The following is a 107921-nucleotide window of genomic DNA, read 5'->3' on the forward strand; positions in this document are numbered from 1 at the left end:
TATTTTAATTACGAAGCTTCTCTGTTTGTCGGGGGGGGGGGGGGGGGGGGGGGGGGCTAAGTGTCTGTGTCAGTTTTAATTTTGTTACATTGAAAATCTTGGCACGTCCTCAGCTCCCAATGCGCGTGCGCATTGCAAACCAGCAAGCGCTGTCCAAGTGCTGAATTTAATCAGCAGAGCTGAGAGACCACGTCCCTCATTCCAACAGTAGCTGTTCGTCTTTCGAAACAAATATTCTATTGCTTTACACAACGCATATGTAAAGGACCTAACAATTAAAAATGTCACTTAAGTGGAAGAAAGCCGATGGCTAATCACTTATAATAATAATAATAATAATAATAATAATAATAATAATAATAATATAATAATAATAATAATAATAATAAATGTGTAGAAACGTTAGATACACCTTGTTATAGGTGTTGCTTTTTGCGCAAAACCAAGCTATTTTGAAAATATATAAATAAATATGTACGTTAAACTATAACGTGGGTATCAGTCTTCCACTAAACTATGATCCTGAGGAATGGCATTCTTTTCTGCTCCTTCTCCACTTCTCAGAAAAAACATCCTACAGTTTCTTGGTTGCAAGGAAAGCAATGTTGACTCGTGGATCTAACGATTGACCAACATTCTCACATGGAATAATTCAAAGAAGTGAGTTGATAACCACCGAAATCAAGAGGAATGCATCCACCGCTTGTTCAAATCCTGACAACCTTGTTTGCATGCTTCTTAGAGTCAAACAACTTCAGGTATGTTGATTTTAAACGGTTCTGTTATAAAGTGATTTGTTGTGTTTTGTCATATGAATAGACTAATGCTAAGTGATGAAGCCTCCCCTCCATTTGTTTGTTATGTATTGCTTCATGATATTGGCTTTGCACACCTGTGGAGTTTGCTTCAAATCGCAGAACCTGGTACTCACCCCCTACGCTATTACATTTATTTTCTATTTTCATTGAGTTATGGGTTTGGAGAAACTTATAATATCACAATAAACTAGGTACCGGGTATATGTGATTTAAATACCAAGGTAAGTAAGGAGGTAGGAGATAACATTTCTAAACAGGTAACACGTTTTATTTAAACCAGCTTTTTTGCAAGAAGAAGAAGAAAAAAAAAAAAGCTTCTGTTTAATACCATGATTTTTTGAAATGTATTTATTTTTAATAAAAGGTAAACGCGAAAGAACAAAACATTATGTGAGCATTAGTGAGCTGTAAACCTTTTTTGCTGCTGGCACAATGGTTTTCCTTTTGTGCGATGCTTCAGAAATGGTTTATTTAGGGTTGTCCAGCTTAAAATCCCTTCAACTACATGATATGGTGTTTATAGAAATGCAGGATTCGGATTAATGCTGTCTGTGAGTGATGTATGCTTATTGATCTAAAAAGAATCCCCCCTAACACTAGTCTAGACATCCCCTGAAAACCTGGGGCAGCTAGTAGGCTACGACTCTACACTGTATTGAACCTTATTGCAATTCCAAGGGAGTTGATAGATGTGATTATAAAACAAAAAATAGACATTGGCAGGTGGAAATGGTAAAAAGGCTTTTAGAAACAAAGACAGTGTATGTTTCCCCTTTTTAATACAGAAGATATTACGTTGAAATTGTTGAAATCTAATATGCTGCACATTGAGGTTCAATGATGATTTAATTGTTTTGGTCAATCTACATAATTTTGGCATTATGCCACACAGTATCTTATTGTTGCTGTCACGTGTGTACTTAATGTTTTAGTAGAATTTAATTGTAAACATGATATCCTTCTCAGTAATATTATTTTTTATATTATATTTATTTGGCACACATGGGCTATATCAACTTGCATTGGTATGTGATTGAGTATGCATGCAATGAAAGCAGTTGTACATGTACTCACATGAATACAGGTGGTGTTTATTAAATGCTATAGGTATCTAGGTATAACATAATATATGTTATTAGTTAACTGTGTTAATATAACAATACACCTGTAGTTGCTGTAATAATAATAACACTATACTGCTACTACCACCACCACTACGACTAGTACAAATAATAATAATAATAATAATAATAATAAATAATAATAATAATAATAATAATAATAATAATAATAATAATAATAATATATTTACATATACTGACATTTTAAAATTGAAGTGACCTTTAAATAGTTAAAATGTTTGGGTCTGTTTTCATAAGTATCTAGAAAAAAAAGTTCCCATACGAGTGCTAGTGCTTTTTAACAAATCGCTCCTCTCACTTATTCTTAGTAACAGCATAGAATAATTCTTTGAAATAGCAGGTCAAAGAAATAAATATAAGTTAGCTGACTTGTCATGCAATTACGTCCTGAAAACTCTTGCAAACTCTCCTTTCCACTTGAGAGAGTGAGAGACAAAGGTAGTACATTTAAACACCTTTGCACACAACAGGAATCACTTGTGCTCTTTGGTAGGGTTAATTGGTAATATGTTAATTGGAAACATATTTTATGGCATTCACAGATTTATTTAAAAAAAGAACCACAGCTTGAATATTGATGTTAATAGCATGGTTAATGCTGACTTTTATTTATTTCTTTTTTCAGGATGGCAGTTGCTAAGGAGCATGATTCGAGATCGTCAGCCAAAAGCTTCTCATTGACTATGTCTCCTTCAGATTTTCTGGACAAATTAATGGGCAGAACATCTGGGTATGATGCAAGAATACGTCCTAATTTTAAAGGTATACACAATATGTTTCTTTATTTGTTATGTACTTGTCAGAACAAGACAGCATGTGGTTTACTGTGAATACTTATCATACTAAAGAAGCTTCCCAGGAGTTTTATATATAGCAGGACCATGTGTGTATGTTAGGGTTTCCTCTGACGTTTTATATTTAAATAGTTTTTACATATCTAAGAAGATAAAAAAAAAGATTGTTACATGATAAATAAATGTTGAAAATACAGCATGTATTCTTCAGATGATCCACAGTGTACAATGGTACACTGAAAAGAAAAGCAGAATGTGCATTAGAAATGTTTAGAAAAGTCTAGATTTTGGGAAGCTCTGTTTAGTTCAACAGTTTTCCATCTTTATGGCTCAGCTGTCTGTTTCACTCTTGCCCTCTCCTCCTGTGTATGTTGTTTAGAGTGGGACATAGGGCACCTGTAGCAAGCAAGGTGGCATTGAATACAAAGCAGATAACCATTCAGAAACAGCTAATGCAATTAGACAGCAGGCCTGATGAGTTAAAGGACTAGTGAGGGTTGTGTTCCACCTTGATGATCTTTGTGACGATAACAAAGCCAGGAGCCTGTCTGTAAGACAGCCTGATCAACACAGCTCACTAGCCTTCAGGAAACAATCATTTGAACATGGAGAACAAACAATACTAAAATGGGGGTGGGTGGCTACTTGGGTGTAATATTTTTTTTGTTGGGCGCTTTAAAAACAGAAGCTGCGCAAGTATACGAGAGCCGTAGTTGTATGTATGGTACAGCTGGACAGTATTTCGTTTGACTATATTTGTAAATGAGTTTAGAATTGTTTTATTTTTGCATTTTCTTTCCTTTATATTAATATATTAAAGGTCAAGGTTGAGAAATTTGGTAGAATTGTGTGTTTTTGAGTGTGTTGTTAAGTGTACCGTAACCGCGGTTTATGTCCATTTGCTTAAATCGTCAGAAATTCTGGCATAAACTGTCTCATTTCTAACACACGACTCCAGATCTTCCTGAACACTTCTATCTGCCCACAGAGAAACTAGAGCCTGCACTTTCTCATCACACTCACTGCCTGCCATGTTTGTTGTTTTCTTTCTGGAGTGCACTGACTGATGCAACATAATGACAAAAATCCTTAAACCCGCCCCTGACTTGACCTGTATTCAGATGTCTTTAGGCTGGAATTTCACAGTTTAGTTCTCGCTTGGCTCAACAAATAGCCAGTGGAGAACCATCCATACCCGTACCATACCCTCACGGGTCGGATTTTAATGCATATTATAAGTGATGCCCCCATTGGATCCTATCAGTAGCAACTAAACTGATAAATCTCTTAAGACTGTTGTCTCAAACACAAAGAACTTCTTAAAATTTGCCAATGGCAAAATGTAAACAGGTAACCTTGAGTTGGTTTACCTTGATTCTTTGTCTAGCCACTTCAATCAAGAACAGCGACAGTACCTATATTGCATTATTTAACCACTTTATATCACTTTGAAAAGTCTGTGTTACATGCTTATTTTTGCATCAAAAAACACAGGAAATGTATATAACAATAGTCACCCATGCAGAAAATATATTTAGTAACAGCTCACTTAAGCTCTCAGCATGACTGAAAATGTCATAAAAATGTAATACAGCTAACCAAAAATCCCTTTAAGAGTTTGAGTCATGTCCTTGTTATAATGTAAACCACATTCATCAGATGTTAATTTCCTTGTGCTCATTATAGCTATTATTTTCCACCTCATGCCTCCCACTACCTATGCTTCACCTCACACCACCTCACAACTCCACAGAAACACCTGGGTATGTGTGCAATCATGGAAAATCAGCATAGTGCTTCAGGCTAGGTTATGTTCAAGAGTTACAGCACCATTTATGTAAACAGTAATGGAAAGGCATAATGTTTACAGTTAAGCAATGTATGGGATATTGTAAAGAAGACTACAAAGGTACAATAACACGGATTACTGTGGTTTAACTGGCTTTTTAGATAAACAAACATTGATAGTTCCAGGGCTTTATAGAGAAATAACTATAGATGAGATTTATTTGGATGCTGGCTATTTTTTTTTATGTAGGTTTTGACATTTTGAACTGGCACTGTATTTTACAGCTGCTTATTTAAAAATAGAACAAGCAACTTTTATAACAAATTCATTTGCTGTCACTAAAATACTTTAGATGATTAAAAAAAAAAATGCCATTTAGATATTATAAAAATAAAACATAACGTTGAAATAAATAGCATAAATAGTATATAACACTGATTTAATTGAAAATACTCTGTATGAATTCAAAGCTTAGGCTAGTAGTATAACTTTAGAATGAAAAGGTGGAAACATGAAGGCATACTATCCACTACTGTATGTCTGTATTATTATTATCAATGTGTGTTATGTATATATATATATATATATATATATATATATATATATATATATATATATATATATATATATATATATATAAATTAATCACACCTGTTGGCTTTGATCAATTTAATATAAAAAAAAGCAATCTTGAAAAATGACAGAGGGTAATTCTAAAGAACTTGACAAAAGGGCAACTGGATGGTATACCCAATATTTCACAATATCTCAAGAATGAAGAGAAAAAGACTGCCACTTACAACATTTGCTCATCGGTGCTTTTCTTCCATGACAGTACTACAAGTTTATTGTATTATCTCAGTCACAAGTAAGTTTCTTTCAAACAGCATCAGACAATTAACAGCTAATTGTACCTTTTCTTCAGCCATAATAAACTATCACTAAATAAATTACATTTCTCTTCAGTTAACCTAAATACAATTGCACTCAGCAAGTTACTTTTGTTAGTCTGAAACTTGAAAGCCTCCAGTATAACAAAAACGGATCTGTAAAATACAATATTCTAGGTTGTGGTGCAGCTGGTAATTTACAGTAATATATTATCTGTTGATGTATGTTTAGTATGTTAACATGGCATTTGGCTGAAGGAAGCACAAATGGGCAGTACAGTTCAAAATAAAATGTCAGATTACGTCACTAAAAGTGATTACTTGTAAATGTCTTTCAATACAGTTTCATATCACTAGGAAACAGGTGTGATTAATCGATTACTTGATTAAGATTGGATGATTAATTAATCGATAGAATATATTTGTGCACTCCAATGCTTAATCTAGGTGAGTGGCTGGCCAATATAAGGCAACTGAATATTGATTTATGAACACTTCTGAATCAGGCAAACTAACTTTGTAGATTACCAGTCGAAGTCCATAGAGACACACTTGGCTGCACTCGCAACACATCATTTTAACCTAAAACATGACCACTGCTATTTTGTATATATCTAATGATGCACAAAAGAAATGCAACAGTCAGGTCTAATGAATTTAATCAAATATTTTAAACATAAATATCAAACAAAATCACAGAAAATGTGAACAAAAATACAGATCAAAGAATCACAATAAGTTTTCAGTATGAAAACATTACAAACTTAATATCAAGTATGACCTCCCTGAGCATTAACACAATCCTGGCAGCGTTGACACATAGACCTGATCAGCCTCTGGATAGACTGCTGTGGGATGTTCCGCCACTCTTCCGGGGCAGCTCCAGCCAGCGTGCAAAGGTTGGCTGGTTGCGGTTGTCTCCTGTGGATGACACTGGCAATTTGGTCCCACAGATGTTCTATTGGACTCTGGCCATGGCAAGACCTTGATATTGTTTTCTTGATGCTGTGCAATTGTAATCCCAGCACTGTGTGGTCTTGCATTGTCTTGATGGAATATTGACACTTCCGAATTGGCTTGCAGGAACAGAAAAACTGTTACCTCAAGGACTTCGGCAATGTATCGCTGAGCAGTAAGGTTGCCCTCAATCTGCCCCAGAGGTGTTCTTGTGTTTAAAGGAGATTCCTCCCCACATCATCACACTTCCTCCGCCCCACTGGTTTGCTTGAACAACACCATAGTTAGCATAATGCTCACCACAACACTTCTTCCATCAGGTCTATCAAGTGTAAAATGTCATTCATCAGTGAATAAAACACTCCACCACTCTCTTTGCTGCCACCTCCAGTGTTCTAAGGCCCACAGAAGATGGCAATTTCCTCTCTCAGCTGTCAACATGTTACCCCTGAACGGCCTCCGAGCATGCAAATCATTTTCATGCAGATGGCGAGCTACAGTCATTGTGCTGATGCGCGGGTTATTTCTTTCTGGAATTTCTGTTGTTGTAGTCACTGCAGTCTGTAAACGATTACGCAGCTGGATCAGTCGGATGTGATGGTCCTGGGCCGGTGTGGTGACCCTCCGCCTTTTTAACTCAACTCAAATACCAAACACTGAGCACTGGCTGTTTTTAAGAAATCACATGACTTGAGTTCAGTATTTTGTTATCCCAAGGAAAAATACTACTCAAACAATCAACAAACTGCTCACTGCTCACTATTTAAAATGATGTAAAACTTTCAGCGTTTTCATTGTGCATCAGTATATTCATAAGATGTCAATTGAATTAATTAATTATATCGTTTCTAATGTTATTAATTCCCATTCTTGGGGATATGTAATACATTGGGAATATTTCTTTAATTTTAATTGAATTAATAATCTCTTTTGGATATGTATAAATTGTTAATATATTGTGTGTTTCATCATGAAATGTCTAGTAACATATATGAAAGATCTTTGTTCCATTCTAAAGGTGGAAATTGATTAGACCTTGATTTTAGGCAATAAGATAATGAGTTTCATTGATAATGAATATCAGCTGCATTTAACAGATTCTCTGAACTCCATTTTTTAACATGCTCTGATGAAGACAACATTTGGAAACAGATAAGCTTTATTTATTTTTAACTTGTTATTAAATAAAATATGAATAATTGAGAGACACTTTGTGATTTAAGTTTTTCATTAAGTGAGAGTTGCCATCTTCATTCTTCAGTGGTGGGAACATCATACAAAGTATGTTTTTTTCCAATTGTTTGTTCCTGAGATGAAGTACCTTGTGTGTGTTGGAATTGATAGAGGCATCTTTATAGCACCTGTTATAAAAACAAACAAACAACACGTTTCGACAGTACCATGTCTTCGTCAGGTTCACCTTGGCAATATCAAGCATTATATGTAATGTAATGCAATGCATCTTGACATCCCCATATTTTGGATGAGAAATAAACCAGACTTGTTTAGCTATTGCTTAGGACCTTTTGTCACCTCCTTTCAGTGGATAATGGGTCCACTATAATGAATATGGAGAAAAATGACCTTCTTTGGCAGAATTTAGGCAATCTGTGCTGCTGATAAGAATGAAATTAAAGCAGCAGAACCAAATGATTCAATTGTTTTTTGTCCCTTCTTTCACTGACATTCAAATCACAGTGATTAACCAAATGAGAAGTTTACAGACTGATATTATGATTGTATATATGTGTTCAAATATTTATACTTTAATAATAGGTAGGAACACCAATCTCCTGGTGCATTGTTCAAATGAAAACAAGTCTCTTGTGCAGTATTGAAGCTGTAGCTCAAGTCGAAACATCAATGAATAAAGAAAAAAGAGAAACACATTTTGCCGTCATCTCTGCGTTTTTGATTATGAGTGCAGACATCTGAAACAATATTGTTCATGGATTACTGTGAGGTCCACGCCCCTGTTTTGTAGTACTTGCGATGAGGTTGAAATTAAGCACAAGGTTATATATGGAAATAGTGATACTACGCATTTATAATGCATTACCCTCTTTTGTTGTGTTTATTAATATACTTTGCTATACCTTGCAATTGTTTACAATGCTTACATATGCACACTTTGCTGTGCTTCTGGTATGCTGCACTTTTATAAGTGTCTGGCTATGCAGCTGTGCCATACCATAGCTATTACACTATCCCAGTGCCAGAGGTGTGAGACTAGGCCAAAACTTGCATTCATGGGTCTCTTGTAAACTTGTTGCATTACTGTTATAACTTTAAGGCTGGTTGTGCAACCTGGTAAATATCCTTATCTTCTAATTGTGTTGTTGACTATGAAATTACTACCTTTGATTCTCGAGATGAAACATGTTCACTTTAGCGGTTTGAAGTGATTGAACATAAGTAGATGGATGTTTGCCTGAAAGCCAAACACAGCTATCCATTCCGAAGGATGTTATGAGAAAATAGATTGGTTTGACCAGACACAGTATTTTGAAATAAAACTTGTCATGAAACACATTTCATACTTGTCAGTGTGAAATAAGGCTGATACAAGAAATCAGGCCATATCCATACAGTATAATATTAATATTGTTTTATTCTTTTAAATCAAAGAGAACTAAGAACTATTATAGAGTACTCATGGATTGACTTTAAAGAATGACAAGGCTAATACTACATGCAATCAAATCTATTGATTGTAGTTTTTTTTTTTCTGGAGCTAATGTGATATTTAACTGATAATGCAACCCAGGGCACTACTGAAGTTAATAAAGAGCTAGTTTAGCATAAACCCTTAGAAATACACAAGTATACATGTGCACTATAGAGATGTGGAGTGGTAGTGCTGATCATACACTGAAAATATTGGTCAAAATGTCTCGGTGACCTTCGTTGCATATTTCTTTTTATACACATAGCATATTTAAACCCAGTTGCCATACAAATGTGTTGCGTTGGCTGTAATAACATTAACACCCCATGTATAACTTATTGGTTGAACTCATAATGAATGTTGTTTTTTTCTGCTATTTCATCCAATGAGTTAAATTGCATTTTCTCTCTCCCTTAAACATCACTTTTATACAAGTATAATACACAGTGGGGTCTCCTTATATGATCCAAGCAATTGTGCATATCAATAGGTTCCGAAGAATTTCCTGAAGAGACCTTTGCTAGCAGAAACAGTTTTATGTCATGTCATTCTCAATTTTTTTTTTTAACCTACATAAACTTTCTAATATTTTAAAAATGTTCACCCCTATTTGTTCAATCAGTTGCATTCTATTTTCATTGTTTCAATGTCTAGCTTATTGGATGTTTTTTTTCTGGCTCTTGTAGTTCTGTTGCAAATCTCCTTTGAAGTAACATACTTCTATGATTTTTAATTACATTTTGAAAACATTTCAAAAAAACACCCTGCTCTATCCAGGCAAGCTAGGAGTTTTTAGGTCTTTAAAATAGACCCCAGTGCTGTATGTCAGACAATAAAGTAAAATAATTTGAACATATTTCGGCTGTTGAAAATAACCAGTGTACATATGAATACAACTGTCATAATTACAAACAATAAACCACCCATAATAAGAATGATACGTTTGAACTAAACACCATTCTGAGACATCTCTGACATTACATAAGCATTATTTTAAAACCGCCTCAATACATATTGTACAGACGTGATGCAAACCTCCTCTTTGCTTCCATACGTATTGCAACATTTTCATTGCATTTCACAGGTCCTCCAGTAAAAGTTACGTGCAATGTTTTTATCAACAGTTTTGGATCTGTCACAGAGACCACAATGGTAAGTGTTAGAATGCTGCTGGCAAAGTTTTTTTTTATGCTTTTTCAAAAAAAAATGTCAATGTGTTATTTATTGTTCAACTTGCAGGTCCACCTGTAAATGTTACCTGCAACATATTTATCAACAGCTTTGGTTCAATAGCAGAGACTACAATGGTGAGTTGGACTTATCATTGAGGTCATCATGTACGGCACTGTGCTGTTTGTCAGCTTACCAGATTCCATCTTTTATGTATGCATAAAACCAAGCCAAATTCAACATTGCCTCTGTTCCCTCCACCTTGACTACCTAATGGTACCTTAGGTAAGGTAATAAGATAAGTGCTAACTGGGGTCTGTGAAACCAGATCTAAGTATCTCTAAGTACATTGGAATTGCACTTGAATTGCACATGTGGTTACAATGTAATAATAAAATACACAAGCAACTGCAAACATTTCTCATACCATGCTTAAGCATGCTGTTGCATTGTACTGTAACTACACTATCAGGTGTGTAGTTACAGTGTTATTACAGTGTAATATACCAAGACAATGAATGTAAAGTCTGGCTTTATTATTAGGTTGGGTACAGTACTGTCAGAACTGAAAAAAGACCCTTTTTTTAGATACTGTTACTGTTCCTTACTTCAGGTCTGTACTCCCTTATTGCTGTTCAAATGATCAAAAATGCATGTTGCATGGCACTATAAAAAAAATAAAAAAAACATACTGCAATACCTAATTATACTATGTCAAATATAACACGTTGGAGCCAGCAACAAGTTATTCTTTCTGTTGACATTGTGCTGTGTACATTCGATTTGAAAGTAGATTATGCTGGTATCTGGGAAACAGACTTTACATGATGGCAATCAATGACAATCTCTGCACGGATCTTCTAATTACATTTCAGAATGACATTACTCATAACTGCATACCAACACCTTACAAATCTAATGGGAATATTTATCCCATACAACCAGCCTTTAAAAAAACAGGTAATAAGGATTTTTAGTTTGGATTCCCTTTAGTGGGGCAAATTCCATAGAATAATTGCGTATATTACATTTCTGTTGCAGAGCTTAATGGATAGTTGGGTTTATTGTGTCTAATTTTCCAAAGAGTAAAACCAAGTGAAATAAGTGCAAGAGCTAGTTTTGTCTTTACAACAGGGTATTCTTCAGTGATTTGTGGTTTGAATAGTGGTTTTTACACGTAAGATAAGGTAGGTTATAACAAGGGCTTCTGTTTTTCTGTTTTTATTCATTTCATTTTTCTGTGCTTATTTTTATCAATTAAAACTGAAAATCAGAAGCTCTAATTGTAATCCAGACCAATCAGGAAACAACATAAGAGAAACCTGTGTATATATCAAAGAGCAAGCATCTCTGATGTTAGTGAATGCAGTTGAATTGTTAAGATATAGCAATCCTAGGTTTTAAAACTCATTTTACAAAAATCCTTTATTGGTTATGAATTAAAAAGTGCCCCCTCACGCCATAACCAGATTAATGTGCTGTACATTATTCCTCGCACACAACTTAAATGCACTGTAACCCATTGTAAAGTAAGCTAACTAAATACCTTGACTGTTTACTACATTCAATTGTAATAACATTACCATTCTGATCGTGATTGTAATATTACACAGAAAATTGGTTTAATGATGGCATGCATTTTACACAATAACAGAAAATGTCCTTTCCCTGGGAAATTGCATTAAGTCGGATTCCCTCTTAGAAATAATTCATAGCAACAATTTTGTTTTTAAGACAGTTACTTTGTCTTCTCACAGTAAGTAGATTTAGTTTTATATTAGAAAAAAGTACAAATCTGTCTCAAGATTACAGTTTATAATGTGACATTTAGGCTACATGACATTTAGGCTCGACTGACAGCGTCCTGATTAGTAAATTTATATTTGCTAATGTTAAATCAAATTTAAATATGGAAATCATTGACTGTCACATTTGAAGCATCAGTAACTTCTTCAGTAACACGTGATATTTTTGTAGGACTACCGACTGAATATATTCTTGAGACAGCAATGGAATGACCCTCGACTGGCCTACAGTGAATACCCGGACGATTCCTTGGATTTGGATCCCTCTATGCTGGATTCTATTTGGAAGCCTGACTTGTTCTTTGCCAATGAGAAAGGGGCAAACTTTCATGACGTGACAACAGACAACAAGCTACTGAGGATTTTTAAAGATGGAAATGTTTTGTACAGCATAAGGTAAGTAATATGGTTATTGGTAAACAAACAGTTTCGAGTTGTGTCTGAAAATGTCAAGGTAAAAATTATTTTGCGATGACAATAAAAGAAAAATACATATAAAAGCGAGTGGATTGGACGCATACCGGCGACCATACCACAAGAGAGCTGTGAGAGCTAACATCATCTCAACTCACCCACGGGGCACACAATCCCTAACGGCAGTGCATTGCACAACACTGTCCCTAACACATACACAATATACATTTGTTCATCACAACAAAACAGTATCTTTAATTCAAATGCAAGCTATTTACAGTCATTGTAAGCTCACATTGTAAAAACATCGATTGGATATTCAAATTGATATACTTCCTCAAGCCAAACTGTCAATTCTGTTTATGACCGCCATTCATTAGTAACCTGACATAAGGTTTGTGTCCACTTGGTCAAATGAGGGAGAAGCCCTATTTGAAACTGCAAGATTAGAAAATAACCACAGCTAATACTCACATACTAATTGGTTTAATTAGCAATGTGCACTTTAACACCAGTTTAGGTGTGCCGTGTGCCATCTAAACTGTCAATCATTTTTAGTAATCATTATCATGTCTAGTGATGTCTAGTTTCTAAAAGCCATGTGAACATTGTATTTTATTATTGTCTGTATTTATCTTCCTCAATATTGGTCAATTGTTTAGGGATAAAAGGTGCTTAGATGATACTGTCACTCAATAATACATTTAAGATAATCAGACAAACAAATGTCTTCGTCATTGTGATTTACATTAAACCTGCATCTCTAGTTTGAAGGTCAGTTTCATTCTCAATGGGCACAACTATTGTAATTAGAGGTCGGCACCGGTATCCACCGTGAAAAATACTCGGATACTCTGGTCTTTTTCAGGTAATGATTACAAAAGAAAAAAGAAACAGCATATATTTTGAGTGCATGATACATATTTAAATATTATATAGTACACATACATTTAGTCCCTTCAGATCTGTAGACTTGTGTAACCTTTTACAGAACTGGAAACATCTAATAATAATAATAATAATAATAATAATAATAATAATAATAATAATAATAATAATAATAATAATAATAATAATAAACATCTCGGTTTCAATGCAGTTATGTTAAATGTGATTCATGCTGTGGGATTCTTTGCAACATCTATTGACCATAGTCTGTTGATCTTGTTGGTGTTAAATAATGGAGGTTTTATTTATTTTCTCAATCAGAACACAACGTAGTTTACACAAAACAAAAGTATAGACAAGGAGTTTTCTTTCATTAACATGACATTCAAGCAAAGCGTTTTTAACCCAAAACAAAAGAGGCCCACGTTTCATAAATGTGTGTGAATGATGTTTCTCTCATGTGGATTTCATTGTGTACTTCATACTACGCATTGTGGAGTGCGTATGCTTTCTCAGGAAATCTACTTCGTTAAAATAAAAACAAGGTTTACGGATTTCAGTCTCTTTTCTGTGGTACACCGCACACCATACTTTATTTGTTTATTTATTTTTAAATAAAGGCTACTTATTTGATCTTTTTGGTAAGAAACTATATCTGTGCAATAACTGTAGATAAAGCATTCCATATTTGAAGCCACACAGTTATTATTATTAATGGATAATTAAGAGTCATCACTGGCATAAACCCAACAGGATGTTGTTATGTTGTTTTCTTTCCGATTTAGTTCCTGAGAAGAATAGTCTCCGCAGTTATTATTATTGCGGTGTACTTGCCGCTATTGCAAAGCTTGTTTTAACATTGTCTTTATTACGCCAGCCAGAGACCTGCCCTTACAACTGCAGTGTCATATTTTCTACATTTGCTTTAAATTCTCAAATTAATAATCAATACCCTGGTAGTTAAAAGAGACCCGGGTCCGGCTTGGTAATTTAAAACCCGATAGATACCTGGGTTTTCGGGTACCCGTGCCGACCTCTAATTGTAATGCACTTTATCCATGGTCACAATGCTCAGTAGACATTGCATTCTTTATAATTACTATTACTGTATACATTGGTACAAGTTCTTCTGGCAACAAATTTTTATCAGCTAACAGACTTTTTCTGGTAAGAAAGAAAGGATATCCGACTGGCTGATAGCACCTGTAATTTGCATTAACTTGTTTCTTAACATAATATCTGATGAACATAAAAACTGACAAGCACTTTTTATAATAATGTTTGTTAACTGGCTATTTATGGAGATGTACAGTGATTGGACTCAGACCAAGCTACATATCTGTTTATATGGGTTTGTTCATCAGCCATTGGATTGCTAGCTATTGATTGCTTAATTCCCTGTTAGTCATGTAGCCTCTTTATAGTACTTATAAAACCATCAATTTAGCTGCCATGCTTTACATATTTTAAGTGGAAGCTGTAGTGTAGTAATGCTTATAGATTATCCAATACAGAGTTTATCATAAAGCTTTCTCATACTCCTTCTCGAGCTATTGATGACTTGTGAAGGAGAAATAGAACAAGGATTTTTATTATATTCAGTATGTTTAGGAAATGCAGTGCAATTGCAGATTTTTTTTCTTTTTTTTAATGGAATTTTTAAATAAATTATTAAAAGCATAAATTGGAAGGTTGGGATGTCATCCTAAAAATATCGCTACGAAAAATTGGTAGGGTGATATGTCTACAATAGTCCCTAATTTTCCATGTGACTGGTGAGCTTGGTAAGCTATATTACTACTAGGTGATAGACATACCCTATGCAACCTTTGAGATGTTAAACAATAGTGTACTGACAAATGCATAGACATTAATTAGTTTAGGGATCCATTATAAGTGGTTATAAACAATAGCACAAACAAAACAATGGCAAAAGTGTATACTAACTGTGTTGCAAAAACAAAGCAATCCCATACAGTTGATGAGACAAGCATATAAAAACAGACAGACACACAGGTATAGAAAGACAAACAGCCCTGAAAAGACAGACAGACTATCCGTTATAAGCGATTAGAAACAATAGTGTAAAAAACAATGACAAACTTGTGTAATAATATTCGTATTATTTCTATGTGTGTTCTATAATTGTTAATAGCATCGTTAATAACATTTTTATAAACTGTTTATAATCACTTATATCAGATCCCTAAACTAAAGTGTTACCGAAAATAAAGCTATTTAGAATGCCATAATCCACCTTTTATTTTTTTGATAGCTAAATATCTAGTTTTAATTAAATTGGTTTTCTCTGAGTAATATGAATGATAATTGTTTTCTTCTGACGGTTTCTTCCGATCCTTCGGTACTGGTATCTCCTTGTATTCCAAGCAAATAACATTTCTGTAAGATATATTATTGTCTCTGTAATAATAATAAAACAAGATTTATTAAATCTCAGAGGAAGACGGGAAAATCATAAAGTCATGGAATTCCATTCCTAACAGTGCTCCAATTCATCTTTAATTGTGTAGCTTCCAAGCAATTGAAAAGTCATGGCATATGCAATCATGTTACATAAATGTAATGTAAAGAAATATAAATATCCCCTATATTGTGCTGATTATTACTGTTCCTCAATTCCTAGTTAATTTGTTATAATGTGGGTTGTCAGATTAATATGTAAAACAACAATAACATACACCCTACTTTTATAAAGATGAGCGTATACTCATTGTAGGAACAAAAACAGGAACCTCCCCTCACACACATTATCGCTCTGAGTTTTATGAAAGTTGCAACATCAGTGGAAATCAATAAATGGCTTAAATGGTAAATCCATATGCACTGAGCCTTGCCATTTAGCACATTTTCATTTCAGGAACGAAGCAGACCTGGAAAGCTCCCCAAATATTCTTCAATCATTGTGTGAGCAGACCACAGAAAATGATTGACAACGTTCTGCTTAAGGTCCTAAGTGACTCAAATTGTATGGGTGTTCATTGTCCTGTTGAATTGTAAGGTCTGGATTTTAGGTTGAGCAATTGGAGATTTGTGCGTTTCAGAATATCTATCACTGTGCTTCTGGCAAATAGGATTCCTTTGAGAACATGTAACATGTAACTGAATATACCCCTGGAGTTAACAGAGATCAAAATGTTGTGTTATGCTTTGTACATCACTGTGGGCTTTTGAAAGATCTAAAAGCAAAATGCATTTTAGTCTTTTTTTTTTTTTTTTTTTTTTTTTTTGTGGCACACCTGGGGAATTACCTAAATGTCTTACAAACTTAAACACTCAAATTACCACATAATATCTCCACATAGTAGTCCTTAAAGTACAGTACCTCCACAAGGCAAACACCAGAAGTGACCAGCTCTGGTATATGCTGGTCAGAGTTGGTTGTTTTCTGGTTTTAAGCTTATTGTGCTTGTCCAGGAGACTTGGTGCTGGTTGAGGAGATAGTTAAGATGGTCAGATAAAAAACAGGTCCATTAAATCTATCCTATACTGTGCATTTCTAAAGTCAATGGTTTGTTGTCTGTACTCCTAAATTAATCTACTGTATTTACAGTCAACCTTGTCTGAGATTTTATATACCTGCTGGGTTCGTGTCACAAAGACGGCTGGAGTGGGTGGCGTCAGACCAGAGCTAGGAAATAAGCAACAGAGAGGTGGAGTTTGGTGGAGCTGAGTGAATGGTCTCGCTCAGCATTTAATAAGTGAACAGTCAGGAAATAAAAAGGTTGCAACACACAAAAACACAGGACACGGCACTTTCGCCAAAATAAATACGGACTACACAGACAAACACGGTGAGCTTCTATTTTTCTTACAATTACCTTCGTCTCCAATCCCGTTCTCCACTCACCGAACACACAACCCTGAGTATGTGAAAACATGCTGCTTTTATGCAGCTGTACCGAGACTCGACTGCTAATCATTCATTCAATTGAAGTCATGGTACTACTGCACGTGAATTAATAAAGTGCAATTCCCCGTGCTCACATATTATTACTTTTTACTTGCACGTGAAGTGCTGTGCAATCCTCGTGCCTAAATACAAATATAGATTTTAAACACTTGTGTTACACAGACCCGTTTATATTCCGTGTACCAATGACTATACGCCAACATTAACACACAATATATAATACACACAGGGGCGGGCACTTTGTCACAGTTACCAATACATATTTGTGCCAATTCCAGATTCTTAGTTGGTCATCAGCTCCCCAGCACCTTCTTGCATATTCCCTTATAAAAGTTTCCCATAGTAAAAGCATAGCAAAGTGCAACAAAGCACAGTGAAAGCATGTCAAAGCAAGGGTAAGCATTGTAAAGCCCAGAGAGGTATGAGACCAGAGAGGTATGAGACAGCATATTAAATAATAAAAAACTGCAAAATGACCACGCAAAAATATCGTGGTAAACATTTATAAGGGTTCTCTCTCTTTATAAGTGTCTGACTTTGAACAATTCAGTAACTGTATGGTTACGTGTAACTGTTTGCTTTTCACTTAGAGATAGCCACCTGTATGAGTAAAATGATGGTAAATAAATAGAAATTGAAAATGATTCAGTGGAAGAACTGGTCACCAGAGTTGTGAAATGAACTCCATGCAAGCTTATAATTGCAATGAAAACAATATTTCGTGCTACTGTGATTTATATTCTGCATGAACCCTATGTTGCTATAAATAAATGATATCTTTTACTATCATTGTGAATTCTGATTAAAAAAAAGTGTACGTGTTTGTTTAGATTATTTGGACTAGGATTGTTGTGACTGTGAACACACACTGTATTTAAATAGAATCTAAGCTTTGACCTTTGTGTTTCAGACTGACTCTCATCTTGTCCTGTCCAATGGACTTGAAAAACTTCCCAATGGATGTTCAGACCTGTGCAATGCAATTGGAGAGCTGTAAGTTATTACACATTAGTATAACTTTAAAATACATTTCAAGGATGTACTAAAAATAGAAAACACCAGTGAAAGACAAAGATATAAGTGACATCAGGGTCATTTTCTTAATGAGTTAATACTGCTGCAATATGTTACCGTATAACAATGAATGATTTGCATACCCAAATAGAGGGAGTGTCTACAAATCATCCCATTTGTTAGTGTCTATGTGTTTGTTCATTTTCATAGCTGGACATTAGCAGTGCTTGTTATTACAGGTATGTTATGATAATCATGTTCATGAGCTTAATAAGATGCATTTGGTCTATTCATTAAATAGTTCAAATACCAAATACCCACATTTCATTAGTGATAGATTTTTTTTTTTACCTTATGTATATAATTTGTCTTAACACCATTTTGCCAATACCTCTGTTCACTTGCTGCTTGCTGCTTTCTTGTTACAATTAGAGCACATTGTTGTATTCAGTGCCAGCAGGCTGTGCCAAGAATAAAATGTATCAAAGGCCTCTTAGGCTTCTAATAGGTATGTGCAGCAGCAGGTGCACTTCTCTTGTTTCCACATTTTTTTTTTATGTTGTTATTTATTTGGCTTCAAGTCTTCTAAGGATTTGTCTTGCTTGTCTTTCACTGAAGGTACCATAGTGGTAAAGCCAGCATGTATATTATAGTAAATGGCGATTGAATAACCTTCATCTATATTCTAAAAGGTTCTACATGTGATCATCAGAAAGGCTTAGCTTTGTGAGATGCTTTTTGAATACCAGCTTCATCAATCACTCTCCAGCCCACAAATACAGATAACACAGGCTACTGACTCATGTGTCAGGGATGCTGCAGACTCCTGCACTGAGTAATCCCAGGTTTCGTGTTCATGTGCACCGGGGAGATTATGCAGGCAGCTTTGGAAAAACTGTTACTTAACATTACTTAATATGCTCAAGTAAAGGTTTCTGTAAAACATTTCTTTAGACTCGGCTCATTGATGTTAAATTGATGTTATGTAAAACACTGTATTTCTTTGTTTTAAATGCAGAATTTATTTCACTGGAGCTTGCGATACTTCCTGAGAGACACTTAAAAATCAAACTTCTTGCCATCCTCAGATATTCAAAATGACTGATTTAGAAAAGAAAATAGCCAAAAGTACATTCATAAGCAGTCATGGTTAATCAGTTACAAGCAGCTGCATTACAACTGATAAGACCTGGTTACATGGCTGTTAATAAGTATTCTACTACAAGTGCATTTTGTGAAGAAGTCATGCCACTCCATAATACCTTTTGTTTATCTGTTCATATTATGCAAATTCACTGGATTAGCAGACCAGCAACAGTGCTTCAGTGTCACTGGTGGTCACTGGCAATACAGGCACAGGCACTGGCGTGCAGCACACTTCATATAAGCGCAGACTTCCTGAAGATTGTCTGTAAAACCATTTACTATAGGCAACTCCAGATCGATTGAAAAAATCGATTGATCAGTACTGCGGAGAATGAGTAATCATCTTTAATTTAAAAAAAAAAAGCAAGTGCTTTTAACTTCTGGAAGCAAATTGTATTAAGGTATAAGCCCAAGTAGTCTGTACAAGCGGACAAATTTAGCATGCAAAGGACGTTGACACAATATTTTATTAGGAACAACCTGATCATGTTTGGCCTTGTTACGTACAATTTCGCTGAATGTCAACAAAGCAAGACAATATCTTGAGAAAGTTCACTGCATTTAAAAACATATTGTAGGTCTAAAAACCCATGCATTGAGGTACAGCAAACCAGTGCATCCTATATTGAACAATGAAAAACAAAACCAATGTAAAACACAAACACAAAACTATACAACAGCTTTTATGACTAAAACTCTACCCTGTGTTAAACTAGGGTTCTTTTGTTTTGTGAAAAGGGATATAAAAACTGCATTTCAATTATAAATTATCTGATTCTTCACTCATTACAGAAAACAATGTTAGATTAAAAACCATATTTCTGCTGATACTGTAGTCAATAGTAAAGAACTTTGTGCAGGATCGTACTAAACTGTCAAAGTGTGTTCTTCAAACAAAACAAATGATGTAATCAGAATTATTAAGATGCCAAACTGCAGAATCACATCACACAATTTCCGAATGTAGGTTGCAAAGCTTCGGCAGGTATTTGCAGTGATGTGCAAAGATGCTTGAATGTGATAGTGTTTAAATAGACAATAGATCAGACATAGTAATTAGAGCTTGCTGTGTGCCTTTTCTCAGTGAATCTTATGAGGAAAGATGCATTTGAATGGATAAGGGTAAATTCATCAAATATGAAACAGGCTTTGTTAACTGTTATTTCTCTAAATGCACAACATTAAAACTGCCAATGGTTTACTTTAGAGAATTGCCCTTTGCCCGACTCCAGGTCTATTTAAGACCCTTATAAATATTTATCACATTATTTTTTTGAGGTATTTTTGCAATTTTACCATACTTTTTCCGTTGTTATACTGTGCTTTTAACATAGTTTACCCTGGTATCCCATACTTTTTACCTATGCTTTACCATGCTCCCACTATCCTTTATTGTACTTGGCTATGCCTTTACTGTGTTAAACATATATATATATATATATATATATATATATATATATATATATATATATATATATATATATATATATATATTTTCTGTCAATATTCTGTATTTCCAAAGATTCTGTTTAAAAACTGACTTAGATGATGATGATGTATATCCACTGTGGAAAAGCTGAGCCGATCAGTCCATTTCATTTTGTGACTAGCACGGTCCCAGTTTCCCACATCTAGCCACTTTCTCGCATGGTCAGAAAGGAGAGAAACAATATAGTATTGGGAATATAGTATTTATAATTGTACAGGGGACTTATCACTGTGACATAATGCAACATAATACCAAAAAAATGCTTTGTTTTCTTTAGTTGGTTATACAATGAATGATTTGATCTTTGAATGGCTGGATGAAAGTCCTGTGCAAGTAGCTGATGGTTTAACCCTGCCACAGTTTATCCTGAAAGATGAGAAGGAGCTTGGTTACTGCACAAAGCATTATAACACAGGTATGTTCTTAAGTTCTTCATAACTTTCGTCTCTTCCAACTAAAGCCTCTTGTGTAAAACAACCTTGTATTCATGTAAATGACTGTAATATAAATGTTAAACAGCCAGTGTGGTACATAGGTTAATATGATGTCAAGGGTTTTAAGAGTTTCAAATGTGTTCTTCTGTTATCCCTCTAAATTTGAGACATACATACCAAATGGCAGAATCCTCCAGGAACGGTTCTTGGAAATATTGTCTTTGTTCGAATGGAAGACTCTTTAACATTGTGAAAACATAAACAGCCCCCTCCCCACCCAACTCAAACAGACATGAAAATTTCAGGAGAAAATGGTGAATGATTGTTTTTCTTTCTTTTTGTTAGGAAAGTTCACTTGCATTGAAGTTAAGTTTCACCTTGAGCGGCAGATGGGATATTATTTAATCCAGATGTACATTCCAAGCTTGCTGATTGTCATTTTGTCTTGGGTATCCTTTTGGATTAACATGGATGCTGCCCCCGCTAGAGTTGCCCTGGGCATCACAACAGTGCTAACCATGACTACTCAAAGTTCAGGCTCCAGAGCTTCTCTTCCAAAGGTCAGTCAACTGTTGCAAATTGCACTATTTTCCTAGTTTTGTGATTTACCTGGGAATTACTTGCAGTGATGTATGCATAGTCCATAAGTTTGCACCAATCAGTGACCATGTTTTCAAATGGCTGTGTAGCAGGGAGAGATCTGTGCTGACTCTGCTGGCGTGTTCACGGGCTGTAGGAAGAGGGCGGCAGTCACCCAACAACCGCCTGTGAGTCATGGCAGTGACACGGGGAGGTGGGAAAGTGGGTGTGTGGACTTTTCCCCTCTCTGAATGGCTGAGAGGCGAGTCTTGGGAGATTGTTGGTCCTATAAAATAACACTCTGCTGTTTCCTCAGGTCTGCCCTTATAGACGCGCTGAGAGTGCGGAAACGCTGGTTGCGGACCGAGAACCAGCCGGGAGAGAAAAAGACACGAAAGTGTCACAGTGAGACAGTGAGAGCGGGGAACCCTTGAGCAGACCCCTTAAAAATATAACAGAGCAGGCTAGGTAGCCGGCAGAGTAGGACGGAGATCCAGGTCGCACAGGCAGCGGCGACCGGGATATTGCTGCAGAGTGCAGCACCTTTTATTTGTAGTTTTGTTATTGTGTTATTTTTTCCCTTGTTATTTTTGCCTTCTGTTTTCATTATTATTTCTTTGAGCACCTGCAAGGCGCCAGTATTGTGTACCATCGCTTGGTATGCCAGTGGTTCTGTTTACCATCGTCGGTAAATCAGACCACGGACCCACAGCGCCATCTGCGGGATAAACTGAAAAACAGCACCCCGAAAATAAAACTGGGCACCTGTGCGGTGTTGCCAAATCCACCTGTCTGTCTCCTGTGTCAGTGAATTACCCACCACCCTTCCACAGGCTGTTAGGACAGATATTCTATTTTGGACTTTAATGGCTCTTGTGAAATACAGAGTGTGGCTGGATGAATTCTGGGGTTGCCATGGCAAAAGGCTCCTTATAATGTGATGTCTCTGCACAGAGTTTTCATTAGAGTGGCTTCAGTATCAAACAGCATTGGCAGCAACATCCTTAGAGACCATGAATTTGACAGCCTGGGTCCACAGCCTTTTGTTCTCCTCTGCTTATTATATGTGATACACAGATGATATTATCTAGTGAGACTAGCTATCGATTAATTTAGAGTAAAATCATGATACATTTTTTATGCTATCAAAACCATGTTTAATGCTGCTTTAAAGGTTGTTTCAAAGTGTAAAGTTTGTTTTCAACTTAAAAGAAAAAAACAAACAAAAAAAACCCCATCATGATTACAGGTAAAATTTAGAAAGCTTGAAAAATCCAATTAACAAAACACATATGATTTGTTTGATTTAGCAACTGATCAGATTGACATTTTTACCAGAATTTGATGACATAATACACTCATTTTTTCTGTTATAATATTACTGATAAATACATAAATAAAGGTCCTATGAGTAGTTATTCTAACGTCAACTGTATCTGAAGATTGAAACTATACAAAGGCTGTGCTTTATGCTGGCATCTTATTTCTTTACTACAAATCGAAGTACCTTCAAGGGCTTCTCTCTTCAGAAGTATTGTATTATTTTACAGGTCTATGATTTTTTTCTGTTGTGCAGACAAATACTTTTCAATGCATTTCATCTTTGAAACCCTAGAGTACATTTTGTCTCTCAGAAGTGGTTTACCTTCCTTTGTTGGTACAATGTGATCTGTCTAAAGGGTGTGAACTCCGCAAAGTGGTTTCTAAAAGAACCTGTTTTCTAGCCAAGTCACATAAGCTTTTACTGTATATGAATGGCAGCACAGCACAAGCGAAGATAAAAAGCTGCTTGTGTTTTGATTTTACAACTCTCATGTCACGGCAAGTACATTAAAAGTTTTAAAACAAATTCAGGAAATTACCATAATTTAATCTTTTTTTTTTTTTTTCATTTGTATTTGAGTAACTGAATGCTAACCCCTATTAAAATTACAAATGTTGTATTCGTACTGGTAAGTGACATTCAAGTATTGCATCATATATATATACATACAATGTGCAGCAGCACCACAGAGTAGATGGAAGAAATAAAATGGTATTTTTCCGTTCTGGGAATAAAGTAGAGATTTGGACATTTAACAGCTGAGTTTTCTGCTTTTGTAACATGCATGACTGCTCATGAAGGTCAGAATGAGTTTCTCAGCTGTACTTTGATTCGAGTACTGGGTCAAGACCAATTGTTTTTCCATAGTGTAAGCAAAAGTTGACAAACACTGAATGAAAAAATATGATCTGTCATTACTGATAATGATCTAAAATTCATATTTGTATCAGTATCGCTGCAGTCCAAATATTAAAAAAAAAAAAAAAAATTCAAGGTTAATCTTGGGTCCTGTCACAAAGACGGCTGTAGTGGGTGACATCAGATCAGAAATGAATACACAGCACTGCGAGTAAAATAATGAATGAATGAGCTGCTGCCAAAATAAATAGACAAACAAAACCACAGAACAGTAAACAAACAGACAAACAAGTGGACGAACACTAAACAAGTACCATGCTGGCACTTCCAGCACGCTGTAGCAATTGTTATTTTAAATTAACTCTCCACTCTCCTCTCTCTCTCTCTCTCTCTCTCTCTCACCCATTCTCCACTTCCCGAACACACAACCCTCGAGTGAGTGAAAACATGCTGCTTTATGCAGCTGTACCGAGACTCGATTGCTAATCAATCATTCAATTGGAGTCTCGGTACAACTGCACGTGAATCAATCTAGTGAATTTCCCGTGCTCACATAGTCACCACATTCGTAAAGAAATAATTTAGAATACAACCGTAAAATGTGTTATTTTTAACTGGTGGTTGTAAAGATGGGCAGGCAGGCTGATGCAGACATGGATTGCAGGTACAAGCCAGTCAACATGTATTTTAGTAGTCAAATGCTTCAGGTTATACATCCAAGTTCTCAATTAACAACAATGCAATGTCTGCTATTTTAAACACAATTTTAAGATAGGTGTTGTAACCTGCTTTTCAAGCAATCCATTTTGTAAAGTGTTTTGCTATTTAGGATCATGTCACATAAAAAAAAAAAAAAAAAAAAAAAAAAACTATATAAAAACAGCTTACTCCAAATGGCTAACTGACAGGCAAAGATAGTACAATTTTGTAAAACATTCCAGAGGCAGCAATGGGTAAATTGGGTACATATTTTACATTCATACCACTCTCATGGTTAAGCCGAGATATATAATCAGCATTTATGATTCAACTGAGAAAGTTGTTTAGATGCTCTTTATCGAGCATGTATACTTATATACAAAACAAAACAAAAAAAAAAAAAAACATTATTGAGATGAAACTTAATACAATATAATAGTCAGTATTTGGCCATACACTATGGTGAGGGAGACCTGTTATGGCAAGCCAAATTATCATTTAGAGATATCTCAAAATGCATTTCAAGATATCTTAAATTGAATTTGAGATATCTCATTTAAAGCTCCATTTCGAGATCTCTATAATTGGAGCTTTAAATGAGATATTTCAGATGCATTTCAAAATATCTTAAATTCAATTCAAGATATCTTAAATTAACCCTGATTTCAAGATATCTCAAATTCAAAAGAACAGGAAGTCAATCTGAGATCCAGAATGTAATGAGATATCTCAAATTGAAGTTGAGATGTCTTGAAATCGAGTTAGTTTGAGATATCTGCAATTCAATTTGAGGTATCTTGAAATGCATTTCGAGATATCTCTAAATGATAATTTAGCTTGCCTTAGACCTGCTTCTTTTCATAGCTATACTAAGAACAGCAGAAGGGTAACTTTATTGGATCTTGGAGGAGTTTTTACAGAACTCACAAAATATATAATGTGTTATAACTGATATAATATTAAAGGTTCCTCCACTAATTAACAGCTGAGTAATGTTTTTGTATAGTACATTACAGAGTTTTCAATGATTGTACCAAATGTGTACATCTGCTATCTACAGCCTTAATCTGGCAAATACAACACAGTAGTACAATAATATTGTTATGGTTCTTAGTCTTTAAAATGGTACTATTAATGGAAATTCTACTTGTTTCTTTTGTTATCACTTCATGTATGTATTCTAATGAATAACCTTCAAATGATGCTAATCATAGCAATGTAAAATAGCAATACAGCATAACAGCATATTACATAGTGTGCCAATAGAGCAGAAATGCATTTATTTGTTTATTTTTCATCACAAACCCAGTGTACGGTATGGTCTAAATAATATAGAAAAATGCATCTTTGGCAAAGACCTTCTGCTGTTAACTTTCCTCTAGTTTTCTGTGACCCCTATTGTGTTGGCAGTGTTATATAAAAGTACATTATGTGCCTGTGGGGGAAAGGTTCCCACAGAACTGTGCTAGTTTAACAAATCTGTATTGTATCATGGTTACCGATGAGGAAACACTTGGGTGATAGCCATCACCAACACACAGAAATCTATTGAGTGAAATGCAAATTAAGCAGATACAAACAAACAAGTGAAGGTTACAGCAATAGTTGAGCAGATTCAGATGTTTATTTTTTTCTAAACTAAACAAATAGCTCTTTCTGAAGGATGCTGGCTGATACATACTGTGCTGTGTTTACTAATGTCAAGTTTTTTTTTTGTTTTTTTTTTGGTATTAGGGGCCCTGTTTTTTGTAGCAAGAGCAAAATCAATATTTCAAAAAGGAATAACTTTTTTTTTTTTTTACAAAGCAAAAATCCTACATATACAATTGTTTTATTCTTTAAAGATTATATGTTTTTGCCTTTGCTTTTTCACTTGCATCAAAATGCTGCCCTACATATTTAATGCCTCAGCCTTTCGTTTTGTTGTTTCATTCTCTGCCAATTCTTTTTTTTACAGACATCTATATATTATGTAAAAAAGATTGTGGGACAGGAGAAATCCTTTAATAGCACTGTGACAGGGTAGCATCACAGCCCAGGCTGGCTCCCGGCAGGAATTAGACCCACACGAATGCGCATGTTTATATAACAAAATAACACAAACCACAGGAACAAAATAAACACGGCACGAGGGCCAAAATAAAAGGTGTAAACAAAATAACTATTTGTAGGCTGGGCCTTAGCCTTCACTACCACATTGCTAAACAATACAAAAATCACAGCACAAACTACTCCAACAAACAAAGGATTTTGCTTCATTTTTATACACGTGGCCAGCTACCCAGTTAGCACTCAATTACCTAATTGGAGAATGGCCACACATGTGATTGCTGGCAGGAACAGATTTAACCCCACCCCTGCCAACCTTACATTCTCCCACACACCATTTACACTAGCAGGACCTCTGCCCTGCCACACACATTTTTGATTTGGTAAACAGGCGTAGCTGGTTAACACAGGTAGATCCACTGGTTGAGCAAACATTCACTCAAGCCTGACAGAGTAAGATGTGATCTGATGTGGGTTCTGCAACACCAGATGCCTTTTTGGCAGGAACCCACATCCTATATACAGTAAATTTCTTAATAGCTAAAAATAGCTAGAAAAGTTTATTACAGTGGATTTCCAATCAATTAATGTCTGCTTACTCACAAGTCAATGACTGCTGTATGAGACCTTTGCTCTCGTCCCACAATCCACCAGCCTCAATTCACAGGCACACGTACAGTCCATCTACACACACACAAGGTTACTTAATTGGCATATATCATTTCCCTACATGCATCATATGCATGTGACCATTACATATTGAAAAAATGTACATTGAGGTATACCCCTGTGTATTGAGTGAGCTTTTTTTAAAATGCAAAATGATCCCTAGAAAATGAAATGTGAACAGCAGACATGCAAAATAGAAGATTCTAAAAGATTCTATACTCATCTCACATGCCCCAGTGTTATTTATTCAAAAACAAATACAGTGAAATTTAAACTGTATACGTTTTATTAGAAACTTTTAGAAACATATGCTGTGCTGAATTTAATTGTTAAAATGTTTAGTGTTCATCTACAACAATAAAACAGTCAATAAAAGTATATGTAATATGGTAATATAGTATGGATCTGCATTCAATTTGCTGTGCACGTGCAGTTTCTATGAGCTCTCTTATTTCATTATCTCAGATACTAGGATCAGGTTTAGTAATTTCTTCATGAAAACACACATCATAGTAAATTACCAGAGTGCATTACAGTTTCACACTGTATATCTTACGCAATGTCAAGACCCTATATCTTCTACTTGACTGTTGGAGTAAAAAGCTGACTAAACCCACCTTTTTTATACCCTCACTATCACTGAAGAATGTTTATAAAGCAATGCTTTAATGGTTTACACTGCTGACTTATTTTTCAAAGTAGCAGAAGTTCCTTTTATCTTACTGAAAGGCTGCCATGACAACCTAGGAATGGGAATAACACAACTGTGCAAGTGTGTGATGTGTTTGCGTTAAGAGATACAGGCAGCAGATTTCAATAGGATGCATTGTTCTCCTTCTCGCTTGCTGCTTTTGCTTAGTTGCACTTCTTTTTTTATGATGCAGATCTCCATCAATTTAATCTTTGTGTTCAGAAAGAAGGCTCCTCATTGTGTTAAATTATGTGGATCCACATCCTCTGACGCACCAGAATGGTCTCTTTATAACTTTCTTCAACTGGACATTGCTTCCACCGCATACCATCATTAATCTGTTCTTACAGAACTAAAAACCCTCATGACAGGTGCAGAGTGCCATGAATCTTGAACTACCTTATAGAACGTAAGGTAGTCTAAGAGTAGTGCAAATCGTGGTCTGTAAAACAAGGTTTCAATCATAAATTGACAGGTAGACAATGAACATGATGAAGTGCTTCTGTGCATAACAGAGGTTTCAGATGCTCTTGACATCTTACTCAGTGGAAAACAAAGTCACCTAGCTCAGTGAAGAATTTGGCAGTGTTATAGCTTTTTGACATCCAAACGTTTGACCTCATTAACATGTAGAAACCACAACACAATATCTTTTAGTGTTTGCTTCTTAAGATAACAAAGCATTACAGTACAGAGAGTGGCTTAAATTAAGTATCAAGGAACCAGGTACCTAGTCAGGGTACCCACCATAAACTTCAATCACATGTTTCTTGTATTTAAGTGTGCTTATGTCTTTATTCTATTATTGCTAATTAGTTCTCAATAGGTACACAGGTTAAACTGGTTGCTGGTGAAGGAGTTAATCCAGCAGTGAGATAACAGTCACAGATGCCACTGCAGACACAAACACACTGTCAAAACATCAATATGAAATTTCTTGCCTCTTATGTTCCTGGCCCACTGGCCATACTTTGCATTTACATTGACTGATGCTGGTCTGTTAGCAGTTCCAGCATTTGGGCAACAGTCTTGCCAGTGCCAGTGCCTTTTATCGTTATAACATCATGACTCCAATGCTGATATACCCAGTATTATACGAAGTACAGAGATAGTTACAATTTTAATACAAACTGAAAACAAATGTGCTCTGCGTTATTTGATAATAAAAGACCTAGCAAGAGGTAATAAAAGGAATTAAAAAAAAAAAAAGAAAAACTTTTGTTGGCACTCCTGTAAGTAAATAAAAAGGTAAATATGTTTGTGGCTTTATTTTTTAACAAACAGGTTTGTGTAAAACTGTAAATGGAAAGATTTAGCATCTTTATATGATAATAGCACATCATCAGCCCCTGGAGGTTCAATTTGCATCATTAAACTAACACTTGATGAAATGCGCAAAGTGTTATAACAGTTCGTACTTCTAATAGTGCAAAGTGTATTTCCACATATTTCCAGTTAATAAAACAAAGCCATGCTTAAGAACAAGCAGCTCTCTCATCTCAGAAGTATAGTTCTGCCCAGCTGTTGTTGCTCATAATGTATACCAATGCTCTATAATTATGTGAAACAATTCACTTCTTCAAAGGTTCAGTAAACCTTTTGCAGAAGACCCAGACACAAGATTGAAGTGTTTCAAGAGCTTTTATGCAATTTTATTGTTACAGAAAGAAGACAAAACAAAACAAACTACAGCTAACTCCCATCTGCAGTGCTAACTAAACTTTTTAAAGAGACAACCGTAAACTATAAAACTGAATGGACAAGCCATTTACTTGTTGCAAAACGCACAGTTTTTACAAACACAAACACAGACACAGACACACTATCTCGCTGAATGTACTTGGTACCTGGCCAGCAAGGTTGGCTGTTGCGCAATGAGGAGACCCTGTCGGTTTCCCACCCACCACCTGTCTGGGGGGGGGGGGAGGTGGGGAGCAACTCGTTGAGTAAACAACTGAAGAATGTCTAAGTGTTCAATTAAATACCTAGATTGTTTAATACAAGTTTTGTAACTTCAAATAGTGATAATGACACTTTGGAGTAAATGGCTTTGTGAATGTCTCCCTGTCTATTTGAAAAGTCAAACTCCAGGCGGAGACCCCATGATGAATCAGTACCTAACAGATCTGTGTTTATTTTCCAGGTTTCCTATGTGAAGGCAATTGATATTTGGATGGCAGTGTGTCTTCTGTTTGTTTTTGCTGCATTGCTGGAATATGCAGGGGTTAACTTTGTCTCTAGGCAGCACAAAGAGTTTCTCCGTCTAAGAAAAAGGCAGAGAAGACAGAACAAGGTAAGCATATTGGCTTTTACTGTTTGAACTACATCAGGGGATTGTTTAGTGTATTTCCACAACATAGATATATTGGTAATGCTTTATATTGCGTGGCATAAATTAATATTAAATAGATATGCAATTGCATATTAAATTAATGTTAAATTAATATTTAATAGCTATCAATAGCTGGTTTCTTGCTAAATGTTGATTGAAAATGTAATTGCATATCATGTCCATTTATATTACGTTTTGTTACCCTTGAAAATATGTAATAATTTACCATTGTTTACATGTTTTATTGAAAATACACTTAATCTGACTTAAATGTCAATGGAAAGTAACAAGGAATAATTAAACGTAAATGTAATATCAATTGCATATTTATTAAATATTAATTTAACATTAATTTAACATGCAATTGCATATCTATTTAATATTAATTTGCCAAGCAATATAAAGAGTTACCATTATTTCCATTATGAGGTTGTTTTTTACAAACACGTAAAACATACTATATCAAAATGTAGCGAAATTAAATTGGCAGTTATTAGTAATGTACTACAAGTATTAGGGGTTCTGAACAAGAGTCACTGTCTGAACAATCACGTTTTTAATAAGTCTTAATAATGCAATAAAAAAGATTTAAACACATTAAAACTATTTAATCATAAATATTTCAGCTCTGGACAAGTAACTGTTGTCACGGCCAGTAGACAAGGTGCTTTTTTTAAATGCTGCTAGACTAATATCCTGTTGCAGGTCAATTTCTTCATTATTTTTGTTTTATCTTATTATTAAGAGCTGGAATACAAAAGCTGTTTTTTCCATCTTCGCTCCCAAAATAAGATTATCAAAATGAAAACCATCATTTGGGCCCACACATTTAAATTAGATTGCCCAGGTGGGGCAGAATATAAATGTTTGATTAAAAGAAACATGACTACTAAAACATGAAATCTCAGACAAAATCCACATAGCAAATAAGCTCGGACCTAATCTGTTTTATTGAGTATATATATATATATATAATTGGAGATGAAGTATCTGTGGCTTATTGAGATGGCAAGATGTACTCCGTGTGAAAGCTTCTGGGAGAAAACAAAACAAAAAAAACATATACGCATGTTGTTGTGGCTCAAGCTACTACAGCTCAGACTTTTGTACTTTATCCACATTAGTAAATAATACAGTAAGTACTGTATATGATAGTGTAGCGAGCTCGGTTCCTGTAGTCAGGCGCCTCACACAAGGCGAGGCAATCCACACACAGGGGGAGGGCGGGCACGAACCCAGGCCCTCTCGCACTGAAGCATAGCGCCAATACCGCTGTACAAGGAGCGTATATCAGGCTTATGTCTTTGTATGTGATTGCAAGGAGCGTATATCAGGCTTATGTCTTTGTATGTGATTACGTCACCTACCAGCCCTGCTGCACCACGAAAGCAAATACACAGTGCTAGAATAGGAAAATGGCACGTGATGGAATGGCTTTCAGGTTTTAATGTGAGGAGTGTATCTCTACAGAAAAATAACACTAACTTTCCTGATGGAAACTTTTGGAAGGACGCCGTGAATTTTTTATTTTTTTGTTGTTGTTGTTGTTGTTGTTTTTTTGGAGTAAAACTGAACATGATTTAAGGAAACTGCAGCTTTAAAATGCATTTTCTATTTGGTAACATTTGTAATTACACCGTGATGACACCGTTAGTGCATATGTGGTTACAAACTAATTACACTGTAAACACACAACTACGTGTGTAAAAACAGTGCAACTACACAAGATGTTAAGTCCCTAAAATGTTAATTTTGCAATTAAACAGGGGGTTGTACTGAGTCATTACAATGTTATTATATGAAATAAGACACACACAAAGTAATTTACTCCAAAAGAGTCAATAGCACCACTTGGTATTAAAGGAGATTGTGTATGTATTTGTATTAAAGAAGGAGGTTACAAAACCTGAAATAGACCATTCAACACAAATAATGCTTGTGTATTGTTAAGTTTGTCACATTAACAGGCATATTTATCCTTATAGAAACTAAGAGGTTTTGGGAGTAAAATGCTTCATGCATGTTAACTGTAATGCATAACTTTTACTGAGCTTTAAAAAGGCTCAGGTTTGTTTTTTGCTCATCCTTTTCCCTTGTTTCTAGGATGAAGATGCCATCCGGGAGAGCCGTTTTAACTTCAGTGGCTATGGAATGGGCCACTGCCTGCAAGTCAAGGATGGCACTGCAGTGAAAGCAGCACCTCCCAACCCCAAACCCCCACCCCCTAATGACTCGGATACAATTAAAAGGAAATTTGTCGACAGAGCTAAGAGGATCGACACAGTATCCAGGGCTGCCTTTCCCCTAGCCTTCTTAATTTTTAACATCTTTTACTGGATTACCTACAAAATAATCCGGAAGGAGGATATCCACAGGGAGTAGGCTGGCCTGCCAGCCTCCCTGGACTTGCTGATGCCTTGTATCTTGTATTAAAAAAAAGTTTCATATGACTAACTGATATCTGTTATGTCTTACTGCTGCTTGAGTGACATCGCCTTCAGTAAAACAGATTCCGCCTGGATTGGAAGTAAGAATAAAACATAAATTGGGAGAGTTCAATAACCCCCACCTGTTATTTTCCAGTGGGTTTGTAGAAATAATAATAAGAAAAAAAGACATTTCTTACAAACTACTAACATTTACTCCTACAAAGGTTCAATCCATTTTTTTAGAATAAAAGTAAACAAAAAAAGTAAAAGTAAAAATAAAAAAAAAATAATAAAAAATTATATTTTTGTTGTTTTGAATGCTGCAGAACAGTTGTGGTGACACAACAAAGTAAACCGTTTCTAGTGATTACAGTACAGTATAGTACAGTTGAGAATGGACCAAATTTTACAAGTTAATACAGCCTTTGCTAAATTTGTATGCCAAATCCACTGAGCTACATTCCATTTCCAGAAGTAGTTATATGGGATGGGGGAGGGCATCTTTTTCTGTGCAGAAAATCTTTCTTATGGTAACAAAAAATAAATGTATACTATTTTGGTGTTTTTTTTTTTTAATTTTATTTGGTGGAATTGTGAGGGAGGTTATATTGACAAATCTAAAACACCATATGCCAGATTGGTTTGTTATCAACCAGTGCACTTGCTTGTTATAATTTATTTTGCTTTGTTTTAACAGTACTTGTATATGTACCTCCAGGTGCCAAAAAGTACATTACCTGTTGTGCTTTCCTGCACCATAGTATTTACTAAAAAAAAATATATATATTGTTTTTTTTTTTTATGGTGTAGTTTAAAACGAACATTTAACACAAAACATTAATGGTGTATATCTTTTTTTTTTTATTGGTGTAGTTGCAGTTGGTAGGTTTTGTAGGTAGGTCTGGTGTCCAAAATGTTTACAAACCAATGGTTTTATATCTTCTTCAGTGGATATCATTTTAAAGAGCTCCTCTATCAATCTGAGATGTGAAAACTGTTTTGTGATTGCATATCTCATTATCCCCATTCAGTGCCAGCAATATGTGTTTAGAATGGTTGTATTGCATACAGTATTTTTATGGAGGATGTTCTTTACACAGTATTAAAAGACATATATGAGTTTGTCCACTGAAGGAACTAACAGTGTTATAATAATTATACTGCAAGTAATTATTTTGAACAATTCATCTTTGTTATAGTTCAATAAAGCTATGTGCGCTACCCAGTAATTTCATGTTTCAGTTTTCTTTTTCATTTACTGGAAGAAGGACATATTTACTAAGCAATGACTGACTTAATTCTAATAAACATAAATCTTTTAGAAACTAAATGTGGTACTGCACATCAATGTCAATATTATTTCTGAGGTTTACAAAACCATTAAATTGTTCCTTTTCTTTTAAAGACATGATAATCAGAGTTTTATTAGCTGTATCAATATTGCTACTGGTATGGTAAAAATAACAAAGAATAATGTCATTACAGGTAAAATAGAAATTTATTTTAAAGCATTAGTTAACAATCCATTGGGCGAAACCGGGATGATTTTTTGGAGCATTTGAAAAAAAGTACAAAATACTATAATAATCAACTTTAGAAGTTTTTTTTAAACCCTTACCAGTTCTACAGTAGATTGACAAAATCAAGAAGTCTCCTAATTATACTGATCAATAGCCTTACATTGTAGTATTTAAAATGTTACGTGGCAGTGGCTCCTACAGTCTTGGTTTCAATGAACATTTTATCCAATCCAACTCACCTTCCAATTAAGTTTTGCAGACTGTATACAGGTAGCTCCATGCAGCAAGTCTTTTTTGCAGGGAGGAAAGCTGAACCAGTTCAACTACTTCTGTGATCCTGTCAGACACAAACCTGAGAGCATGTTGGAGGGAAAGTTGTTGTTTGGCTGCTGCAGGCTGGGGACGACAAGATGTGAATCAGCCACACAAGCAGAAAAGCCAAAATAAATAGCTGTCATGATTAAGATGACAGAATTTGCTTCCTTCCATGTGTGATCATGGTGTGTTGTTGACTTTTTGGAGTGACCCTTTAACACTCTGTGTAAGTAGTTTCTGTCTCCCCGGGAAAAAAAAAAAATTGAGAATGTGAACTTGTGTTGCTCCCTTATGGTTAAGATTCCTTTCTGAAGTTTATGATTTGTATGTATTAAGTTGAAAAACTCTATGTGAAATATTTAGTTACTGTAGCACAACCAACTTGATGCCCATTTTATAGTTTAGCATTTTTACTAAAAAATAAGTTAAAATATACTGAAGTATAAAGTACAAGCAAAGAATCAAAGATCGTCAACAGAACAGAAGGGGTACCTATTGCTTGAGCTAATTATTAAAAACCTTGGTTAGCACTCTATTTTCATTGTAAATGTGGCCAATCATAGCAAACAGAATAAAATACAAATGGAAATGCATGATATTTGAAGATACTTTATTTAATAAGGTAATCCTAATGTGAGGTAAAGACTTAAATAAAGCTAATTGGGAAAACCAATATTGCTCACAATTTGAAGGAACAATTTTATTATAACATACCCCTAAAAATAATTGAAAAGAAACCTCTGAAGCAGTAAAAAAAAAAAAAAAAAAAAAAAAAAGTATTTGTACATTGTTCTTCAAAACAGAAACTACTGCCAAACAGGATTTCTATTTTCTGTTCATGTAGCAGAAGTTGTTCCTATGCTTTCTCTGTGCTGACTGGCAATGACACCAGAAGCTTTGCAGTCTAACTTCTCCTGACAGCTGGAGTAAGCTTGGGGATGCTAATGTAAGCGCAGAGGGATCTGTTCAAAATCAGCTCTATCTTTTCCAAAAATACATGAAGAATAAGAGATGAGTCATAACCCACACAAGATATCCCATGTTTTTTCTTCCCCCTAGGTAATGCTATCAAAAGAATTTTGGACTTGTCTGACAAACTATACTCAAAAAAGTTATTCAGGTCATTTAATTATTTACCTCCTGGATAAGTGTTGCTGCTGATGTAAAGCACTATTATATGCAACTAGAGAAAAATAAATATAACAGAATATTTAGAGGTATTGTACCTTTTCCTTTGTTAGAATAGGAGAAGGCTCTGAAGCATGACAACCAGTCCAGCCCAAAACACCTCACCCTTAGCACTTTTATTACTAGTAAACTGAGACAGCACCTAGTTCCCTGCACTTCTCATCGGCTGCATGGTGTGGGATCCAGACTAGAGCCAATAGTCTGTCCCACACAGGTTATTGTTTTGTCCACTCATAAAGGCTGTGGGACCCCTCGGAATGATTGCAAACATCATACAAAGGTAAAGACACAATAAAATGACTTACTCTTTAAGCTTTTGTATAGCTCAGGATGGAAAACAGATACTAAAAAACTGTCATTTTTCTAAATGGTATTTTTTGTTAAACTAAGATAATTTGAAGCTACTTACTCTTTAAAAGTTTCAGTTATGTCCTCCTTCTACAGGTATACTAGCATGTTTATTGATATTGTGGTATACTAAATACATTGTTATCATCAAGTGTTTCAGTTCTACTGTATACTGTACCACAGTAATAAATATTTGTGGTGCTATCAAATAATTGTTCAGTGAACGTAATGTTTTTTTAACTTATTAATGCATTTTTCACATATTATTTCTTATTGTGAATGGGAAAACGTGTATAAGTGGAGGCAGCTTCAGCCGTGAAAGGTTTTACCCAGAGTAAAAATAGATCTCACAAAAAAGGACTAGCTTCACAATCTATATTGTCAAGATACATAATTTAAAATAGAAGTGTTGTGAGTGTGATTGTCCTGGGAAATAATCAGCGATATGATATACATGGCCTGGGACTCAGGTACTCTTACAAAGTAATATAAGTTCTGATCTTGGACTCTTGGGGCCAAGTGCAGCTTGGATCTTAATCTCCATTTCAGAGTGTTTGCTCACTGTATTGCCAAGAGAACTCCCATAATTAACATAGATATTACAAGTTGTGATTTTATATAATGCAGTTGCATCTTGAAACTCTTTTACTAAGACATGAAGATAACTTGTTACTTAAAGTGGATTGGATCAATTGATATTAACAAGTGGGTTAGTCTCCGACATGGTTGCAAAACAGACAGCACAAATGAGGAAAATAAGATTTGCAACTTGTATTGAATTTTCTTTGCCTGCATCCCAAATGCATAAAGGCAGTGATTTATTTATTTATTTATTTATTTATTTATTTACCAGTAAAGGCTCCTACTCTGCAAAATCAGGACCAAAGCAATCATTAAAAGTAATCATTAAAAAAAATTTAGGTTCATGAATAACTTGTGAGGGTGGGACTGTTAATTAAAATGAAAGTGATGAAAGAACACTTGTTTGCCTGGATGTTTATAGCAAGACCATAGTTAAATTAAGCAAACTACATTCAAAGGGATCCCTGTAGTCTCCTGGGTATCTAATTAAAGTCGTCATACTCTGTGTGAGAGCGTGCTTGTGGCACGTAGTTAATGAAATATCTGAAACAGAAGAGCAATGAGTACAGTGCTCTGAGGAATACCAACTGTAATTACTATATTGCATTAGTTATTGCTATAGATTTCAGCATGACAAATCCAATCAGAAGATAACATTGAAACAATGTGAAGAACATAAACAAATTAGTTTGAATAACTTGCAAAACCCAAAACTGAACAGAAGCTGTTACTCATCTTCTTAACTACCTGAATTTCTGAAGGGACCATCCATGAATACATCTTTTAACAGAAGCCCATCTGTGCTAAAGTGAAAGTACCTTCAAACATCATCTATATATATATATATATATATATATATATATATATATATAGAGATAGAGAGAGAGAGAGAGAGAGAGAGAGAGAGAGAGAGAGAGAGAGAGAGAGAGAGAGAGAGAGAGAGAACCAGTCAAAAGTTTGAGTATATATATATATATATATATATATATATATATATATATATATATATATATATATATACTATAAAAACACCAAACAAAAATAAAAACCCAATGTGATTAAATTAGGGTATACATGTAGACTTAAATTGCAAATAACATAGTACTTTATTCACATATTATTATATAAAGGATCATATCTACAAAGAGTTTACTCCAGTGTTTAATGCAACTAATAAGATCTATTAGAGTGTAAATGCTCTGAAAAACATCACAGGATATCTGGACAAAACCAACACCTGACTTGACCGAACGACATGTGCTACAGGAGGAAATTGTTAATGTGTCTGGTTAGGACAAAATTTGCAGTAAATGTCTGTAACTGTACAGAAAACTGGCAACTGGCTTCATACAACTGTTTAAAATGTCATTGACATTCCAACCCATCTTAAACAAACAACCTTAGACCTCGAGGACTCCAATTTTATTTTTAAAAAATAGAGTGAGCGGCATTCATTTCCAATGCGTGATCTTTCCAAGATTACCTCTATTTTCATTTAAGTGGCTACTTAAGTATCAAGTTTAGCAAGGACATATGTCTTAAAATCCTGCACAATTACATTAGCTCCTTGACAATATTTTAGCCAGTACAGATATGAAGTACATTATTATTATGCAATGCTAAAAGATTTGCTAATATTACTACATGTAATGGGTCCCCATACATTATCAAATGTACCTGTACCCCAAATAATTCCAGTAAATATTATATATTGCCATACTTTGTGGGTAATAGATTTTCCGACATGAAAATTCATTATGGTAAAGGTGAATTAGATTTTTGTATGTTTTTTTGTTTGTTTGTTTGTTTGCGTACATAAATACTAAAATGAAAATGAAAGCTAGAGACACTGGCACAAAATATGTAGAAACTTTACATATTAAACTACACTACACAACTACACCAGATCTCCCAGTGAAAGCACTGTAATAATGCTCCGCTGCCAGACTTAAGGAATATGCAACAGTAAAGAAAAACTGAGTAAACATTAATTTTTTTTTTTTGTAAGAATTTCCTTTGGCAGCCATATCCTGTTAATTACAAGTTTACTCTCTCTGAGCAGACTTCTCTCTCGTTTCAAATTCAATCTGGAATACAGAGCAAACAGCTGCTTCTGTCTAGAATGCAGCAGCAGCACATGCTTAAGGCAGTCACAAATGCAAATAATACAAAATATGCCCCTAAACCCTGGTAGCAAGCAAAGTAAAAACTTAACTTGTTGCACTACATTTTGTTATATGGCGGTCTTCACTATATTTCTGCCTTTAAGTTCAGGGAATCACAATGATCCACTTATGATGTCAAATGCTCAAATCATACAACCAGAGTTAAAAGTCAAATTGACAAACATTTTACCTAATGTTCTACATCACCGTTCAGACACGCAGAAAACCTTTAATTCTGAAAGGATGACATCCACTTAGTAGTAGAAAATAAGAATTTATTGGTTGTGAAGAAATCCCTGATGGCACATGAACAATTGTCAAACAGTTATGCCTGACATGAACATGATAACCGACAGATATATAATACATTCATATTACAATTTTGCCCATGGCCTTATCCACTGGAGCTAGATAGCCGCCCCTATGCTGGCCAAGTTAAGATGAATGCCATACAGAGATTAAGAATGACTCGGCCAGCGGGTAAGAAAAGTGGAACTTGGGGCCACCGTCCCCTTAGACAAGGCTCGCTGATGGGTGGAGGCAGGGAGGAGGAGGACCAAACAAAGAAACGACAGGGGAAAAAGAGACCTATTTAACTAGTCGAACTGGTGACATATGAGATTGATGGGTGGAGTTTCCTTTCGGAAAGACAAAAAGTTTGGTGCTTCCTCTCAAGGCAGGGGTCCAACTGCACTTTGAGCAAAAGTTTGTTTACAATAATGGGCAGAACAAAACCAAACTAAGCTAAGATACAGAGCTATGAAAGACCATCATTAAATGTTAATTAGCTAATTTAGGATTAGTTCCAGCTTTGTATTTACTATTAATGTGTTGCTTTCATTAGTAATACAAGTGCAGCAGATATTTCATTTTCTGCAAAACAACATCACATTAGAAACCCTTCACATTACATTTTAACATGCTTCTGTCATCGTTTAAACTCCATTCTTACAGATTCATATTACATTCACTAATAATTATTCAAGGTCAATGCAGTTTTAAATTTACTGCTATTTCATACAGAAATCTTTTTATTTAATGGACTTATTTTTATGAAAGCAATAAAATACCCTTCTTTGTGAGAACATTTCCAAACAATCATTTTGCAGCATTTACAGTAAGTGATTCACCAGAGCATTACAGTACCAAAACCATACTGTTAATGGTGTTATTATTGGACAACATCAGTTAGAATCATTTAATTTTAGTTCAGTTAATTTTGGTAAAGGTACAGTGATTCTGATTTAGGATCCTTTAAAGATAAGAACACTGACACTTGCTATACTGACTTTAGAAAATGAGTGTCAATAAGGCCTGGCTTGAAAAATCTTATTTCAAAATTGAATGTCACACACACACACTGTTGCACATAAAAAATGCAAAACTCAGGTCTAATGGATTCAATCAAATATTTTAAACATAGATATCAAACAAAATCACAGAAAATGTGAACTAAAATGCAGATCAAAGAATCATAATACGTTTTCAGTATTTTTTTCAGTCAAAATTTAAACATTATAAAGTTAGTATCGGGTATGACCTCCCTGAGCATTAACACAATACTGGCAGTGTTGACCCATAGACCTGATTAGCCTCTGGATAGACTGCTGTGGGATGTTCCGCCACTCTTCGGGGCAGCTCCAGATAGCTGACGAAGGTTGGCTGGTCGCAGTTGTCTCCTGTGGATGGCACTGGCAATTTGGTCCCACAGATGTTCTATTGGACTCTGGCCACGGCAAGACCTCAACATTGTTTTCCTGAAGTTGTGCAATTGTAATCCTAGCACTGTGTGGTCTTGCACTGTCCTGCTGCAAAATCGACATTTCCGGATTGGCTTGCAAGAACAAAAAAACTGTTACCTCAAGGACTTCTGCAATGTATCGCTGAGCAGTAAGGTTGCCCTCAATCTGCACCAAAGGTGTTCTTGTATTAAGATTCCTCCCCACATCATCACACTTCCAACCACAATGACTCCCGTCAGGTCGGTCAAGGGCAAAACGGCATTCACCTGTCAATAAAACACTCCTCCACTCTCTCTGCCGCCACTTCAGTTTTTCTCAGGCCCACAGAAGACCGGCGATTTCGTCTCTCAGTTGTCAACATGTTACCCCTGATCTGCCTCCGAGCATACACATTATTTTCATGCAAACCGTGAAACACAGTTGTTCTGTTGATGCGCAGGTTATTTCTTCCTAGAATGTCTTGTGCTGTAGCCACTACAATCTGAAAATGATTACGCAGCTGGATCAGTCGGATGTGACGGTCCTGGGCCGGTGTGGTGACCCTCCGCCTTCCAACATGTGGCCTGTCCCTCACAGAGCCGGTTTCCTGGTTTCTCTGGACTAGTCTGCTGATTGTTGAAGCAGAAGTTTAGCATTAAACAAAATACTTCTGCAGAGCAGTTAATTTAATTGCTTCATAACATACTGCTTTATTGTAGACTCAAAGAATAAATAATGGATCATTTAATTAAACTGAAATCAAAATCCTCATGCCTTTAAGCAAGGACCCTTTGGCCTCCTCAAAAGCAAAGGGAAGTTCCTAAAACTTAAATCAGATGAGAAAGGAGTACAAGTAGCAGATGGAAGACACATAGTGGCTGGCAAGGTGTCACTTTCACAGCAGATACTGACAGAAAGGAAAAAGGAAAAAGCAATGTTCTTTCTCAACAAAATGCATTTTTTAGTGCACGCCTGCAATCTGCTAGGACAAAGCCTTTTAACAACCAATACAGTGGGTACCCAGTACAAGAGCTTCCGAACACACTGTGAGGGCTCCCACAGGGTCACACATTGCACAACCACAACAAGGCCATTCTAAGGACTACATTTCGGAGGACACAGCAGGCTTCATAAATGATTCAGAAGATAGATCAAAAGACAACTTTGTATTAGGCAGCTCTGCAAGTGTAAAGCATGAAGTGCCCCAATGTGTTGAAATACAATTTACAGTGCATACTGTGATTGTCTGTCAAGAGTTCAAGATGTATTATTGGCCAGTGCTACAGTACTGAACTCAAAAAGACATTAAGAAACAAAGAGTTAGGAAGATCGATAAAATATATTCTTAACTACTTATTAAGTAGTTTAGAACGTATGTTAGTACTGTTTATTCTCTCCTCTGGCACTTTCTGCAAGTGTTGAAGAAGCTGGATTTCCAGTTACCTCTGAGCTAAGCCCAGCTTCCACAGTTCCTGCAGATGTAGGCCGCACTGTTGGGTGCTTTGTGTTGAGTTGACGGTGTAGGTTTGTAGCTGACCCACCTCTGTATGATAGCTCATGACAACATATATCACATTTAGCTTTGCTGGATGGGACTGGAGTGAAATGACACCAAATTGAACTTTGTTTGAGGCTTGAAATGGTCTCACTCATTTTTGTTACAGGCTTTAGTAAGCCACATAAACTATCTCGTAAACATACAATTAACCAAATCTAATAGTTACCAACTCTCAGCACACACAACTTTCCAAACCAATAAAATCTTTGGAACTAGTCATGTGATAATCCTCACCTATTGAAACACAGGGATAAAAGCAGCATAAACTGTATATAAAGTTTAAAATAATATATGTAATGTTGTCACACAGTATAATTATTTCCAGAGATAATTTGATGAAAATTAATATTTAACACCTGAAGCTGCATTAATACAATTTTTTTAGGAACAACTATGCAATCACCTGTTGTATCGTTCCTAGCCACAGCTATGGCAGTAAATTGCCGTCAAATTATTAATCGTAGTTACAAACTGCCATTGGTAATAATAATAATAATAATAATAATAATAATAATACACCCACCACTTGTTATATCGCCTCTCGCTATACTGCGATTCGGATACATCGCGGTCCTCAGTTGGCTACCATTTTTACTGTCTAATATACATAGCCACTTAGAATTACTGTTTGTTTTATTTCGTACTGCCCATCACAAACAAAAATATAGAAAATAATCAAAAACAAAGCAGTTAACTTCCGCTGTACGAATTAAAACGGTGTGCTGCTTTTTATACGGAAATTTAGAAGAAGCAGGTTGCGTAGAGAATTTATGCTGGACCCTGACGCACCCGATAAAATGAGGGAGCGGTTGTACAGTATTTGTTAGCCTATTTATTTTTCTGTCAGTCTCTCACGATATCGCGGCTCTCGATATATACCGGATTTATTTTGGACCCCAACACCCGCGATATCAAGTGGGTGGTGTATAGCCCTCAAATGTGAAATATGTAATCGGACTGCATATTGTAATGTATACAAAACATACATCACTCAAAAAAGGTGAAATATGTGTACGTCACATTTTTTAAAAATTATTATTTAGTTATTGAACCCTTTATTAAAAGCGATATACAATCAATTTATGCAAGAGAGTCAACGGTTACAAATATGAATGTTTTTTGTGTTCAATACTATAGGGTATGCAATGTATAGAATGTAAATTTAAGTAGCGATTTATTTCATTGTCAGACTAGATTACAATAAACAAACAAAAAAACAAAAACAAAAACAACAAAAAAAATAAAACTGTAGTTATGGTACACAAGCAGTAAGCAATAAAACTGGACTAAAGAAAACTAAATTAGATCCAGGTTCTTAGGATTTAATGGACAGCGTAAAAGCCCCACTCTGCCAGTGATAGGCTCGCTACGGTTTGTAGTATGTATCTGACGCCATTTTGGCTCACAGTGTCTGCATAATGCTCTAAATTAGAGAGAACGTAGATTCATCATGACAGTTAAGATAGCCTAGTTTCCTCCTTACAGCGAATCGGAAGGACTGAATCATTTCATGTGTTTGATAGGCAATTTGTTCATTGGGTGAATCAAAAGAACCGGTTTCTCACTATTCACCGTAATGATTCTGTCAAAAAGCAGGAATCGTTCATGAACTGCACATCGTTACTGACCGGGTCGCTAGAATATATTGAACTTCCATCATGAAGATATATTATTTAAACGTTTTCAAGTAGTCGAGTAATAAATTAGTGCTTGAGTAATTATAATTATTTTGAGTGCTCGAGTACTCTAACCTACCCCTAATTTAACGACCATTTACACAGTTAATATACTGCAGAAGATGCATTAAGCACACCATCTTTTAATTAATCAGTAATTGACTAGGCATTAACAAGGAACTAGTGATTAATGTAATTAAGCTACAAATCCATGGGGTGAGTGAAATTCATTGTTGTGCAACACTAATGTATCAAACCAGCTCAAAGCCTTTTAACCAATAATAGTTAACCCTCACATGAGGAAACCCAGAAAACCAGAGAAGATACATGAAGGAATTAATGACCCATAAAGCTCCAGTGAATCTAAAAGCATAAATAGAACCAACAACATTGAAACCTCCAGGGTTATAAGATTTTTAATGTGTACACTTTCTATTTATGGTGTAGGTTTCATGGAGTTTAGTCTCCTTATGTACCAATTATAAAAATGTTATGGGGGCTAGACAAACTGTTGTTTGTATGTTGTTTCTTAATACATACAGCTGCACTGTACTTGAGGCAATCATCATTACTACATGTTTAAAAGACTGGAAATGCCCTAAATGGTAATGCGATTAACTAATGATTGAAATGTTAGCCAATTTCGACTGTTTCACTATAAGGAGTAGGACACATGTTAAGTGCTGTACTTTATTTTTAATTCTGCATTTTTCAAAAAACCATCAGATAAGCAAAACTGCCAATTTTTTTAATCTGATGTACAACAAGTCTACTGTATATGACTACTGCAGTGGAAAAATGTCCAGTGGATACTTTTCTTTAGAATGCACAATTCTGCCAGGGACTTGAAAGAGCATGCATGTATGTATGTATGTATAATTTTTCTCTTTTCTTTAAAGTATTTCCTATTTTCTTGGAGTCAAACATATTTAGACTTTTCTGTAAATAAATATCTTGGTCTGATTTTGATAGCAGGTCTATCTATCACTATCATTTTCACGGAGCCGGGACACTGTGCAGTGTGCCTTTGCGACATACATTTATTTGATAGAAACTCTTGTTAAATCGCAGGAGAACAGGATTTGGAATCCCAATGCAATACAATGCAGCAGTGGGTTAAACAATAAGTAGTCTAGGTTCACGCCAACCCTTTGACACTGCATCTGCCCCAACAGCTATTCATTAAGATCCCCCAGTGTATGGTTGTGAGAGTGTATCTGGAATGACCACTTTCTTGACACTGCTGTCAGGGCAAATACATCTTCAGAAGAGTCTTCTATTTAAAAGTAAATAAATAAATTAATGAATCATAAAACAAAATAGTCTGGAGCTCAAAATATACAAATGTAGGGTTTTATGTCAACTTTGGCCCAAAGCCTTCGGCATCTAATGTGGCTGAAAATGAGACTTCAAATTAGTTCTGTAATAGCCAAATGTTATTGACATACTATAGTAAATGCTTCATCATCAAAACAGTTCCAAGAAAAACAGCCGTTTTCAATTGCATTACAATGTTCCTAACATAATCTGAATTTGAAAGCGTTCAAAAATTGTGTTGATCTTTTTTTTTTTGGATTAAATTAAATGCACCGAGTTGTGCCATGTAAATGTTAACGTTACCTGTAGCAAGTTTGCTGTTGCTGAAGAGTTTGGGGTAGTACTTCAAGAGAAAAGAAACTACTGCACTGGAAAACTACTGGCGCGCCTGTTCTCGGGCTGTCTTTGTGAATTGTGTTTATTGTGGCATGCAGCATCACAGAACAATTAAGGTTACTGAAAGCTAGCAGCGGTGACAGGTCTGTCACAGTGGTAACAGTTTGTGTCTGACTCCTGTGAAATTCTGAACATGACTTTTCAATATAGCGGTGCCTGAATCTCCCCCACTTCTCTGATGCCAGTCTCATCTTTTTAGCTAGCGGTTCTGTCTGACACTGGGGAAATGAGCCGGAGAAAGGGGACTTGCTGAATTGGAGCACATTACTCTGTGACTGAATGACTGCAGGGGCTGTGTAGATGTCTTGATCCATCAATAACGACAAACTCACATCATCCAGTGATCTGTAAAACAAAAAATTGCTTTATGTACAGGCCATTTGTAAGCAAAACATTTACTTTAGATTGATGATATAAATGTCCTTATTAATGTTGCAACAGCCAAGAGACACAGTAGTTATGTTTTTGTTTCCAATTTATTCAGCATAAATCTGCCATTCTGTCTATTTTTCAATTCCTTTGTTATAATCAGGAACTCTACAACAATAACTTCTTGGCTTCCTCAGCCAACGTCTGCCAAGCCAATGAGTTACCAGTGCCCTTAATGGATCCCAAAGGTCTATGACAATGTCTGTTACTATAGGAACCAGGGAGACATTTTGGAGGAGTTATTGTGGCTTATAGTTGAATTGCTATTGTGGAATCTCTTTCAATGTTTCCATAATTGTAATGCCAAGATGTTGCACTGTGTAAATCTAGTGCCGAGGCACAGGCTTTATTGAATTTAGATAACATAGCTGTGCAAACTTTGCACTGGAGTAAAAACTTACTAAACCTGGCCCGATATTCTTCTTTGTTTTTAATTTTTTACAACTGGGAATTAATTACAGAGCTTCTATTAAGAACAGGCTAGAAATGTTCTGTCGCTAGAGAATTTAGATGCATCCACCTCTGCAAAAAGTAAAACTAATTCCAAATGAGTTTCTGATTATCTTAACAGTTTCAGAGTGTAGAGTATGCTTAGTTTTATTTAACCATGGTTGTTTAGGGCCAAAATACATATCTGGATTATTTTTGGTATTATGCACTACAAAAACAGTTGCCGCTGTGATGCTATGCCACAGCCTAGCTCTGTAATCACATAAGATGCCATGGAAGAGGATTCTGTGTCTAGTATGCTGCAGTTGCTTGTTTTTATTGGCATGATTGAGTCCAGATGCAGAGCATTGGTCCTCCGCATAGAAAGCCTGAACAAATCAATAGTGCACGGTTCTGTGCACCTGTGGTTTTCTGATTCCCTGTGTAAGCCTGATAAAAAGATTGCCTTGATACAGCACCTCAAACAATCCAAAATAAACTGGCAGCTTACAAAATTGATTTTCAGCAGGGGCTTAGTGATAGAATTTTGTATTAAAAAAAAAAAAAAAAAAAAAAAAAAAAAAAACACACACACACACACAAATACAAAAGTTGGTCTTCTTTTACTTAACATTAACATTATCCAATTCTCAATACTATTCTCAAACTGAGTACTTTACAAGCAAGCAGATTCTGTCAGCTTAACTCCTACAACCCAGCTGTCATCCACCACTTGCTGCCAGACCTTGTCCATGAACTATGGGAGATCTTTGGACACAGAAAGAACCTCACCATTGGAGATATCAGTGCAGGTCTCCTCTTCCCACAGAGAGACCAAACCTTCCTGAAACAGAGATTCAGTTAATGAGCCACTTCCTCCCAGGATAAAATTTCCAATTAAAATAGTGTAAATAAACCCACTTAAAGTAATGGTAGCTACCAAAACACCATGAATATCACCAGTCTCACTACCATTAGCAATAAATGTCTGGAATCTGTAGTTTAGATAGAAACACATTATAACAAACATGTATGTTAATTTAAAAATATGATACCAGTACTGACTCTGTTCCATGCCTTTCTCCAGGAAATGTTACAGGTATACTTCCTTGGTCATTTCACTTCAGTGTCTTGTAAAGCATGTCAGTAAATGGGGGATAACTGTTTAGTTAATGACAGGAAATAAGCTGTTATAGAGGTGGGGCATTGACCAAGCAAGAGTAATACTAACTGATTTTTGTTAGCTACAACAACTTTAAACAGTGATACTCAGTCTGTAACTGCTTTGCCTGAATGTATTTCCAGGGGTTGGATAAACACAAAGAAAAACACCTGCCATCTGTTACACAGACTTTTGTATAAAATATTAAATGCTAATCTAATGACTGATACATTTGTTATCCTGACATGTATTCTGGTATATTTAAAACTTGCACCGGTCTATTACAAAAGTCATTTTCAAAATAAAAATCCCAGTTCAAGCCAAAAGCCCTGGTATTTAATTATGCCTGGATGCAAACAATGTCCAGCAGAGCTGGAAAGGCATAACGGGTACCAGTTGTTTCTTTTGCCCCATGCAAATGAAATAATTCTCATCCATCTTGGAGGAAAACGATGATGGCAGTATAAAAACAAAGGGATTAATTTTTAATTTTTTTTGCGGTGAGCTTAATCAAAATTGATACTGCTGATGCCATGCATGAATGAGCTAAGTAGTTATTTATTTATTTATAATCTACCAATAGTTAAACGATGAAGAAAATGTGCTACACTAAAGAGAGAAGCTGCTGTGTGAATGTGCTGCTGTGAGCGTGCAAGACTGATTGCTGTTTTTGGTGTGGCCCAGGCTAACGGTCCGGGAATAATCGTCCCAATAAACCATGGATTCGAGTACTGGCAAATTGTGTGGGTCTCCTTCCTTCATTTCCCACCGTATGCTACAATATTAGTTTGGCTGTGGGCATTGTATATCATTTTGGGAACAGTAATATTCTTTATAAGGGAAACACAAATAATACCGTCTCCTAATTATGGACCCAGACAACCGCTTTATAACGGGTAGCACTGTGATGGGCTGCCGAATTAAGACCCCTAATTTGTACGTTTTTTCCCCCTTCTTGTTTTTATTGAAACTGACTACATTCACATTTAAAATTAATAATTGCCACTTGCCACAAGGGGGCAGTGTGTTTCTTATTGGGGCACCATTGAAGTTAACAAACCATCAGTATTTAATGTACATGAATTAAGAACACTTGGATGAGACTATACAGAAGTCGAGCTTAATCAATCAGAGTACCAGTACACCCTTTTTATGAATTATTTTTGTGAACCATTCAAGAATACCAATAACCATTTTACCAATGAAACAAAAGACCATACAAGTAGCACCTACACAAATGTATCGCTGCTCGACTCAGTCACCACATGCAGCCTCACTGTTCTTTCAGGTCTGCCTACTCTCTTCTCTTATTGGTGTTTCTAGTGCTGGAGTTGGTTTCACCATGAATAGGGTTTCACTTGTTGTAATGACTTGCTCTGAATACCACTTTGGCTCTTTTGCACTAAATGGTTGGCGACCCCCGGTCTATGGGATCTCAAAGCAGCATATAAATTGTATATTAAATCACGTTAAAAGGAACAGCACGACCATCATTCTGGTGTCTACACTTCTCTGTTAGCATTTACTATGACTCGATAACCAGCATCTTAACTAGCAAGCTGTGAAGTACTCACTGTTTCAGGAAACATTTGTAGCTAATGAAATTCACATTAGCTTTCCAAGCCGAGTTAATTGAATCTGGTTAGGAGTGTACACTGTTGCATATCAAATAGGGAGTGAATGTAGCAGCTCCAAAATACACTGAGCTCAACTAGGTGTCCAGAATCCAACTTGGCATGACGTCAAAGATGAAGGGAGCACATTGACTCAACACCATACATACACTGATTGGCCAAAAACATATGCATATACCCGATTTGACTCAGCAGACACTAGGCTGGTTGAGATTGCTGTCGCGTAGTAAAGAGATTACAACACTATGTGAACTTTACCAGGTAAGCCACTTGAGGACCCCCAGCTCAGATACTTTTATACAGTATGTAAAACGTAAATTAAAAATACCAATTAAATAAATAAATGAATAAATAAACAAACAAACAAATACAAAGTACTTAACGATCCCTGCGAGTACCACATTCTGAAACACTGCCTATAACAGGTACAATTTGCTGTTAAACGAAACCAAGTCAATATATATATATAGATATATATATATATATATATATATATATATATATAGTATATATATATATATACACATATGTTATTCGGCAGTTTTTTTTGGCTAAAACAAAAAAAAAAAAAACACACGTTTCCACTAACATTCCATCTAAAGCCAACTACTGCAATGACTTGCTAAGCCATATCAGCAACAATCTTTTATGTAGCAGGGTTAAATGGTTGGATTAGGAATATTTAATAAAAATGAAGTTTAAAAGCTGATTTTTCTACAACAGGGTTTGCAGAAAAGAAAATGTGCATACTGTATTACTAGGAATGGCTGTCTGATACAACTGCTCTGTATTAAAATGTACCACCACTGAACCAGTCTTAAAAAACAACTAATTTGTAATTTCACTTCCTGTTATAAAGGCATGACACTAATCATCCTCTTTCCTGACCTCAAAAACACAACCGTCAGTCCCATTTTAGTTAGTGGACCTCCCTCAACAAGGACAAGTTTGATATATTAAGGACAATTAATAAATGGATCAACAGGGTTATGTTGCCACCCTGAACCGAAGAGACAGATCACTTGGATGGAAGCAAAAAATATCTATCTTTCCATTACACTAAGCGTTGTTGGAAGTACTGCATTTGGTTTCGAATCCCCAGTTCCTTCTTATAATGTATTACTCACCCAACAACGATTTCACAGTGCAGCATCTAAACTTTTGTGTTGCAGCAAGTTCACATAAAGCCTCATCCAAGTCAAAGTAAATAAGGTCTGGATAACCTCAAATTCAACAACTATATACTGTCAGGAGGTATGAGAATGTTTCTTAGGTTGTCACCCCCTTACCCTCTGCTCTTATTAGTTCTATGTGGACCTCATTAAAATTAAAGGTTTTTGCCATGTAGATTGATAGAACAGTGCTCTCATAGTTCAACTGTAAAGCTACACTGGAGTATATTTTAATAAAACCACATCTAATGCCTGGACAGTAAGGAGATGGTTGTCTTGTACAGCGCTATCATCATTCACATCTTCACACTTTCACATTACTCTAATGAGAAATTAATGCATGTTTATTGAATGTCCCCCACAAGTTTCAATAAAAAAAAATATATATATATATATATATATGCATGTACAATATGTATACTGTACTGCTTTTCTGAATATTCTTCATACAACTATTACGAGACGCTGTTTATTGGAAAAGTGAAAAAGTTGGACATAACATGAGAATTACATGCGATATACACTTCACGCTTCTGTGTTTCTCTTGTGTATTTTGATATACAAATGGCATCCAGACATGTACTCAAGAGAATTAAGCTAGATCTCCCTCTTGTAACATTCTGTCAAAATCTGGGTAAGACATCTGATCTAGGGCAGACAGTACTGTAGTCACCATATTTAAGTTTTATCATTTTTAATGTCCAACCCCTCAATTTCACCGTTTTTGCTCAACTATTAAACCTTCTAGTGTGAAACTAGTAAACTGAGGTCGCATAAGTAAGGACTTTCAGAGTAAGTAATTTCAAGAAGATCTGTCACTGTATAGTTCTCAAAAATATCCTCTGTATTAGAAGTCTCAAAGAGTAATAAAATCTGATCTTTTCCACAATGAACAAAGTCGTCAATGTGCAAAGACTGGATACCTTGCCAACTGGAAGCCACATAAAAAAAATTGAAAAAAATGTCCCCAATACAACTTATTAGGAAATATTACATCTGTCTTAACCAACAGTCCTATATTCTTCTTGTTTTCTGTTTCAGTCATTACATTGTTTTTTCTTTCTTTTTATAAATCAGGAAGCATGTAGGAAAAGCACGTCATAGCCTAGAAGGAATCAAGTAGGCTATTTGTTGAATCTGGTAATTTTTTTAGTATACTTTTCTTAATGTTATTGGCTGTGTTTTGAACAATATGCTTTGGGAGTGTGTTATATTTCGTGTAGGCCAAACCTCTCTTCAAAAAACTGATCCACAATACAGTAGAGTCATATTTTACTGTAAAACTCTGCAAAAAATTATTGTTTTAATATAAAATATACGTATGACCATTATGCTGCATCATTGCACTTTGCACCACAGGGATCTGTATTTTTGGTATTTTTGAAGAAAAAGAAGAAATTAATTGGGATACAGAATCTCTTTTGCATTATGTAACTCTCAAGGTTCATGGTGTGTCTGAAGTTATACCATGGGATTATCACACTGGTACAGCCATCTAAACAAAATGATTCTGTCTCTCCAGAGAGTAAGACAAAGAATGCATTTACACCCTTCTCCCTTAAGCTTTGGAGATCATAAAAGCAAAGAGGCTCAGACAGTTGTAACAGTCACATCCATTTCCCTACACAGTGTTGTTAGGGTTCATTTAATTCTTGCACACAAGGAGAATACAATGTCAATCAGTATAGAAATATTGCTTCTTGGTGCATTGTTTTTCAATTTACGTTGATATAATTCTGCATCTAATTGGCATCAAGTTAAACATTGACATTATTGGTCTCAAAAAGACAGATCCCTAGCTTGTGCAACTTTGATTATGAAACATTGGAACTTATAAATTAGTAACTAGAACTAAGAATTTACCAATTGATTACTGCACATTAAGTAGTTACCTGCCAACCTTCTTTCCAAACTGAACAGACATATCCACAGTTGAAAGTAACAACAAACAGGCTATCTTCCCTGCCTGTTGCAGCCTTTTCTATTTTTGGGGTCCCTCAAAGGGAAGCTGGCAGATGTCTTTTGGGATTCCACCTACAAACCAAATCAACTGATTATTTGTGGTTGCTTCGACCACCGTTGATTTCAATTGGTTGCCTAATTCTTCTGTTTTGTTGACAAACATACAAGTTACCATACAACTGTATGCATGAGGTACAAACTGTGCTGCATTAAATATGTTTTCAGTTTCCAAGAAATACCCCAAAAATGAATTGCCCCGACTACTTGGTCTGACTGAGCATCACCATGGTCTTCTGCCACGCAATTTCTAGATCCCAGTATCACGATGACTTTTCCTTGCAGCTCCCCAATCAATTGCACACATGGAAGTTGAATGGGAACACTCAATACTTTGCCAGTCTTTAGAGATGTGAAGTAAACAGTCTCTTTATTACCTCACAGAACTGTTGGGCCCTTCAGCAATGTTACATTATCCTCCAATTCACACTGCAATTTAAACTCCATATGGGACTCCAGATTATTTGAGCTGAGTACTATTAGCAGGGCGTATCTGAAACTTGCTCTTTGTCTTATACTGCTTGAGCAAAATGCATGGCACCCAGTTCTTGAGTTTGTGGCACAGCTACAGCACACGATTTCCAAGTTGGAAGTTCCCAGGCTAATAGAGGCCTGTCCTTCAGATTATTATTTTTTTTTGCTTTCTTTGAAAGCCATCCTTTTGAACAGCAGTTCTGATGTCTGTATGTTTCTGCATCAGTAAGTCTGACTTTAGTCAGTCTAAAATAAAGTAGCTCTCCATTGAAGGCAATGATTTTTTTGCCTGATATGAATCGCTGCTCATGTTGACTGTTAATTTGCTCCAAATTAATGGTCAGTTACCCTCATTTTCCACTAAGAATATATATCCTAGGCAGTTGGAGGGATAAATACAAACACGATTTAACACAGTACTACTCGACATTGAAGTCTTTTTTTTTTTTTTTTTTTTATTCACCTCCTGATTTGAATTCAAAAACAATTTTGTAAACAGTTTAATTATTTACTAATACATTAACAGAAACAAAATACTACTACGACTACTACTACTACTCCCGAGTCGCCCCCTGCCAGGGCGGCTCGGGCGACCGTCCATACGGCCGGCCGAGTGATCCAGGAGTGTAAAGCAGCGTTGCACCCAGACTCTGTCAGGTATCTCGAGGGAGTTCTCAGGACCGGCGAGCCATCTACCCCCACCCCCCCTACCCCCGGCTCTCCGGTCCTGCTGATCGAACCCAAGGCCCGAGCCCCCCCTCGGCCTCCCCTCGAGAACAACCTGAGCAGGATCTCGCAGTTCTCCTCGACCCCCTTGCCATCGGCGTCGAGGAGGACCCTGTACGCGATGACGCTCCACACCCTCCACTTCCCTGCCCTCGTCTCCCGCCGAGACACCGCTTGGCGGGAGACCCTCCGACCGCCGGAGGGCGTCGGTTCCCAGTGGGAGGCCCTGTACTCCCCGCTGGTCTCCAGGGGAGCTGGGGACCTGGGCTGGAGGGTCCTGCACGGAGCGCTCGCGTCAGGAGAGATCCTGCGTCACTTTACCGACTCGGACACCGCATGCCCTTTCTGCGGTCAGTCCGAGTCGGTGGCTCATATTTATTTTTTTTGCGCCAGGCTGCAGCCGTTCTTCCTGCTGCTGAAGAACCTCCTGCTGCAGTTCTGGCTGCACTTTTCACCCACCCTCCTCATTTTCGGGCACCCTGTTCGTGGCTCCAGCAAAAAGAGAGACCTCCTCGTCAATCTGCTCCTGGCTCTTGCTAAACTGGCCATTTGCAAGACCAGGAAGCAGAAGATGAGCGGGGAAGGTCTCTTTGACTTCGGGGCCATGTTCAGGGCCCTCCTCCGGTCTAGGGTTAATTTAGAGCACGCCCACGCGGAGTCTGCTGGCGACATGGCATCGTTTGTCGACCAGTGGACTCTAGGGGGCGTGCTCTGTACCACCTCCCCTATTGTTCTAAATATTTAATTTACAGTTCTTTTTTACACCGGTTTTCGTTAAATTAGTTATAGCCCATTCCTTTTAGCATCCTCAAATTGAGGATGTTAATGTGAATCTTTTTCTCCAGCCGTCATTTGACGGCTGAAGATGTCCTCTACATTGGACTGTCCCATTTAATGGGTTATAAATAGGACTACTCCCGAGTCGCCCCCTGCCAGGGCGGCTCGGGCGACCGTCCGTCCGTACGGCCGGCCGAGTGATCCAGGAGTGCAAAGCAGCGTTGCACCCAGACTCTGTCAGGTATCTCGAGGGAGTTCTCAGGACCGGCGAGCCATCTACCCCCACCCCCCCTACCCCCGGCTCTCCGGTCCTGCTGATCGAACCCAAGGCCCGAGCCCCCCCTCGGCCTCCCCTCGAGAACAACCTGAGCAGGATCTCGCAGTTCTCCTCGACCCCCTTGCCATCGGCGTCAAGGATGACCCTGTACGCGATGACGCTCCACACCCTCCACTTCCCCGCCCTCGTCTCCCGCCGAGACACCGCTTGGCGGGAGACCCTCTGACTGCCGGAGGGCGTCGGTCCCCAGTGGGAGGCCCTGTACTCCCCGCTGGTCTCCGGGGGAGCTGGGGACCTGGGCTGGAGGGTCCTGCACGGAGCGCTCGCGTCAGGAGAGATCCTGCGTCACTTTACGGACTCGGACACCGCATGCCCTTTCTGCGGTCAGTCCGAGTCAGTGGCTCACATTTATTTTCTTTGCGCCAGGCTGCAGCCGTTCTTCCTGCTTTTGAATAACCTTCTGCTGCAGTTCTGGCTGCATTTCTCCCCCACCCTCCTCATTTTCGGGCGCCCTGTTCGTGGCTCCAGCAAAAAGAGAGACCTCCTCGTCAATCTGCTCCTGGCCCTTGCTAAACTGGCCATTTATAAGACCAGGAAGCGTAAGATGAGCGGGGAAGGTCTCTTTGACTGCGGGGCCATGTTCAAGGCCATCGTTCGTTCGCGGGTTAATTTAGAGCACGCCCACGCGGAGTCTGCTGGCGACATGGCATCGTTTGTCGACCAGTGGACTCTAGGGGGCGTGCTCTGTACCACCTCCCCATTTTCTTTGAACATTTAATTTGCAGTCCTTTTACCGTTTTTTTCGTTAAAATTAGTTAAATGCCTATCTATTTAGCATCCTCTATTAGGAGGATGCTAATTTGAATTTTTTTTTATTAGGCATTTAAATAGGACTAATAATAATAATAATAATAATAATAATAATAATAATAATAAAATAATAATAATAATAATAAATAAATAAATAAATAAATAAAAAACGCCTTTAGTTGTCACATGAACTTGTAAACAGCGATATCATTATTATCTTTCTAAAAGTAAGCTTTTATAAAACTCACCGTACCTCTAAAGAACCACTTGTTCATTGAATCATTGCATACCGATCGCCGCTGTTCAGCTGTCACTTCACTTGGTCAAGATGCTGCCAAAAATTGAGCACACTTGGTCAGGATGGAAATATTAAATGGCAGTATAAATTACCCGCTAAAACTGCATCATGGGAGAAGAAAAGAACAACATAACGTATATTAAGCAAAACAAATAAAATACGAGGTTGTCAATACAAACATATCTGCCGTATATTTATATACAGTACACTGGGATTTGTTTTGCTTTTTACCTGAAAAACTTGAAAAAATATTATTTTGTTTAGCCCAGCCCCATGTCCATTGAGGGTTAGTGAAGCTACAGCCATTTTGACTCCAATGAAGAGTCAGTACTGTGTTGTAAACTGTCTAGGTAGGTGAGCCAACATGGCGATCACAGAGATGCAGTTTCACAAACATCGCCACATAAACCTTTGCTCAGCTGACTGGTGACGTCACTGTTGTCATTTGTGGCTGAATATGGCGGATATAAGCAACGGTGCAGTAGAACTGGTACACAAATTATTAAGCAAAAGTTTAACACTCGTATGTTTTAGTATTATTTTAAAGATAATTGACCTCTAATTAATGTCGACTTCTATGTTATCTCAACAGGAAAACGAGACGAGACAACGGTTCATAAATGAATACTTGAAAGGTAAAACATGTTTATTTTTCTTCCTACATTACTGAGGATATTATATTAAATTTCGTTTATTTATGTATTTATACTAAATAACACGGGTGGTAAATTGTGTAGATTTTTAAGTAAACTGATACGTTATTTAGAATTTGCCATTCATAATTTTTTTTTTCGTAGTAAGTGATTGAATTTAAGGCTGTTGTTTTTTTTTTTTTTTTTGGAGTGCATAACTCGCAATGATAATTGTAGTATTATTATAAAAATATTTTAAACATATGACTTTGTGTATTGCCAGTCAACTAAAGTTGTTCAAGTAATGTATTCATTTACTTTGGTTTAAAATTAGAATGGCCGGCTGTGCTGCACTCTCGATCTGATTGGTCAGAACTCTGTGACCTGACCCAAATCCAGCGTTCTTATCCTACACCACCGGTTTTGTTTCCCCACACTGTTGCACCTGTTACAACCTGAGCCTCGCACCCCAACAGTGTCGGGTCCTGTCAAACGAAATGCTCTTGGATTAGAAACGTATTTACCCTAAAACTTAACCGCTGCTTCTCACAGACTACAATGAATTGTGTGGTCTACCTAAATTAAGTTTAGGCAGGCAAAGACTGGTGTCAGTCTGTGTCTTTGAAACCAGAAAATTGTGTTGTGACAGGTTGAATGCAGGACGTCACCAAAATCGGGTAACAAAAACTAAAGGACAGGGGTGCACAATTCTTTACATGTCTTAATCAGCGCTTTTGTGCAGACATAGAAAACCTTAATGGTCATTGTGCTTAGCAGTAGTTTGAAATAGAGGAAAATGCTAGATTGCTGACAATGTCTAACAAATTGACCAGAGGTGGGAATGGTTTATGTATCAGTATTATTAACAGTATGTTTTATATATAATATAAATAATATATTAGCTCAGAATATTTTCCCCACACATTTTAAGCACAGCTAATACAGTTTTCTGGGTAAATAAGGCATATGCCTACACTAAGGAATGAGTCATATATCTCATGGAGCATGACACATTTTAGTCTTGTGATGTCAAGTCATGGTTTCAGGAAAAAAAAAAGAAGCAGTTTTATACATTTTGACCTTTACATCAAAGTTTGTTACAAGAATTAGAGGTTGTTTTCTACTTTTAGGGTAGGGGTGATGGTACTATAATACTAGTAAACTTTGCCATATATATAAATAATAATAAAAGAAAACAAGTTTCACAATCGTAGGTGTTTAACTCTTCATGGTATAACCCCTGGAAGATTATATATTTACTTCAAAAATTGAAGACAGCTTTTGACCCACATTAACACCCTTTGACCCACATGTCATAGTGATTATGCATTTTACACGATCTGCATGTTAATAAAATTTGGCAACTGTAGCACTTGAAGTAGGCTATTTACTGTAGTATTGAATCTAGCTAATCTCCACTGTTGTTTTATTTACCTTATTTATGCCAATGCTGGGTAATCCCAGTAATTTGTATGAATAGTGAGCACTGATCAGTGATACTGTATGTATTCCATTCCCATTGCACAGATCAAGACAAACGTCCCAAATGATTTATTGAACAGGTGATTTAATGAAATTACAATAGAAAATTAACTATATCTTAATACAGTATTGCTTCTTGCCTGCTGGGCTTCGTGAGATGATCACCTGATTTTAAATATTTTAAGACATCGGAGACCCTCACATATATACTATAAGCTTTGGGGCAGCTGCGAAGGGGGCTTTGTGAAGGTGATGTTAGCATGAGCACCATTGACTAACTGGAATACTGGTGGTGTTGCTTTGTAAAAGTAACATGTCACTGGATTTGTCTGAAGTGATTGTCCCTCAGCTTCTTTCCCTTTTGACTGGCATGCTTTGCAGCAAGTAACATGCATTGGCCCTGACAGAACCTGCCGGAATGACCTAGGAAGTGCAAGTATAGGTTTCCTGGAAGCCGTGCAAACTGAGATTTTCTTTAACCTGGAGTAGTACCAGATGTCCTGTTTTGAATTGAAACATGTTTGATAGCATTCCTTTCTTTCATGACTTTGCATTTTTGAGCTATATAGTCATTGGAAGTCCACGACAACTTTAACAACCACTATTGTGTTTGTTGCAGACAAAACAGACAAATATGATTCTAGAGATGTGGAGAGGCTGCAGAAGGATGATGCTCTGGCAGGTTGTTACCTGCAGTGGAGATTGCAAAATGTGGATGATGCTTTAAAGATGATTGATGAAAGTTTTCAATGGAGAAAAGAATTCGGAGTAAACGGTAAGGTCTTTTGACAGAACTCCACTGTCTTTGACAGAACATGAGTATATTATATATATATCATATATATATATATATATATATATATATATATATATATATATATATATATATATATATATATATATATATATATATATATATATATATATAATTTTTTGTGGGTAAATAATTTAATCTATTTGTTACTGTTTAAAAGGCATTAAACTGATTGTCATCTGATTTTTTTTAATAGTAATATTCTTTCATTTGTCACATTTATTAGTATGAAAGTGATTCCACCGTACTGAAAATGCTTTTCTGCCATTAATTTATCCTCCCACGTTTAACCTCTTCTCTTTTTGAGTGTGTTTGTTCTGTATGTCTGCTTGTCGAATTACACCTTACTCTGTATAAAGTTAAACTCAAGCTCATCTTTGTTCTTTATATTTCATGCTGGGAAAGGTTAGTTCCTCATTCTTTTAAATTATTTTTTTAAATACACTTTCTACTCTATATGGGCAGCAAAATGCTTTGTGTTTTTAAGGCCGCCACACACGAGGCTCTGTGATTTTTCATTGGGCAACAAGATACTTTCACAGTGACCGTACATACCAGACGCGAAACAGGTGATGCCACAGATTGGAAAACTGGCAGGTCATTAAAACTATAAAAAATGACTATTGACAAAACTATGATCAATACTGGTACATATTCGTCAACGTGATGTAGCAATTATGCAAGCTTTCTTTGACGATATTTCAACATATATGGCAATAAAGCTATACTAGGCTTATCCAGTGCCTTTTTTTGCTGTCATTTTGGATACTGCTTCGCCCTGCTGGACCACGTGCATTAAAGCTGTTCTCTGATTGATCAATTCCCTAGTTGTCGCACAACAAATTGCAAAATATTGGCTTCAATTCTATTTGTTTTGCGTCTCTCAGGTGTTACCCCTGCGTCGCCTGAGTTGTCACTTGCGGTGTGAAAGAAATATAATAAAAAATATAGGTTCTATTAATTTTGTCGCACCTCTGCACAGTTTTGCTTGTCGCATTACGTCTAGTGTCTAGCGGCTTTTTATTTCCTTATCTATTTATAAAATAAATTGTAAAATGGCTTGGGTAAAAACAGGGCATGGATCTGAACAGGCAGTGCTGCTAGACATTGGTTGGATCTTTCTAGCCTGATCATTTAAGCTTTGGTGTTCCTACATTTACTTATTTTTCGTCTGAAATGGGCCACTCACAATAAGCTTCATGCTGCATCTACCAAAATTTGATCATATAACTGTAGCACTTGTTAAAAATGTGTGTGTTATTTTTCCCTCCTCTTCTCTTACCTGTACCATTTCATTTGGTCAGTGCACAGTAGCCAATGCGGTTCAGCGCACGCATTTCTGTTAATCTGTACAGCTGGCGCAGAAGCTGCTGTGTACTGCCTAATTGTTATAGTGCATGTTGTTCACTTGAACAACTCGTGTTGCCTTCGTTACTGTGCGTGATTAAGCAAATGTATCTTTGTCTTTTCCCGGGCAGAGCGTACTAGAGTGCCCCTGCTAACCTTTTCTTTCCCCTTAAGTGTGCAGTATGGTGTGTAGATAAGTGGGTGAAGAAAACCTCTTTTAAATGCATGAACCTTTGAGGTACTGACACAACAAAATATGAAAAAAGTTCAAGGGTGTGTAGACTTTCTATAGGCAGTGTGTGTGTGTGTGTGTGTGTGTGTGTGTGTGTATATATATATATATATATATATATATATATATTATAATATAGATATTATATATATATATATATATTATATATCTATATATATATTAATTTTTCTCTCGGTGCGGTATAATAAGAGGTAATTCTAGCCTTTTGGGAACTGCATTGAGTTGGATACGGGGGTTTATTTTGACCGCGGAAAGTAAGAGAGGTTTTCTTTGGAAACTACAAACTTTTGTATATTTGTTTTATTAATATAGACAGTTATCAGCAATTGTATAGTATGTCTGTTTATTTGTTATATTACCGTTGGGTGTACCGGAACACTGGCATTATTAATATTTTGTTTAAATACCCTGGTAGTGTTATTGAGGGTGTATCGGTATACTACCATTATTTTCATCTGCGCTTCTAGTATATTGCAAATGCTGGTTACTGTACGGTATTTTAATTGAATTACATTGCATTGTATATGGGTTATTACTGAATATGGGGCTTGTATTTATTTATTGATTTATTTATAATTGCTATAGGGCACCTTTTGTGTAAGTGTGTTGGCATCATCCAGGTGGTTCAAAGGAACCAATTAATTTAATTGAATATTACTTCAGTAGGTTACATAATGGAGCTTTTAGCCCGTTCAACATTCTTTCGATGAGAACCAGGATAATCTTGTTTACTACAAATTACAGTGATTTTACGCCTTGTTTGTCTGTGCTCTGCAGGCAGAATGACCAGGGTGGGGTTACATAACAATTTGTGATATATAATCAAATTGTGATAGTTTGCAGCATGGGACTTTCTTTCCTTTGTGCCTAAGAAAGTACCTGGAATTTCACAACGCACACCACAGCATGTCTATATGGTTGTGTAACAACCCTTATTAGGCATGAGATTTAATTCTTGATGCTGCTGCTTTTATAGCTTAAAAAAAGAGAATTGGTAGTGTTTTTTGTGACCCTGCATAAAAAACAGGAAGCCTGCTGATCACAGAATTAGTACACTGCATATTTAAACAGGATGTGTGCACTATATCTGTAGATTGTAAACTTTAATAAATTATCTTGATGATAAATGATATGAGTATTGAGGATGATGGCAAGCAGGATTTTATTCAGTGGCACAGATAGTTGGGTTGAACATGAAACTCTTTAATTCCAGTGTTGGTCTGATTGTTTTGGTAAAGGGTGTGGTTGTGAGGGATATTGTAAGACTTTTAGATCTAGTTTTAATGTAATTCTCCTTTGTGATTTGTTTCAGGCTGAAAACACATTTTGATTGACAGGGAAGGTCATTCTGAGAAAGTTTGAAACTATGTTGCTGCTTTATTTTGATAAATAATCTAATGAAGTAGTTAAAAGTCTTCATCCAGAAGTTCTTAACATTGAGGCCGTACACTGTGGAGTTGGATGCCTTTTCTTTTACAACCTAGCGTTCTTTGATGCTTTAGGGTTTGTGAGGATTGGAGGTTGTTTTCAATAAACTGTCAGACGAGACTTCAAAGTTAAGTACAACTCTTGAAGTGCAAAAGAAAAAAGGCTTATGTGTTCCAGTGAGGATCCTGATGTGGTTTATGATATTGGCCTATGAAAGTTTCTTCTTGGCTGCAGTAGAAATTTTATCATTTAGCAAGTTTTTGGCAGCAAAATCACATTGATCAGCTATCTGGATACATGTGTAAATGGGCTACTAATGGTCTCTCAAATGCAGCCACCAGTGTGATTTTGTGCGGTCACAGCAGCTCCCAAGTAGCCAACCATCAGCTCCTTAACACTAGAACTGCCACGGTTATACTCATACCTAAAACCGCTGCCGGCAGGCATTATGACGGTTACATTTTAAACAACATCAATATTAAAATGAAAGACACTGTCGGAGCCAACTCAAAAGTTTTATTCAAGCGCATCAAATCAAACATCTGCACAGCCAAAACGCTACATTTCAATGAACAATTAAACATAAGTGTTTATTTTCTAACTTAACATATAAAGCACTACTTCAAAAAATGAAAAACTATAAAAATAAACATTTCAAAATAAACTAGTGTGTAAATTACAAAACTAATTTAAAACAAAAGTAACATGTTTTCTCTTGCGTGTGTGTCACTGAGTGCAGCAGAGAATGTAGGTTGAGCTGCAGCAGCCTGCTGCTTTTGCAGTTTTCTGATGGAAATGTTACTGCTGAAGCGCTGTGGCTAGCTTCAAGATGAAATCTCTCCTATTTTCCCTGGTGCATTCCTTATACGAAACGAAAAAATTGATGGCTGCCAGGTCCAGTAGAGATAACAACAGGCTTGTATATAAAAATAAAATAGAATGTTGTAGGTTATATTCAAAATAAAAACATGTATTGTAAAAGGCAGTCAAAATGACTGCTCTGGCAGCTCTAGGTAGAGGGGGATTATAACTTTTTTTATTTTTGCGATCATGCCTTTCAAATGTCATCAGGGTATTTAATGCATATATTTAGGAAAAGTCAAGAGCAGACTACCTGTTGTGGCAGTTCTAGTGTTAATCAGCGCCGCTATTCTACTTTGTGCTCTTCCTGATTCACTGCAGTGAAAATTGCAACACAGGAAGGTAAAATCGTACCATGAGAGGTGTTCTGTAGCACATAAAATATACTCAGTAGCTGCACATAATACAGCGTGCTGAGTTTTTGCACGGCAGCTTTCGATGTATACAATATTTACCTTCCGGTGGAAATAGGCGGCAACGCAACGCAGATGGGATTACGCAGTGTCATGCTGAAGATGCGGTGCGAGGTAAGTTGTGAGAAAAGTCATGAAATAACAGCTTTTTGAATGCCATGCGGGTAACATAACATTTTTTTAAAAAATGATGTGGGGGGTGAGGGTAGGGTTAAGTTAGCCCTAAGTAACACGCGCTATTTTTGCCTCTGCGATTGTGATCGTCCGAAACACACCCACCAGCTAATTTCATAGTATGTAGCAATTTAAGCTTTTTTACCGTGTTGTTTTGCTTTAGTTAACATTAGTTTGTCTGTTACTTTATTATTATAATTTATTAACATACATGTGCATATTGTTTTGCTTTTTCTTATTCAGTAATACATATTTATTTATTTGATTCGTGTTGTGCCTGGTGGCTAACTCCGGCTTGGAGAACACTTCGGGTATAAGAAGACTTTGTTTACTTCCCAAGGGGTGTTCTCTTAGCCAGAGACTAGTGTACCTGTTTTATATCTCCAGTATATTGTTAGAAGGGCCTTGGAGTCCAGTAGAGAGGGACTGTTGTAATTTAGCTTCATTACAGCAATGATTGCAAACTAACTAGATGTGCCTATGTCTACATATTCTTTATTTTTCAAACAATTAACTAAGTATATTTAGGAAAAAATTGCAGTGCTGCCACCAGTAAGTGTTGATTGCCGCACTCTGAGACCACCGAAGAAAACTGTTTGAGAACAACTGGTCTAACACTGTCAAGAAACAGCATATTTGTAGGAAGGGGTGGTTCATTTATTATTCTGAGTAGTTTCTTGTTCGCCAGCTCCTAGGAGTGAAAATAAATGTAAAGATATACAAACTGGTGGTGATGGCCATATGTCATTATTTTTTGTTCCCCACTTTCCTTTACAGCCAAGCGTTTTTTGCCATTGGGGTAACTCCACAGCCAAGCAGTTGTAACCGCTTTTATGTGTTTAAAGTGCTATAAAAAAGCATGCTACAAGAAAAGGTTTTTTATTTTTGTAATGAAAGAAAGAATGCTCGTTTTTGTTGTAACCAAATTCACCACGTAGTTAACAGTTGCAAGGAAAACTTCAACAAGTTGAATAACAATACAAACGTTGTATAACTAGCAAATGTGTGTACGTCAAACTTAATCATGACTGGTTTCATATGTTCATGTAACAATGTCAAGGCGCCATCTGTGTTTTACAGTTTTATTTCTTTTATGGTCTGTGTAGACCAGACAAAAAAAAAAAATAAAAAAATAAAAATCAACTGGTGAGTGTTTGTAACCTGACAAGTCATGCTAAGAATGCCTATGAAAACAGAAGGGACTTATTCTTGTGCATCATCAGTGAATTCTTTGGTCGAAGGTGCTCTCTGTGTTCTGCCTCTGCCTCTGACCCTCTGCCAGCCACTTGCTGCTCTGGTTGTATCCTCTTCACTAGTGCTACCTGAAGAGCTCCCTTCAGCACTGAGACTAGAAGTGGAACTTTCCATTTCTTCCTGGACATAATCTGGGTCATTGCCAGGGGTTTGAGATTCCCCAGAATCTAGTTGAACAACTCTTGCAGCACTTCCTCTCTCTTCCTCATCCATTATAAAACACCTTGCCATGGTTTTAACAGAGATGTTAAAGTAATAAATACATGCATAAAATGTATATAAATAAGACATTCTTACTTTATTGGTTAGAAAACACCTGGCCATAGTTATCAGATCTACAGTAAAATAAATACTTTATATGTTTATTTTTATATTAAATGATATGCCCGTCCACAATACAGATCAGATGTTAGCATAATGCTCAACATCCTTATCAGTATAAAAACGTCTTGCTGTAGTAGTTACAATGATCTGCCACAGCACAGAAGTACAATAAAATAAACACACATAGATATATAAATACCCCCTCCACATTTACTCCCTACATTTGATTATTACTTTATGTATCCATTCATAATACAGATTTAGAATGATAGTTGATATAGATATAACAGCATCTTCTAATTTATACTAAACTTGGTCAGTTTCATGGATTGTACACATGCATTTAGTTTAGTTTAAAATAAACACATTTCTAAACTTTATAATATCCTAAAAGTAATTGCCTGCATGTATTAGATGTTTTTGATTGTTGTTGAAATCCAAAATAGAAAAATAGAGGATGTTTGCTTGGTCGCAAAAAATCCCTCTGCAAGTAACTAGACTTTCCTCACTCTCTCTCTTATGTCTTCTGAATCAGACTGACGTAGCCAGTCAGCGCTGAAGAGACTGATCGGATCATAATTTTCAAAGTACCCTGTCAATCGTCATGTAGGTAGGAGACAAGTCGGTATGCTCCTTAAAGGGTTTAACTAAATTTGAAGCTTTTTGATGATGGAGTGCTATGATTACAGAGCATCGAAGGGAAACAAAATCGAACATGGCCAATGGCGGTTGGCCAATGGCCACCTGGGGAATTGAACATATCAGATGGAGACTGCAAAGTGATTAAATAATAATTCTAGCAGACTTGACAGCTTTTAACTTAAGGATATTATATTTATTTATCATTGAAATTATGCTTTTAATAAGGTAAAAATGATCACTTATTTTACAGATCTAACTGAGTGTAGCATTCCCAGGTGGATGTTCGAGACTGGTGCAGTTTATCTTCATGGGTATGATAAAGAAGGAAACAAATTATGTAAGTAATATTTGTATTTACTTATTTGTTTAGTAAAAATAAGAACAAACAAACTATAAGTAGACATTAATTTTTTTATATTCATCTTGCGATCAGCACTAGCCAATGGTCAGGTTCTACCTCGACGCATACTTTTCTCTTTTCCAAAAGCCCATCTGATCCTCATGGTTCATATTCTCATCTATGCTTTCTGGGAGTTGCACTGATTTACTGTCTTAAAGCATCAGGGTTCCAAAGCTGTGTGCAAAGTCATATGCATAACAGAATACCGGGTCACATTAATGTAATTGGAAGTTTACAATTATATTCATTCTCTGAATTTTTGGAACCTTTGCATCGCAGATCAAGTTTAGGAAAAGTGAAATTTCTGCATCAATTTCTGATGGGGCTGTTGGCATGACAACCCCAAGCTGAACACAAAACCTGAATTTGACAATGAACCTGAAACCTTGGACGTCTGTGGAGCCAACAGTTGAAGTTGTATTAATGTTATACTGTAATGATTAACCTAGTTTAACTTTTTGGTTTTATAAACATCCTGCTTGGTAATTACAACTTTTATCTTGCAATACCATTAATTTATTTAAATTATGTATCCACTAGGCCCATGCAATCCGATAATCTAATTCGGTATTTTTGGAACACTGGCTGTGATAAAAAGCCCAAATTTTCAACACTCCTTGCCCATCTAATTCAGGGACTTGGAATTAAACAAAACTGTATCACATCTTTTTGTGATGAAATTTTCCTGATGCAAACTGTTTTTGCCAGTTGGGTATTTATAAGAGTCCAAAAGACATGCTTTTTCTAAAAGAATGGATGATGTTTAAAAAGGATACGTACAATGAAAAAAAAAGTGTAGTCATTTAGAAGGGTTTTCTTAAGAAGACAACAAATCATAGGTTTAAATAAATCTTACAAAATGGTAAAATCATTGTTGTTTTTTTTTGGTTAAAGTCTGTCTAGTCCCTTTAAAGGGCTAGATGCCACAGATCAGTGGTTTAACATTGTCGTTCTGACAATTTGAATTGCAGTTGCAAATGGTAGCATCTGATTTATATTAAAATGATAGTTAATTATACCATGACTGGCTCAGTGTTCCTAATGTCTTTCAGCAATTGGTAATCTACTCCTCAGCAAATTAATACACCACGTTGCTTTCTTTTTCTTTCTGGCCATGAATTTAAACATATGAAGGCTCAACATTTGAAAACTAATCAGATCCTTCTGTATTCTACGCCACAAGGTTGCTGGCTTGGTTCCATGCTTTTTTTAATCAGATTGGCAGGTTTCCGTGTCAGCATTGTACACATCAGGAGGACCAGTTTCCTTGGTAAAAGGAGTGAGTAATTTCCTTCCAGGGAAGGACAGATAAACACAGTAAATCGCTTTTAAGGCTTTGATGCCAACTGCACAACTGGTTGTTGACCAGGAGTGAACAGTAACTATAGGGTCGTCTGTGAGGCTCTAGTCTCTTCAGGATATCATGAGCTCACTTCAACAGGAAACTAGCTGACTTGGGTAATATAAAGATGTGTATGTCTGCTCTGCAATGGCAGTGTGGCTGTTTTGTCACAGCAGACAGCTGGTTTCAGGGACACCGATTAGCACAAAGTATACGATCCAATCCGGTCACTCCCCTCTATTTTGTGTTGACCACTCTGATGTACTTTTTCCGGTGTTTTTAGTGCTGCTAAATGGATGAAGAATGACCCCTGATGGTCAGTACTGCAGATGTTTAATTTATGTATTTTTTTTGCTGTTTTCCTGCTGCCTAGGCTGAGCAATGTCAAAGCCTGTCTGTTCCAGGAATGGACACTATCTTAGGCAGCACATTTTATACTGAAACTGGAGAAAATGCTAAGTGTACAAAGTTTATATGCCACAAGGAACATTGGTTCACATGTCTCTCAAGCACTGCTTGAGCTTATGATTAATAATGAGTGTTTAACCTTGTGCCTGGGTTTATACTGCATGTCTGTTTAAATATCTCATTTAATAACATTTTACATTGTTAGTTTGGTTTAAGGTGAAGCTGCATGTAAAAGACGCAAAGACTGTTCTGGACAAAAAGAGATACGTGGCCTTTTGGTTGGAGCGCTATGCTAAAAGGGAACCTGGAATGCCGTTGACGGTGGTATTTGACATGACTGATTCTGGACTGAGCAACATTGTAAGTTTTCATTTGTACATGTTTTTTTTTTTTATTATTATTTTCCCACTCTTCATACATAGTTTTTTCCATTTTCTAGTTATGTCTATGTTCTAATACATTCTGTGCCTCATAAACAAACAGTACTGCTTCAAACAGAATTCACCAGCCCCAAAAATGAATCATTCAGCATTACTGTTAAATGGCAGTCCTATATTCAGTACCAAGTGAAATGTTTTAACTTTAAAAAAAAAAAAAAAAAATTATAGCAGTTCTTTAAAAAAGTTAAAGAGCACTGACTAAAATTTTAAAATAGTTCAATGATGCCATTATAATGAACAATGCAATATTGAATATAAAAGACCTAAATCCATTATTTTGCTGAAGGTGGCTTTATAAAAGGTTGCTTGAGGTATGGCTGGATTTGCATGTGTAATTATCACAGGCTTCAGTTGTAGAAAGATAAAAGAAGTCATTATTTTGTTATCATAATTTCGGAAGTAAAATAATTACCAAATAACTTAGAAAATGACAGCATCAAGGACAATCATTTTTATAAAGTCTCAAAAGTTTCCATGATTTTTTTTTTTTTCTTTTTTTTTTTTTCATTTGTTGTATTATATGCCCAATACATGGCTAGTTATACATTAGGATAATTTACCCCATCATACTAGCCTAAAAATATCTGAGCCTATTGTAAACATTTTTTGTTTAAATTTCTTTATGTACAATATGGTAAATAAAAATACATTTGCAATTTCTGTGCATTGGCTGCAGCAGTATGTTGTACGTACGTGATTACCAATCTATGCCTCTTCCTTAACCTCTAGTTTCAGGTTCTTTAATCTTGTGGTTGAGGTTTTTAATTGTACAATCACTTACTATATTTTCCTTTTAGGCCGGCGGGGGCCTAAAAAACAAGAAAATAGATTTTTACTTGATGAAACAAAATGCTTTTAAAAATAATCAGTTATTTGTAAAATGTTTTTTCCTCCTAGGATATGGACTTTGTGAAATACATCATCAACTGTTTCAAGGTTTATTATCCGAAATTTCTTTGTAAGTATTACAATTTTTTTTTTCTAAGCATGTGCTTTGTGACATACAGCATCAGGAAAGCCAGACAATTAAAACAGCGCTTCAAAGTGGCATACATTCAAAAACGTCAGCTATTCCATCCCGCTACCATAAGCAAGTAGCACATTCTGAGGAAGATGCTACCAGGCAGTTAATCATTTAAGTTGGGGGGTGTGGGGGGTTCGTCCATTTATAATTTTGTTGATGCAAATGTGTTGAACTGCACAAGTGTTATGTAAGCAAGGAAGGAAAAAAAAAAAGATTTGTAATTATTCAACAATAAATTTGAGCAAAATTGTATATTTTATTATTGTTTTGTGTGTGCTCCTAAATTTTTCAGTACATGCCTAAATTTTTTAACTTAGGCGCACATGCGCCTAAAAAAAAGTTAGCTTAGAGCCCTGCCTATACCAGGTTTCAAGACTCATGAAAAATGCTGGTAAGTTTCTGTTTTAGAACTACCTGTGCTTAATATTAAAAATGCTTTCGTTGCGCGTTTGTTAAATTTTTGTTGTGGTTTTCTTTTATTATTGCTATCTTACGTATTGGACACTTATATTAAATCCCACTAATTGTTGGTCGTAGCTTAGTGGTGGATCGCAGAGCCCACTGCGATCCATTTTGGTGGCTCTCAGTGTATTGGCCACCACTGCTTTAGTTCGACACTATAATGCATTCTGCACGAAAAGCATGAAACTTACTATAGCACAGTTATTCCTTGTAATCTGATGAATAAATATAACTACTGTTGTATTCTGTTCTTTACCTGGGAGGCAGGAGCATACCTGCAATCATGTGAGGAAAGTACTTTTCTTGTTATGATATCCTTTTCCTTTCAAGATATTTAAAATGAAATTTAAGAAAGATCATATTTAAGAGCTCAAAAAGTATAGGATGCTGGCCAATAGCTGCCCTACTACTTTTTTTTTATTTTTTTTTCCAGCAAAAATGATCCTGTACGAAATGCCATGGATCATGAATGGTGAGTAACATGAAGTCTAGCCTAATACTATAGAGAGAATTTTGTATTTTCTAGAAAAAAAAAGTTTCATTTATAGTTTCATCACTATTGGTTTTAAGGCGCCAAAAACATCTAAATGGCCGGTGTCTTTTGTATTCTCATGGTCTGGTTGGGTTATTGTCATCATCCAGTAAAAATGATTGCTTGCAGCCATATTCACTTTCTCTGTCAGTATTTGGAAGTAATATTTACATTTTAGTATGTCACAAAGGTATATACTTTATCTCTCAAATATAATAATATAAAATGTATCTGTGTTTAATAGCAAGAACATTCCATATGAAATTTAATAGATACATTAGTTAACTGCCACGACAATAAAACAAATATAGGTTTGCCATTTAAAAGATATATTATTCTTCTGCTTCAGCTGCCTGGAGGATTGTGAAGACTTGGCTAGGCCCAGAGGCCATTAGCAAGTTGAAGTTTATAGGCAAGAATGAAGTGCAAGAGTACATTGATGCTGAGCATCTCCCTACACATATGGGAGGCACTGTAAGCATTCTGTTATATTTTAATGTTCTGTATAATGTATTTTATTGTTTTTTTAATAAGCAGTGATCTTTATTCCCCCCCCCCCCCCCCCCCCCCCCCCCCCCCACCTTCTTTTTTTTTTTTAAGAAGCTTGTACAGTGGTTAATTGGATTTTCTAGTGTTTCATAGAATGTTGATGCTTAAACATATATAGCCTGTATGGATTCTGGACACTGTGACTCTGTGTTGGGGGAAGGTGGGGGAGAGTATGTAAATATAAACCTAAACCTTGTCTTCGCTGTATAGGATACCTTTAAGTATAGCTACCCTCCTCTACCAGACGATGACTTTCAAACTCCGATGTGTGAAAATGGGCCTATTGTTAGCGAAGACGAAACAGAAAGTAAAGAAGACGCAGAGTCAGAAAGCAAGGACACGCTAGACTCCAGTCAGAATGAAGAGCAGATCCAAAAGTCTAAAAAGGTAACCCACTTAGCTGAATGCACTTTGTCAGTGCAGGGCGGTCAGAGCACTACACCTAGCTCCTGAGAGTGGGGGCACTTTTCTTTGATAGCGCTAAACAGGGTTTCTGTCATGAGCATAGTTCATGAAAGGGCAAACTAAATTGTTAACTTTTATGCTTTATCACAATTTAGCATTTTTCTGCATTACCTTGGTAGAGACATTCCCATTTCCTATTCCAAACCTCCTAATACTTGGGTAGGTTGCACCCAGTAAGTACATCACACGTCCGATTTCAGGACGAAAAAGCTCACATGAGGGTACTAATTTTCAATATCCCTTCCATACCAATTGGTAACCTGTTATAATCAGGGATTCACATAACTTTTATCATTAGGGTCTCATGTTAGCTTGATGGCACAACAGTGTTTATATCCGGATAAAAAAAAAAAAAAAAAAAAAATATAATATATATATATATATATATATATATATATATATATATATATATATATATATATATATATATATATATATATATATTTTTTTTTTTTTTTTTAAATAAAAATATAAGCAACCAGTGGTAGCGCTAGAGGGAGAGATTGTAGTTTAAATTGGAACAACCCTCCATTCCTAAGTGAAATATGGGGACTCAGTTACCTGCTAGCAGAGCCCAGAGACCCAGAGACTGAATAGAAAACCCAGAGTCTCTGGGAAAAATCCAGAGGTTAGGCAGGTAGTGGTCACAGCCATATAATACGTTTTGACCTTGTAAGCGTGAGCACCCTCGCTGCCTTTATGAAAAGTGTCTTCCTGTTAAACCTACTGATGGTATGCCTTATAAATAACAATATAGAAGTCCGCTTTTTTTTTTTTTTTTTTTTTTGTGAACCCCTGGTTTATGTGAACCCCTGGTTATAATACATCCTAATATGCATCAATATCATCAAGAAACAACTATTTACTATCCTACCCTATCCTATTCTTTTACTTTACTATTTGCTAGCAATGTCTAGCACTGGAAAATAAAGACTAGTATTAAGATGTAGAACTATTGTATTCCCATTTAGTGCTTTCTCTAATGCTGTCACAAACTGAATTTGACTTCATGGATTGGACATGTATTTACTGTTTTCATTACCTTGATGTTGGCTGAGTTTGCCACTTTGTTTTTCAAGGGGCACCTAGATTCTATATTCTACACTATTTTCTATATGCAGTTTGTTTGTATAACCTCCACCGCTTTGTTACACTTATAGTGTTTAGTGAAATATTTGAATTGCAAGACAGTCAGATTGAACTAGAAATACCTTGTGGATAACCAAATGGCAGGAGACAAGTCTATGTCAACAGTCTAGAGCAGGTCTGTGCTACTTGCCTCTGGTATAACTACTGGAACTGCTATGAAATATGTGCCTTTTTAATATTTGTTTTTCTCTTGAATTTTTTATTTGAGAATTTCTTTTCTAGTAGAGTTGTCAAGGTTCCTGATGCTGCAAGACTACTGTAATTAAGTATCACATGTGAGGAGCTTATATATTTTTGTAAATCCGCTGCTGACAACATATTTTTAACTGCTAGCTATTTGAGATACATTCATATTTCCAATGTAAAGGAAACACTTTAGGCTAAACTGGTACTCTTCACAATTGGGGTATTGTGATTTCTTGAGTTTCAGATCATATAGACCCGATGCTTTAAAGTAATGTCTTTATACTTGGTACATAGCTGTATTCTCTAATTCTGTAGGTCATGTTCCAATACCAAAGTTGTCATGTAAGATACTCAGTGATACAGATGTTGGCCATTCAAAATACATTGCTTGTGATTTTGGCTGCCATATAACTTTGATGCCTACCTGGTTGTACCAGACCAATGCAGAATATATGTCATGTCATCTCTGATCTGTTTAACCTATATTAGATTAGATTGTTTTAGTGAATTGTGTCGGCATGTAGAAAATAAATATCGTTGCATTGATCTTTGAGCATCGATTTAATACAGTACAGTGCCTTTGATATACAAAATGCATTGCAGAAAGTATCGTTAGTAGAATTGGGCATATTTCAATCTGCCAGTAACCAAGGCAGGCCATAGCTGCCCTGGTGAAATTCTTGCAAAACACACTGGGGGGTGGGGATGGGGATGGGGGTGGGGATAATTTTTTTCTTATTATTCCAGTGAACCGGTAATGGTACTGTAATCATTTATTCTTTTACATTTAAATCAGGTTTGACTGATGCATCCACTTTGAAACAATAGTTGTACTTCTATTTTTGTATGTATGAATTTTAAATATTAAATCGGTAATTGACCAATTACATGCCAAAGTAGAAATTTTAATACTGTGAATTAGCTTTCATCATCTCAGCAGTATTCCTGAATAACTGGTTACTTTGACATAATGGGCTACAGTTTTATTGTAATTGTTTACAATTAAATAGTCCAGAAAAAATGTAAACCTGAAATCTGTCTTTTGTACTGAAGGTTGTATGCATTGTATTGTATTGGGGATTGACTGCGACATAAAATACATTTTTATTCGTTTCAAATACAGTAATTTAAGAAATGTTAAGATTTGTTGTCTACCAAAGAAATGCTGAAAACCAGAGCTTTCTGCAATCAAAAATACTTTATTTGAATTTGAATCACCATCTTTAGACAAAATACTGTCTACTGCCATTTACCTAAAGTCAAGTGGTTTTATAACAGTTATATATTATATATATTATATATATATAATATATAGTTAGATATATGATATATATATATATTATAACTGTTTGTCTGCTAAATTGTGTGAAAATTGTAAAAACTCATTCAGTGTAGTTCTTATCTGTATAGATTGATAACCTATCTTTAGCTTATACAGTATGTAGGAGCAATGACTCATTGACACACCATTTAGAGAAATTGATTTACTGTATTAATAAAATACTATTGAATTGGTTTATCCTTGTTTAAACAAATAATGCTATTTCCAGTGTTGGAGATACGGTTAAAATTCACCATGTAATCAAAACTCTCTTGTATAAAGGAGAATTCTAAGTTGCAGGTGAGGTCCACATTTTCAAATTGGAGGGATAAGAACCTAGGTGGTGTATAAAATATACACAGCATGATTTTGTGTAATGTTTGGTTACTTACCAAATGACAAAAAAAAAGGCCTCAAAATGTTAAAGCCTTGTACTAATGACAAAGTTCACTACCCTTAGTTGATGATCCTATTCCAAAGTTTTGTAATGTATGTGCTAGTGTTGTACATCAGCATGGTGGATGTCTTCATGCTGCCATGTGCCCCATCATACTGTACTTTGAATGAAAAGATTATGTATTTTCAGTCCAACATGAAATAAAATAATTACTGACCTCTGATATCTGCGGCCAGGTTTTAATCTCATTTTGCTGTCAATAGCAATGTTGTGCACAGCACATTTTACCTTGATGATGATAATGTGGTACTGGAAGAAATGTATTGATTTCTTAAACTAGACATTACTAAAAGTTACTGACTTGTATAAATCTCTCTAACCATATGTTTTGTTATGCACTTATTGATTGTGTACTTTTATTAAGGTTACACTGTAGATCCTTTTATTTTAAAGAAATTGTATTATGGGGGTCTAAGATTAATGCTCATAATGGCTCACACAGAGTTTAAGCTGCTTAACATTGAAAAGCTCTATTGGTCTCGAATCTGTGAAAGAGCTGTATTATGATAATGTGCAATGGATGCTTACTGACTGACAATCAATGCAACCAATGTATTTTGTGAAACAATGATTAATATTTGACTCTTGAATTTTTAAACCTTGTATTTTTCAAATTTTAAATAAAACCATTTTTTTTGTTTAACGTAAACAAGAGTGTGGGTTGCATACTTGAAGTGTCTGAATTCAGGGAATTAAATGTTGTTTCATAAGGATGGAAATCAAGGTGGAACCAGCATCTATGGTAGCTTCGTCCTTCTTTTTGTACAACTGTCCTTCCTTGCTCTTTTTGAATTTGGTGGTCCACAACATTTGTTTTAAAGTGTGGCCATACTTTATCAATTAGACAACTAGCATTGAGATGTTGTCTTAATGTGGTACACAGCAAGGTTCTATGAATCTCTCCATTTTTGATTATGGTTCTTGTCTAATAAAATGTAACCATTTTTTGGCCACATTTGTTTAACCTCTCACTATATCGCAGAAACCTTTAACATTGCATACATTATATTTACAACTTCCCCTTTCAACCACTATTCATTTTACAATGTGTACGTTTTACTTCATGTTTGTAAACCATTCTAGGTAGCATTCCCCTTGCACTATGCCACCTAGGGATGTTTTTCTTTTCTTTCTATTTTAAGCAGTCAAAAATTGCTGATACTAGCTGTTGATGCTTGACAATGTGTCATTCTCTGTGAAGGCAATTAACCTTAATGGCTTGAAGTGACTTTTCTTATGTGGTGTACGCAATTCACAGAAGCAACTAGACTGTTCTGAAAGAGTCAGTCACATTCTCAATAGGTAGTAAATTACATGTGTGAAAACTACAAACCTGGCTACAGTGCCGCTATATGTTTTAACTTGAAGCACATTAGGTTGGTCATGGTGGTGAAATGGCATAATGTACAAAGATCATAGGGAAACCTCCTGGCTAAGGTCATGGAATACTAGGCTAATCCATGGGTTTCTACCTACCATGAATACATGAATTTAGTGGAATTCTAATGCTTGCCTACACTGGAATATTGCTCTGAATCAACTTTGTTTAATAATGTATGCATTATAATAGTAATAAATTAGTGTCTGCTTGTTGTGGACTTGATACCTAACTATGCAGTAACAATAAACCAGCCCATTCTTTAATAAATGTTTTCCATGACAAGTATTTATCAAAAGGCTCGTCGGTAACCAGATCATAAACTTAAGTAGATTGTGACACTGCATCTGATGTTCTCTGCAACTACTGTATAACGTGTCTGCATTTCAACACTCAGATCATTAAAAGTGAATACAACGGAGCTATAAACGGAGATGTACAACAGATGATAGCTGTCTGGCCACCTTTATCCTATACATCTGCTCAAAATACAGGTGCAGTCAAAATACAATGGTTACCCAGGAAACCAGGTCAAACATTTTCCTACCTGTAAACTATAAATCACAGTTATGTAATTTTGTTATGTAATGTAATTTCCCAGTTGAAAAGCCAAGGGGGCTACATCTGTGAGTTCTTGCCACTTAATGAAACTTTAAAACAAAGTTAAATAATTCCTCATTTCAGCTACTGGGTTATGCAATAATTGCTTTTCTGCTGCACAAAGTACCTTTCTGCCCTTCCATGACTAACAGATTTCTCTGCTGTTGGGTTATTGTCAGGCTATATAGGAATACTATTAATGCCATTGTAATAGATGTATTTCTGATTTGTTATTTTTTTTAATAATTATGTTATGACTAAAAGAAAGCAGATTACCTTGTAACATGGAATGGGTTAGACACGGTAAAATATGACCATTTTTGCATACGTACATTTTTAAGAATGTCAGCAAATTGTATTAACACTATTGTTTTCTTATGCACAGGTAAAATTTCTAGAAGAAAGCCTAAAGCTAGATGAATGTGACAAAGTATACAGCACAAGCAGAACAAAACCTGCCAAGAAACCTGTTACAGTATTCAAAGGACCACTACTTCATATAAGGTATGCCAAACCCATAAAGTAATATCCAAATGCGCTATTTTCTGGAGATATATTGACTGGAGATGGGGCTTATAGAGGGGAAAACTGTTGTCCCAAGGGTTGAAACAGTCACAGACAAAGGGAAAAGGTTTTCCACCATAAAGCTGAACACTGCAGTCATCTGTGTTTTTTTTTTTAGTTTTTTTTTTTGGACTTTTGGATTTATCAAGAGAAATGGGGTGGAGTAAGAGGAGACTGTTGACTGCTCGAGTATGGACGATTTTTTGAGTAACAACGCAAACTGTTTTTGGTCATTTGGTTCCACATGTCACTCTTCAATCTAAGGATTTAACTGTAATATCCTATAGTACATTATAGGAAACTAGTGTTTTTAGATTCCACTTTTTTATATATAGTAGGATATTCATAAACCACTTCATTTCTTTATTAGGGAAACACTATGTAGAGAAAGGCAAAAAGGAAATGATTGTTTAAAATGAACTGTATGTAGTTTACTGTACATGTTCTGAAGTAACTATTGAAAATCCAGCTAAGAGATTAATGGATTGCCATTATAATTGAGCCTGAACTCTGTCAGAAATTGAAAACACATTTCAGTCTTTTCTGCATTTAAAACAAAATGCAATATAAATAAAATGACTCTGATTACTTGTTATATAAACTAATCAGTAGTACCGCATCTTAAAATGAAAATGATATACAAAAATGTTCTGCTAGAAGAAACTATAATTGCTTTGGGTAAAATTGTAATAATTTTCCATACCTTCCAATTTTGTCAAAGTAATTCCTATGTGCTCTCTTTTTAATTTAAACTGTGCTTGTTTGGGGGGGAGGCCATTACTGGCAGAACGTTTTGTAATCCATATTTTAATGCTTTTTGGGTATATGATGCATATGTAAATGCACCTCAAAATCTTTATTTACAGAATAAAAAATTAAAAAAAAAATTTCTTGCAGCCCTGCAGAAGAACTTCATTTTGGAATAAAGGACTGTGAAAGGAAAAGCCTGATAGTTCTTAACAATGTGACCAAAAATCTAGTTGCCTTTAAGGTAAATACGACATGATGTATCTGTAGTTTCAGGGAAAATAGTGAAACAAAGTAAACTGCTAATTTTTCAGAAGTTGACAGCAACAATGTGTAGGTATGTGTAAGAGCCCTTCATTTTGAGACTAGTTCTAGTTATAAAACACACAGTTTTTAATATTTTTTTTAAATAAATAAGTGATGCAAAAAAGCACAATTCTATATAAAATAATTAGGCGTTAGGAACAGGTTTATTATATATATATATATATATATATATATATATATATATATATATATATATATATATATATATATATATATTTTTTTTTTTATTATTTCTCAGGTGAGGACAACAGCCCCAGAGAAATACAGAATGAAGCCTAGTAATAGCAGCTTTGAGCCGGGTACTTCCTTAGACATTATTGTGTCTCTTCATGGAGGTACGTGTATTTCTCAAACACACAAATAGTAGTTCATTTTAGTGTCTGAATGGACAGTTTTGTTCCTTAAAGCAACTCATGACTTGGGACACATGGGGCCCGATCTTCGATCTTCGCGCAATCCCCTCTCTAAATTTGTGCTTTGCAAAAAAATAGTGCTTTGGCACAAAATGAGAGAGATTCCAAAACGGCACAAGGCAGTTGCAAGACATTGGAATACAGCAGTTTTTTGAGCAATTCGCAAATCTTGTTTGTGCCTCGCAAAACCGTCTGCGCATTCACTACCAATATAGCAACTGCACACAACAGCCAAGCGAGAATGCAGAATGATGGACAGTCACCATTAGTGACACCATTACCCCGACAAGCTGCTATCATTGGTGTCGCCACAGTATGTACCGATATGACAGCAGACAAGACCACACAATATATCGTGCACACATACATATGGACCGTTCAAATACACAATTGGCTCCACAGCTAGGCGCCGACTTTTCAAATTAATGAACGGATAATGCCACTGTTTTATTGATTACGGACAGTATTGTATCACAAGAAAATACTATATAGGTTTCTTTAAAGGCCAGCTGAATGTTTTTGAAGTAATTTTTTTTTTTTTTTAAAAAGGCTTTGGATACTGTCTTTTTTTTCTATTTTTTTATATATATATATATGTCGTGCCATGACAAAGTCTACTGTGGTAGTGCACTCTCTGATTTGTAAATGTAACGAGTTCATTCAACTGCAAAGTAAACATCAATCAAGCATTTTTATATACACAATACATAGAAATGCGTTATGTTATTCATTCTACTCACCCATTTGAACATCACGATTAAGCCCAGTTTGTAAGGTTTTGAGTGTCACCGGAATGGATTTTTTTTTTCGTTATGACATTTATTTATTTTTCTGTAAGAAAAATAATTAATTCTAAATACACCCCTAAAATGTTAATTGTAGCCTACTATGATTTCTCAATAAATTAACAGTCTCTGTACAATTAGCAACATTGATATTCAGCAGACTGGACAGCTGCATAAACAGCCAGAAATTACAGTTAACAGAACTGGTTGTCCCGCCTCAGCTAACTTATGAATGGACTGCTGCAGAGAAAATACAGGTCTTTGATTGGTTGACCATATCACCGGTTTGGTTTTAGGAAAACGTCAGCATGCCTTTCACATCAAGAGTGCCCTGACGGTGATTGGCTCTCCAAAATGCAGCTGCTCACCCCTACACCCGTAATATGCAGCTAATCTATGGAATAGATTAATAAAGCAACAGGCGACAAGATGGGTGTATGACCTATTTATACAATTAATTTACAGATGTGTGACACACAGCAAAGGCAGGCAGGACCCGCCCTCCCCTCTTCATCCTTCTCTCAATCCTAATTTCTATACTTTGATGGCACACACTGGATGCAGATATGCCTGTTGAGCAGTGAAGAACACATATAACTGTATATGTAGACACACTACCACTGTCCATCATATCAATACAATACTCAGTGATAAAACACTGATCTGCCCATCCAGTGTGTGCGGATTGGCGGCGGGGGGGATGGGGGGGGAGTTGGGTTGAGGTTCTGTACTATTGTACATTTGTAGTATTGTACCCAACTCCAAAGTGGACTGTTACTCCGACACTATTTGAGCTAGTGGTGCGCAGTTATTAGAACTAGCAGTGCGCAGTTATTGGAACTAACGCATCGCAATTATCGCGCAGATATTGGTATGTTCAGACGAATTAAGGCTTTCGCCTTTCAAATTTGATTGTGCTATGTGAATATTGAATTTCATCTTGCAGCATGTGGCATAGATGAGTCGAGACGATACCTGGACACGATTTGCTAATTGTTGAGCTCCTCATATGTGTGCCGAGGCCGGTGCACCCTTTCAGCATATCTTTGCCTATGTCGGGGTTGCTGTTGCATGTCGATGGACATGCTGCATGCTACTCACTTTTCCCATTGTTGCCTGTTTGTAGTCGGTGCTGGAATGGTAGTGTGGACGGAGTTAACGCAGTCCTTTTACAATCCTTATTCTGCGCATCACAAACCTACTTTTGTGCTTAGCGCATACCTTCGAATATACCAGGATCACGCATATTGTCCTCTCCTCCCATATTGCGCGATGCATACATTTTAATTCTGCACAGTGCAGAATGGATTGTGATGCGCAAAAGGATGTTTCGAATATGTCAACTTGGCACAATTTCGGCACAACGGCCATTTGCGACGTGCATACCCCTCAGCGCAGTGCGCACACCTTTCGAAGATCTGGCCCATGGGGTGTTTAAAGTAGGGCATCATGTGATCCCTGGATGTGTGCAGTATTTTCTTTATATGAGTAAAATGTTAAGTGTTTTTCTTTGAGGCTTTCTTGACCTTTTCTCTTCCTGACCTTTCATTACAGTAAAGGGTGGCACTGATCCCAATGAAGTTTATAAATGGAGCACTGCAACATATTTCTGATGCCTCCTAAAGTAAAGCATTCATCTCACAGTATCTTTAGTTCATCAGATTACATTGAAGTGTTGGAAAAAGTATAACTAAATATTACAACTGAAAACAAGACTTACTTTGCCAGAAAGGGGGTCAATCTGGCTTTAGCAATTTACAGTTTTCTTTCCATTCTCCAATTACCATAACACTTGTCAGATTAAAGTTTCGCCCATATTGACACTGTATGGCATGATATTCTGACTTTGTGTAAAGCAGGAGGAGCTTTACTTGAAGAAGAAAAAACAATTTTTAAATCAATGGATTGCTTATATTTTCAGGATTTGAAGCTTCTCCTCAGGACCGGTTCCTGGTAATGGCAGCTGAAATGGACCAAAGTACAGGAGCTGGCACTCCTGATCTGCCCCATTTTTGGAAGGAAGTACCAAAAACCAAAGTCATGGAACATAGGTAAGTTTTGTAGCAGGAAAACAGTAGATTACGACATGTTGGATTCTTAACATATTTAGGGTAGACTCAGTCGAAAAAACATGTTTCAACAGAGGAACAGTCTAAAAACAAATTTAAAATTAAGGGCTGTATAGAAGTTTTTGAGTTATTACTTTTTGTAATGCAGTTATGTTTTCTATCTGCTCTTCATTTGTCCCATAATCCAAAGGTAAATTAAAATGTTTGAGCAACAACTAGGAAATGCCCTATACGTTTAAGCATACTATATTAGCAAAACTTGGAATTCCCCAACCGCTGGGTAAACAAGTTCTTTATGACCTCTTATGTTCCTGTTATCTGACTATCAAAATAATAATTATTACTATTATTAAATTAATAACCACACCAAGGATGAATGTCAAGGTTCCTGTTATAGTGGCATTATGAACAAGTAAAGTCAATGGAAAAGCTAAACTATGGCCTGATTGTGCTGTATAATTTTAGTAGGTTATGGTTGTGGAGTACACTATCTATAGTATTTTAATCACTATTTGTTGCCCTTTTTAAGTAATGCACAGTGACAGCCATCAACATAGAAACCAGTAAGAGAATTCCCATTGTTTGCCAAGAGTGTCCGTGTTCATTCTAGAGTGTGCCTTCTTTGAGGATGAAGTGTTCTCTTCTTTTATTTGATCTGTATTCGAAACAAAATACACTCTCTGAAAGTATTAAAATAAATACATTATTAGTGTTGCAGCTGTTTTCAAACTTTTTTCAAATGTTTATATATATATATATATATATATATATATATATATATATATATATATATATATATATATAATATATAGTATTATTTTGTTTAGGTGTAAAATGAAACTTTATAAAGTACTAATCTGTCATTCTTGCATTCTTTCCACATTCTTCCCTACATGTGCAGATAAACTGTCATTTGTTTGTACTTTCTATATTTAACCCTCATTAAAATAAACTCTCCTATTTTGTAACCACGACTTTGCCAATATTCTGTAAATCTAAGATGCATGATCAGTACAACAAAATGTCAAATTAAGCAAAATAGAAAAAAAATATTTGGAGAAGTTAAGATGTTTCTTTAGTGTTACTCCTTAGTTATAGATGAGAAGTATAGTGGCACATTTCCATTACATTATGTTGTGTTTTATTTATTTATTTATTTTGTTCTTTTTGCAATTAGACTAAGATGTCATGTTACTGAAAGCAGTAAACCTTTGAGTTTGTTACTGGATGAAAACCCTCTACACAGCAACATCAAAAACAACCAGGAAGACCTACATTCAAAGGTAGGTGACTCCTTGCAGATTATTACATTTTGTTATTACATTTCAATAAATTACCTAAATAGTTACTCTAAATACCTAATAGTCTCACAAATAGGAAGAATACTTTTATCACTAATCTTCATTTACAACATGTAATTAAATGTATGTAAGGAAATCACAAAACAGAGAGAGAAATTTCTGTATAAATGTCAAGCGCTGGAAAGTGAAATGGGTCTCAATAAAATGTATATACAACAATGGCTGGGTTTCCACGCAGCTTAGAAAGTCATTACTCTCTCCACAGTCATTGTTTATGTGACATAGCACACACATGCACATGCACATTTCATGTCATAGGCGGTGCGTGTCTAAAACATTGTACGACTTCAAAGGGAAGGTAAATTGCCTCCTCACGCTAAAAAGCGATACCATTTATTTATTTATTTTTTTGCATGGAAACATGTCCAGAAGTTTATCATTATGCTTGCGAGACTTAAGCAGTGACTCATAAAAACTGCTTTATAGATAACGACTTTATAACAAATACTGAAACTTTACAAATAAAAAAAAACACCCTTTGCAATACATACATACATACATACATACATACATACATACATAAATAGAATAGCCTGATACACTTACTTTTGTTATCTTTGTGATTGGTCATCAGATACCTGATTGCTGATTGTTTACAAAAAAAAAAAAAAGGCTTCTCAAGAAAGCTTTGCACCATCTCTGTGGAATTTGGATTCACGTATTTGTTGTTGTTGTTGTTATTATTATTATTATTATTAATAATAATAATAATAATAATAATAATAATATAATATCTTTATAAGTGGGAAATACAGGTGAGTAGGGTAGCCTATTATAGATGTATTACTGATTATTTAAAAAATGTACTGTACTAAACATTTTGACTGGATCATTTTTATATCATTAACCTTAATTCTGGTATTTTAGCTCCGTTTGATCAGAATTGCTGAAGCTACGGTTTGTGTATAGTAGACTTAAAATAAATATGCAGTCAAAAAATGTTTAGCAAATAATAGGATAGTATACAGCGCTTTCTTTTATATATTTATTAAAAAATGTGTTTATGTAACACCATCTCTTTTTTGTTTTTTTTTTTTTTTTCAAAAAAAAAAAAAGAAAAACATTTGGTAGTCAAATGACAGGCAGCACTTGTGGTGCTTCAACACAAACTTACAAATTCATGGAAACCCAGTTTAAGAAAGCTGCAGTACGATATCTGTAGTCGCTCGAGGCCAAATTGGAGGTCAGACATAAACATTTAAATGTACCCTCCCATATTTTAATATTAATTAGGTTATTTGCATTTGGAAGGAGAATTTCTCTGGCTAAAAGAAAACTACATAGAAACGCACACAACCTGAAAGTACTACCACAGTAGATTGAGAAAGGTGAGACTTATTTTTCCTTTACCATGGCAACTGTCCCAATGTATTTATTCCATCCAGATGTGTGATGCAAATCAGTTTAGGTTTAAGTTACTTTTAACATGCCTTAACAAAGAGTCTGATAACTTCAATAAGATTAGTTTCAATGTTTTTTTTGTTTGTTTTTTGCTTCCAGATCATCAGGCTGCTGGCAAGCAATAAACGATGTGAAAAACAAATTGATGAGTGCCTGTGGTTCCAGAAGATGTTGATGGGTTTGATGTCCTTGCTAATGGCTTTTACGTGTTCAGCTTTGTATCTTCTTTACACAGACAGGAGTCGATTGTAAGAAGGCTGTCTTTCTAAATTATAGACTACTTGCTACACGTACTCAGGCGCTCCTAAATAAGAGGCACTATTTTCAGCAAACGAGTCAAAACGAAGAACCTTCATACTGTGTGTAGACCAAAATAATGAAGCCTATGGTATGCAAGTATCAGATGTGTGATTACAGGTGCATCTAAAGAACCCTGCCATTGTTTGTTGCTGTAAAACTTGGTAAATAAGGATGGATTTATTGTGTGCAGATGCACAAGAAGAAACTAATTAAGACTCAGGATTAAAAGAGTTTTAAACTTTTTTTTTTTTTTTTTTTTTGATAACCGTATACCTGATTTTTTTTAATTTATTTTTTTTGCCATTTATTAACTAATCATTTCACAAGTATTTATTATATATGAATTATTTTTCAGATTTTTGGTATATGTTGAAGATGAGGTTACTGACAGCTAAATCAAATTTTTGTCATTTGCCTGCTATTTATTTTAAATGTATTGAAAGGAATTCCAGATTTCAGGTTGGGTGCCATTTTGGTATATCGATGTCAATGCCCTCCATATACTAAAGCCTATTTGTATTCTTTCTTGCATTAGTGTGCCATCTTTGTTAGGGGCAAACAGCATATGGGCTATGGAAATAAACAAACAGGAATAGATAACCTTAAAGCCTAGACTGTGATTACTTACCAAACGTTGTTGTTGTTATTTTATATGGTCCATACTGGTTATTGTTCCACATCATTGTTCCTTTTTTCATCCTAAGTTATTGTGTCTCTTTTTGTGTTATTCATTATAGTTGTCCTATACTATACAGTATGTCAATCAGATCATTACAGAAATGAGTCTGGCTAGTTTTAGCATGGTATGGTTCTAGATGTATTGATTAGAGTTATCATTACCCTTATTCTTAACCTTCAAGTTTTTACTTATCCAATACTGTTTTTTTTGTTTGTTTTTATTTTATCCAAAACGTTTCAAATCCTAACTAATCTCAAATAATGTATACCAGATTTATATAATATGTTGGTAAGTGTTAGTTTTCAGTTGTATCTGATAAACCACTGTGTGTTTTTTTGGTTTTTTTCATGCCAGCACTATTATTTCAGCTGTTGTCTTTTAGAGAAATTGATTAACTAAGCATGAATTTAAACAGATACCTGATTTTTATTATTCTTTTTTTTTTTATGAGGATTTCTGAAAATGTGTTAGGCCATTCGGAAGAACAAACTGCTGCATATTTCCAGTTTGAGGCAGCAAACACTGAAGAAGGTACTGCTGACCCTTGTAAACGCCTTGCAGGTTCCTCATGTTGAATCTAGGTGTTTTCTACAATTCTTTCATCCAGGGCTTGTAGTTTTTCAATATACTGTAATAGACCTTTTCATCCTTCATATACATGTGCATTTCAATGAATTAAAAAAAAAAAATCAAAACAGAAATGCTCAGCAGTACCTTGTGTAAACGTCAGTGTGGTTGTCCATTGTTTAGCACCTGTACTGCTGGCATCCACTCATTTTAAACTGTACAATTTCAGACTGCCATTAGCATACTGGAATTTAGTGAAGGTAATTAGAAAAACGTCTATAAAATGTATACTCATCTCTTATATTTACATTAATGTATATCCTACTTATATCAGATAATATTGATAAAAAAAGAAAGTTTTCATAACTAGTAATTATAGCAATAGATATTTATAAGAGTGAGACTATTAATACTTAAAGCAACATTTTGTATTTCTTATTTATAAAATATTTATAATTGATAATAATGACCTAGAAGTTCTTGCATGAAATAATAGAAATGTTTAACTTTAAATTGACAAACCTTAATGTAATCGGTCTAGGGTCTCATCTGAAACAGTGTGGACTGGATATATTAAATAATGTATTTTGAAATTCATGTTAATTTAAGGGAGGCACAGCATTGTTGAGCTTCAACGACAAAACTTGTAAAAATAAGTCATTTATACAAGACTTGATTCTCACCATTACATTCTGATTGATTGAGCTTCAGTGTGTTCCTAAAGTGACACACTCACCATGTACTACTCATCAAATACGGTACATGACCTGTCCAACTGTTTAAACATATTGAATAAAAGAAGCAGGTATATCTGCTACTTGAAAACTTGAGCAGTGATGTATTTATTTTTATTTTCCTATACTTGTTTGTCATCTTTTTCATTTAATACAACATCTAATACTTAAACCTGTTAACACACATATTTATAATTGAAATACATGTACCGAGCTTAATAGTCCGGCTGTGTCATAACAGCACATGAGAAGATATTCTTATGAGTTGTGTTTTCAAAGAAGCACCTTATGGTTTGGTAAATTTGATAGCAGTTGTCTGTTTAATTGTTGTACTGCTGTTCCTTTCTTCCTTGTTTTTGCATTATAAACTATTGTATAAGAAATAATTATACCGCATTTAAAAATACTTTTTTTTTCTTTATGCAAATATTTTTAGATAAACCAGTTTATGAAAGATTCCTTGAGGGTTTTTTTTAGGTTTTTAATTCCTTTAGTACAGTTTGTGATAGAGAACAGTAATCAACAAGTTCATTCAAACTGATGAAATGTTTACTTTGAATACCATGTTCACGTCTTCTTAGCCTTCAAAATCACTGGCCTCTTGTGTAGACAGGACAATGACAGTTTTCAGACTGCAGAAGTCCAATTGTATTACCTTGTCGCTATTTAAAGGTGCATTTGTCCCACCAACCAGCTTGTGTGCTGATTTTATAAGTGCTTGTATCCGTCACCTGCCATTGGTCTGTCATTGACTTGCGTTCAATCAAACCCAATCAAGCTGTTTACTGGATAACTACTGTGAGGAGAGTTCTCTTTTGTGATTAGCTGCTGTTCTTGCAGAGGGAACGAAAAACAGTTTCAGGATTACAAGTAGAATTTTCCATTGCTGTTTTCTGTGGATGCAATTCTCATCCTCATCCTCATTTTGATAAATGGGGCATTTATAACTTTATTCAGCACCTTTTAAGGTGATTAAATTGCATAAAAGATTTAAACCACTGGGTTTAAACCACTTGCTGGAGCATTAGGAAAACATTAACAGTGATTGCTTTCATACATTTGTTATATATTTATGACTGAATTAGATGTGAATGTTGATGTTTAACAATGCAAAATGCGCTCAAAGGTTAACATTAAACCTGAAATGTAGCATTTTGTGAGTAGTATAAAAGTGGCAAATAACAATGCAATAGAAGGAATAACCCACTGCACATTTGCAATACAACAGCAGTCTAATCAGCCAATCATAACTGTGAACCTGGTAGTCACTAGGACTTGTTCTGTCCAGTGAGGTTAAACTGTGGAAGGAGACAAGCTATTTTAGGCCATGTCTTACACAAAGAGGTAACTCATCACCAAGCAAAAAGGCAACTATAACAGGATATAAAACACAGGTTTTTATAATAGTGTATATTACTTTGTAGGTATAAACAACCTGTCAATAACAATGTTGTCCTCGTTCCTACTAAAAATGTTGCATAACATTGTTTGCAAACAATAGTCAAGAATGAATTAGAAAATAAATCTCATTAGAGAGCATGTTCACCGTTGTTAATTAAGATATAATAATAATTATGTACCTTTCATAGTGGACCACCATCACAAAGTGCTTTACAGAGGTAGGCTGTGAACTGCATTATATGCAGAGCCACTTACAAAGATGACATTGGGATGAGTGAAAAACCATAAGAGGTGCCTAATTGCCAGTCAGCTGATTCCTTATGTAAAGTGTAAATGTGCACATTGATCAAGATCTAATGAGAAAGGTCTGGGAAAGATCAAAGCAAATTGATTTTAGAATATTAAAGCATTCACGGGGGGGCTAGCCTAGTTAAAGTAACAAGCAGCCTTTCCATAATACATGATCAAATAAACAGATTCAATTAAAGACATAGTTTTGTTCCCTGTTGCAGAACTGAATTGTTTCTTTTTTTAATTTTTATTTTATTGTGATTTAGTGTGTACAATTATTATTTCCCACCAAAGTTCTCCAAATTTGGCCCAATCACTATTTCCCCTCAAAGCAGCAATTACCCATATGGCTCAGGAGACCGTAATGATCAGAGGGCGTCCTCGGGTTCCACAACCAAGCCAGCTTCCTGTTTTACCCAGGAATTGGAGTGTGGAATTTGGAATTATTGTACAAATATCAACTTAACACATCAATATGTAGTATTGTATCTTGCACACTTGTGGTACAATGGTTTTAAAAAAAAAAAAAAAAAAAAAAAAACACATCTATTTTGTGCAGCAGTATAGTAGATCTGTTAATCTTTGTACCAAGTGTATGGGCATTCTGACGCATCTGGTATACAATCAGCTTCTGCTCAATATTCACAGAGGATGCAACGTAGATGACAGGTCAGGTTTGATGTGTGATGGCCTTCAGTAAATCTATATTTTTCTGATGCTGCAATTCCCAAAAGTGGATATGCTCACAACAGACCTTTGGATTTATAGCTTTGTATCTGTATTGCTTTTGTCTGTGCCCAGCCTACAGTTGCTGAGGTTGCCTGGAAACTAAACCTGGATTCCCCTTACACCCTAGCAACAAATTACATTTATTTATTTATTTAACTATTTGTTTATTTATTAAGCCTGGTAAAAGTAGCAATCAAAAGAGAATATAAATAAGAAAGAAATGAGCTAGAAATTTTTTATATATTCAATACCCTTAAACCATTGGGACAATTAAGCCATCTTAAAATTATATTGTACAAAAGTTGAGTCATTAGGCCAGAATTTAGAATATATATATATAAATCAATATCAGTAATATATGATATATATATATATATATATATATATATATATATATATATATATATATATATATATATATATATATATTAGAAAACGATTGAGTGCAAACAGCTAAGCAGCTTCCAGATCTAGCAGGCTTCTATTTTGCATAGGTGCCTGCTGGAACGTTGAAGTGTTTAACTGTGAATTCAATTTTAAATCAATCCGCCCATGAATACTGGCTTTTTCCCTTAACATTCTAACCTTATAACATAAAAAGCTACTTAAACATACTTTCTGACACAAGCTGGGCTAGAGACAAGCGAAATCATGTCTGTGACAGGACACCGTAAGGATGGCTCAATTCGCCGCTACTGCACAGCAAATCAACAGGAAAGACATGATTGGTCCACAATTCTGTCATCAGCTGGATCCAAACAACACCCTCCCTCAAAATCAGCCAATGAAACTGCCAACCCTGTTTCAGTTCTTTCTGCACCAGCCAATCCACTGCCTGCCAACGTTGAAGGCAAAGGGTGGTCACACCAAATATTGATTTGATGTAGATTTTTCTTCTGTTCACTCACTTTGCATTTTGTTAATTGATAAATATAAATTATTAACATGTCTATTTTTGAAAGCATTCTTACTTTACAGCATTTTTTCACACCTGCCTAAAACTTTTGCACAGTACTGTATATATATATATATATATATATATATATATATATATATATATATATATATATATATATATATATATATATATTTTTTTTTTGGGTTGTCATGAGTTTTTAAAAAGAGCCTGGTTGAAATGTTGTTACAATGTGTTGTTTTTCTGACTCAAGCTAACCATCAGTAATTGCTGATCAGATTTCCTTGTACGTACAAATAGGATTCATGTCTATCTGTATAGCCACCATGGGTGTATATTTGACATAGCAGTCTTACATGTTTTTACACTACTTAGTCATTCAGTGTTTGAAGTTCTGGATAAAGTAGGAATAGAAAACAAAGTGAACCATTCTTTTCTGACTATGCTAATTCTATATTAAACATGTATAACACCGTTGAAGCTTCACTCAGGTTAGCTAATCTCCCTTCTCCTCGTCATGTACTATACAACGATGTATCTGTACATTAACTGAAAAACCTCATTTTGAAAAGGGACTGCCAATTTAAAACTGACAGTGACTATGGACAGCCCAAGACCCTTTCTGAAGGTTCATAGTAATTTCTTCTACTGCACGGCTCTGGTATAATTAACTTTTTAAAATCTGGTCTTTAATAAACATGAAGCATTGGACATTTTTGGAAGTGCATTGGCATAAATCAGTGTTGATTTGCACCCTGTGTGGCATTACAGTAAGAGAGCAATGTGTACTTTTCAGAACTGCTAATTTGCTGTTGCTGGTGTTTTTTCATGCCATATTTAATTATTTAGACAGTTGTACAGACAATGTTTTATATTTTATACTAAACACAGTATCCATGGATCAAGCCCATTCAATGCACATTTAACTTTGGCCAACAGATAATGAACATGCTGTGGTGATAAAACTCAAAGACACAATGAATGTTTTGGCAACAGTTGTTCTAATTATTGCAGGTTTTTATGGTATTTTTGCTTTTTGGATTCAAACTTATCACCAGTACTGGATTTATTATGCTAAAAATAAACATGATTCCAAGATTTGAAAAAAAAAAGTAAGTTTGAGCTGGTTAACTAATACAATCTTTCAGACAGTTTGCACAACTTCAATCTTCAGTTAAATGTTACATTCAAAGGGCACTCGTATTATCCACACCAGATTGCCATCTGTCTAGCTGGCTCAATTATGCTGTTTTCTGGTAGTTATAGCACAGCCAAGCCAATCTCTACAATGCATGTCAAATTCAAATCTGCCCTTACTGTTTCCTTGCCAACTAACTGACATTGCACTTTTCAATTTATCTTGTCAGTACTGCCATCTAGTGCCCGGGCTAAGTAACAACATAAATGTATTACAATGTGTAAAAAAAACTGGTGTCCCTATTTTGTTTTATAGTAAGATACAATTCTTCCATAGTTTATCCTTTTATTCAATCAATCTAATTAGAAACTAGATGATGTTGCACAGCCAGTTTGTTTATATTTTATATGGATATTTCAGGCACACAAGCTCCCAAATGGCATTTTTATATACTGTACTTACACAGCAGCTGGTATTTCCAACACTGACACTCAAGGTAACATCCTTTGTATCGCAATGTATCCAGTTCATACTCCCTTCTACAACAATGCTAGAGCACTGATTGAAAAGAGTAGTTTATTGTAGAACAGAAAACATTAGGTTACTTACCGTAACCCTGGTTTCCTGAAAGAGAAGACGACCACCAATGACATTATGTATGGGGTATGCCTGCCCATTGGGTAGGTAATTGCTGAGCCTTCTATACCAGAGCTGCCGATGGCCCCTTCCTGGAATGGCGCACTCTGTCCTGCCCACTGAGGGATTAAAACTGTCATCCTGAGGAAGCCATTTCTTTTTTTCCATCGAACCTGTGAGGGCGACCAATGCAACCTCGCAGTTGGTGGTCGTCTTCTCTTTCAGGGAACCAGAGTTACAGTAAGTAACCTACTGTTCCCTTTCAATTCAAAGACAACCACCAACAACATTATGTATGGGATTATGTATACCAGAGCTGTCGCAAAGGAGAAGGAACGACAGCATATGAGGGACGGATCAGAACCGCATAACCCAAGGGTTAGCGGTGTGAGCTTACACCCTCAAGGACCCTTGTGCCTAATAAAGACAGGGAGGGATCTACCACATTAAAGCAGTAGAACCTGGAGAAAGTATGCGCCATAGCCCAGCTAGCCGCAGTAGAAATATTGGACAGCGAGGCTTGTGCTACTGTAAACGCGAAGGTCCCTGAGACAGTTCACATTTGCCACATACACTGGTGAGCAACAACCCACTGTCAGGGTCAAACAGGAACAGACAACAGCAACAGTCATAGGTGGCTGTGTGGTCCAGTGGTTAAAGAAACAGCTCTGTAACCAGCAGGTCCGGGGTTCAAATTCCAGTTCAGCCACTGACTCACTGTGTGACCCTGAGCAAGTCACTGAACTTCCTTGTGCTACATCTTTCAGATGAGACATGGTTGTAAGTGACTCTGCAGCTGATGCATAGTTCACACACCCTAGTCTAGTATCTTGTAAAGCACTTTGTGATGATGGTCCACTATGAAAGGTGCTAGATAAAGATTATTATTATTGTTACTTGGACAACAGAACCAAACAATATCTTTGACAGAACAATGGAAGACAGAGGCAGAGGATTCCAAAAGACAACAAACAAACTTTTATATTTGTTCTAAAAGAATAATTAATGAAGAATAAATGTGAAGCAAGCCTAGTTGACACTAAATTTTATTACCAGAATTTAGTGATTTTTTTTTTTTTTTTTTTTTTTTTACATGTATCTGCAAATATAACCTGTGATTGTATTTTGATACTTTTCAAAATGAGGACATTTTCGATTTTCTGTGTACCACTCTATCTAGAATTAAACAAATAATTACAGTAAAGTCGCTAAGAAAATGTAAGGTTTCCTTCACAGGGCGAAGGCATGCAAATAACATGTGTTTAATTACATGCATTGCAGCATTGACAATTATACAATTTGAAAAATAAAGCCTGTATATTTAAATTGATTAAACTTCCACAAACTCGCAGTGTTATTTTTCAAATTTTATCATGTAATGATGTGAGTAGAGTTATCGGACATTCCAGAAAACCTATGATTTCAGCCTTACTTGTTTTCTTCCGGTTGGAAACAGTAAAATTTTTTGAGTACAAAATTTAGCAAATAAACAATTTATTAGATTGATTTATTAGAGTAAGTTATTAGATTGTGTTAGTGCCATTCAAAATAAAATGTAAAAAAAATCTTATGCATTATGTGTTTAATAAATCTGATTATGTGTAAATCACATTTTTAAATGGAAATAGCTGATCTGTTGTTTCTAATATGGCTTTTTGAACATTTAATACATAATATAGATAGAAATAAAAGCATGAGTTGTTATGATATGCAATAAATACTCTCAATTTTGAATTTTGCTGCTCACCTTGCATTTAACATGCCACCTGTAATACATCCCCTAAATTAGGAAGATTAGAAAAATTATGTGGCACTTAAAGTTTATAATGTACTGTAATTTTAACAGTACTGCATTGTGTACTCTTTTTCACATGTAGGAATGTTTGTGAGTGCTATACAATAAAGAGGTTGTTTCACTTGGGTAGTACAGCAGAGGGGTCTGTAATCCAAGAATGTAACCCTGGACTACATGAGCTTTGCACTCATAGCTATTATTAGTGGATGTTTTTTGTGCATTACGTGCATTTTAAAGAGCAAAGTAAAAGGTGTGTACAAAGGGCTTAAAACAGACTTGGAATTCGATTTTATCAACTCAACTTTCAAACTGTATTGTGTTCTGATAAAGCCTATACATAAAGATGACACAGTCAGATTTAATCTTGCAGATGTCTAATGTGTACAGACATAAAAGAAAACATGTCTGTTTTCTGAGTTTACTGTAAAGGAAACAGTTTTCTTAGAGCCGGATGTTCCTTAGTGTCAGATTGAAGCAGAAAGTCAGATGTAGTTTTACACAGAGAAAAAGTGATTAATGTGGTAAAGACTAGGGGCGTGAGCTGGTTTATGAATATGCATCTCAGTGTGCATACATTGTAGCTTAGCTGTGTGGCTAAACAAGTAGACTTCTTGCCTTAAATAATACATAAATAATAGCTTTTACTTTATTTTATGCTTTTCTTGTTGTTTGACCCAAATGAATAATATTTAATAATGACTCGAACAATAATACTTTTGAATGGTATTTTATCCAAAAATAAAAGCATGTTATTTGTATCTATACAAACTCTCTGCAATTGGTTTCATTGGCAAGAAAGGGCATAGGAATTGTCATGCATCATACTGTTGACACCCCAAGAGTGAACTCTAGGCCACGAGGGGCATACAAGCCAGTCACAACATGAAAAGAACAAACTTTTGGAGGATCCAGCCGAGGTGCCGACAGGCAAGGTTATTCATACACCTGATATTGAACACAAAAAAAATAGCATCTTATTCTTATTACATATTCTTTGTGAAAGGAAATATATTCTCAATGGGAGTAACAGTGGTCTAAACTATAGATAAATATATAATATATTATATTGTAGTGTAAAACAGAACGATTGTGGGACTCTGCGATTTTGACAATGGCTATTTTTACAAAGACTTATGGCAATGGAACGTTCTAGTCATAGAATTCTGATGTCATTATACCATCATCATACTATACTTTTCTAGATTATGAAAATGGCAGTTCCAAGCATGTCATGCCTGGAGGGGGCACCAGTGCCAGTTTGGTATGATTCATGGGTCAAAGTGCGTGAAAATCAAGAGACAAATTGAAGAAAGGTCAGGGTCAAGTTGGTTTATTTAGAAAGAACCTCTGTTGGAGTTTTTCCAGTCTGCTAAATGTTATTATATATATCTTATTATGGTTGCAAGTGCTGGGACCTATGGAATACTACAGCATTACCCACCTATTAGTCACAGCAGCTGGCATGATTCCAAACCATTTTTTTTTTGTGCCTATGCCTTCTAGCTAAAAGATATTGCATTTGCTAAATTATAGGATGAAGGGATTGTGCACTGAATGATCGTACAATGCCATATGTTTAGGTTTTGTTTTTTACTTATTATTATCTTAGCCTTTAGGGACACTGGCTGCAAATCAATATTAACAGTATCCTCGGAGCAAATATTTTTTTTTCTTTTCATGTGGGTGTACATCATCCTATACTGCAACCAAAATAGTCCAGATTTATACTGAAAGAAAGAAAAAAGACATTCATTTTGATAAGCCAGTGTGTAATATAACAGATTTCATTTCAGAAATGTGGTGCAGTGCTCCATAAATACAAATAGATTTGTAGCTATATAGATTTATTTTTTCATGTAATAAAACACATTTGGCATTTTAGTATTGGTTTACTATATTCGTAAAGATTTTTGAAAAACATTTGCCAGTGGTGACATTACATTTTAAGACATTCCCATAGAGTCCCAAACTGGAAATTGATAAGGAATCAGAATAGGACTTTGAGTTTGGCCTCACCACTTTTAGGAAGAAAGGCATTATTTTTTAAAATTTCATTTGTCAACTGTAGACTAAAGTCAATTAGACTGGACTAATTATCCCTTGAAAATGCTATTTCTACTTTTTTTATTTTGTATTTTTTTTTCATGAAAGGCTGTTAAGGATTAAAACAAACTGCTCTCAGAGATGTCATTTAAGGGGGCCTTCCACTGGCCCACACAACGAGATCTTGTGGTGCATTGTGTAACTTATTAATTAAAACTTTGACCCTTTTTTTCTTGTATGATTTGTCAACTTCACATTATGAATGTGTTACTGAACAGACTGTAGGGTTTAATAGACGACACATTGTTTTTCCTAGTTTCCTACTTTGTTGTGCGTATTCTTGCAATATCGTCCAAAATTGGTTAATTGGTTGCCAATTTGGGGGGCGATCTGTGTGAAAGAGGAGCCAGATCTTTGGTTAGCAGGCTTGTTGCGGGAACAGCAGGTGTTCCCTGCCAAACACGATGATAGCTCTGCTTGGGTGTTGGTTTTGATTTATATTATATATTTGAGTTAACAAAAGTGAGCATTCACTCTAAACTGCATTATTCTGCCTCTGTGTTTGGACATTTCATCTTTTTAAGTTATAAAAACTGTGTATTTGATCACACTGATTTAGTTCATTCCTGTAGGAGGTCTGTTTTCATGTTTCATTTTTCTTGTAGTCTTTGAATAGTACTATAAGAGGGGAATTGTCAAGAAAGTTCTTTATAAGTTATTATGAGTGCATTTCCTATAAGAATATTTCAAACGCAGAGTTGCATGTGTTGTTCTTCTTAAGTAATTTATTTAATCCGCTTTGTTAAGCAAATAATTCATACATTACATCAAACAGATTTTTGAATATTTTCTAAACTCAAAAGCCATCAGAGTCAGCCTTCTAATTGATAGGTTTACTTTAGGAGAGTGTAATTTGTGTTCTTTGTTTTCAATTTCCACCATTACAAAAGAATACTTGCCTCCTGATTATTAAAGTCAAAATGGACTACTCTTTTACATCAATCAGTTATGTACTTGTAGTTTTTAATATTAAAAAGTAATGGCAGAAGGGATTTAATTTAATCAGCATGTCTTATTGAATAATGATATTACTATGCTATTCTAGTGCTTTTAATTGGACTGCAGTAGTTGCTGTTTCTTGGTGTGAGAATTCATCAGTTATACACTGGAAATGCTTGTTTATGATGGTATAAAAAGGCTAGAAAATATAAAATTGGAATGGTTGTATTAATAATTAAAATCCTCATTCTCTTCTTGTTTTTTATTTTCTTTTCTCTTTTGCTGCCCAACAAACTTCTACATCTTTTCTGTCTTATTTTGTGAGCAATATTAGAAAGAATCTTTATGGTTTTTAACTCTTATCGTATTTGCGTATTTTATAATATGAAGTTTAGGTTTAGAAACCATTCTAGAAGCCTTCCCCAATCAAGATGGCCCCTGTCAAAGACAGTGATCTGTTAGAGGAGCAGGGGCCGTCACTTCCTGCCTCATATGGGTCACAGGAAGTTGAAGCCAGAAGGCAGTACTCTTCCTATTTGAAATACAGTATTTACATGATGCATATGACCCCCCCCCCCCGAGACAGGGGTCCCGCTGAACAAATGTTGCCAAATATGTATTTAATACAAAGGGTTGTTTGAATTTTATCAGGATAACAGGATATCAATCTTAATGCAAGAGAATATCTAAGACAAGCATAAGTAAGTTATTAAAAAAATTATTTGAAATAATTTTTCCTTATAGTCATGTGCTCACCTCTTAATGCTATATCTGCTATATCAGTGATACCTCTGCTGTCAGTATTATGGTGGCTATGTAGCTTGCAGTAAGGCAAGTGAGCAATGATAGAATCATATAATGACACAAGATCATATTAAGCTTGAAAATAATATCACAACTACTTTATATATAATTACTAGGGAATGCATACTGAAGGTTTTATCTATTATGGCAGAATATATGATGTGTATGTGTGTGTGTGTAATATATATATATATATATATATATATATATATATATATATATATATATATATATATATATATATATATATATATATATATATATATATTATTATAAATATATAATATATATAGTTTTTTAAACGTTTTAAGCTCCCTGACTGACATTACTTTATTTCCAAATTCACCTCAAATGCTGTAGCATAACTACCATCTCCTTAGTTATTGTATACAATGACCGCTGAGCTGGTAAATATACATATTTACCAGTTAATCTATAGATTTAGTGATTTTAAACATGAACCGTAATTATATCTATCTATCTATCTATCTATCTATCTATCTATCTATATATATATATATATATATATATATATATAGATAGATATATATATATATATATAGATATGTTGTCAATTCCAAAAGGGCTTTTTGTGCCCGTCCAATGCAGTCTTCAGGGATTCCGTACATATACATTTGTCTCCTTTTTTACAATGTGGCCAGGGCTGATTGACAATGAATTATTCAATCTCCACCTGGCCACATTAGTCACTTACACAATCAAACAACTAAACAATCAACCAACCACACCCACATTTATACAATGCCATCACCACCACTATAACACACATATATATATATATATATATATATATATATATATATATATATATATATATATATATATATATATATATATATATATATATATATATATATATATATATATATATATATATATGTGTGTGTGTGTGTGTGTGTGTGTGTGTGTGTGTGTAAATGATACATGAATCACATTCTCCATAGAAAATAACTCTAATTAAGGTGAACATTGTCTATTCATTTGAAAAGGATGGCATCTAATGTTGGAGGTAATTTTCATAGTTGAAATAATACAGCCTAAAGCCAGAAATGAAATGCAGCAGTGTTCAGCACAACAATTAAAACAGCTAATGCAAATGTGTTTCATCCTCATTACAGGCTGAAATACTGCCTTTAAAAGTGTCTTTTAAAAAATAAAAACTATTATTAATGTCAATCTATATATATAATACATGAAAAAGCAACAATAGGTATTGTAAAATAAAAGTACATTGACAGAAATATCATTTGTTAAACACACATCAATGAGTGACCTACAGCATTAAAAAAAAAAAAAAGAAATCATATTTTTTACTTGATATTTTAACAAAAAACATTGTAACATACATTATAAAATACCAAAGTTAGTTGTATTTCCCCCTTGTGTATTGTGTAATATTGTGTCTCACAGTTGTAATTTAAAAACATAGAAACCTCTTTGAAAGTTTTTGCATTTGTATTTATGATTGTCGTTATTCTCCAGAACAGAGTTCTTTGCTAAGTGGTACTGTTAAATTGTAATGTTCAATTTCTCTTTTAAAAAAAAAAAGAAAAGAAAAAAAAGTTTGAATTAATAAGACTGCATTTTCAACACCTTTTACTCCAAAATGTAAATGATTTAATGCAGACCAGGTATAATCTTGGCGATCATCTAAGAAGTAGACAGTTTACTCATAGACAGTTTTTCCAACTGCACTGGTGCAGATTCACCAAATCTTTTTAAAGGTTTTGTGGAACCAGAATTGTAAACTTGGTTGCTTTTCTGCAAGGAGAATCCGCCTCTAACCAACATGTCATCAGCAAGAGCATAAAGGCTCTGTGTCTTATTCTACTGTGTTGCTTCTTTTGTTTCAGCCTCTCTGGGAAGCGGAAATGGGAATTGACCACTTAGACCCTGGAGGAAGGGCTACCCTCAGCCATTCCCTGTGGTTTCCCCCTAAAAAATAAAAAACATGCGAATAGGAAGGCTTTTCCTTACCTGAGTGCTGAGCGGTTTGTATTTAGTGGAGTGGTTCATATTTAGTTCTGTGGGGTGTGTGTTCGGCTGGAGAGGCTGTGCTCTTTCCCCCAGCAGGTAAGGTAAATATAGTGTGTAAAAGATGTGCTGATGAAGTACAGCAGTTATCAGCAAAAGCCATTATAATAAATCTGCCATAAAGATTGGAATTGTATTAAAATTGAAAATGTGTAAAAGGTGGATTACAACCTAAAATTAATAAACCGTTACCTCAGAACTCGATACTGACTGCAAATTCTTTGACTGTCGTTGTGCTTCATGTATCACAAAAAACCTTCTAATATTGTACTTTTCACAGAAAACATGGGCAGAGTGAAACGAAAACAAACCGTCACGTGATGTGTTTACGATTGGGGGGGGGAGGGTAGTCAGTAAACACACAAGTTTATAAAAACTGCAATTTTCCATTTTTAAAGAGCAATGTGAATAATAAAGTTATTGTCACAAAAAGTATAACATATTTTACTAACTTAATTGAGCGATCTGAGATGCTTAGTTTAAGTGTAATAATTATCGAGTATTTTTTTTAGGAATGTTTTTATCAGATACAACTGCAATATTTTCCAATCTAAAAAGTAATAATATTATTAATAAAGAAACAGAGTACAATTAAAGTATCTTGCCTTCTAAATCTTTTTCATCTATTGGTTGGGTGGGGTACCTATTTCTGGCATAGTAGATGTGTTGAGCATGCCCAGTATGCAAAGGTAGCAAACAAACATGCACAGAGCACGCGAAGTTCCCAAAGGAAGCAAAAAGTGGCAGAACACCAGTGTGCCAACTGCAATACCTTTGTCTTTCTCATAATGACTCACACCCATTACACCCACACTCCTAATTCTGCCTTTACTATTTTGCCAGATGTACTGCAGCAGAAATGAATGGTAACAATACAATTAATTACTCTCTCTATGTTAACTCTATGGTCTGTTTTTTAACTGTCTGGCAAAGGGCCTGTCGTTATTGATACAAATTATGTTCTGGTTCCACAATACCTTTAAGATTTAGTTCCCATCTCAGGGTATCTGTACAAGAGAAAGTTTTTTAGCTCGGTTGGGATCTGCAGTCTGGATATTTCCTGGAATCTGCTTCGCCCCAAATATTTCCTAACAGATAGACGACACAACTGCATCAAGGAGGGAGGTCCTAAAGAAAGATGCCAAAGAAGCATTTAAAGTTGTTCAACAAAATGAAAATGCGTTCAGTGTAGTTGGAGATATAATAATAAGAGGTGAATAGTTTATGTCTATTTGCTTCTGCATATGATTTATTATTATTATTATTATTATTATTATTATTATTATTATTATTATTATTATTATTATTATTATTATTACCCCATGCTGGTTCATGGGAAATTATATTAAGATACTAAACTATACTAGCTGATACTAGAATTAACTGAATAAACTGAAAATTATACAATATCTTACTTTAGCAATATCATACCGTGTATATGAAATAAGTAGATAAGTATGCTCGTGTACATTATTTCCGATTCTTAGAATTTAATAATACAAGCATGTATTATTTTTTTTTTTTTTTTAAATACATAGTACAAAGGAGTTAACTTTGAAATGATGAAAAGGACTGTAGGCTGTCATTGTGATTTGAATGACAGCAATCGGCTCAATATACCTCCTCTTTGCATGAGAATTCTCCTTGCTTCACTGCTTGGGGCCGCCAGATCCAGGGGTTCTTTGCCCTCAGTGTTCTTGGCTTTCACATCGGCTCCGTGGTCCAGCAGGAGCTGAACTAAGTCAGGTTTTGAGGCTCTTACGGCTGCGTGAAGTGGAGTGTCCCCTTCAGTGTTCAGATTGGCACCTTAAGATAAAGAATTTAAATGTCAACAGAGAGATTATTTTGACAGAAACTGTAACTGGGTTTTACGGATTAAATTTGCTTTGAGTTTCTGTTGTGTACTTTTTCATATCCTTTTTAAAACATACAGAACCACCTTGGAATCTGACAGTCTGCTCAGACTGGCACAGTCAGTACATATCCAAGGGAAATCAAATGCTGTGTGTAAGCTTGTGTTGGTGACTCAGTAAGACACACATTTCCTCCCTGGGCTAGACCTCAACCAAAGCACCAGCACTGTGTTTTTTGGATGGGACACTAAACCATGATCTCATGGCACTCTTTCAAAGAAGAGATCATTATAGATATCCAGGTAGAAAACTCTGAATTCCCTCTGAAGAACTGAACCCCCCCCCCCCCCCCCCCCCCATCCTTAAGACACCACTGTTTCATTGTGTTTAAAGGATTTGGTTTGTAGATGTAAACTCTCATTAATGGCAATCCTGTGGAAGCTGTTTTAAATAAATATTTAGCACATTATATCTTTGCCATTCATTGACAATTTCTGTGTACTTTATAGTTAAAGATGAATTACTTGTATACTGCATAATACCATATTACCTAATTCCAGAAGTTTCTTGACAGATTCCAAATTCTGTTTAGTACATGCAACGTAGAGAGGTGTGCCCAAATGTTTAATGTTGTGGTCAATGTCTGCCCCATGATGCAGTAAGGCTTCCAAACACTCTGTGTGGCCTAAAAAACAGTACAATAACTCTCAATACCGATACAGAACACCTTAACTGTTATATCTCTTCATATCTCAGGGTATTAAATGTTCTACAACAACAATATGTGAAGTACATGTACAAAGGAATACTTAAAAAGTCATTTCACTATCAACCACTCAAACTGTTTCAAGTGTTGTATTGCAGAGCACACAGCAAAAAGAGAGTTATCTCAAAGAGTTCAGTGGTTTAGTAGAGAAATTTATTTTAGAAACACTTCTCCAGTTGACAGAAGTGGGCTATCTAAAAGTAATGCCAATCTTTTAAAAAATCCCTGTGCGTTCTATGAGAGTTTAACGGTTTTATATAGTCGTCACTGCTATAAAGTTAGCTCTTGTAAAAGTTTATTGTGGTATAGCATGGAAAAAGCATAGTGAAATAATGATAAAGCCCAGTTAAGCATTGCAAACCTCAGGTAAGTAAAGCATGGAGAAAAACATGATTTGCCAAAGTAAAGTGTGCTAAATAGATAGTGTTAGCATAGAGCATGTATAGTAAACTGGAACATAATTGTGGTCAACTTTTAAGGGGGCTTATTTGACTTTTTACTTTAACAAATAAAACTCCCTAAAGATTAGCCCAATACCATTGCACAATTTATCACGTTGTCAATGACCTTTGACATGTGTAACCTGTCACTGTACTGTCTGTGGAGCAACTAGGAAGAAAAAAAAACTAAACTAAAAACTAACCTCTGCTTGCTGCTTCATGGATAGGTGAAGAGAGATGGCATTCAGCTTGAGGTTTGGCTCCATGTTGTAGGAGCAGATTCACACAAGCAACATTTCCACTGACACAGGCATTGAACAGAGGGGTATTCCAGTCAATTGTAACTGAGTTCACCTATGTATAAAAAAAATAATAAATTATATATATATATATATATATATATATATATATATATATATATATATATATATATATATATATATATATATATATATATATATATATATATAGACACACACACACAGTATTTAAGGAGGGTGGAAATAAACATGTTAACTAAAAAGGTGTTTGTGGAGGTTTTTAGAGGAATGGTTCATGTCAATTGCAAATTTGCCTGTTTCATTCCCCCATCACATTTTCAAGTAAATTCAACAAGGTGTTCAGAAGTTTAACCCTCCTAAGCTTTCATAAAAAAGAAACAACCAAATACCCCCAAAACAAGGAAACTTATCAAAACAGTTGGTGCTCTGCACAGGCTGCTTCTTCTCTTAATTATATTATATTATATTGTGTCTAGAAACACTTATTTTTAAGTTTATTAAATGGCATTGGCTATTGTTACTATACAACCATTTTGGCTGGTCGAGCTTATATCACACATGTCTATGGCTAGCAGCTACAACTGAAGAGCACACAGTATTTGGATAACTGAAATAACAAACCCTTGTGTTACAGATAAAAAGGCCCCACCCAACCCCACTATGAGTAGGACACAATGCAAGCGTAAGGCTAAGAAAGGGTCCCATTGTCTGCAACACAAGTCTGTAGATATTTTCAACCTTCTGTTTAGAAATGTATGCGGTTTAAAATGTGTCTTTGAAATGGTTCATAAAACAATAGAAGCTCTGTTGCCAGAAAATATAAAAGAGTTATTCACATGTGTGGCAGTCCATCTGTACTGCTGTAGGGTTGGAGAGTAAATGAATAGATCAGAGGTAGTTTATTTTTGGTTGCCATTTCCTGTTACTCATTCATATGCAGTAACAAATACTTACTTTAGCCCCTTTTTCTATTAAAAGTTTTGCACAGGCAGCATTGCCACCTACACAGGCCTGATGGAGTGGTGAAACTTGGTCTAGTGTCAGAAGATTTACACTGGAACCCTGAAAGAGGGGGAATGAGCATCTTTATTATGCATAAAAGCAATTGCAGGGGTTAAAAATTGATACACAAGAATAACACATGCATAGAGTTTACTTGTATGGATCTAAATATATGTCAATACTGACTTACAGCACACAATGCAAACAAGCATGCCCTGCTTTAATACAGCAGTTGTGTTTTATCGTTCATTATTTAGTGTTTAGTATTTGCTAGATTTAAGATACAATTGCAAATCGATGTTATTTATATCCATTATATTTCTTAGATTGTAAATTTATATTCTTGTCAGTTTTGAGTTATTTATCACCTACAGGATGTGTGATCATATCATAATCGATTAGACAAAAGACCATCATTTGGATGCAAAAATGCATTTATTCTTTAACATTAAGCCAGCCACACAGTGACTGTTTAAAAAAGACTAGGCTTACAGTGTTGCATTTCACATACAATTACAAAATAAACAGAAAACAGAACATTAAAAACTAACCAAAACACACTGGAAAAATGTACCTATTTCAATATATTTAACAATATTTTACTTTAAAAATAAATCAAATGAATTCCAGTTTTATGAATATTATAGCTATAGCATTGATAAACGTAAGCAGATACAATGTGTTGCAAAGTAATGACCTTGAAGCACCAAACACTAGGGAATGATACTCTGCATGGTACCCGGGTGTGATCTAAGAACATTCTCACTGAACTTTGTTAATAAATCACAGACTTGTGGGTAAAAGTGCATACACACACTTCAGAATGAAAAAATGTGTGTATGCACACTAGATAAATATGAGGCTTGGACTGGGTGAAACTGACCATATTCGGTTTAGTGTTCATTTCTAGTTAATTAAAGTAAACACGAACAAACTAAAATAAAAGAAAAACTTCTTTTGCAAAACGCTGGTTAATGTTTAATAATGTAACTGGTGCTACCTGGTCAATAAGGGTTTTTAGTGCAAGAAGGCGTCCATGAAGGGCTGCATCATGAACAGGAGACCAATCAGATGCAAAATCTTAAAATATAAAACAAAAAGTGGAAAGGTGGTTTATAGGCCAAAATAGATAGAGTATCTGCACATATTATTATTATTATTATTATTATTATTATTATTATTATTATTATTATTATTATTATTATTATTATTTTAACATACAGTATCATTCCAATACTTTTACCAAGACAGATCTTTTCAGGTTGACTACCACGTCTTGTGCAGAAATAAAAGAACATGAAGTAAATGTGTTTTAAATTAAATTCAATTCTAAAACAATAATGCATGGTTGGAATAAAACTACAATGTAGTAAGGGCAGCAGCACCATAACCAAAATGTAATTAAAGCCGGTGTTGCAAATTTCTTTCAACAATATTTTTTGATTGTTTTTTTACTGGGTCAGTAATTAATGACCAACTTGGTATGGCTACGAAATATTACATTTATTGTAAACAGGCTGCTATACGGAATGCAACATCAGTTCTGTAGTATTTCTACTGATAAGCCCCCACTAGATGTGTTGTGGTGGGACAGATTAATAGTTACGCTCTCATATACCATGTTTACAACCATGATTCTGTCAGCTCCAAGAAGAATACAGAAGTGCTTTCAACTTTTGAGTTTTGAAAAGTCTAAACAGAAGAATAGATGACTTATGCTAACATTTCATACCCATACCAAGTATAGGTTAATAAAATAAAAGAGCATAAAGTAAACTGAAATTCCTGGTGGTGAAAAGAAGGGCATAGATATTTTTGTTTTTCAAATTTGTTGTATTTGTTTTAAGTTAGTTTTCAGCTGCAGGGCGCCTAAAAATCTGCCTGCTTCCTGCTGTTGTGTTTTTTCACTGCTGTAATAAATGGGGGGAAAAAATAACCTGAAACAGATGAGCCAAACAGATTACAAGCCAAGCTCTGTCCCGGGAATTTTAACCAGTTCAAAGTCTGTCCACTCTCTAGTTAAATGAAAAACTTACAAGTAAATATTTAGTGCTGTTGGAGTGTGTTCCTGTTCTTACTCACCTCATAATTTGCTGATGATAATGAAAGATTATTTCAACACAAAAAGTTCACTTTTTCTACATGGTATTGTTCTATAATAAGTTAGAACACATTTACATACATATAGAACAGATAAGCTTTTGATAGCTTGATATTCTTATCTGACACCATTATCTATCTATCTATCTATCTATCTATCTATCTATCTATCTATCTATCTATCTATCTATCTATATTAGATAGATAGATAAATAAATACATACATAACAGTATTTATCAGGAGTCTTCAGGGTCCTTGTTTGAATCCAAGTCACATCACTCGAGTAATCAAGTCTGTGTCCGAGTCCTTGAAAGAAACTCAAATCAATTTTCATTCAACTAGTGGTAGTAGTGGGGGAACAGTTTACCTAACAGAAGTTGTCTCATATCCCTCAGGAAGAAATGCATAAATAATAAAAACAAATAAGAAATAGATTTTCTATTTATTTTTTCTGGCTAGATTATTCTATTTGCATGCCTTTTTCAACTTTTTCTGTCACTATCTTTTCTTTTAGAATTGGAATTGGAATACAGACGGATTAAAGAGCCGGTGTAGTGTTAGAAAGTGGTACACCGTCAGAATGTGATATGCGTACAAAAACTTGACCCATGCAATGTCAGAAAGTGGTACATTGTCAGAATACAAACCGTGAGCTGTCAGATTTTGGTACATGTGCAATCGGCAATTGCGATCTGATAGGTGTTTTCCTTTTGTCAAAAAGAGGTACATTTACCATTAATTATACATATTTTTTTGCAAACCTGAATTGGAAACAGACAGTAAAGTTGCACCACTAAATAAATGTACAAGACCCAATGTATTGCATATGATAAATATTCTCATACTATTTTCTTAATGGTGGAAAAATATGATAAACTACATTAAAAATGAAGTAAAAGACTGGAAAGTAAGATTAATTTCCATTTAAAAATGATGTAAAAGACCGAAAACAGCATAATGTACCAGATTTTAATGGGCGCTTCCATGCTTTCTTAGCGGAAACTGTTTAGTAATGCGCAGTGCACTAAGTACCACTTTTTAACACATACCTGAAAATAACACTTCACAGGTAAGAAATTAAAGTTACTTTCACCTCTGACTATAGCGTCTACTTTGACTTCAATTCAGGTTAAAACTACCAATCTGATTTAGACATTGATGGAACTGTATATATACTGTGTTCTTAAATAGTAAATGTAGTATTCTTTTTATTGTTTTGCAAAACAGAAATGTTATGTTTCACTTTCATTTCATTTGCACTTTTATACGTCTGTAATACAATGACAGAAATTTAAAAATGTGACATTTTAAAATCAGATGAAGTACTGTACTACTGTTTTTTTCATTTTGTAGTTTCGTTGATTACATGGTATTAAGTAAAATGTCTAAATTATGTTCATGTGGTTATTTTTATATAGTTTCAATCTATATACACACACACGCACTAAAGACATAATTATAGCATTGTGCTGGCTCATGCCATACGTATATATGGTTTTGCGTAAATTGTGCACAACCATTAATCTATAACGTCTTATGAACAGCTCATTTGATCTGCATGTATATACTTCTGTTGCTTTCATATGCACAAAATAAGTTGAAGTGTATAAACTGCCACTTACCGCTCATTAATGGATTGGAGAAGTAGTTACCGCCTGACAAATCATTCTGTTTCTCTCCAGCCATCCCAAATCTTGAAGTTTTGAACTTTAGAGAGAAAAGACTGCAGCTTTCATACACTTCTCCAATCACAATCCAAGTCTTGTCAGGGATAGGAATTATTGCATGCCTGAACTGGTATGCAGCATACTGTAGCTAGAAATGCAGAACTCATGCAGAAGAGCTGCCAAACAAAACATCAACCTTATCCTTGGGCCAACAACATAGACTGCACCCGCCCAGTTCTCTTTTCAGCAGCAACTCTCTGCTGGTTTGCTGATGTCATTTCCTTTTCCTTCAATGCACAGGAAGTTGGTTTTAACACTTTGCCACTATCTGTGGTTTGAAAAAGATCCTGTGTAACAGGTTTTTCAAATTTGCCCTCCGGGAAAAGTTACAACAGCTAAAGAATAATGGATGGGTTGAGCACTGTAACAAGAGGAGCCTGCTGAGCGGAGTTCAGTAATATGATACTGAACCCAATGACCTGCTGCAGGCTGGACCCAGGAAAATGGTCCACAGTGTCAAAACAAAGAGGGTACAGAATCTAGGGAAGGGGAGAGCTAATGCGCTTACAATACCTTAGGGAAGACATTATACTTTTGCAAGATATAAGAGCTACTAATAGAAATCTTATCCGTAGGTCCCATTAGCATATGCTGTGGTAGAAAAACATTACTTTTTATCATACAATAGCTTTACAACTATTGTTGTAAAAGCTATTTGTACATTTAAAGAGCTCTGTTTCAGGAAAGT

The 107921-nt window shown here is 35.5% G+C and overlaps 4 protein-coding genes across 7 annotated transcripts; 2 read left to right on the forward strand and 2 right to left on the reverse strand.

The window, feature by feature from the left end:
* The first annotated feature begins 217 nt into the window (after positions 1 to 217).
* On the forward strand, positions 218 to 34208 carry LOC121328041 (glycine receptor subunit alpha-2-like). 2 transcript variants are annotated; one of them, XM_041272496.1, is made up of 9 exons: positions 218 to 758; positions 2586 to 2722; positions 10143 to 10210; positions 12206 to 12429; positions 18177 to 18259; positions 21193 to 21330; positions 21695 to 21909; positions 30362 to 30511; positions 32654 to 34208. In XM_041272496.1, exons 1-9 carry the CDS (start codon positions 691 to 693, stop codon positions 32930 to 32932), a joined length of 1362 nt encoding a protein of 453 aa, XP_041128430.1. In that variant the 5' UTR covers positions 218 to 690; the 3' UTR covers positions 32933 to 34208. The 2 variants fall into 2 exon arrangements, with proteins under 2 accessions (XP_041128430.1, XP_041128429.1); XM_041272495.1 differs by lacking the exon at positions 10143 to 10210 and adding an exon at positions 10298 to 10365 and having other exon boundaries at positions 219 to 758.
* Positions 34209 to 45632: 11424 nt separating this feature from the next.
* Positions 45633 to 53192, reverse strand: LOC121327521 (Fanconi anemia group B protein-like). The gene is made up of 5 exons (XM_041271591.1): positions 52993 to 53192; positions 52583 to 52732; positions 51411 to 51567; positions 47304 to 47380; positions 45633 to 46110 (listed from the first exon to the last, which is right to left on the reverse strand). Exons 1-5 carry the CDS (start codon positions 53055 to 53057, stop codon positions 45669 to 45671), a joined length of 891 nt encoding a protein of 296 aa, XP_041127525.1. The 5' UTR covers positions 53058 to 53192; the 3' UTR covers positions 45633 to 45668.
* Positions 53193 to 56468: 3276 nt separating this feature from the next.
* LOC121327855 (motile sperm domain-containing protein 2-like) lies at positions 56469 to 86572 on the forward strand. Its single transcript, XM_041272131.1, has 14 exons — positions 56469 to 56607; positions 58706 to 58861; positions 65847 to 65933; positions 67952 to 68106; positions 69084 to 69144; positions 70106 to 70144; positions 70554 to 70678; positions 70964 to 71140; positions 76695 to 76813; positions 77771 to 77864; positions 78186 to 78282; positions 81067 to 81196; positions 82392 to 82497; positions 84076 to 86572. The coding sequence occupies exons 1-14, from the start codon at positions 56538 to 56540 to the stop codon at positions 84226 to 84228; spliced, it is 1569 nt and encodes a 522-aa protein (XP_041128065.1). The 5' UTR covers positions 56469 to 56537; the 3' UTR covers positions 84229 to 86572.
* An 11341-nt stretch (positions 86573 to 97913) lies between these two features.
* Positions 97914 to 107399, reverse strand: LOC121328138 (ankyrin repeat and SOCS box protein 9-like). 3 transcript variants are annotated; one of them, XM_041272653.1, is made up of 7 exons: positions 107129 to 107399; positions 104406 to 104485; positions 103358 to 103465; positions 102326 to 102476; positions 101467 to 101601; positions 100684 to 100869; positions 97914 to 100191 (listed from the first exon to the last, which is right to left on the reverse strand). In XM_041272653.1, exons 1-7 carry the CDS (start codon positions 107190 to 107192, stop codon positions 100043 to 100045), a joined length of 873 nt encoding a protein of 290 aa, XP_041128587.1. In that variant the 5' UTR covers positions 107193 to 107399; the 3' UTR covers positions 97914 to 100042. The 3 variants fall into 3 exon arrangements, with proteins under 3 accessions (XP_041128587.1, XP_041128586.1, XP_041128588.1); XM_041272652.1 differs by lacking the exon at positions 104406 to 104485 and adding an exon at positions 105730 to 105812; XM_041272654.1 differs by lacking the exons at positions 101467 to 101601; positions 104406 to 104485 and adding an exon at positions 105730 to 105812.
* Positions 107400 to 107921: the final 522 nt, after the last annotated feature.

This window comes from Polyodon spathula, chromosome 15 (genome assembly GCF_017654505.1).
Source record: "Polyodon spathula isolate WHYD16114869_AA chromosome 15, ASM1765450v1, whole genome shotgun sequence".
NCBI lineage: Eukaryota > Metazoa > Chordata > Actinopteri > Acipenseriformes > Polyodontidae > Polyodon > Polyodon spathula.

Coding starts and splice junctions, on each gene's coding strand:
- LOC121328041 (XM_041272496.1), top strand. CDS start 691: ATGCATCCACCGCTTGTTCAAATCCTGACAACCTTGTTTGCATGCTTC. Junction 759..2,585: donor TTAGAGTCAAACAACTTCAG/GTATGTTGATTT, acceptor TTCTTTTTTCAG/GATGGCAGTTGCTAAGGAGC. Junction 10,211..12,205: donor CTGTCACAGAGACCACAATG/GTAAGTGTTAGA, acceptor ATATTTTTGTAG/GACTACCGACTGAATATATT.
- LOC121328138 (XM_041272652.1), bottom strand. CDS start 107,192: ATGGCTGGAGAGAAACAGAATGATTTGTCAGGCGGTAACTACTTCTCC. Junction 101,602..102,325: donor CCATGAAGCAGCAAGCAGAG/GTTAGTTTTTAG, acceptor ACTGTTTTTTAG/GCCACACAGAGTGTTTGGAA. Junction 100,870..101,466: donor CAAGAAACTTCTGGAATTAG/GTAATATGGTAT, acceptor CTTTATCTTAAG/GTGCCAATCTGAACACTGAA.
- LOC121327521 (XM_041271591.1), bottom strand. CDS start 53,057: ATGGAGTTTAAATTGCAGTGTGAATTGGAGGATAATGTAACATTGCTG. Junction 51,568..52,582: donor CAGCTTCCCTTTGAGGGACC/CCAAAAATAGAA, acceptor TTTCCTAATAAG/TTGTATTGGGGACATTTTTT. Junction 46,111..47,303: donor CTGACAGAATCTGCTTGCTT/GTAAAGTACTCA, acceptor TTTGTTTTACAG/ATCACTGGATGATGTGAGTT.
- LOC121327855 (XM_041272131.1), top strand. CDS start 56,538: ATGTCGACTTCTATGTTATCTCAACAGGAAAACGAGACGAGACAACGG. Junction 70,145..70,553: donor AATGCCATGGATCATGAATG/GTGAGTAACATG, acceptor CTTCTGCTTCAG/CTGCCTGGAGGATTGTGAAG. Junction 77,865..78,185: donor AAAATCTAGTTGCCTTTAAG/GTAAATACGACA, acceptor ATTATTTCTCAG/GTGAGGACAACAGCCCCAGA.